We start from the raw sequence: 143210 nt of genomic DNA on the forward strand, positions 1-143210 counted from the left end.
GTTTTCGTGGTCCCAAGTGACATCACGGGAACCGACCGCTCTGCAGCCTAGAGTACCTTCATTTACGCATCCGCCGTACAGGGTAGAGACACGTAACGCTGGCGCCGCCATGTTCGGTTGCTCGCTCGCCGCCGAAGCAAGTCATTGTGTCAAAACCGCGCTAAAATTATCGCCGCAACGCGGTTTACTGAAGAAGTTTGAATCATATTGTCTGTTTCGCGTTGCTAGATCTCGTGGGAAACAAAAAGAATAACGCGTTGAGCCCGTTGGCCCAATTGCGGCAGCATGGGACCGTTCAAAGGTTGTCTCCACCCTGTACAGCGGTGTTGTTGTTCCCGCGTTTCTTTACGTTCCGTAACCTAGATGGCGCCACCATACCGTGGCAAGCGTTTGGTTTGTTTTTGCACGCATTTAAACCTGGCTTGTTTTTGTTCTGGGAGAAAATATTCGTTCCCTGAAACAGTGCTCGCTCGACAAATGGGGTCACGTAAGACACCGTTGCTTGCGTCAATCGGCCAGTGTCGTCTGAGACAACCCCAAGCCCCGTAGTGCTGTGCAGCTAAACCAAAGCATGCTGTGCGCAGTACGAACAGCAGAACGCCTCAGTACTTCTGTTTACATGTGCTTTCGTAACTTCCACTGTTTGTCCCATCATTCTTATTGCTTTGTAAAGAATGTGCCCTAAATTTAAGCGCAAATCGCTCGTTCGTCTAGTTTGTAAGCTCTACCTAATTTGCGTCTGCTTTTGCCAGCCTCCGCCAATCGCAGAGCTTAGCCCATGTGACATCACAGGTTCTGTTGCGGGAAATGAGCTGGTGGGTCGCATGACCATTCCCGTTTTTCCTAATTATGCAGCTTATTTGAGCGAAGTTTACGTTAAAAGTGGTGTCAGTATGATTCTAACGAACGACACAATCTTTTGAATGAACCAAACTTGTGTTTTCTCTTCATGGCTCCTTTAAAGGTGCACTGCTTGGCAGGAAAACCAAGAGAGTTGGTGCACACTAATGCTTTAAATGGGCCCTAAATAGGCTTCCGAAGGTCGCCATTGCAATAATGCAATCGCTAGAGTACCCCTTGACGACAACGTGTACCAAATATTACACCTGTGCATAAAGCAGGGGCTGCACAAACATGCAAAAAAGATCTTCCTCTCTTTTCTTGTTTACCTACCGATCCTCATCGCCATTCTGCCACACACTGATGTAAATTTTTGGCTCTGATGCAGCCTCTATGGCGCACGAAGCACTGAACAGTATACGGCGGCGCTATTGGTGGGCCCCTTTAAATGCATGCTGTAGCCAATCAGCATTTTCGGCTCTGGGGGAAACGCAAGTGCGGTTCTGGCGAGCAGCGCTCTGGCTCTGGTGGCACGGCATGTCGGTGAATGTCGAACGTTGCTATCTGTTACACGAGCTTAGTGGCGTTCGTAGATATAGCAAATTGTTTTCAAGGTATGAATAACGCTGAAAAGCATGGAGCGTCTTAGCAGGTGGAAACGCTGGTACATGCTAGACCGCGGCAAGCATCTGCCTGCATGGTCAACACGGAGCCCACCGTGTGGTTTATGCACGATACGGCATACACCGCAGCAGCTAAAACTTGTTACCGCCCACCGGAGTGGGACTGTTGCTGAAAATCGTTATTCAACTGTGAAAGGAGGCGATAGTGCAGTCAGATTGCACTGGTGATTGTCATTAGCGCGGCTTCATAAAGCGGCGACTGCATAACTGCAGCTATGCTAAGCCTTTTCTGCTAAACCCGGCTTCGAGGGACCTGTTCACCGCTACAGCGTCGCACGCGGAAAAGCTAGTGGGCCACTAGTCGCCGGTGGATATCAGTTACACTCGTGAGCGAGCATGTTGTTTTTGGGACCCCTCAATCAGGCCTTCAAACATTCGTTTCCCCTATTCTAAAACTGATGTGCCCGTTGCGAGCACGGCCCATGCGAGGAGCACGACTACACCGCAGTTTGAGCGGGCTGACCGCCAACCGGCCCTGCTTGGCAGTAGTAGGCAGCGAATAGGTGTTCGCTGCTAAAAAACAAAAACGTCGCGTATTGCCAATTCGAGCCAATGGCTGCACACATCTTGAGCTCGCAAGGGCCTTATCCTCTTTCTCTAGGTCCATGGCCTTGTGCCTGGTCGGTGACAGCTTCCACAGTGCTTTATAGGCGCGATGAGGGTGAATGCTCGTCCTTATTGGCGGCCCTTTTTAATAAACAATAACTTGGCTAATACTCAATGCTTTTAATTCATTTTTGTGGCAGAATGTCCCTTGAATAGTACTTCAGCGATGGGGCACGTAAAATCGCAACCTTTGGAACCCTGTTTAGGGGGTGCTTTGTAGTGCTTTGGCATCAACTCCCCTCCTATTTTCCACAACTTTTATGCCCTGTAGATGTATCTTTGCATGCAGCTCTTGTGCTAATGACAGTAATAGTGGACAATTTTCTTAACGGAAGTGCAATTACAGAGATGCATGAGCATTTGACCCCGAAAGTATTGTATCTTGCTCTTTCATGCCACTGAACTTGCCCAGTTTTTGAATCTCATGTTGGCAATTTCTGTGAAAAGCTTTCACATGAAATCTCAGCTTTTCTGTCCAATCAGAGTACATGCAGTGTTGACATTCTGCTTATATTAGCAAGTACCGTCACAAAAACTGCCACTGGCCGGCAATCTCTATACTGGCATGCACGTCCCCGCTTAGGAGACCACTTGAAATTGCTGTTGTTTTTAGTCATTGCAGTAAACATCAAATACTTCTGATGCACGTTTGCAGTTTTGTTGAACTAGTGGTGTCGCAATGGCTGCTATTTGTTCCTCTTTGAGTGCAGACACACTTTTGCATCACTGTCAGTGTGGCATAAAGATAAAGAGCCTGTGTCGGCAGTAAATGCCCAAAAGCAGTCATCTTGTGACATTTGAATAAATTTGTTTGTTTTCTTTGGCTGAGCCCTTGTTTCTGCACTTCAGTTTAGTGTTTACTGCATTGGTTGAGTTGGTTCAAAGGACATGAGGCAGTTTATTGTGCAAATAAGCAACTTGTTCTGCATGTGCTGGTGCAGCATCTTTCGTTGCATGGCTGCAATTTTATTGATTTAACTAATATCCCTTCTGGTGTGGGGAATATAGACCTGTTAACACCCATTATGCTGTACGCAGCCAATAGTAACAAGATGTACAGCAACATCTGAATACAGCACACCCAATTATCTTTGATGCAACAAATAGACACTCCCCTTCGAAGTTGAAATTTATTATAGCTTTACTACAAACCAGTGTAGTCCTATGCACTGGATGTTCAATAATTACACTAAAGCATGTCCACAAAACTATCACTCACCGGGAAAATACACCAGCAGCCTGCGCATATCAATAGAATGCATTGAGTGTGCCGCAAACAAATAGGCATTATAACGAGAAGGGTAACACCTGGCCTAAATAAAAAGTATGACGTGTGACTGGCACATGCATGCATCCACAAAATAGGTCAGTAAAAAAAGTTATGCAATTACACAAGTGGACTGTTACTTCAAGGTGCACACAAATCCAGCTTCCCAAGTATCATCAGGCCAGTAAAAAGGTTACTTGTTGGTACAAAATTTTCGCTACTAATGAAAAGTGTGAGGTAGTATTGCTTCGTGTCAGTAGTTTCTTTAAAGCCACTTCAGAGCAATTGGCTGTGCATAGAATTATGACAGTACTGTGCCATGGAAGAGAGCACCCTGGCTAGCTGATGACTGCTCTGCCACAAGGTGAGGCTGTGAAGGCAGTATGGGGGTCTGCACGTGCTCATATTACCATATTTTCGCGCGTATAACATCCCCCTGCATATAATCCGCACCCCCACTTTCAGCCCGCTAGAAAAGAAAAATCCTCGAGTATTGCCTGCACAATTGATACAGGAAAGGCTGAACCAAAGCTACTGCTCAAGCAACACATCACATACTATGTAGACAGAAAAAGAGTATATTTAGCGAGTAGAATACACTGACTGGAAGGCAAAAGTCACAATTCACTAATAAAATTCAGTTGTTAGAGTGCGCTCGTCCTTGTTTTTTCTTCCTTGTCCTTGTATGTTTTGCGCAATCGCTGCCATGGAAGGCTTAGTCAGTGTTACTGTGTAGGAGCTTCATGGCCCAACATGCATTGCCGTGAAGCTGCACTACAGGAAAAACCCTGCGTATTATCCGCACCCCTACTTTGCGACTGAAATTTTCGCATTTTTGGTGCGGGTTATATGCACGAAAATGCAGTATGTGCTCTCAACCATCACCACCTTTTCTTAGCACCTTTTTTTCTCAGTATGACTAAGTGCCATGGCCAATCACCCTGTTAAGCATATATTCCTGCTTAACACTTCGCAACTGTATTGTTATGCATAATCACGTGCCAAGCAAGTTAAAACTTATTATCAAGCTGTGATAAACGGTAGACAACCGACCTCAAGCTACAATATTGAACTTATTGTCAAGCCCATAACACTGAGTATCCAGTTGAACGCCCCACTCCTTGTTGCATTCGCAGCCATATGATGCTTCAAAGCGGATAGCAATGTCAGGCCAGCACATACCAACATCAATTGACAGCCACTTGACATATAACATTCAATGGCGTTACTAGGGTAGAACATGCCTGCATTTGCAGCAAAAAAGTGCGCTCCTTTGTTTTTTTCTGACGCATGTGCTACTGAAGACGTAACAATGACAATTTAAAAGCCACTGCAGATGCCAGACAATGCCGATGCCGTCTTATTTGCTCAGTGGGCCATTCAGTGCTTTCTGATTAAAAAGCTGCAAATACTACAGCTAGATATTTTGGTATAGCAACACTGTACTTAGCATCAAAACGAGCAAAGGCCAAGGCTTCTGTTAGTGTCCCTGAATCTGGCCAGCTTGAGAATGAGCACGAGGACGTGGGTTCGATTCCCGGCCGCGGCGGCCACTTTTCTGATGGAGGTGAAAAGCAAAAATGCCAGTGTGCACAAGATTTTGGCACACGTTAAAGATCCCCAAGTGGTCAAAATTAATCTGGAGCTCTCCACTACGGCACGCCTCATCGCCTACATTGCGTCGGCACGTTACACCCCACAATCAATCAAATGAACAGGAGCACTAATACACAATGCTTAGTTGCAAAAGCTTGAAGCACGAGTGCAGCAGCACAGTCACTGCTGCATTCGAAGCTGAAAGATGCTTCCTGCTCTGCATCAAAAATAGTTTGGCAATGAAAATGCTGCAGCACACTTTTCTCCGTGAACAGACTTTAGGCCACTCGTCCAACCGTTCAGAGTGGCAGTGGTGAAGTCACTCTTTCAGCCTTCACCAAACCAGCCATGTAGCCGACAGCCTAACAATGCATGCCTTAACTGAAAAAGGCGGTGTAGAGAATTTGAGAGAGGCCACAAGTGACGTTACATTCCAATTAGTCATGGTTACAGCGAACCATGCTTTACTACCACAAAGTGTTGCACTAGCCGCAATATTCTACGCTGGCTATTTGAAAGTGTTCAGTACTTTGGTAGAGTTTTTCAGTTATTCATACCTGCCAGGTTCGCTGAGATGGCATTTAGGGAGATCAGTTCGGGGGGGGGGGGGATAGAAAAATTAGTAGCAACAGAATGGAATAATTTACATTTCCATGCATTTCTAATTTAGTTACAACAGTGTAGGAGTTGAACTGTTTCGTCCAAACTACTAACAAGCTACACCATTGGTCAGCTGCTAAATCTTCGATCCGTCTTTTTGAAAAAGGCGACGTCAGAAGAAGCCCTGGGAATACTGTCGAGCATAACAATGTTCGTTCCCGCCACACTTTGCCAAAAGAACGTGACTGAGCTCGGATTGTGCCATAACTTGATGCTCGGGACTGGGGGCAATTTTGTTTTACCATGCTGAACTGCCTCTCGCATTCAGCGTTTCTGTGGTACTGACCAGTTCAACTTGCGCGCATGGCCAACTATGCTTTATAAGTTATTACGTTGACCAGTGGTGTAGGATGCGATTGTTTTGTCAGGCAGCTCCAGCGCAATGTGGCTAGACTGGGAGAAAGGTTTAGCCAAAGACGGATGTGCATTCAGGAGATTTTTGTTTCGACCGTACAATCGTACAAAACTATCAAAATCCGGGAATCTCCCGGATAATTCGGGAAACCTGGCAGATATGGTTATTTAAAAGTAAAAGTTTAGCATTAAACTTACTTTATAGGGTACTATAGATAAAGATAGTGTATTGAAAAGAGCAGAGACATTTCCCAAGAACAAACATGCAGCTGCAGCCGATTGTGAATGTCATGCAGCTAGATGCGATTTAACTTGCAACTAAAAGTATTTCTTACCATCTGTTATACCTGCCTAGCACCGGGAGGGAATGTCTGCCCCAGCATGTTGGACAGGGCAGTAAAGGAGCAGCTGTACATTGCACACTCTCCGCAGATTATCAGTGCTGCTTTTCGACATGTTTCTTCAGCTGGTGCTTCCACTGGAAAGAAGTGGGGCACAAATGGCACGCAAACGGTGTCTCCCCAGTGTGTCTCCGCATATGGACTTTCAGGTCGCACTGCTGGACAAACGCGAACTCGCACACACTGCACTTGAAGGGCTTCTCTCCTGTGTGGGTCCTGACGTGTCGAACAAGACGGCTGCGCCGCCACGTTGTGTATGGGCAGTAGGGGCACCGGTGCCCGTTTTTGTCCTCACTCTGCCCAGGGTAGGGCTCCTCATCTCCCACTCTGTGGTACAGCATTGGGTTGTCTCCCTTGTCCGTTTCTATGATGGAAGGAGGCTGATTTGTGCCCTGGACAGGAGTCCACCCGATTGTTGAATCTGCAGATGTCGTCGGAAAATAACACAAAAACTAAAACACAGGCATATCAAATTTGGTTTTGGATAGTAATTGCGAACCTTGAGACCTTAAAGGGACCAAGAAAAGCTTTGTGAAGGTGGCAATCAAATGCATTCAGGTGGTAGAACACATAATGGGGGATTTTTGAGCCAAGTGTGAGCCCCATACGTTGTACGAATATTTTGTAAACAATTTTTGAAGATAGCCTTTCTCAGCCGATGAGCGCAACACCATAGCGAGCCGATCGCTGCTGACGCAACGGCGAGTTACTTTTTAGACTGAACAGTAACTTGCGACTGTAATAATGCAACAGCCATCTGATTATCCTAGTTGCCTCTTTTTTTTAGTGATGATGTGGACAGGTATGTCTTATCTAATACAGGGAAAGTGCTCAGACAAGTTCAGCAAGTCAGACAATATGGTCACAACTCAGACTGCAGCCTATCTGTCAATCCTACTTGTGGCAGCTTGCTCTCAACACTGAAATAATGCTCTTAACCATGAACTAAATAACTGAGCTATATAAAGCTGTCATTGTAAGCCTCTTCTTCCCAGTTGCGAATGCGCATTTAAGAAACTGGGTGCAGAGTATGATAGCCAACTGCTGTCACTCAGAGGATTTGAGTTTATTTCCTGTAAAAAGTGAGAAAAAATTGGTTTGGTTTGTTTACTGTGAGCAATATTTACTGCACTGGGGAGCGTACGAGTTTAGATCGAGAAAAGGCTGCATAACAAGTGGCTGGGTTACGGTTGAGGCACAACTTAGGGAAGCGTAGTGTACAATATTTGCATAGCAAATTAAACTCATAGTCTCTTCAGTGCGAAAGAAGTTCTGTGCAGTTATTGTCAGTGTCTCTGCTGTAGAGTGGCTTTTTACAAATATGTTAGGATGATGTCTCACAGTACTTTTCAAGAAGATATGCAGTGCAAAGAAACGCAATGAACAGAAAGAAGAACAGCAAACAAGACTAGTGCTTAACCTTGTCAAGGATCAACTTGCATGAAGCAGGTTTCATTAACCAACGGAGTGACTAGCACTACACGCTCGTAACAAAAGCTTTGGGCACCGTGGAAGCTTCTGTATTTTAAAACTAGCATATTTTTAGGATGCAAAAAATATATATTTCAAACTAGAACTAGTTATACGAAACCTCAGTTTGGTGTGCATGTGGTGCAATAACAGCCAAAGAGTTGGAGGAAGTGATGAACGCCTGTAACGTGTTTCTCACATTGCGGTTCTCCTTTGCACTGTTATCGTGCTAAAAAAGTAAGATTACTTAAAAGCTTTGCTATCTGCTGTGCCCTGCTTTATTGCTTGATTCAGAAATATTCACATTAATGTACAGTCAGCAGTTTATGAAAAACTGGCATGGGAACAAGGTATAACCCAATGGTTCTACTGTCTAATAAATCAAAGTCTGACGTGTTGTCAAGGCTTTTTAATTAAGGTGAGAAACATAGACACAGGAACTGCACACTGCCCCCAAATGTGTTTGGCATTTTTTTTCAATCTTAGTTTTGCTCACCATTAAAATAGAAACTGAGTAACTCGCCTGTAACACCACATTGTAAATTCATGCACTAAAGCAACACTTGCATTTCAGAGCCCACTGGACTTGAAATCCTACATAACAAATGTCAATAAGCCTTAGGCTGCCAAAGTTCTTTGACGTTCGTTAGGAGACATGTGCAGGAGCATTCCTTGTATAATTAAGCTCAGCCAGAAACTCTAATGATGCTGCCTGGTATTATACTCACTGGAATGCTGCTAGTGGCAGAATAGCTCAATTGCACTAATCAAGATTTAAAACTGGTTGAAGCACCCTGTAAACTTTCATAATGACGTTTCAGTGCCATCTTGGCAAAGCAGTGCTTACTCGAGAAGTACCACTGACGTAAACAATACCTATATAACACCTGGGAAAAGACTGAAGGTGCATTTTGCAACATTGGGGAAGGTAATGAGAATAAAAACATATGCACTCACAATGTAATTTTAAATGCTTGATCAGTGAACAACCCTCAAGAACTGTGACTTACAGTAAAAAAACATTTTTAAGCTTGAAGCTACACAAAATGCAAGCTGAACAGGATGCCACACAGATCAAGGGCACTCCACATCATATAACAATGTTATGCAGAACTATAAGCAAACATGACCGGTACAACAGTTATACAAGTGGTAAGAGACACTGGACATCCAATGACCAACCACTACGGGCACAACAAGAGTGGGTTTGCCCATTAAAGTGGTGTTATTTTTATGGTTTATGATTTAGGAAGCAAGCAGAAGATATGACAAAAAGCGCCCTTTTCCCCTAGTTCAGAAAAAAAATAGATTAAGGATGACAAAACAACCTCTCTATTTTCACAATAATGCTACTCCGATAGTGCCACTGTGCGAACAGACAATGAAAAAAGGATGGGAACTACAAAGGTGCAATCCATTACCAGAATGTTCTCGTGACGTTTGCTAGACAATATTCAGTCAATGTCGAGCAATAGTAAAACTACAGCAAAGACCCCCTTTTGGCCACACAATTGCTAGCATCAAGAGGATTAGCGCCACTTCAGGTATCAGCACCAGGACAGGCGCCAACGCAAAATAAAATGTTGCAATCTAAAGTTTGAACCCAGCTCGCTGCCTGCCTGAGGACGTTGCAATTGGCATAACTCTGTGTGCAACCTGAAAAGAAAGAAACATGACATCTGTACTCAGAGCAATCTGCACTACAGGGCACACCCAACCTCAAGGACGGACACCAGGTGCTACCCTCCCACCATTGAAGACACTCCCTCCCCTCGGTTCCACATTATTTTCCATACTGTCCCACAACAGACACACACAAAAAATATAGCCCCCGCCCCACCCCTCCCTCCCAACAAACCACGCCACCCTGACTGCCGCCTGCAAACTGAAACCTTCTCTAATCACCCCATCCTACACCAGATCTCGCCGTCCCTTTTCCACTACAACTGCCTGCACTGTCACATACCTCTCACCACTCTCCACCTTGTTTTCTCTTGTCCTCACCACCCTAACCCCATCCCATCTCCCCACCCTGGGCAGTGGGAGGCCGAGCTGACCTGCTTAGCACTAGAGTGGCAGCAAGCCCTGGTTCAACGAGCTCTGGACGCAGCTCGGACTCGCGGCCTCCTGGACTTAGGAGGCTGAGCACATCCTGGTGTGCACAATAAAAGTTCTCTTCCTCCTCCTCCCCTGTACTTAGACCATAATGCCATGCATCAAAATTACAAAACAGTAGAAATTGAAAGCTATCAACCAGTTCAATGACAGCTGCCCAGCAATCAAGCCAAAGTGCCTTGTCTCTCAGCTCCACCTAGGCATTGGCTAGATTGGGCTAGGGCTTTTTGGCCAGCACACTCAAATAATCAACAGGGGACTACCTTTGTCAAATTGAAAGTACACAATTGATGTGTGCTGCAATTGACAACTTACGGGTCGCAAACTTGGAGCCTTACTAAGCACCCTGAAGGGAAACATAGGTCACCTCAAAGAGCAGTGAAAAGAAAAGTGATAGCAGTAATGTTTAAAGATAGCAGCGTAGCATCCTGCATCAGAAAACAAGCTCGGGTGGGAGACAGACAGCATAGACAAGCTGCAAAGACTAAGGCTGGGCAACTGACACAGACAACTGACAGTTGGTGGACAACCAGGGTAGCCAAATGGCTACCGAGAGACAGGACTAGAAGTAGGAGACACAATTAACTTGATGGAGGAATGAAAAAAAATTGACTGAAGATTCGTTGGTGGATTTTTACAATGTGCGAGTCCCTCTCCCTCATGAAGCTGAGGCTCGACGTGACATGCCATCTTGCTGCGGCTTCAGAAGATTGCAACGTGGTGTTTCTCACACATCCCTTGTACACTCGGCCAACCATGCTTAGCGCCTTAACCATCTCAAGGGTCACATTTGCTTGCTTTAGCATCAGCATTGGTTGCTTGTTGCTCCTTTTGTTGTGCACTAGTACCGGCATTTCATCACAGCCATTCACATTCCTTCCTCTTGCCACACTTTACTGGATGCAGACTTAGTTCTACAATGTCTGCAAGCAGTCGTGGCAGTCACAGGACCTGTTGAGATGGCACAGAAGCAGGTGACAAACCGCACTTCGACTTGATGTCGCCCTCGTAACGCCGGCAACATTGCGAAAGCAGCTCCCTCCACACAATCTCTGCACTTTCTAGTTTTGTGCTTTTCTGTCACTGACAGATCGACAATGTTTTCGTGGATGTGCCTCATCTAATGTTCACCCAACATAGTCGACTAATAATTTTAAGCCACTTAATTGGAATTTTTGGGCAATTAGAAGGAATGTGCTGGTCCTGTTAATTTTTTATACAATACAACAGGAAAACTGCTCTATAATTGGAAGCTAAAAGTCCAGTGTATCAGGAAATTCGAAATTACTTTTCGATCGAGCACCTGGAGGTGAACGTTGTTTCTCAATAGAATTCCCAATTACGATGCGTGAAAACAGCACCGTTTCCTGTACTGAAGTTCATGTTATAGCAGATGGGTGCAGCACTTCAGTTGATAAAGCGACAGGACTAGTCAGTGGAGGCCTGTTCCAGCTGACGTATCTTTCTCTCCCTGGTGTCACGATCCTTTTTTGTGGCGCTGAGTGCTGTATCACAGTGTGAGCTATATCTAGGTAATAAGCTCTGTAGACGGTAGGACGCTTCAGGCTTTGATAGCAGTGACAAGTCTCAATGATCACGGCAACCCATAGTCCATATGGTACGCCTGAATTCGGAATGAAAGCTAAGGTTCTGAACGAGCCCTGGGCATGAAACAAAGCTCCTGCAGTGGTGAGATCACTTCAGCGAAATCCTTGCAGCATTGATGGGGATCGATGGCAACAGAGTTCTTCAAAACTGCCATAAATTTACTTAAAAAGACAGACAACCGATTTTTTGTCGAGTATATGTTCTCTATCCCAAATGAAAGGGCATCCCTTAAAGGAGCCATGAAGAGAAAATGCAAGTTGGTTTTATTCGAAAGATTTCGTGTTTTATAGTGCCCCCAGCGCTTGTCCGGATACAAACGGTGCTTTATTCACTGAGAAATTAAACAATTTAGGTTAAAATTTTGATTTTCCCGCTCAATCGTGCGTTTTCGTGGTCCCAAGTGACATCACGGGAACCGACCGCTCTGCAGCCTAGAGTACCTTCATTTACGCATCCGCCGTACAGGGTAGAGACACGTAACGCTGGCGCCGCCATGTTCGGTTGCTCGCTCGCCGCCGAAGCAAGTCATTGTGTCAAAACCGCGCTAAAATTATCGCTGCAACGCGGTTTACTGAAGAAGTTTGAATCATATTGTCTGTTTCGCGTTGCTAGATCTCGTGGGAAACGAAAAGAATAACGCGTTGAGCCCGCTGGCCCAATTGCGGCGGCACGGGACCGTTCAAAGGTTGTCTCCACCCTGTACAGCGGTGTTGGCTTGTTCCCGCGTTTCTTTACGTTCCGTAACCTAGATGGCGCCACCATACCGTGGCAAGCGTTTGGTTTGTTTTTGCCCGCATTTAAACCTGGCTTGTTTTTGTTCTGGCAGAAAATATTCGTTCCCTGAAACAGTGCTCGCTCGACAAATGGGGTCACGTAAGACACCGTTGCTTGCGTCAATCGACCAGTGTCGTCTGAGACAACCCCAAGCCCCGTAGTGCTGTGCAGCTAAACAAAGCATGCTGTGCGCAGTACGAACAGCAGAACGCATCAGTACTTCTATGTTTACATGTGCTTTCGTAACTTCCACTGTTTGTCCCATCATTCTTATTGCTTTGTAAAGAATGTGCCCTAAATTTAAGCGCAAATCGCTCGTTCGTCTAGTTTGTAAGCTCTACCTAATTTGCGTCTGCTTCTGCCAGCCTCCGCCAATCGCAGAGCTTAGCCCATGTGACATCACAGGTTCTGTTGCGGGAAATGAGCTGGTGGGTCGCATGACCATTCCCGTTTTTCCTAATTATGCAGCTTATTTGAGCGAAGTTTACGTTAAAAGTGGTGTCAGTATGATTCTAACGACACAATCTTTTGAACGAACCAAACTTGTGTTTTCTCTTCATGGCTCCTTTAAAACACCTTAATGCGACACGGTTTTGCTGATAACGCCCTAGAACTTTTTAAATATAAATTTTTGGACCTACGAGCCATATGTGTCCTCCCAAAAATAATGCTGGCAACCATTACATACAGTAGCGCGGCAACATACTTTTGTTGGTATGAGAGATGAATAGCGGTATTTAAAAACTTGTCCCCAGCTAAAAAAATTGCGAATTGCAGGCTTTCTAATTCCTTTATGTGTTTTTTTAAGTCACTAGTCTATTTTGCACGATGGCACCATCTGCTGAGATGAACAATAGGTAGAAAATGCTGGCCTCATGTTGTGGAGGTTGGCAGTTCGACTCTCCCCAGGTGCGTCCTTTTTTAAGGCTGGCATTTTTTAAAACTGAAAACGAATATTTCGGCAGAAGATACGCCCCTAACGCAGGCAGAACCGTCAAAGCTCCTTCACTGGGTGAGTACTGACCGCTGCCGTTGATTCTGGGCATGGAGGCTGAGTTAGCCACACAGAGAGTAACCCAGCGGTGGCAGGTGGCGTGTCTTAAAAATTCTCAAAAGAAGGTTTAAGGATACACACACAATTCAAACTTATAAAAACACTTATGTTAAAAAGTTTTCAATAAGTGGTTGAACGTTTCAGCAGTTTCAGTAGCTGCAAGGTTCGCAAGTCATGTGACCAAGACACATATTGGGTCAAGTTTCTACATTACGAACCGCCACCCTTGAGAATTCGGAACGTTTAGTGCCAAATTAAAATTATTTCCACCAATTTGTTCACAAATTGCCTGTGGTTACCAGACAATATAGTACCCTGGCTTTCATATGAGCTAGAGAACATGTACGCGGCAAAAATCGGTGGTCCGTCACTTTATCTCGAAGTGTATTGTGGTCCCCGTGGAATTCATACTAATGGGAGTTGACTGCAATAATAAAATTTGGGGGCAAAGAATGGATGACTGCATCCCAAGACAAGGAACGGCTGGAGGAATATACGTGTTCTGCAGTGGACACAAACAAGCTGCCATAGCTGACGATGATGATTAGTTTACACCATTTACAGTTCGTCTCTCGTGAACTTCCCTATGATACTTTCCAAACATATTCTTAATGGTGAAGGAAGGGTCTGTAACATATCGCGGGAAGAACTGCCTCCCTTTTGTACCTTTTGTTATCCTGTTGCTGCAGACAGTACTGTCCTAGCACCTGTTGGTTTTCACTCGTCGACCATGTGCTCTAACATATGATGATTCCATAGGAGGTTGCCCCCAAAAAAACATTTTCTATGCCAGAATGATGGCGCCTTTCAAGGAGAGCAAACATTTCTTTGACACATTTTACGACGTCACATTACAAGACTACATTAGACAGCACAGAAAGCTCCATATTTGACAGCATAGAAAACTTTACAACTCACGGCGCTTTTTTTTAAAGATCTGTGGACAGAAAGATGCAGCAGCTTGTCAGATAAAACAGGAACAGTGAATGGAAACTGTTAAGCACCTCTATTGCATTATGAACTTACCGAGGCAAAATATAAAGCATGTAACCTGTATCCACTGCTTTGAGCAGTTTTGCCGCAAATTTGTGTGCAATCTGTTGCTAGAAAAGCGCATTTAGAAGTATTGCCTCTTTCACAGTCTTTCCTGGAGTCATAAGCCTTGAGACCAGCCATGATAACGAAGTTGGAAGTCCGCACGGTGGCTTTTGACACATTATGACATGTGTGCCTTTATCATAGAAACAACCACGAAAAGATATTAGATGTAGCAACGTTTACGTAGCCCGAAGCTGCATTGAGAATCAAGCAGTGAACTCTGTCAAGTGCGGCGCAGGGATTTGGCAACAGGGCTGTGGCGCCATCTCGTGAATAGTTTCAGTATCAGCCTGGAATTGATACCGAAAGTAGCTAAGAGAAGGTGCCGTAGCCCCTGAAAATGTCTATACAGTCATGTCTCGTTAATATGGACCCCGTTAATGTGAAAACCCCGCAATATGGACGAAATTTTCGGCGACCGGTCTCTCGTCATGCAATTCTGCCCCGTTATATAGAAACCCACAGTCCGGACTATGGGCGGCAATTTTGGGGACGAAACGGATAGAGACCGGCACATTTGTCTCGTTATTATGGACAGTGGTCTGCAAAGCAAAAATAAAAAGAATGACTTGTGACCTCACAGTAGGCAATTCACAGTTCACAGTAGGCAGAAGCATAGCCTAAGCATGCATTTATCTCGGAACGCTCTTGCTGCCAGTACTATCGAATTAGATCGGGAACATTCGTGATCAGCGAGCAACTCTCTAGGGTAGTGACGGCAGGGTGCCCTTTCCTATCAAACAAGATTTCGCGGTGCAGCATACGCCGGAATGAGCAAGTCCTGAGGCTCAGGACAAGATGAGAGGACGATAAAAGTTTGTACCAATATTCAATATGCATAAAAGGCAAGGCTGTACGCTTCTCTGGTCAGTTTGGTGGATGCAATGGCTGGTGTTAAGCTTAAACGGACCGAGCTTTTCGCTCAGCTGAAAAAGGAAGTATGCCAGTGCCACTTCAAAAGTGAGACTCTTTTAGCATGTGTTCCTTAATGATTGTGTTTTTGACATTGATTCGTTATTATGGACAAATCACATTATGGACGATTTTTCTGAGGAACGGAGGCATCCATATTAACGAGACATGACTGTAAAGACACTGGATCGTGAATTGATACCGAAAGTAGTCAAGAGGGTGCCGCAGCCACTGAAAATGTCTATAAAGACACTGGATCGTGTTTTTATTAATATAGTTTTTATTAATATAATATAGTTATTAATTAACTCATGACATTTTTCTTATTTTATGTCACGTACTCATTTACAACATAGCAACGGCAGCTTCTGTGCCAACGGTGCAGGGCAAAGATCATCCCCAAACACTTTGCAGACGAGGAACGTGTGCCTGTGTGGCCCAATGGGATTGACATCGGTGTCGCAATGCGAGGGACTCAGGTTGGATTCTGGCAAGGAGAAGCGGCGATCCTTTCAAAGCCCCTGTTTGGCTGCTTAAAGGGGCCATGAAGGCAAAATGCAATTGTTTTGTTCGAAATATTTCGCGTTTTTTAGTTCCCCCAGTGCTTGTACAGCACCAAAGGATGCCGTATTCACTGAGAAATTAATCAATTGAGGTTAAAATTTTGATTCTCCCGCCAAATCGTGTTTTTGAGACGCCTGCCATGAAGTCATGGGGGCGGGTATTAAAACGAACTTCTAGTGTGTCCTTAGGCTCTGCAGCCTTGCTTACCGTCAGTCCTCCCAGGTGGCACTACCATAGTCAGCGTGGACCGTTGTCCGCCGTTACTTTGTTTTTGACCGTATTTGCACGTGGCTTGCTTTTGTTACAGGACAGAGAAATGCATTTGTGAAACGTGGGGTATGCTACACAAACAGGCCCACGTAAGATGTCGCTTACGCCACTTGGCCAGCGTCGTGCAGGAAAACTTCAAAGCGGCGGACTGCTGTGCAGCTAAAACAAGCGCCCACCATCAACAGCAGTACGCATCGGTACTTCTATGTTTACGTGTATTTTCGTAACTTTCCTTGTTTACCCCACCATTCTTACTGCTGTAAAATGAATATGCATTACATTTAAGTGCAAATAGCTCGTTCGGCAACTTTATAAGCCCTACCTATTTGCATTTGCTGGCCTCAGCCAATCGCACAGCTGGGCACGTATGACATCATAGGTTCTGTTGCGGGAATAGAGCGAGTGGGCTGCATGGCCATTCCCTTTTTCCTAATTATACAGGTTATCTGAGCAAAGTTTGCAGTAAAAGTGGTGTCAGTGTGATTCTAACGATGCAATCTTTCCAATAAACCAAACTTGTGTTTTGTCTGTATGGCCACTTCAACACTGTGTTATGCGTTACACGTCACTATGGTGGCTACATACCATGACCCTGGATGAGCTATGACGACAAGCTGAGCCCCTAAACTGCTCCGCACTTAATATTATACGACTTCTTTCTAGCAGGTCCTGAGGCAGCCACAAGAGGTATCCACTGTTCCCTCTTTCAGACTTACTTTCGCTAAAAACAAAAGCGCTAGACCGGTTGTTCTCAGCTGCGAGTGCACAGGGGATTCCTTTCAAGCTTTTAGAAGTTTGGGGGGGGGGGGGGACTCATGGTAAAATATGTTGACCCATGCCATACGGCTAGACAATTTTTTCTTGCAGGTAAAGTAGTTCATACACCTATCAAAATCCTGCCATTCATGTCTGGCTTTTCCGCACAGCAGGCGTGTTTTGGAAGAAGCCAACTTTAAAAAGTGTGCTACGTAGAAAAGCTACTTCTTTTGTGTGCTGCGGGCAAGCTTTGCCAAAATGGAGAAAAAAAAAATAAGGAAAGCGAGGTCACAGACCCCTGAACTGTGGTCGTAGATTCTTTGAGGTCCTCGGACCCCCATTTTAAGACCACTTCTCCAGACCGTTGGTACAACTAAAACACAGCAGCTGCAAGGCAACATACTGCTAAAAGCACAAACCCTAATCTTGCTACGGCTGAAGCGACTGCCAGAAAGTCGACTGAATTGAAATACTCTTTATCGAACAGCCATTCCTTAACCTGTTATTTTCTTAAATATGAAGTTTAGTTTAAGAAGTTTGAGTTATTATGAAACCATCCAAGCAGTCACCACATTGGGCTTAACTTTAGAGGCTGCACAACAAGAGTTCAAGGCCAATTCGGATTCATCGTTGATAAAGGAAATTGTCTACTGAGAGGTGCCGACCCTCTCATACCATGCTCTTCACTGAATTGATGACAGCTGTGCTGACACCCTGATTTTCAAGTAGGCCTGTATATACAAAGCCTGTATATACAAAGGTTCTGAAGTTCAAAAAGGAATTGCCGATTACGATAGTCCATAATGCGATATTTGGGCGCAGCAGCAGTGCGCTGAGACAGCAATCACTTGTGGGTTCTCTCGACGGCAGCTATGGTGAGCCTCTGCAGTGGCGGCGCAAAGTGCGTCTCAAGAAGGGACCGCGAACTGTGTCTTAAGATAAACGCACATCATAATCACGCGCACGCCCCACTCACGTTTTCACCAAGCGTCGCGCCGTCGAGGCCCTTGTGAGCATACTGCCCCTTCCTCTCCCCCACCACATACTTTCGAAGAGCGCTGGTTCGCGCCACCACGGCGAACAACCCTCCCCTCCCAATTTCGCGACACTCTCCTCCTTTGCTTTCGTTCATCGTTCGCTTTTTCTTTCACTCGTCGGTCTTTCCATCCTTCCCTCAGTTACGCTGACAACCGGCTCAGCCCAGAGACGGCCACCAAAGGGCTGCTGCGCCCTTAAAGTATAAATGCACTCTTGGAGGTCGAACCTAAAAAACTGGTGTTGGCTATTGTATAAACAAAGTATGGCTTTATTTATTCACTACCTAAAAATTCTGCGCTAATACAAGTTACTAAATAACATTTCAGACATTTTGTAAAACCGAATTTTTACATTAAACATTGCAGGGCACCACGAAAAGCACTGTATTCTAATAACTAAAATCCTTATCGTTTCTAGTTTTTTACATGTCAAACAAGCCGCATTGAGGAAAGGAACAGACAAAGCCACTCGCATGCACACTGCAATTGTAGCGCTGCCAGCTGTGGTATGTGAAGAAGACCACCCCTGACATGCAACACGGCACTATTAGGGAGGTTACAGCATAGCCGACAGCTGTCACAAATCCCACAACACTTTCCCGAAGCATGACAGCTGCTTATCCATGCACCAGCTCAAAACAAGCAGGGTACAGAGCCCCATCGAAGAATTCACTTACCTGGCAAGTCTGGATGCCCCTCTTTACCTGTATACGGAGCTCGACCAAGGCGTCTGGATTGGGTGGAACCAGAAGGTTTGCAGTGGTCTTTAGCACTCTTTCAACGGCTTGACGTGTGGCACACTGGAAGGCACCTTCTGCACTGTAATGAGCAACTGAGACAGCCAGGCATTTTTTGTTCTCGGACTACACAATACAAAGCTTTTTCTTCCTTTTCGCAGCTAACAAGTCGGTTCTTTGGAACAGACAACTTGAGTGGAACGGTCGCTTTCATGCAAGGCTTTCTTTTGGGTTCAGTCACATTCTTGCTCTTAAGTCAGTTCTTGTAAGTTTATCTTACGTAGTCACATCTCTTTGTTCTGAAAAAGCTGGCTAAGCAGGTGAGTGCATGTACTGTCTGTACTCGCACGTAGCCAAAGTTTTGGAGCCCTAATAGCAGTTATTTTTATTCTGATTACATTACTGGTGGCATCATAAAATGTGCGTGTTGTCACATCAGTGGAAGGATGTAACTTTTTGCACTGCCAAACATCCTGGCCACGGCGGCCGCTTTTCTGATGGGGGCGAAAAGCGAAAATGGCCGTATGTTAGAGATTTCAGCGCATGTTGAAGATTTCCAGGTAGTCAAAATTAATCCGAAGCCCTCCACTTAGGCAGGCCTCATCGCCTGCGTTGTGTCGGCACATTAAACCGTACAATCAATCAAATTGATTTTGGGGTTTAATGCACCGACACTACCGCAAACTGCGTACAATCAATCAAATTGATTGTGGGGTTTAATGCACTGACACTACGCAGGCGATGAGGCCTGCCTAAGTGGAGGGCTTCGGATTAATTTTGACTACCTGGGAATCTTTAATGTGTGCCAAATCTTGAACATGCAGGCGTTTTCACTTTTTACCCCCATCAGAAAAGCAGCTCCTCAGCTGGGAATCGAACCCACATCCTCGTGCTCAGCAGCACAATGCCTTACCCACTGAAGCACCACGGCCGGAGCCACAATCAATCAATCAACACTGCCAAACATACGGTTGTGTGGAAAACGTGAACACCGCAGCGCAAGCCAACAGCATGCGCTTGCCAAACCAGGCTACTCTAACCTCTTCCCCATGATCTCCAAGGCAGAGCTTCTTCTTTGCTGCTGCGAAATTCATTCGATTCTTTTCCTGACAACACTTTTCTGTTCACTTTGGGGCAGAAGTGGAACACTGCAAATGATAAAAAAACATGACAAATAATAACATTATACACAGTAGTACACCCGGTTGGACGGGAAAATAAGGGAGTTTGCCATACAAATACACACTGGCTAACCGCTATGCAGGCAAGGTGGAATGATGAAAATGAGCCGATAGGGAAGCAGAATCAAGGGAAGAGAGAAGAAGCAGCAGGTGGTTTTTGTAAAAGGCGGTGGTTACAAGCCAGTGACTACATGATCTGGGAAAAGAGGATCATGATGGTGCATCGAGACGTGAATTTGTGCAGTCTTCTACAGACTCCAGAAATTAGCTGAGCAGGAAATGTCGTCACAGGGAAACTGGAAAGGAGCATTGAGTCTGTAACAGAAGCAAAAAGCGGGCACTTACTGCCACAGTCTTACTGCGAGGCAGCCCCAGTTGTCCAGACCCCTTCATGACCTGCACCACAGGGCACAAAAGATTGTCAAACGGTAGAGTAATGTGTGCACAGCAAATACTCAATTTTTTTTTTTCCTTTCTTCCAGAGGTTGCCAACCGGGCGCTGTTAGGCGAGTAAGATATAGCTTGCCAGCCTCACTATAGGAGTACACACACGCGAAAAGTGAGCGACGAGTAGTTTTACCCCTCTAGTCCACCGCGGTTGGTGCTTGTCAGATGGAGGCGAAAACGCCCGTGCCGAGACGTCAGCGCACGTTAAAGAACCTCGGGTGGTCAAAATTAATCCGGAGCCCTGCACTACGGCGCGCTTCATAGCCGGCGCCAGGTGTAGCTACGGCACGTTAAATTCTATAATCTCAATTTCCCCCTCTAGGTCGAGATGGTCATGCATGCCATTACGCGATACAAACGGGGGGATCAGACAGCGCAGCAGTATACCGCAAAAGAAAGCTACAATGCAGTGTCGCGTTTGCAATTAAATAAAGTTTGCCCAAACTCAGTGACGGACCTGTCACCCTGAACTGAGGATCCGGGTAGCTACAAGTGTGCGGTCTGCATACCGGTCCAGTAAGCGCCGATTTTAGCGCGACTTCTTGTCGTAAATGAGGAACAATATCGGACCCAGTGTGCAGCCTTGTGGGACCCCAAGTGCAATAGCAGACGCGCGGAAACGAGCGTCGCGATACAAAACTTGTGTAATCCCTGGAACCCGCACATATCTGGTTGCTCGCAGTTTTACGTACAGGAAGCCCTACACCAATCGCATCAAATGCGTCGCCAAAATCGAGCTGGCTCGCACCCAACAGCGTTGCATTATCAACGCGAATACTTGTGAAACGTATTACGATGGTTGCCCGTGCTGTTTTACAACTTCGACGTAAATCAAAAGTGCGTTGACTGTCACCTATGTAATTTTCCCTCTTTCGAGGAAGTTCGGGAGCTTGCCGCTCACTACACACTCGAATAAACGGCAGGCATTTGCGGCATGAGACACCAGTAGCATGCGGTTATGTGGGTTTAGAAATCAGTGCTGAACGGCTATATTTCTCGAGAAAGTGGCAGTGCGCCCAAACTTTGTACTTACCTTACTGGCGCTAAGCGATCTACGGGGACGACTTGGAGGAAAAACAAAATACGCACAAAAAAGCACACAACTGGAGGCGGCCATGTTGCCAAGAGCCACTGTTTTCGGCACAGATATTCCCGTTTCGCCAAAGAGAAACGTTGACTCTTTTCAACATGTTTGCTTCATGATAGTCAACGCCATATTATATGTAATAAAAACAAGGTGCAAAAAACTGAAACAGTTAGTTTTAATGTAAGCGTTTTTACTGAACTGTTTAATTAAAAACTACGATGTGCAGTTTACACGAAGTCGAAGTCGAAATCTGTACCGTTAATAGCCGCCTTCATTGTTTACTCTTCAAATTTGCCAACCTACAGCTTCTCCGTTTTAAAAAGAGTATTGCTGACTTTCAAATAACTCGGTAAGCCCCAAGTAAGTGCTCAAATTGTTCCTGCGTGGCATTGTTGTATTGCTATCGAACTATGAGCCGAAATTGTACCAGCGCTTCGGTTTCGTATCAAAGTGAAAGTACTTTACTACGCAAGCGATTTGTTTGCGGATGAACGCGCGCATTTGAAGGCGTAATAAAAAGTATAAGAACATAACTAATTGTAACAATAATGTTAATGACACGTAAAGGCGGTGTTTCGAGAACGGGCAAATAGGGAAGCGTCCACTCTACGTATACCGTAGTCACCGGACACCTGCAGTGTAATTCAGTACTATCAGAGCAGTGCGTATTTGATACGCGTTACTGCCTTTTTTAACAGCAGGTGCGGCTTTTGAGCGTGAACGAACTCGCCCGAGTGACGTCTTTATTTAAGCGTCGCATTCTGTCGTCTGCGCACACGTAATTGTAACATTTTCCGGCGATGCTTTTAGCTCTGTGTGTAAATAGCAGCGCCTAAGTGTTTTGTAATCACGCATGCAAGCTCTCGTTGGAGTCAGTTTTGCCTTATTTTTTTTTTTTTTGAACGTAAATAGCTTTCACTCCGTGTCTAGCGCGCGGTACGTCCTACGGAACAGTAAATGGGAATTAAAGTTGCGTCTGCCTTAACATCAAGTAAAAAAAATTACGTTACGTGTGATGGAACCAGAAGTAAAAAATGAAGTACCATCCTCTGTGATCACGCAACTTTATAGTAATGTGCCACTTTACGGCGCATTTACGTGATGTCAATGCAAAAGTAACACGAAAAATCACTTGTGCTGCGTCCGAAGCATCATGGCCGAACTGGTAGAAATCGCGGCGAAGTTCACGCCTCCAATCATATCGAGGGGAATAGAGCGTGTTCCTCGCACATCGAGGCTGCTGAGGATAGGTCTGTTTGATGCCCGTTACGTACCCTTCTTTTAAAGCGAAGCTTTATATGTCTAGGCGAACGGAAAATTCGCCGATCCCGTGCTCGCTGAAAACTAAGGTTTGAACTTGGTCTAGTTGGTCCTGCGCAATGTGACAAAAAACAGCGCTTTAACTAGGACCAAGAAAGTAATGCCAGGAAAGGAAACAGCTCTCGTGTTGGTGTACTCCTTGATTGGTCCTTGTTTAAGCGCTGTTATTAATCAATTACGCAGAAAACTCCCCAGCACAACTCTATGCGCCTGCGTGCAAGAAACCAGGTGGGAGAGCAGTTAGAAGTAAGGGGAAAGTGATTGGCTGGGTTTGTAGATGACGCAGCAACACTCTCGCATCTGATTGATTGATTTTTAGGTTTAATGCGGTGGAGCTACACCGGTACTATGAAGCACGTCGTAGTGGAGGGCTCCGGATTAATTTTGACCACCTTCGGATCTTTGACGTGCGCCAAGATCTCGACATGCAGGCGTTTTGACTTTCCGCGTCCGTCAGAGAAGTAGCCACTGTGGCCAGGATCGGACCCACATACTTGTGCTCAGCAAACTCAGCTCAGCAAAGCCTTAGCCACTACAGCTGGTTACACTGTCGCACCTACCAACACTGGTTAGTGGGAACTGCACACCGAAGAAAGGAGTGAAAAAGACTCTCACAGCTGAGTGCACGCACAGCGAGATACTGCCTGAAGCGACAGTGGTGGGCAGGGGCTGCTGCCGGCACAGATGGAGCAGCGTCAACTTGGGAATAGCTAACACCGGTCACACATTACTTTGAAATGGGGGGGCCATGCACCATACATACTCCCAAGGAGCTGGCAGCTTACAATGGGCGATGCTGCACTCAAGAATGGAAGTGGGTTCGTCTACTCTGTGCGGATGCTGCAGCTCGTTACAGCTTTGCTAGTCAACTACCTGTACGACGTACCTAGGCACATTTTTTTCTTGACCCGCTGCGGCGGCTCAGTGGCGATGGCATTGTGCTGCTGAGTATGCGGGTTCGATTCTTGGCCGCGGCGGACACTTTTCTGGTGGAGGCGAAAAGCAAAAATGCCTGCGTGTTCTACATTTCGGCACACGTTAAAGGTCCCCAGGTGGTCAAAATTCATCTGGAGCCCTCGACTACGGCACACCTCATCGCCTGTGTAGTGTGGCGCGTTAGACCCCAGAATCAATCAAGTTTTTGCTTGTTTTCTTTCTCGCAACTGATTTATTGGGATTTCGCTACACACGATACACAAAAGAAAAGGAAAAGAAAGAATGAACAAGCTATATCATGTGGCCGCATGTGCTATATGCCAGCTTCCCATACAGACCTGTGAAGCTGCTCTCAGTTGAGACCATCGAAGACCGGCTCAGTGTTTCCACCTGGGTTGTCGCCTGGCCCGGGCCAAGAACAAAGTTGAAATGGCTCAGGGTCAAAGGTCTACACAGGGCGCCACCAACTTTATTTCACAGATTTTTGGGCCACTGTGTCCACACGTAAAAGTACGTTACAACCTGTGCCCTACCAACATCAACACTGCACTGTTCGGAACGCCACCTGTTGCCTCAGCACTATACGCACTATAGGACATTCTTGCTTTTCTCATATTACCTGTCCTAATGCTTTTATGTACTTTCTGGATGCCCTGATAGCTTTCCATCGCTAGTTTCTGTGTAAACATCCATGCCTGTATTTTAGAGCGCATCACTTAAGCGCCCGCTGCTGTAGTTTCGTGTCGTTTCTCGCCATTGCCCTCAATTGCAACCGAGACAGTGAAGAAGACACCGAGGATAGAGTGAGCAGGAAGACGAACAAGGAGTATGGCGAAAGTGTGAGGGGAAGTTCGGCATACCGAAGGTGCCTTGCAGTACTTGTCTTCAGAGGCAACGCACTACGACACAACACTAGTGGACGCACGAAGGCGTTTGCGTTCACTAACGACATCGTCACTTCCTGAAACGAAGACAATGCTATCCGAGGAGAGGTGCACGCCGCTGAAGCAGCAGCTATGCATCTTCACCAAAAGGACTGCAGTTTGCGCTGTGATCAAATTTCGCATTAGAGAGTATCGTAATCGTCAGCCAAACTTTTTTTTGTACCTCTTATACACTTGCTTGTGCGTTCGTGAGCCTGAAAGCCTTTCTCTGAGGCTTCGACATTAAACACTTTCTCTGCCCACCCATTTGCAATATCAAGCTTTACCCTGTGTCATAGCATCACTATTATGGAGTCACTTTTCTTTTGAAAATCATCTCTTCTGTGCGTCATATGCCCACATGCTTAGAACCGCTTTTCAGCTGCAGTGCAGCTTAGGATTCTTAGTGATAGAATTTCTTGGTGTAACTGGTGCACAAAGGAAGTATAAGAGAAGAGCAAGCTCTGAGCTGAGCTGCGCTTGGTACTCCTAGAGCACAGGAAATGCTGGGGCTCTCAGATTAAGTCTTGGGCTCACAACGGATAGTCTGCGGGTCGTCCGAAAATTTCCCACACAACAGGAATATGTACAAAAAGAAATACCAGATTGCTTCTTGGAGAGTCTGTTCTTTGTATAATAATCAAAGTGAATTGTCAGAAGGAACTCCTAGGTCATCACAAGCTAAAGAGGCACAGCATTAGAAGCATTCTTAACAATGTCAGGAGGCAGCCAAGCCAATCCGACGTTAGCCCCAACGAGCCTACATGCTGTTGGAAGCAGAGCATTATCTGGCCCTCAAGACACAGCTGCCTAATGGTGTTATAAGCCGACTCAATGTCAGAGCAAATGTCATTAGATTTCTGCGCGCAGCAGTGAATAATGGCATTAAGCACTTGATGTCATTTTCTGTGTACGTGTCACACGGGTATAATACAGGTTACCTTCCCATTCCACAATTCTGAATGGTTTTTTGAATTCTATACATTGGGGTTTGAACAGTGGGTTTACATCTGGATAAGGCTAAAGTTTAAAGTTGGCTGTGGTGTTTCATTTAGTTCATAACAAGTGGAAGCGCTTTTTTTATGGAGGACAGTTTGCGTATAGTTACTGACGTAGTGATTGCTGCCATCTGGAGGAAGTGGACCCTTACCGAAGAAATCCACCTCTGCATGCTGTTGCAGACGTTCACCCCCATTACAAACTTCGCATCTTCAGTGATCTCAAGAAAAGGAATGGTGTGCTGCTCTGCCCATCTGACCATAACTCATAGTGGCAGCTTCAAATGTAAGATTTGGCAGAGTAATTTTACTGCTTTGCCCTGGACATGAAGATGTACAATGCTTGCCAGACATTGAGCAACAGCAGCTCCCTCCATGTTTTGTGTATTACGTAGAGGCATGCTTCAACTGTCTTACTTCCCTGCACACTGATCTAGCGGTGATGAACCTTAGGGACTGACATTTTTCTCACTTTTCATGGCCCTCAGTACCTCAAAAACTTCTCTGCTCCTTGAGCAGTGACAAATGACTTATGTTACTCGTCACGTCAGGCCTGTATTTGCCATTCTGTTAATTTGGTATTCTCTTTGATCGCACTGTTTTCTTTGATTTTTGATAATTTGGTATTCTCATCTCTTCGCACTGTTTTCTTCCGAGTTTTTTGCGCCTTTCCATCTAGTAGTGTTTTTTAAACTTTTTTTTTTCATTTTTTCTAGTAGTTCCTTTCGTTTTATTTTTTAATATTTTTGTTTTGTATTCACTGCTGCCTTCTTCACAATCCCCCGACAATTATCCCAGCTCAATGACTACGGTCATCTCTGTCTGGCTTAGCAAACCTACCACTGACAAAACCGACCTCTCCAGTTTTGAGTAATGAGCTGTCTCTCTGCATAATTTTTTCTCGGCTATTTTCCATTTTCATGCGTTGTTTCCAACGCATTTTTTTTAATTTCTTGCAGGTAATGAAATCGACCGTATGTGTCTTCACTGTGCTGTGGTGGAGGCAAGCCGTCAGCAAGTATGATGCGGGTAGTGTGGTGAAAGACAAAGAAGCCCTTCGTTTTGCTCTCCAGTGGACATCTAGAGCCTTGGTTGTCGCGCTCACAAAATTGAAAACTGAGGAGCCATGCTGCCCAGCAGAAGTGAATAGCCAGTGAAGCTGTAAGGTGCCAAGGTGCCCCTCCCCCGTGAATATGGAAAGAGCATTTCTAACAAGAAATCGTAATTTCCGGCTTCATTTCTGACTAGATTATTAGTATCTAGCTGGAATCGGCAGCTTCTAACTAGAAAAATTCTTAGTCTAGCTAGAGATGATTATTTCCAGCTTGCAGGGTTTTTTTCTTCTAGCTGGACTGACAAATGCTAGCGGGAAGTAAAGCTCAGTCCAGCTAGAAATGATCTAGAAACTGAATTTTTAGCTAGAAATTCTGCTATTTCTAGCTAGATTGTTTCTAGCTAGAAGAAATTTCTGGTTAAATAATCCAGCTAGAAAAACTTTCACTTGGGAAGCTTCTATACACTCCATCCCTTGTTACCTTTCATGTTGCGTCATGGTAGCTGGTGGTGTCCATGTGATTGGCACATGGCAGTGCTAGTATTTTTGGCGTGGCCGTGAAGCGTTTGTCTTCCAAACATTTCAAATGTTTGCATGGTCTTTTCCCGGTAGAACAATGGGGCGGCATCCCTTCAGGTTTTGATCAGCTTTGTGGTCTTCATTTTCGTCTTGACTTGTTTTTTCTTGTTTTGTTTTTGCTCTCAGAGGGCACAATAGCACATGTGTCGCATTCATTCTGTACCTGGTTGGAGTTCATTTGTTTTCTTGCTGTTTGGGCTTGAGCTCATTTCTTACTTTCTGCTTACACAACCTTTCTGTGCATGAAGGCTGTGGAAATTCCCAACGAACCAGACTAACAGCTTTGCTGTAGAAATAAGGCGTTTATAAATTGTCTGAAGAAAACTTGTCATGTGAACTACGGGGTGCTTACTTTAAATACCCTTTGCATGAAAGCATTTAAACACGAGGTGGAGAGCTTTTTAACTTGCTTCCCCTATTACTCAAAAATACTTAGGTAAGGACACCGGGACCCTAAGCTTCCATAGCCAATCTCAGTTCTAATTTGACGATAAGTGTGTATAAGCTGGTCAAAAATTTCCAGTTTTTGATTTTTTTTTCAAACGTACTTCAGAGTGACTGATGTTGCAAGCTTTTTGAACAGGCGCTCTCCGTACAGGGTCGTGTTTGTTTCGCTTACAGTTGCCCCTCTACTTGCCAAGGTTCCAGTGCAATGTGTGTGGACAGTGAAGATTGCTTCAGGGCTGAATGCTGTCGAGAAGCCTTTGCACTCTTTTGTGTTAACATCTGTCCAGGCAGAATGAGTCTGCTTGCTCAGTTTTTAGATAGTGCATCTTTACCTAGCCCACCATATATTTATGTGTAGGTTTGGTGTGTGAAATTGCAGTTTGCTCATTTAGTCTGTCATTTCAACGAAACAGGCTGTGCTTAAATTATGAGGGCTTGTAATTGTGATATAAACATGGGCCTCAAATCCGGCAGCTAAAAACTTCCGTTTAAGATAGTCACTTTCCAGGTATTTTTTTCTGCCTGCTTGAGATGTCTCTTTGGAGTGAAAAAAGTGTCATGAAGATGGATGTCTCCTTTTTTTCTCAGTGTGTAAAGCATTGAAAAGGCAAGTTAGTGCACATTCATGGTCGGAAACAGCACAAGCGGCAACAAGACCAAGGTCCAATACAATGTAGTGTCTGGCTGCCTTTCATGTTACCTCATTATTCCTGTTGTTGCTAAGTATGGTTCTCTGGAGCAAGAGTTATTTCTACAGGGAGTTCTTAGTAGCCAGCAGAAGTTCCAGATCAGATGCCAGCAGTACCAATGTAGCATTTAATAAGCAAGAGTCGCAGTTTTTGTTTTCTGAATGGCAAACTTTCAGAAAAAAAGCCACAGTTCTTAGCCACTTGTTGAAGGACTTTGAGAAGTTTGGGAAGATCACTAGAGGTATTCATACTAGCCGTGCACTCAAGGGTGCGGGGAATTCAAAACTGTGCTAAGTACTGTTGGGTATTGTCGAGTATTTGCCAAACAGAACATTTTCAGCAATTTTTTTCGTTCACGTTATGTATCTGAAAAGTCTTCACAAACAAGCCGGCAAAGTTTGGAGGAGTTTGGTTGGTTGGCCAAAATCTGAACGTGTTTTCTTGGTCAGGTTGCTTTTCTAGTTTTGTAGGATGCTGTACAGTATATGACATGCTGTGTTTTAACTCTTGAGCGACATCCCTTATTTGCAGATTGTTTACCACGGCGGCACTAGTTCCTCTGGCACCAGTACCTCTGCCACTAAAACACACCCCTAATCATGAGTAGTGTTCAATTAACATTTGGAGAGTTGTCAAATTGCCATTTTTGGGAAGAGTCATCTACAACAAACAGCCAACTTTAAAGCACTCTTTTTCGTGATTTCTTCTCTGCTGAAATTGTGATGTTCTCAATTTCACAATCTTTAACTATCGAGTTTTTTCTGCTCTTCTTTGCATGCAGTCTGTTTGAATGAAGTAAAGAAGTGTTGTTGTTTTTACAGGCAAATTTTTTTCTTTCGGATTGCTTTTTATGAACCATCAGTTTTTTAGCATTTTTACGTGCGAACTTATTGTTGTGGTGTGTTCACAGCTGCATCTGTTCACACTGATGTGTTCAGACGAAAGTTCCCACTGACAGCATTTTCGTATACACATGGCTGAGCTATGTGCGGCAATGTATTTCATGCTGTTTCTAAATCTTGCTCCGAGGTGTTTTCCTGATGTTTGGCAGGACATCAGTGATGGTGAAAGCAGCGGTCTTTTATTGTGAATTTGTTAAACTTTTGTGTTGTATTTCAAAGCAAAATTTCTTTAACAGAACAAGCATCTGGAATATACCCTAGGTTCTAAAAGGTTGAAAAAAATGCCAAGTTCAAGTCATGACCTCTATTATGCTTGTATGAATGTGCTTTTACGTAAAAGCTCGCCAACCGATTAAATCTGAACATGTGTTTGTTCTGATTGTTAATTTTCACTTTACTGTACAGTTCATTTCTAAGAGTTTGCATCAATTTTGCGGGCTCATTTATGATTATTTTTGATCTACAAATATTTCATAACTATCCTGATACAACTCTTGTGTTCCTACTCTGCTGTTTTTCTTGTTAAGTTTCAAATATTCCGTTTCCATGAAGGAAACGTCAGTATGCAAACTTAGCAAGTTGAACGGGAAGTCATCAATTAAAACTGGTTCAGTTGGTTTTTATTTGCTAGTAACCATTCTGGTGCTGAGCATATGCAGTGACAGGCTTAGTATCGTCTTTATTTCTAGTAACAGCGAAGGGCTGAAAATGCTTGCATATATGATGTGCTGTGCTCTTGCAGGGTTCCTAATCGTCTGAGCACTTTTTAATCAGTGAGCCACAGCCTGCTGCTGTTTTGGCATGTAGATTGCAAATTATAGTAAAATCTGTTTAAATCAAAGTCTGTGTTTTGCAAACGGTACATTTCCTTACAACATGATGCCTCCTGGGGATGGTTATTGAAAAAAGGCTTTCTGTGGTCAAGTTTCAAACTAAAAGTATTCTAGTGTTACACAACTGTAAAGAAGTGTAACGCGATTTTCTGTACTTTAAAATAATGGGCAAACAACGTAGAAGCAAATGGTTAAAAATAGTTCAAGAAATTTAAGGTAGGTAATGCTTCCTTCAATATATTCGTAAGAAAGTTGAAGAACTTCACTGCCGCTTGTGGGGTCTTAAGTAATACCGAAAGAACACCTACAGAAGTAGAAGCACGTTAATTCGTCATTAATTTTGCTGGCACTGCCGGTTTCACAATTTTAAAAGATAGAAAGGAAGATGACACTGTTGTGCAGACTTGGCTGAAGTCGAAAATGTCTACGTTTTAATATTTCTGTGAAGGTGACTAGGTTGAATGAGCTTGGATTAATCAACTTATAGCACAGCTTGTACTTTACCAGTAAAACAAAGCACCTGGGATCATGCTCCTGAAAATGCACTGAAGAAAAATGGCATCCTTAACAACCCTGGTGTTACACGTTAAACCCCTCAATCAAATTAAAAATTTTGCCCTTGGTGCTCACTGCAGATGCAGAAACCTGGTCGGGCCCTCGCGAGGACACGGGGCATGCTCTTTCTACCTTAAAGACAAGCAGCAGTGGTAGCAGAGCACTCCAGCATCGAGTGGGCGAACACAAGCCACAGTCTTGGCGAAAGAAAAATGCCCACCAGTGCCTCTATTGCCCGTACACGTGCTTCAACCGTTGGAACCTGATCCAGCACATCAGAACTCACACGGGGGAGAAACCGTTCAAGTGCATCATGTGCTCATACGCATCCACCCGGCAGCACCCTCTGAAAGTGCACATGCGGAGACACACTGGAGAAAAGCCGTACGCGTGCAGCATGTGTTCCAGTGCCTTTCAGTGGAAGCATCAGTTGAAGAAGCATGTCGAAGAGCAGCACTAGGAACATTTGAAGGGGCCGTGAAGACAATACGACTTTGTTTATTTTGAAAGAACTGGCCTTTGGTGACTCACTAAGCTCCACTCCAGCCAGGAAAGACTGCTTTTATAATGCAATATTATAAAAGTTTCCAATTTCGCGCTGCAGCGATGCAATATGGGAAGGAGTCAGATATTGTTATGCGGCAGCAGGATGGAAGACACGAACCGTGGCAGTTGAAGCAATGATTGTAATGGGTGGCTCAAGCATGGAGAGTGCGTCTTCTGCCAAGTCGAGTTAACATGGCGCATTTCGCCACTGCCAACTTCTTCCTTCTCGTAGCAGTGTTATGAGTATACTACGAAAGTATTACAAATGTCACAGCAATACTGTGGTATTACTAAGGCATTATGACGTATTACATTAAAGCGTATTTATCAGAGGGTTAACGACACATTAGCAGTGAGGTGATTCATCCAAGAACTGGAGACGCCACTACAATTGCCTAGTCATGCTTTTCAGGCGTGGCTTTCGTTGGAAGCCATTATTCACTCCAACAAGATTGTCACGCTATAGAGAAATCATCAGGAATTGGCTGGGCAGTCACCACTGCTTCATGTGCTTTCCTTAATATCTTGTTAATTTCCTTGAAGTTTGTGATAAAATTTGTCATTGTTATAAGGTAAAGGTAGTGTTTTTAATAAACAATTTTTTTCGTGGCCCCCTTTAGTTGTTCAAATGTGTAATCTCCTTGAGCGTTCGGTAAATATGAGGCCAGCATGCCCTCAATGTTAGTGACCTAAAGAGGCATCGGATGTCTTTGAAGGTTGGCTCCAACGCAACCAAAGTGGTAGCTACATCAGTAAAGCACTCAACTCAGGTACAGCTGAAAAAGAGCAGACCTTACTCGGATTGTCTTGAGAAAGAAAATCTCAAATCCCGAAGGGTTTTCTGATGGGCTAGTTGGTACATTGTCCTTGAAAGAAAACAGCTCTTAAGACAAAGGGAAGGGAATCACAGAGCACATGCACTTTAGTGTGTGATTCCCTTTTCTTTTGTGCTGTCCTTTGGACTGTTTCCCTTCAATTTCAAATCTGTTGCAGTTGTATAACTTAAACATATGTTGCTGGGCTAGTTGGTGCATTGCAGCGTAAAGAAAGCTGAAAACGACTTAAAAATAGAGTGCATCTGTGCCATTGTTTTTTGTACCTGTAGCGCTTGTCTTCAAACATCGTTGCACTTGTACTCGCCATCAAAAATGTCTGCTTGTAAGTAGATGATGTACCTTTATATAAATATTAAAGGAGCATTTTCATCTTTTAGCACTCTTAATGTAGCTGAAATCAATTAGCCATTGTGGGCGAGTGTACATTTATTGCTTACGTAAGTCTTCAGAACAATTTTTCTCGTGTTCTGAAATTTCAGCGAAAACAAGGTGCAGTTGTTCAAGTTAATTGTATAAGTTAATTACAGGAAAGTTAAGGTACCACAAAGAGAGAATCGGTGTCTATGTCATCATTGGCGTCTCTATATCTACGGTACTGGAGGATGAAGGCCTCATTGATTTCTATTCACCAAAAACTGTCAACCAAGTCCGTCCCTTCAATATTGTCTTATAACGGCTTTATCTGCTATTTTATCTTTCTAATGTCTTGTTTCACACATGCTGTGATGTTATCGAAAGATCCTGTTTGTCTGTAGATGCACAGGAATGTTAGGTGCTTATGCACTTTAAGTGAATGTGAATTGATTTAGCATTGATCCTTGTGCAATTAAAAAATGAAGCCCTAAAGTGTATCATTCTTTATATGGTGGAATAAACACCTGTTTAATTAGTATGCATGTGTGAGCCAGCCGCCTCCTGGTGTGAGCCTTTCTTGCCATGTGGTAATACATGCAGTACGCATGAATAAGTGTATTTTCTGTGCCTGAAACGAAAGAAAACTCCTTTTCACTGCCATGCAGGGCAATGAATGTATGTAAAACATTTGGGTAGGTTTGTTAAAACTGACACTTCGGCAATCATGCAATGGTAATTGTTCCTTTGACGTAGCTTTTTTACTGTTAACTTGTGTATACTAGAAACACATCAGAGAGACGTTTATACACGTTTTTAAATCACAAGAGACGTTTATATAGGCAAGGCAAACATTTCTGAGCTATTGAATCTGGTGGCAATGTTAATAGTTGTTAACACTGTTGGGCAAAAAAAAATTTGGCAGATTTAAAGTAACACATCAATGCACAACTGGAACCAAGTGTTCTTTAATTGAGAATAAATGCTTGATATTTGGGATGAAAAATAAAAAATACATTTTGGAAAAAATGGTTCGACCCAGAAATACAAAAGTGCTCGTGCGTGGCACTAGCAATTGTGGTGGCATTCCAGGAAGTCCAACTAATGAAAAGTTCCAGTGGATGGCGCATGAGCAGAGGAACGTGGTAAAATTGATTTCACTTGAGCACCCCTCCACCGTCTTCATTGTGGGAGGGGAGAAGGGAGGGAAAGAGCATGAAAGGGGAGTGGGAAAGAGAAGAAGGCATTTGCATGGCACGGGTGGCAAAAGAGTAATCTTTCGACATTTGCAGAGAAGTGATCAGATATGCTGCCGTTTTTTATCCCGAGCTTAAGCTCACAGGCATGTTTTGATGAGAAAAAAAAGCTCTTCTATGTGAACTATGAAGGCCACTAATAAATGATTTCGAATGGTTTGGACACCATCTTAAACACACATGCAAAAGAATGGAGTGTGTCCCCACTGCTAACTCCATAAATGACTACGGCTTTGTAGCCTGGTTTTAGATATAGGATGATTAGGAACCTCATCAGGCACTATATTCACATTTGACAACTCAACTGCAAACAGCATTCTGTTGACAAAAAAATATGATTACCAGATAAATGTGAACGTTCAGTTTGTGCCGAGAAAAGAAAGTCACAGAATGTGCCTGAACGGCCTCCTGAAGAGGTTCGAGACCGTTGGACAACCGATACTGGGCGGTTTGTTAAACAGCATAAGTATGGTTTCTTCATCTTTCCCATTTTTCTTCTGAACAAACATGCCACTGCTTAAAGTTCTGCCCTTGTTTGTCAAGAACAGTTTGCTCCTGTTCTGTTCAACAAGGAATGCGCTTTAGCCCCACTAACATGCGTGAAAACAATTCAAAACATTAATAAAAAATTAATTTCACCAGTCTGGTCAAGTTTTTTAAAGACAATTGCAAACAAGAAACTCAAATTTGTTTTTGTAAAACCTTTTATTCAGATAACATGACAAGGCTGCCTGGGAAAGCTTTCATAATGACAAATTTAGAGGAAATTTTACATAATCGATTCAAATTTTAGTGTGCTGTTATGTATATTTCACTCATCACACTGAAGTATATTCACTCATCACACTGAAGCATAGAGCCTATTAATACAGCCCGGGAAGACGCGTGCCCAATGAAGTGCAGGGACAGCTGAAATGAATTTTAATTAATGGTGCAGTTAGCACAAATGAAGACAGTTTAGCAAGTTTACATCTCCAATGGGGTAGTTCTGTAATAACACATCAGGATGAATATGTGTAAGCACCCCTAAATGTTCACTGCAAACAAAATAGACGAAAATGACGCAAAACATGTTACTGCATTTTCTCCCCAGTACCTGACATGATGATCGGTGTCTAATACAAAGAAAGTGCACGTTTCCGATGAAGTACAGAGGTCAAACTGCAGAATTTTAGACATTGTTGATGGAAGGAATTATTGATTAGGAAACTTCTGTTCAACCAGCTAAGGTTAAATGCAAACAAGGATCACACACTCAAGACACTACACTCATACAGAATCGCTTTTCTTGCATAGGGAATAATTGGTAACAAACCTTTTCAGAGTGTACTGTCTGAACACTAAAAATTGAATTCACAGAGCACCTAACCTTTGTGTTAAGATTAATTTCAAATTACAAGTTGAAGTCAACCCAAAAATGGCTTTACAGTATGCACAAGTTGCAAGCAAAACTTTTGACCTGCAATGCATTATCAATGCTGCTGCTTCTTGTGCTTTACAAGCTGGTGCTTCCATTTAAAGGCGCTTGCACACAGGCCGCACACGAATGGCTTCTCTCCTGTGTGGCTGCGCATGTGGACTTTCAAATGGGGTCGCTGCGTAAATGCACACGGGCAGCAGCTGCACTTGTACGGTTTTTCGCCTGTGTGGGTCCTAACATGCTTCTCTAGATCTATGCGGCGACAACTGTTGTAAGGGCAGTAGCTGCACTGGTGTGTGTTGCTTTCCACACTCTTCCAGGTGTACAGCTTGGTTCCTGTGGCCCGGTGATAGCGTGTCCTGCTGCCAGACTGTGAGCTTGATTGGAGGAGCCAGGTGTTGTCATGGGAGCAGAGTGCTGTTGTCTGATCTGAATGATAGACAGGGGATAAAGGTTTAGAGCGATGCATTTGCGAAGAATACGATGACATTTTTTAGGAAGCTCTGGCTTGCCTTAAATCCTGAGCTTGGGCATATTGCGAGTGACCTAAGCTCCCGAAAAAAGTTAACATGTTCACCAAAATAGATCTCCGCTTAAAAAAGAGAAGAAACATGGTAAAGCATACATAGCATGGAATAAATGATACATATAAAAAGCTAGCTATAATACAAAAAATGCCAAGAATATCAGAAACAGGCAGCAGGTTGCCAATCCTTGTGCTTGGCATGTCATAACAAGCAAAATTTGTATACTTGTAATTTGGTAGTATGAGTTAGTTACATAGGGCTTCAAAAGAAATAATTTCAATGAAGATAATAGTTTATATATAGGTTCTATTTCCTATGTTTGCTGTTGTAGCAAATCTGATTTATGTTGTCTTTCATGGACTGCAGGAAAGTAAAACTTGCATATTTTCTCTCTTTACTTATAGTTTTTGATGGCCCAAGCTGTAACGACTGTTCACAAGATGTGTCCTCAATTATGTTGCACGAGAGTTTAAATAAAAATTATGCTAAGTTTCTGAATGAACTAAAGTAGCACTCGGTTGAACATTTGACACAAAAGTACTGATTTATTGCTGCTTGCACATGTTATCTCCAGATACATTAGCCATGCAGGAAACCCATACCCAGAAAAGGTATGGGTTTCCCAAACTCATACCCTCACAAACACCAGGAACAGAAAGAACTCAGCCTCTGAAACTGTTATACAAAAAACAAAAGCATGTTCACAAGATGTGTCCTCAATTATGTTGCACGAGAGTTTAAATAAAAATTCTGCCAAGTTTCTGAATGAAATAAAGTAGCACTCGGTTGAACATTTGACACAAAAGTACTGATTTATTGCTGCTTGCACATGTTATTTCCAGATACATTAGCCATGCAGGAAACCCATACCCAGAAAAGGTATGGGTTTCCCAAACTCATACCCTCACAAACACCAGGAACAGAAAGAACTCAGCCTCTGAAACTGTTTTACAAAAAACAAAAGCATACAGCACACAGTACAGCATACTGTCAAGTTAAATTACAGTGCAGTGTTCTGTTCCAGTTGCAGCTGCTTTCTATGGAGTGTAACATGCGTAAATGTGAGCCTCAGTAATACATGCACGCCTTCCAAGCCATGGGTTCCTCTGTGTAGTGTAGGTGAGTCCAGATATAATTGATTGGGCCATCAAGAAGAAAAAACTGCTTGTTGCCTCAGGAAGAGGTAATCTCGACAGTGTTCAATTGTAAGTTGCAGACTGAAATCGAACCTCTTTGCAATTGCAAAAAGTACACTTGCAAGAGTGGTGGTTTCTTTGCATGGGAAATTTTTTTAAACATGCATCAGCATCTGCAAACCAAAGCATGCTTTGATTTCTGCCACAGCTGCACTTAAAATTTAATTATCGACTACCAATGAGGAACATCACACCCTTGTAACATCAGCCGGATACACCATTGCGTGCTGTTATTCTCTGAATACATCACACCTTTTGTGTCCTACGAGCACTAAATTACCTTAAAGCACAGAGAAAAAATAGCACAGGAGGGCGAACAGTGCTTCTTAGTGAGGCAAGGTAACGTCACAAGCACTTGACCTAGGCTAAGCTAGCGGCATATGTCGCGGGAGAAAAAACTGGCCACCGCGATCGGCATTTCACAGAGCAGCCTCAGAATGAAGTGTGGCCACTTTCATTTCGGTCATCAGGTGTCTGTACCCTCTCCTTCACTGTAACAGCTACGAAGCTTTGTAGTCCGCAATCCATTGTGAATTTTCTGGCCGCTGGCCAGCACTAGCCACAATGGCCCGTTTTCCCTTTTCTATATCCACAAATGATGACACATGTTGAGAACCCTGAACAAAAGAGCAATGTTTTAACGAGGTGAACTTGTGCCTACAAAAATGAAGACAAACTGGCGTCAGCTGACCGTGTCGAGAGAACACTGGCAGAACTTCGAGTGCGCTGCCCTTCGAGTCACCTCACGTGCAGTCAGCGCATTTGTGCATGCTCCCTCTGGCACAAGTTTTCTCCCCCTCTGCATTGCCACTTCAGGCGCAGAAGCTTTTCAAAGTCGATCGGATGACTGAGCTGTTCTGGTGGCTGTTGGCACTCCTTGATATTAGCAAAATGGGACACTGTGTCGGAGCACACGTGGCAATGTATTCTTGCGTAGTGCCTTAAAGAAGCCACACCCTAAGGACATCTCAGCACCTATTCACTTTTGAAACTGATAAACACGCAAGTTTTTTTAGTGACAACTACCAGAGTTCGTGAGCAAGGCTTCTGATAATATCAACTCAATGCACACATTTGTGCAGGCTAAGTGTGTGCAGGCTATGTCATCGAGTTCCCTCAGCTGCTGGCCACTTTAGGCTTTCCCTCTGGCCCATGCAATTGGCAAAGGGCCATATTCTGGTGCGTGCTACGCTCCCTTCAAAACAGCAGTTGCAAGTGGCTGTGGCTGCAGCACTATTTTGCTGAGGCCCAATCAGAACCTCGCCTCTTTTTAAACACGGCCATGCTGAAGCACCCTTACTCAGATAAATCACAGGTCACCCTTACACACAAATCACTGCTCAAAAGAACAGAACCAGCAAGGAATGTTGGCTCTGGAGCCATGATCGGGTGTAAAGGGTTCGAGTGTTACCCCAGCCGACAAAGACACTCGTAGCCAAACATGAGCCAGTTTATTCTGGAGCATTAGGAAAAGTTACATTTCGCAGCTCTGACAAAAACGTTGACATAGGAGTTGTAAGGCCGCTTTTGAGACTGACATTCACAGTTCCGTGCAGCAGAACATGCCATTTTGGAGCTGTGCAAGCAAACCAGCCTTAGATGTGCTGCCTTGCTAAGTCTCTTCTCAGATGCTGCTTCCACTTGAAGGCACTTGGGCATGAACTGCACCGAAATGGTTTCTCCCGAGCGTGCCTCAGTATGTCAGTTTTGAGCATGTGTCATTGGGTAACTTGCGTGAGCACGCATTGTACTGAAACGGCCTCTACCCCGTGTGAATCCTCGTGCTTGATCAGATGGGCACGCGAAGTGGCTACGTAAGGGCAGAGGTGACACCGATAACACTTTTTTTCCTTAGTTGAAGAAAACCGCCTTGCATCTCGTGGACAGACTATGTGTCGTCTTGCCTTTTCGGTCTTTCTCTGAAGCCAAATGGTGCCGCATGTCTTCATAGCAGTGCCATCTTTTTTCTGCATTTGTAATAACGAACCACGGTGGCTGCTTTTCAGATGGAGGCAAAAAGCCAACACGCCAGTATCAATATTTCGGCCATTTACTATGGCATGCCTCAGAACCCATGTGTTTACTTGGGTATGTAAAACCGCATAATGCATCAATAAATCAATAAAAAACATCCACCGAACTTTAATATCATTACACAAAAAACTAAACGTTAATTTTAAGGGTTTATTCTATCCGAAAGCTTCATTCAACACCATGAGTAATACGCCTTGATAATTTCAGTAGTGACTACTAACACAGGTGGTTTACAGAAAAAACATACTAAATTTAATGATTAGCGTGAGGAAAAACTGAATTTGGTGATTAATTTGAAGAAAACCTAAAATGTTGTCTTTCTGATGACTTATATTAACAACCGAGCTAAGATGACACGATTCAAAGTTATGAACGGCTTTCAAGTTAATATAAAATTCTCCTTTAGGGGCGGCTGTTGTGTGAACATCAATGATTTGATGCCCTTAAGAACAAGTGAAGCTCAAGAAGATTGTAGCTCACGTAGGTTGTGTAACTCAAACTGGAAATATGTTAACGCTGAAGTTTAACCTATGACTCAGTTACTTTAAACTAAAGCATTTAAAAGCAAACCCACTGTGCTAAATATATTCTTCTGTCAGCAAGCCCAACATTGTGAGCTTCAAACTCTCACCCAGGAGTACTTTTCAGTTCTCAAAGGAATGCAGTCATCTTGGTTTAGCAGCTCTCTGTACTTGTTTTTAAACGTAAGGTTTAAAAAAGTCTGGCTGCCACCTGATTTAGATTTCACTCCTGAATAGGACAAAGATTTGTCAAAATTAGCCTGGCACCTTTTGCTTCTGCATCTCAATGGTCATAAGAATGTCTAAAATGCGATTTGACCATGCCTTAGATGAGGTGCCTTAATTTATGCAGATAATTTTGAATTCCTCGGTTTAAATACACCTTTGTACAAACAAGTACATCAAATAAACAAAAGTTTATAACTTCGTCAAATTCGGCTAAAATGATGGGAAACAATGCACAACCACACACTGGGCTCCAGCATGCCATACACACATAGTTAAATAGATATTTTACCAGATGCACAATATATTAACATGAGTTAAACCACACATGAGGCTTACACTCCGTAACCTGTGGCTGAATGAACAAAACTGCATAGTATAAAAATCTGTCAGCATCGAGCTTCTGAAAGGGAAGTGCAGTTATTAGACATTCGTAATGAAAGTGAAAGCGAAGTCCATTTTTTGATGACAATTTAGGCTGAAAACCCAGCAGTTTACGCTTGATGTTAACTTATGCTTGGTTCTGGGAGTTTCGTTTTTCCGAACAAAGGATGCATCATTGCTACATAGGCAGCAGTTACTGATCAACCAAGTGCATGTCTTTGCGCTACACATGCATCCCCACTCGAAAGACAAGAGCCAGCAAGGAATGCGTTGCTTCAAGAACCATAGGTATATGTCGGTTCAAGAATCGTACCGAGGGAAAAAGGAAGGATTTGAGACTTATCCCCACCTAAGAAAGACACCCATGTGTATCCAAATATGAATCATCCGTTTATTCCTGGACAATTTACGAAGGTTACACTTTGCTGCTGACAAAACTGTGGTTGTAAGAGTCGTAAGGCTGCACTTCGGAACAACATTCGCAGTTCCGTGCCGTTTTTAAGCTGTGACAGCAAACCAGCCTCAGATGTGCTTCTCTTGTAAGTGTCTTTTCCGCTGCTGTTTCCATTTGAAGACACTTGGGCAGAAACTGCGCGCAAACGGCTTCTCCCCCGTGTGCCTCAGCATGTGCATACTGAGCACATGTCATTGGGTGAACTTGCGAGACCACATGCTGCACTGGAATGTCCTCTCCCCTGTGTGTATCCTCATGTGCTCGATTAAACGGGCACTCGAAGCCACGTAAGGGCAGAAGTGACACTGGTGGCCGTAGCTCCTTTTCCCTGGGTTGAAGAGGGTAGCGTGCACCTTGTAAACAGACTAGGCATTGTGTCGCCTTTGTTGTCTTTCTTCGGAGCCACACGGTGCCCCATGTCCTGGCAGCATTACCATCTTTTGTCTGCATTGGTAATAAAGAACAACCACCGAACTTCATTCTCAGAAATCTTTACAGAAAACAATAAAGAGGTATTAAGGTTTTTTTTTCAAATTCAAAGCTCCAACCCCATGAGTACCTAACATTTTAGGAATGACTAAAGCGACTACTAACACAGGTAGTTTACAGTAAGGAAAAACTGCTAAATGTAATTATTAGAGCAAAACCTAGAGTTTCATCGTTTTGAAGACTGATATTAAAAGGTCAAGGTGACATAGTTCAAACTTAAGAACAGCTTTCAAGTTAATATAAAATTTCTGGCTCGGGGTGATTGCTGTGTGAACGCCAAGGATTTCAGGTGCATTACGGGTCAAGTGAAGCTCATGTAAGTTGTTTAACGCAAGTAGGAAATGCTTGCGATGTGTACAACTCAGTTTACAGGCAGATTTTAACATAACTACACAACAGTTAAACCTAGCAGCAATTGTTTTTGAAAAATCATGCCGCGTTTGAACTTGTGGCTTAAGCTTACTTTAAAATGTAAGCATTTAAAATTGAATGCAATGTGCTAAATACACTCAAAGCAAACCTCCATATCAGCAGGTGCAACATTATGACCTTCAAACAATCACGTTTGGTGCTTTTAGGTTCTCAGAGGAGTGCAGTCATTCTTGTATAGCAAATCTTTGTACTTATTTTATATTTAGTGCATAAAACAAGAGTCTGGCTGCCAAGCATTTAAATTCCCCCTCTAAATATGGCATAAATTTGTTAACAGTAGTCTGGAACCCTTTGTTTTTATATCTTAACAGCTATAACATCTGGATTACATTTTAAAAGAGGTGCCCTGATTATTGCAGATCATTTGGGTTTCTCTGCTTAAATAAGCCCTTGTGCAAGATCAAAAGTTCATGAAAATTTGGCTGACTCGAAGGGGAACAATCAAGACTGCGCTGGATTCCAGCATACTGCTCACACTGAGCCAGCGTGGTAGATATTTGACCAAATGAACGATACGTTAAGATGAAATAAATTGGAACATGAATCTTACACTCCATACAATTTGCCTTTTCGTGGTATGAAAATCTGCTAGCATTGAGCTTTCAGAAGAGATGAGTTCTTAGAAAATTAGAATGCAGGTGAAGTAACTTTTGTGATGCCGATTTAGTCTTACAACCGAGCTGTCTACATTTTATGTTAGAGCATGAATGAGTAATGATCTTGCTGTGATTATTTAGGGATTTTGAGTTTTTCATTGCAAAGTGGGCATTGCTACAGTGGCAGCAGTTACTCGACAGAGTGCATGTCTTTGCACTAGACCTGCAGTGCTCTACTTGACGATGTCGAGTTTCTCCAGGCTGTAAGGCCAAAAGCAGTTCAATATTAATTGCCAAATCTGCCCATTCACCGTGGTAAAGCTACAGCCAACATTTTTTGCAGTGATTACATGTGCACGCACTGTCGTGAAGTTTTCCGAGTGACGTTTTCCCAGTTGTAAAGTTTTCCTGCTTTTTTTCCAAGTGCTGTTCATTCCAGCCCCTTCACATGATGTGTAAACATGTAGTTTGTGTGGACATGCGTGAATGAAAAACCAGCTTAATAATTAGTTACTAAGACAATTTCAAAGTGCTAATATTCTAACTCTGCTCCCCTAAGTTTAGATTGTGGAGTGCTTTGTCTTACTTGTATTTCAGAGTAAACTTTCTCGGATTACTTTTTTATCAAATCTACGATGGGTCTGCACAAAAAACAATTGGTAGAATACTGGGCGTAAGGCATTAAACTGAAGTTAATTGATACACAATGAAAATTAATCAGGCCAACTGTAATATGGAGCCTCAAATATTTAAAACAAGAGGACCTTGTAAATCCACAGGCACCTGTGCTTTTCCAGTTGTTTTTTATATTGCTGCTGGAAACCAGCAAATGCTACAACTCCGTTTAAGGTCTTTAAACTAAAAAGACTGTGGGCAAAGAATCTCAAACTCGCAACATATCAGAAGAATCATAGATAAAACAAAACTGAGCTCCAGAACATGAACTAAAAGAAGCCCACACACACGTTTGATCAGTGCTGGGAGTGATTTGACACAATTTAATGGGGAGCAGGCACAGAACACAGAAGCATGCTAACTAGACATCTGCAAATAGTGAGCATATTCATTGCACACTGAAAGACAATAGAAACCGCACAAGCAACACTCATAGCTGGATATGAGCTGGATATATGCAACATGGGCAATTATGCTAGGCACAAACCATCAATAGCACAATCCACCAGCTAGGCATCAAGTGTTCTAAAAAAATTGGCAGGCACGGTACAACTGAAAGGGTTATGGTACTGCCACCCATAAATTACAATGCCAGAACTGGAACCTAGGTTACTAGGTCGCTGAAAAAAAGAATAGCTAATGCTTCAACTAACTTTTTTCTTTGAAAGGACAGACAACCAATTTTTGTGGTGCATATGCTCTCCATCCCGAATGAAGGGCACCACACGAAATACCTTGTACTAAAAATGTTTTGCTTACCTATGTGGTCCGTGACATTTAAAGCAGAATTTCTAGATCAAGTCTTACGGATACTTCTAAAATGAATCTGGCAACCGCAGCAGTGAGGCGCATAGCAACGTACATTTAACTGTACGTGAGATAAAAAGAGACATTTAAAAAATGGCTGCAATCCTGCCCTGCAAATATCCACGAAGCTTTTGTAAACCACTGATGTGGGAGGGTATGAAATGTTCCTCGTCGTCTCAGCGGGTTTGTCACTTGCGCTCAGCTTCCTGGCGGCAGAGACTGACACATGCGCTCACCCGCAAATTACGTCAAGCCCCCGTTTCGCAAGCAGCTGCAAACCTAGTCTTTACCAGGAACAGATAGAGGTGCCCCACTGTTCACAGGCATCTTATTATCTGCGTGCGATTTCGATGCTTGTTTTTTTACGAATACTGAAATCTATGCTGTATGCCTGATTGCAAAGAAAGTTTGCACTGGGCTTTTCTGGCAGGAAATTGTGGGTCCTCCCTAGCCTGACGCATGCGCTTGGAGTCTTGGGCGAGAACTGCTCGAACCTGCCCGGGATTCTTGTTTATGACATGAAATTTTCCGACCGACGAGAAGACAACAGCTTCACTGTAAAACTTGTCTCAAGATAAATCAATAACAAAATGTAGCCTGTCTCGTTTCTTTGTGCACATGGAAACCGACGAAGCTGTTTGTATATGTACAGTAACAACATACATAGGCACTACATGCGTCCCCTTTCAGACTTCAGAAATTTTAGTTCCAAATTGTACTAATTTCAACCAATTTATCTGAAACTGCCTTCTTGTTTTTCCCTATATAAAACGCAGGCTTTTGTATGAGCTAGAGGTCATGCAATCCACAAAAATCGGTTCTGTCCTTTTAAGAAGAGTTGAATTTTGCAGCTCCGACAAAGATCTGCTTGTAAGAGTTGTGCGAACCAGCCTTAGACGTGCTCCGTTTGTAAGTGTCTTTTCAGTTGCTTTTTCCACTTGAAGGCACTCAGGCACAAACGGCACAGAAACGGTTTCTCCCCTGTGTGCGTGAGCATGTGAGTTTTGAGCACGTGTCGTTGGGTGAACTTGCGTGAGCACACGTCGCACTGAAATGGCCTCTCCCCCGTGTGAATCCTCACGTGCTTGATCAGACCATGACGGGAAGGGGCCACGTAAGGGCAGAAGTGACACTGATGGCAGTAGTTCTTTTTCCTCTGGGTTGAAGAAAGCGGTTTGTTTCCCATGGACGGACAATGCATCGTATCGCCTTCGCCATCTTTCCCTGATGCCAAATGTTGCCCCACATCCTGGCAGCTTTCCCATCTTTGTACAGCACCTGTAATAAGAAACAATCACGAAAATTCACTATTGGTAATCTGCACAGAAGGAATTAAACGTTGCTTTAAAGGGGTCGTGAAGAGATTTAAAAAAACTGTGCTGTGTGTGCACTTATAACCGTGGAACCTTAATAAAAAACAATGCATACACGTTTCGTTTGCCCGATATCAGCAAATAGGAAAACAAATGCAGTTACGGTTTCACCGAAGCTTTCCTCCTCAACTCGTGAAGTGACGTTTCAGTAAGTCAGTAAGAAGCCAATCACAGTTCTCCCTCGTCTGCACAATATGTCGACATAGAGCGGGCTTGCAAAGGGATCAGATAAAGCTACAACATCGGCTCCATGATGAAACTTGCCCTGTAACTGAACGGGAGATGTCTGATCTCTGATACGACTGATCAACATTATCAAACTTTCAGTCAACAACGCGGGTCAGTGGCGCCGGGAGAAGCAACCATGTTTAATCTAAACTGGGCATTTGTAAACTGTTTACGCTGTTTCGCACGAGTCTAAACTGTCTTTTTGCTAGCCGATATGCTTGCACAAGTTTGCCGACGTCTGTCTCATGTAGCCTGTAATGTGAGTTGCGCGAACGTGAAACTTCTGACCTGGCAAGATAAATGACTGAACGCTTAAAATGAAAATTTATTACATAAACACGTTTATCGAAGGAACTTCGAGTAGTCGGGACTTGAAACCCATCCATCATTTACTTATCAAGCGCAAAAATAACTAGTGAGAAGCAGCACCCCAGCGCCGAGCGCCGAGTCCCACCATCACGTAGTTCGATTGCTTTCCTGTTTCCTCCAATAAATAATGCTGTTTTGTTGATTGTATACGCTCCCCTTTGGCTTACTGCAGAAGTGTTCAACAGTAGGTTGGCAGTTAAAGCTCTGGGTTGATTAGAATTTGTGAAAACACGACAGGGTGGTGGGTTACAAACACAAAGCGGCTTTTATGCAGCAGTTTTTTGCCGCGTGCACTTCTCACGTCAATAATGTAGTGGACAAAGTGTCCGACTAGGCTGGCCGTAACGTTCGGCTGGCCCGGAGGCCGCAAGTTCGAATCGCACATGGGGCCCTTTTTTTTGCGTGAGCGGTTTTGTGCCATTTCATACAAAAAAGGTAAGATTCCGAAGGGAACTCGGTAAAACAACATGAAATTCTATAAACTGTACAAACAGCCAGTAGGTCTGAGTTTTGCTACAATGTTTGCCAGACAACTGAAGCGGTCACGACACTGCCACGTGGATAGAAAACTGTTTTTGGCAACGAATAAAGGATGCATTATTTTTAAAATAATGGGTTTGCAACTTTGCAGAACAATGTACGCAAATAACATTGGACGTGTTGAACTCTCAAATGTACTTGACATGACGTCACTGCTAGTTGCACGTCAGACCGACAACACGCGCATGGTCGCTTGTGATATGCCTCAAAATGAGAATTTCAGAGGTGCCTCCTAAATTCCACAAGCAATGAGTTGTGAAAATATTTGGGATTTATGTTCTTAAAAGGTCGCTTAAGCAGACAAAATTAAGCAAAGGCAAATGCATTTTCTCTTCACGACCCCTTTAAGAATGTCCGCGTCTTCTTCATACACAGACACTTGCGCCCTTCTTTTTTTGGGGTTTCGGATCTTTGTAATCAACAGGCACCTGTGCCCTTAGCCCGTTGTTATACAATGCTGCTGATGGAAGCGAGCAATTGTCACAAATTTGTTGTTTTTAAATTAAAAAGACATGGCAATATATGGCAAATTTGCAAATGTTGCAAGAATCGTAGGAAAAACAAAACTGCAAAACACAAAATAAAAGCACACACGTTTGTATCAGTACTGGGAGTGAATTGGCACAATGTAAATGGATACGAGGCACAAAATTCAGATGTAAACTAACTAGACACCTACAAATAGTGAGCAAATTTATTGCACACTGAAATAAAGAAAAAAACAACACAGGCAACACTCACAGTCAGGGTTGTTTGCTACACCAGCAATTACACAGGGCACAAACATCACTAGTGCGACGAACCTGCCACGTATCATAAGTGTGCTAAAGACACTGGGAAAACGTGGCACAACTAGCAGAAAGAGTTATGGTGCTTCCAGTCACTATTACTGCCAGAAATGGAATTCAGATTACCAAGATGCCACATAAAAGGAATTGCTAAAGCTTTCATTTGTGGTTAAACATTATTTATACAAAGTGCAGTTAATCTGTATACGGAGCTGAAAAGGTAATAAAAGAACCTGACTTTGCATGGCTTAATCCCAAAACAATAAGAGTGTTGCTAACAAGCGATAAAAAAACCAATGAAGTTGGTCTTTGAACAGTAAGCAGGAATAAATCCGCAGATATGCATGCTTCTGGTTAATTATTTCCACTTACTTTCTCACGCTCTGGTGAGAGTCAGTCCAAGTCAGTGCAATAGAATCATACAAAAATAACACTTGCATGCGCCTCCACATCACCAATAAAATATGCTGCCACCAAAAAAGCTGCTACCACTATAATACAATTCACGAAAAAGAAAAAAAGATGGAATCTGGCCGCACACTGCTTGAATCTTGAAGGCCGAAAAGCATCGTTGTAAGCAGGCAGCACTGAAAAAAAGGCAATAAGAAACCAATATGAAATCAGGAAAGCTTGCTTTAATAAACCTGCAAAGGCAAAAAACACACTCCTCATATTCAGTTCCCAAATATTTTTCAGAAAAAAAGACAGCTTAATAAGTATACTACATAATAAAAAGTACAAAAAACTTTGTAAAACGTGGAATGCACAAAATAAACTTAAATTCTGTGCCGTTTACCCTTCACAAGGTGCACTTGGTCCTGAAGGGACCGCTAAATTTGGCTGATTTAGGCAGGGAATGAATAAAGGCACTTAAATACAGTTTTAAATCTTTTCAAGACACCCAGATTTAGTGAAATTGTGTCATAAAATACAATTACCTGAAGTTTAATGTGTGAAAGTTGACTACAGTTGAATGGCAGCAAACGAAACCTACAATCAGGTGTTTACCACTTGTTTTTACCTTCATAGTGCACAGCATTATCGGGGGCTTGAGCTATTGGAAGAAGACCCGATCAACTGCACATGATAAGAAAATGTAACGAGGTATTGTACGCATAAAAACAACCTAAAAGCTCATCAAGAACCATGACATTTAACCCAATTATTAGAGGCTGAAACAGTTTATCAAACCGTCGTGAGGGACAAAGTTAAAAAAGCAGCAAAAATACATGGGAATGAAAGAATGTAAGCACAGAAACAGAAGTTGAAACTTGGAGGCAATGTCTTCAATATACCAAACATGCAAAACTTCACTGATCGGCCTGAAAGTGAAAGTTTTGCAAATACTTCCAGGAAGTGCCGTAGGCTAATGCCAGTACCTTGAAGCCAAAATGAGGCTTTAAGGTACTTTGTAAGGCAGAGTTGGCACTTCCAGTGGCTCCTGAAAGTTTGGAATAGACAAGGCAATTTTTGTTTATGAAATTCCTCAGAGGAAATATGTACAAAAATGCAGGAGTGTTTTTTTTTTGCTAGCAGCTAGATGGGTTATATGCCCAAGCGCACATTACAGCAAGAAAAGTGGCTTTATTAGCGAAAAAGCACAGGAAGAAACGAAGGACACACAGGAAACTTGGCAAGGCACAAGTAATAACTCATTTACTCTTTGTCGACACATGCCCAATTTATGCAAGAAAGTCCCACAAAAAAAGGCAAAAAGCTAAGCAAAGATCAAAAGCAGGCAAAATGACGAAAACTGCGGTTCCTTCTCACCGAAGCAGCAGTATCGCATCTGATATTCAAACACACTGTCTCGTGGTCCTTGACAATCTCTGGTAAGCTGAAGCCTTGTGCTAGGCTAGTGATGGTCCTGTCAAACTGTCACTTACAGGCACACCTCTTATGATGGATGAAGAGTCCGTCAATATCAATAGACGCTTTCTACACTGACCCCCCATTCTTTTATCGTCACCAATGCATCAGTCCTATTCTCTGATATGCGCCTTCCACACAGTATTGGAATGCTGACAGTATTACATAGCATGTGCAGTGCCACTTTTTATAATTGCTGTCCTGGCATTCATCTCTGTTAAGACAGTTCACAAGCTACAAGAGTGCGAAGCTGGGAGTAGGTAGGAATCCATTAATAAAAACAGCGCAAAGGACGGGACATGAGTGAAAACAGACAGGGACGGGCGCTGACTGATGACTGAAGTTTAATGAAAGAAACAGAAATGCATGTGGAAAACATGAATGGCAACATTATGAAAAACTAAGATTTCTGTTCCGTGGTATCACTCACGACAGTCACACCACCTAAATAGTTAATCTCTTTAGCATGCAGAGCGATTGATGGCATGCTGATGCAACAGTCCCCCATTTTGTATATAGTAAACGCCTCCGAAATTTCACGTGAGCACTCGTCCGGGTATCTGCTCACTATCGAGGTGTGGTCGAGCTTCGGTGAGCATTTATGCTTCCCGCAATGGACTGCGATATTGCTCCCCTGAAACTTCTTGAGTGAGTTTGCATGCTCGCGTAGGCGGTCATTAATACAACGCCCCGTCTGCCCTACGTACGACTTGTCGCAGGACAGAGGGACGTTGTACACAACACCTTTCCTGCATCCCGTGTAGGCATTAGTATGCTTAACCACACAGCGACCAAAACATTGGTCATTGCTATTCACCTTTCTCTGCAGAGCCTGGAAAGCTTGTTGGGAGCCAAGAACACCACTCTTGCGCCACACTTTCTTCCCGTTTTCATCAGCTTGTGGAAAACACCATACAGGTATGGAATGATGGCCGTTCCTTCCTTTTCTCTTTTCGGGTTCTTCTTCGGCCTACCCTCGCGGTTTTCCTTTATAAAAATTCCGGGAAGGCTTTTGATTAGACAGTCTGGGAAGCCCACCGTCTTCAGTCACGATTCTTGCTCTTTGAAGCTCTCTGGGAGAAGGTGGTGGCAATTTCTCTGGAGAGCATTCCGCAAGGCACCTTGAGCAATTCCGCGCTTGACCACCTTTAAATGAGCCGATGAGAACGGCAGTAGGCTTTTCTGCGAACGGGGGAGTACTGCCAACAGACGTGTTGTGCGTGAAGGCAGAGCTTTAAGTCCAAAAAACGAAGCTCTGAGTTGAACGGAAGTTTTCTCGTTAATACCAGCCCGCTCAAGGCCAACTCGAAGATGCCACAAATATGGTCAACTTTTGGCTCAGACGTCACACCTTCCGTACACTCGTACATGACCAAGAAATCGTCGACGTACCTAAAAACCTTGGTGACTGGGGTGGCACGCAACTCGTCATTTAGCTTCCTGTCAAAATGGGCCAGGAGAAGGTCACTCAGCAATGGAGCCAGGCAGAATCCAATGCAAACGCCAGACTTCTGCACATACAGATTCCCTTGAAATTCCACAAGTGAGGAGTCAAGGTAGACGGCAAGTACAACGAAGCCAGATCATGTGCTTGCTATTCACCGGGCCTGGGGTGGAATAACGTGTTTGCATCCATTTAAAGTGATTCCGATCAGATACTACACTAGTGCAATGAAATGGACACTGGAAGTATTAGCCTTGTCATGCGACCTCCACTGCAGCTGCTGCACACATCCCATGGCATTGCTCAAAATAAACTTCTGAAAGGACTGTAAACACAACGCTCTACCCCAGATGTCCGAACTTCACTTCGATATGTCATGGATGCCCATGGGGTTGGCAGACCACCTGTTAGCAGCATGTTCATTCAGCCTGGCCACAGCAGTGCCCACCCTGAAGTGTGCAAACCTCCTCCCTCTTGCGAGTCTGGGAAACTGTTCACAAAAGAAAGAGGGTGTATGTCAAACTTTGGCAACTGAATTTGTGCTCAGACGTGTCCTCACCTTCAAGTCGTGTACTTCTCTGTGCAGCCCTGTAAGACCAACTATGTGGTATTTGGCACTGCATTGCTCGTGAATGCCATACCTTTTTTTCAGCCAGTGAGCACAGCTTATGAGTGTCACGAAGGTGCGTGTAGTCTTGTTGTAACAAAGCTCGTGCAGTGCGGGGAGTGGTACTGGAAATAGTTACGAATCTGAAATTGCCACAAAAATACCATTCCTAGCTTGCAAAAGCCACTTAGATGAATGAAAAAAGGCAGAATTGATACGGGTTATAGTTGCTGCATGGTCAGAAGACAGGACACTGCTATCGTGAGAAGCATGACCATGAACAGCTTGAATACGTACTCGCACACAAATGTGCACTTTAATGTGAACACAATGAAAACAAGCAGGGGCCTTAATGTGAACAGCAAAGCACGGGTTTGAGGCGGAGCATCTTAAGCTGAAAGTAAAACATGTCTGACGTCAGATTAGTGGCTGTGCAGCAAAGTGGATGACTGTTACTCAAATGTGCCAGATTGGAGCATTGCTTTAAGGAGTAACCCTACGCGACAAGCCAATTACTCAAAAGTTCACAGTGGACTAGCGGTGCGGGCGACAGCTGGTTGTACACCCGCCCAATTTTTTTATCAATATCACGGGAGCGTCGCCAGTACTGTTGATCCATGCCATATTACGGAGCGACATGGCAAACTTGGCGAATTGTCGCACAAGCACCAAGGCCGTGCCGGTTATAGTCTGCTAGGCCGTTCAAAGAGCAGAACGCTGCCCCCGATTTTTTCTTTGCTTATCACACTGCCTGCTAACGATGCAAAGAGGCAAGTGAAAGTGCCTGGTAGCAGCAGCCTAAGTTTTCAACGAGCGAATCTCGAAATGTGCGTTTTTTAGCGATTTACGAAGTATTGGCGCAACGGGCCTTCTCATGAACAAAGGCGGCAAGTATACGAAGAAGGGTGATATGCGAAGGAAACGATTTGGGGGTGTGCTCAGCTCCTGGAAGAGCCTAGCAGACGACGGCCATGGCAGCCAGTGCTTAGTGCGCATGCGGCAACTCTCGTCGTGTTTGCCGTGTCACTCCGTCATATGGCACTGATCAACCTCCCGGTCGATGCTCCCATGATATTGACAAAAAATTGGCGGGTGTACATAATAGAGTGCCACCAGGCCCCTTCGTCGCTTTCGCTCACTTGTAGACTGCTTCTGGCCGGGCAGACAGAAGTGACAGCAACAGAAACGCCAAGTGGAAGTGTAATACGTACAACCGGCTGTCACCAGCACCACTAGTCCACTGTAAACCACGGTTAAAGTTACACTAGCAGTGTCGCTTTACGCGTAGTAATCTGCCCAACCAAAAAAAAAGAAGATGCCGATAGAAGCATCACTGAAATCTGAAGAAGTGCGCATAGAAATGTCTAGGGAAAAAAAGAACACCGTGAGGAGGCAAGAAAGAAGTCGTAAGTTTGCCTAGCATATGACGTGCTCACAAAACAAGGCTTTCAATCGGATGTATTTATGCTTTGAGCTGCTTTTGCCATCGGTTACCTGCAAATGTACGACACTGGGTGGGGAGGATAACTCGGTGCCATTGTCATGTAGCTCGGTTCCTAGCCAGCCCAAAATGTGCTTCTCGCTCAGCTCACGGCATCCACTCATGGATCGACTGCAATTCTCAATTCGCTGCTACCCGCACAGCTGTCATTTCGTTTCATCTGTTTTATTGCATCCTTAAAGGCCCGAGGGCATTACATAAGGGGTGCAACAAATACTCTGTGAGGGTGCATAATTCAATGTGAACAAATTATAGGCATTACAGTTCTAAATACACATATGGTAGTTTGGTCAAGAATGACAACAAAAACAAAGAAAAAAAATGCTGGACTGCGAATTAAAGTTTGAAGAGCACAAACAACTTGGCAAAACGAAAATATATACATACAGTATGCTGGTAAAATATATCTACAGCCACGGGTTAGTGGGTGGAATCAAAGTTGGATTTCAGTTTTACGCGGAATGATGTGTGGTTAGGTGTGGCAACATCGGTGTCGGGGAGGTGATTCCAAAGTGTAATTGCATGGGGGAAAAAAGTAGTCGTTCACTGCGGATGAACGGCCGTTGATTCGTGCAATGGGGTTAGAACGGTTAATTTGGGAAGGAGTTCTGTTTGGGGCTTAAAAATTTCGTGTCTCGATTGTGGGCTGAAAAAGAAACTGTGCAGGAGGCATAGGCGTGAGATGAGGCGGCGTGACGCGAGAGATGGCCGCTGGATTGAGTGTTTTAGGGCAGTGACGCTGATTTCTCTGGTGAACAGTGAGGTTATAAAGCGAGCCGCACGGTTTCGGGCTGATTCTAGCACGTTAGCGAGATATGCTTGGGATGGAATCCAAATGGACGATGCATATTCGAGCTTTGGGCGTACATATTTTAAGTATGCAGATTTTAGATTACGGCGCAGGAAACCAAGTGTGAGCAGTCTGAGTAGATGGACTGAAAGATGGATGCAGATGGACGGAGCAGATGGCAAATGAAAGAAATGGGTACATGTGCACTCCGAGATACTTGTACAACGTAGCCGAATCGAGAGGAAGCGAATTTATAATGTGTGTATGATGAACAGTGGCGCGCTTACGGGAAAATGACATCGACTTGCATTTCGTTAAGTTTGATTTGGTTGGAACGGCATTGACGAGTTTTGGTACCATAGCGCAACTGTGTTGAGGTCTTGCTGTAGTTTACTACTGTTTTCAATGTTTTGAATGGCGGAGTATATGACACAGTCGTGTGCAAGTATTTGAAGTTTTGTATGTTTGTGGGCAGGTCATTTATGATTATTAAATAGAAGAGGTGATAAGCCGGCGCCCTGAGGGACGCCTGATGATACGTTAAAGAAGAGTTCTTATTATTAGTAGAGGTGAATTGCTTACGGTTACTGAGGAAGTGTTCAACCCAGGAGAGTGTTCGGTGCCATACCAAGCGAATGAAGTTTATGGTACGCGATCAAAAGCTTTGGCAAAATATAGGAATAAGGCATAAATCTGAAGGTTCTCATACATGCTTTATAGTATTTGGGTCTAATTGGTTCTCGCATGAGAAGTGCTCAGGAAACCGCGTGCTGGTGATTATAGAAGAAATTTATTGGTTCAAGATGAGTCGCGATGCGCGGATATAATGTGTTCGCTTCGCACGCTTACCGCTTCAAATCCGCGGGGTTCAGTACCAACAGGTGACGATCGCGAACTTTGTAAAGTACTACAGCTAAATTCTCCCCAGTTGCGCTGTTAAAACTTATAATAAAACGCGGCCGTGTACGAACGGGCGCGGCACTTGCCTGCGGCGGGGTGGTTCAGGGGGACGCCAACTTTGCCAACAAAACGCTGCTGCCAACATTCACAACCACACTACCGCGCACATAACCGAAATCACTCATATCACACTTCACAATAACCACTGCCTCGTTTATTCCACGGAATTCGCGCTGTCAACGCAACTCATTCCAGAATTCAAATGCACTCAACGTAGGCAGCCATGTTGGCCGTGTTGTGGGTACAAATTGTGGCTTTTGTCCTTTTGTTTTGTGGCCAGCCAAGCGTAGCCGCTCAAAAACAATCTTGGACAAATTTTTAAAAGCGAGAGAACTCTGTTTAAAAGCCACACTAGTTAAACTAATAACTCAATAAGTATTTTAAGTGTGGTGTGAGATGAATTGATCTTAGTATGAACCCAGTTCACATCAAGTGCCGCCAGTTTTGGCAGAGAAAAAAGGATATAGTGGTAACCATGAGTTTTTTTATTTTATTTTTTTAGTTTTTTTGGATTATTGGCATTACCGGCGCGCGCAGTTTGTTCGGCTAGAGTTCGTTTTAGTACACTTTAGTTCGGCTGTCGCAAAAAATGAGCACGTGAGAGTCTCATTCCTTGGAATGTTGATGTTAGCGCCGCGTGGGCCATTCCTTGCCCCCAGACGAAATGTTCGCCTCGGCGGCTGAGGATGTGCGGGCGTGGAGTTCGACGTCGTTAGACCTGTGTTGGCAGTTCGACGTCGGTAGCTCGTCGAAGCTGTCGAGCGTCTCTTGGTCAACGGATGGTGAGCGCGGCAAAGCTTTTCGTGAATAACGCGGAGCCGTTCGTGCGGTAGTCTTGTTTGCTTCTCTTACATAGCTCCTTGCGGTAACACTTGGCCCTACGAATGAAATGTGTTTTCCCCGTTTCTGGCCTCAGATTTGCAGCGCGACGTGGGCTTGTCGTCGAACGTTAAGTGCGACGTGAATGGTACTTGAAGCGAGGCAGCAGTCGTTATTGTCCACCGCATGTTTTTGCGTCATTTGCAGTGTGTGTAAGCAGTTGAAAATGCTGGGCCTGATGGGACAGTGGTCGATCATTAGACGGGAACGCCCCCCAAAGCATAGAGCTGGGGCCTAGGAATAGCCAACATTGAAGACAATAGAGTAGACGCCGACCACAAGAGAAAATGGAACAGTGATGTTTCGGCCCCTGAACGGAGCCTTGTTCACACTAAAAGCTAAGAAAGAAATCGAAGTGTTTTGATAGTCAGACTAATGTAACCTAAATACCTTTCGTAGGCAGGGGGAAGATTGCCGTTGACGCAGTTCAGAGTGTTTTTTGTCGTCTGTATCATTAAGGATTGCAGATAAAGCCTGGAGGTGAAGTCCTTGGTCTATCTCATGGTTCGCGAGGGCATTAGCGGACACTTTCCCATTCTTAACGTCATTACAATGCTCTTGTAGCCGTGCTCTTTCGAAATTCCTAGATTCCCCTATGTATACACTATCGCATTTCGCTCACGGCACACCATACACAACTCCGGAAAATCGTTCTTTTGGCAATCTGTCTTTCACCGTCACAAGAGCGTTTTTTAGCTTCTGGGTAGAAACATGGGCCAAAATCTCACTCACTACAGGCGAGTACGGCATGCCGTTTCTTTTTGAACATCTTTGTGGAGCTGCAGAAGCGCGATCCAACTTGTGTTCCATCGAAGTCGCAAAGAAATCCGGGTAATCGCTTGCAGACTAGTTGCGACGTACATTTAGATTCCTTTCTTAGCGTTTAGGGCAAACAAGGCTACTGTGATGCAGATTGTTCAGTAATGAAGGAGGGTAGGGTAGAACTGGCGGCGAATGAGGCAGGATGGCATAGGAGACTAACCCAATATATTCACAGGACCAAATTAGGAAAATACACTAATGAACATTAAAGTAATCGAATCGAAAGAGGAAATGTCTTAAAAATTGTCCTTCCCTCAAGGTGAGCTGCCTCGGTGCGCTGCTATGGTGTTCTTGTCGAGTCCGGTGCTGTGGCCAATAGACGACACGTCTGATTCGGCCCGGGTGCTTTGTGGCCGGTCTCCGCTGAAAGTTGCCTGGACGTCAACGGGGAAGGTGCGGCTTGGAGCGGAGGTCCGCCGAACGTTTGTGTCCGACAGGTCGCTCCCCAAACCGCGTTCCTCCTGCTCTCCATGCCAACGCCGTCTTATTCCTCTTCACTTCTGTTCACCATGCGATCTCCTTCCTTGGCACTGCCCGTGCACTTATTCATCGTGGCTTCTATGTGCTGACTGCCGTCACCGTGCCAAGCGCCTCCTCGCAGCTTCCGTTCGGGAGGCCAAAACATCATTCTTTCATTTTTTCTTAGGGTCGGCGTCTTCATTATTACGTCGTAAATGATAATTTCCAACGAGATAGGTGTCCGTTGAAGCCTCGATTTCAATAGCCAACATTAACAACGGTCAGCTTACAAGTGCGTTATTTAAGAGTGCGACTATAATGAGGACCAAAGTTAACCTGATTTGGTCTGAGTATACCAGAGGCTGTGTTCAGTCAAGAGGCTATGTTTGGGCCAGTAGACTCCATGGAAGCGTCGGTGCTGTTCTCTGCACTTGTCGGGGTAGCAGCATGCATGTGGTGGTGTGCAGGAACATTGTTTTTTACTTTTTCTTTGTGGCATTTCAGAGACAGTGAAAAACTGTAGCTGCTCCCTCATCTATACTGTTTAGGTTTCTTTTGCTTTTTTTTAGCGCCAGACGTGCCACTTTTGTAAAACCTGCCTAATGGTTGAAGCCCAGCTCAGTGAAACCATGCTGAGATGGCAGGACAGGGGAGGGCATGTCTTTCTTGCTGGCAGAAATGTTCCGTTTTTGATCAAACCAGTTTGATCCGGTTAAGGTGGCTTCGGAGATGGGAGGGACTTCAGCGTGGGAACGCTAGATTGGCCACTTGCGAAGCACTTGTGCGGAAACACTGGGAATACCTGCGACACCATAGTCGCAGCCCTGGGCCCGTTTGCCCATAAGATCCCGCTTAAGTTCCCGCTTACGAATAAAACGCCAGTAAGTCGAAGTCGGCCACGCCAAATTAGCTGGTTGCCTGAAACCTGGCAAAAACGCCATTTTACCCGAGCGCTTGTATCAGTTTCGCACAACCGACTTATTACCTAGACAGTGCTAAAGTCGTAGTTGAGAACTTATTCCCACACTTATCGTGTTCGGGCAAATGGGCCCTGCATAGCTCCCTTAGCAGCCGTTGGAGCGGCGCTTAACCAACAGCCAAGTGGCTTTGTCCCTGCTAGAGTGCTACAACTAGTATTCACAGCATTAAAAGATGATAAATTTCTTTTTTGTGTTCTGCCGCAGAAAAGCAGCTGCTGTCAGTTGTACGTGGTTGTGACACAGTCCAGGTGACGGAATTCACCGGAGGCCAGCCTCGTCACACTCAGTCACATGTTGGGGTGAGGCCTTCTGTTCTTTGTTTTGTATGCGTATTTCTGGTACTCACCTATGGGGCAGAAACCTGGAAGCTTATTAGAAGGGTTCAACGTAAATTGAGGACACCTCAGAGAGCAGTGGAGCGGAAGATGATAGGTGTAAAATTAAAGGACAAGAAGAGACCGGAATGAGGCAGAGAAAAAACGCGTGTTAAGGGCATATTAGTAAAAATTAAGGAGAAGAAATGGTTGTGGGAAGGGCATGCAATGTGAAGACAAGATAACCGCTGGTCATTAAGGGTAACCGAGTCAATCCCTGCAGAAGGCAAGCGTGGCAGGGGGCGGCAGAAAGTTAGATGGGCAGATGAGATCAAGAAGTTCGCAGGGATGAATTGGTCAGAGTTAGCGCAGGACCAGGATAATTGGAGATCTTTGGGAGAGGCCTTTGCCCTGTAGTGGGCGTAGATAGGTTTGAGCAGTGGATAGGGACATAGCAGAATTTTTTTTTCTTTTGCAATTCCCAACCTGCGAAATTGTTTGCGAGCACTGCGAGGGTGTGAAATTTCGTAGAATATTTCAGTGGGCTTAAAGTGGCTGCTGCTCTACTTTATGGATGGTTGGTTGGTATGGATGGGTGGTAGCAGTGAGCGTATAACGGCCCATTACGGTGAATCACTGCTCTGCACTTCCGAGGGCTTTCACATTGAGTGGGACGGCTTTAATTTTTGTTCTAAACAGGTGGTGTGCAGCTGTGGCCAGCTGAGCCCATGCGACGAGTGTGCCTGCTTAGGCGCCTGTGACGGCACGGTTCTCCTCTGGGACACCCAGAATTCGACAGCCATCCAGTCTTACAAGGTTGGTCAGCGCCACTCATGTTCTGGGTAGCAGGGGATAATGTCAACACAAAATCCTGTTAATTAAGCGATAGCTTGTTGGCTTCACTTAGTGGCATTTTTGTGCAGTCGTTCCACAACAAATCAACCCTTGCAGCTTTTCTCACAGTAGCAGAATGGGCTGACTCCCATATGTGAGGAAAGCATTACGCATGTAGAATGCTAGCCAAGTGCATATTGGCTGACATGCACTTGTGGGGTAGACAAGTGAAACTGTTTAAAGGAGCCATGAAGAGAAAACAAAAGTTTGTTTTATTCCAAAGATTAGGTGTTTCATAGTACCCTAAGCGCTTTCCCGGAAGCAAATGATGCTTTATTCACTGAGAAATAAGCAGGGGTGAGACAGCTGCGCATATTGCGCCTTTTTGATACAATTCCATTTTCCTGCGCCAAGCTGCTCCAAAAGCATGAAAATTGCGAAAATTGCGCCAAACTGCTCCAAAAGAGCCTGAAAGGCACGGATTTTGATGCTCATGTCAGTTCCGGCGGGGACGAAAGCCTCCCGCATCCCAGTGACCACTTTTATTGGCGGTCAATTGCAAACACAGAAACGACAAAAATAGAAAGACTGAAGAAATGAAGCAAACGATAGCTTCTAAAACACGATTGGCTTTCTGTCCGGGTTCGCTGAAACGGCCTTCCCGATTAGGCATCGCTGTGGCTACAAACATGGCCGCCGCCTGATCTGCCTGCTACTGCCTACTTCACGCGCTCACTGCGCATCGCCGATATTTTCCCTGGTTTATTTTACACTATCAGCTGGGTTCCAGTCTATTCATTCTATCAATTGTGGCTCTGAACAGTGACGTTAACGCGGGGACATGGTTTGAGATTGGTGCGAGATTACGAGAACTTGCGCGGCTCGTAAAAAAAGTTTTGAAATGTGGGGCCTACGACTTCGGCGTGGTTTGTCCTTGAGTGCGAAACGCGGTGCGTGCGTCTATAATCGGGTTCGTGAATTGAACTTTTTGGCTCGTTGTGGTGTTATAAAATGCTGAGGTGTTGCTATGCTTCAAAGCGCGATCGCGAGCCTCGGCCCGGGAGGAAACGGTCGGCACGAAAGTTGCGGGCGGCGCTGCGGCGCCGCGACCTGTCCAGGCAGCGCCCAATAGCTGCAGGACTGCATGGTTGCCATAGCACGCGACTAATAACACTTGATGTATGCGAAGTGAAATTTAATGCCCAAAACTAGGTGGCTAAACAGTAACGCTACTCAAATGATCACCGGGTGGACGTGCGCCCCACGGACTGCAACGGGTAGGCATGCGACCGTTAGCTCGAAGTTGCTCAACTGTTGCCGTGACTACACTCGTTCGTACAACGCAGCCTGGGATTACAAAAATAATAATTTTAGCATTGAAACAGTAAAAAAACACGCCACAATTGCAGAGCCCTTAAATTTGATAATGTTAACGGCAGTTTTGTTGTCAGTGTTACGTACAGCCACAACACAATCTCACCAGTTAGGAAAAAGGTAGTGCAGTTAGAACTTTGTGATACTCTTTAAAAATTCTTTCACGTAAGGCTGTTTCAGTGTACGTGTGTTCAAAACTGATTGGAATGTGTACTTGACCCTTCAAATTGCTGAAATTGATTTTTTAAGCTCACAAGACGATGTATTAAATGTCCCTACCTGCTCCAAATCAAGCTTCTTCTGCTCCAAAATCGAAATTTTGCTGCTCCGAAAACTGCTCCCAAATCTCTTTGGGCTGTCTCACTCCTGAATAAGGCAATTTAAGCCAAAATTTTAAATCTCCCGCTAAATTGCACATTTCGTGACGTGAACAATGGCGTCATACGAGCCGGTTCATGAAACAGATACTTAGTAGTATGTCGACTCCATATAGCACCCACACGCGGGAGTCAGACAGGAACCGGAAAGTGTGCCGAAACCGAGACGGCGGCCATTTTAAAAATACTAGTAAAACCTAGTGCACCTGCAGCCCTAGTCATGGAATCGCCTGATCCGGAGAACAAAACTCTCGCCGTGAAGCTCAGGCTTTTAACAACCTCACACCACTTGAACGCTCAATGCTTCTAAGTGCACGAGTGGCAGGAGTTGTGGGATACGCGGATGGACTGAAAAGCGACCATTCCGCGATAGCCACAACAGACGAATGCCCAGCCGTTGGCACCGCTGTCTTGTCAGCCCCGTCGCGACGGACGAATACAGACTGGTACGTAAGTGCCGTATTTTCATTACGGTTAATAATAGTTCAATTTCAGTAGCAGTATCGCTTATGCCAGTTGGCCGGTGTCGTGTATGGAAAGCCGTTCGCGCGAGCTCTCTGCTTCAACCAGAAAGATACGAGCGTCAATGCGCGGTGTGTACGGCATTTTTTTCCCCCCACGGTCAGAGCGCTTTGACGGCGATTTGACGAAGTCGGTGACGAGCGCCAGCATGTCCCAGGAGTGAGCTAACGTAAGGGTCCCTGCCGTAATCACTTCCTCGGAAATGAAGCGAGCACACTCGTACTTCCTTTAGCTCTCTTTCTCCTCCGTTTGCAAAGTTCACAAAACGTAGCCACTTGCTTCGCCGAGGTTCGTCGTTGGGCAGCACATGAAAGGAGATCTCCTCACCGGCGGGTATGTCGCACTCCCTCGACGATTTGCCCGTACTGCATGGGCATTTCAAAACGTAGCAACGAAATTTCATTGTAAAGTACTCGAACAAACTGAAGTTTTCAGTGGTTGTAAACTGGAAACGAGCTCCTAACAATAGCAGCAAGCCACACCATTCCGAAACTGCGACGACTGTCACTATCTCGTCGCTGCTTGCTGTTCCTTACTCCCCTCGTTTCTATTTTTACCTTTGCTGGTTGGCGATATGACGGCCAACCTCCTGAGAAGGGATTACGATACCAAGCAAGGTCGCGGCTGTGCGTGCTGGAACGGTTCGTTGGCCCCGAAGAGCCTCGAACCCGAAAATTCGTCTGCGCGACGGCGGCGACGGCGGGATGTCGAGTTTGGCTGGCGGTAGTTTCGTACGCATTGGCGTACACGCTTGCGTGTTTATTCGGAACTTCAGCCGTTTACTCCACCGTTTTTAGTGTCATAAAAGGAATGTGCAGTTTGTTTAACGGCCATATAGCTCACTATGCAAACTGGTAAGCCCTGCCTATTGCGTTTGCTTTTGCGGCCTCCGCCAATCGCAGAGCATTCTCGTGTGACATCATAGGTTCTGTTGCGGGAAATGAGCTGGTGGGTCGCATGGTCATTCCCTTTTTTCCTAATTATGTAGCTTATTTGAGCGAAATTTGTGTTAAAAGTGGTGTGAGTATGGTTCTAACGAGGCAATCTTTCGAATGAACCAAACTTGTGTTTTCTCTTCATGGCTCTTTTAAAGATTTTCCTGTGGAAGGAATACCTGTTGCATGTGGAGGTTAGCAGGGCCATGCAGACAAAGTACAAGTTTGTTTTATTCGAAAGATTCGTGTTTTATAGGGCCCCCAGCGCTTTTTCTGGTAGCAAACGATGCCATATTCACTGAGAAACTAATCAATTTAAGTAAAAATTTTGATTCTTCCGCCAAATCGTGTGTTTCCGTGACGCCTGCCATGAAGTCATGAGGGCAGGTATTTAAAAAAACTTTCAGTGCGTCATTAGGCTCTGCAGCCTTGCTTGCCGTCAGTCCTCCGAGATGGTGCTACCACAGGTAGCCGGGGACCGTTGTCCACCGCTGCTTTGTTTTTGACTGTATCTGCTCCTGACTTGTTTTTGCTACTGTAGGAGGTAATCGTTTCATGAAACGGGGGGTATGCTCAACAAACAGGGTCACGTAAGACGTCACTTATGCCAGTCAGCCAGTGTCATGTAAGACAGCTCCAGAGCAGCGGGCTGCTGTGCAGCTAAAACAAGCTTAGTGTGCCCAGTACCAACAGCAGTGTGCATCGGTACTTTTATGTGTATGTGTACTTTCTCAACTTCCACTGTTTACTTCATCATTCTTACTGCTGTAAAGTTAATATGCATTACGTAAGCGCAAATAGCTCATTCGGCAGGCTTATAAGCCGTTCCTAATTTGCGCTTGCCTTTGCCGGCCTCAGCCAATCGCACAGCTGGGCATATGACAGCATAGTTTCTCTTGCGGGAAATGAGCTACTTGGTCACATGGCCGTTCCCTTTTTTTTCCTAATTGTGTAGCTTATTTGAGCGAAGTGAGAGTTAAAAGTAATGTAAGTATGATTCTAACGAGGCAATCTTTTGAATGAACCAAAGTTGTGTTTTGTCTGCATGGCCCCTTTAAGCTAATGCAATATTTCAGTTGGGGAAAGGAATCTGGTAGTCTTGCATGTGCGTCCCGAAGGTTAGCTGCATCTTTTCCTTGCTGATAGTCGTTTGAAACAAAAGGGGCATCTTCAGCAACAAGACCGTTTAGTGTACGACAGGCTAGATTGTGAAACAGAAAGCTGGTAAAGGCACAAACACAGAAGCGGGTGCATAATAGTGTGCTCGAGTATCGGCGTGTGAGCGCGTAAATGGACGTACTCCGGTGCACAGCAAATGCATTGGTATGCACCTGTTTTGCCTACGTCTGTGCAAACCTTATAGGGAGTGTGCGACACCTAAAGAGGGCACACTGCTTCGCCTTGACAGCACCACTATTGGCCGCACCGGCGTCCTGCAGTGGGAGAGCTGCCGGTCAAGCCGGGAGAAGCCGGTCAAGCTGCAGCTGTCTGCTTGACCGGCTTTGGGCATGGTGAACAGCGTAATCTAACCGGCTTGATTTCGCCGCATCGACTGTTCCGGATTTTTTGTTGGCTCCAATTAAGAAAGGGGCATCAAACTTTACAGCAGCAAGCACGTTTTCCACGTGTCGGAGTCCCTTTTTTTTTTCAATACTACTTGCGTTTTTTCGGTTAAGAAACATCTTTCACGGCTGGAATGGAGGCGAGTGAGGTACTGAAGCCTTTTTTTTTTTTTTTTTCTAATTAACCAAAAATGTATTTTGTCTTCTTGGCCCCGTTAAAACAAGCACACTTTGACTTAGCTCGTTTTCCTGCAATATATTCTCTCATCTTTCGACCTCGCAGCCCCACAACAAGACAGTAACATGCGTCGCTTTCGCCAACGATGGCAGCCTCGCCGTGAGTGCGTCGTGCGATGGCAGCGTTGCTGTTCGTGGCCTGGACAGCAACGGAACCCAGAGCATCTGTGAGCCCACAGGAAAGGTTGGTGGAGGCCAGAAACTCAATGATGCGGGTGCGACCCCAGCCGCAGTGGCCGCTTTTCATATGTAGGTAACAAGCAAAAACACCTTTGTATCAAGATTTCTGCCTGCAAGTGAGATCCCCAGGGGGGCCAAAATTAATCCGGAGCCCTCCACTACTGCATGCCTCGTAGCCCAATGTAGCCTTGGTGCGTTGGACCCCATATTCTTTCTAAGACTGGGATAGCGTACCTGTGCTAAAGGAGACTCAGAATAGTGCCTGTGGCATTTGCAGTTGATACAGTGGGAGGTGGTTCGAGTAGCACACGTGCCCACTAGGTTCAAATGGCTGAGGTGTAGTGGTTTTGTAATGAAATGTGGTGTGTGTTTGGCTTCGACGGAAAATTTACTTGCATTTATGTGTGTCACGAAACTTCTGCCCGATAGTATACCACTTCTTGTGGATACACGGTTACAGCCAAGCATGGCTTGGTATTCACAGCGGAGCTGTTCTAGTGTGGCCCTTGGCAATCCCTTCTGGTATCGTGTGACGCTCTATCGCTTACGATTATTGTACTCCCTAATGTGAAATTTGTGCGCAGCGCGAACTCTGGTCTTCTCGGTCATGGCACATAACTGCTGCGTCTCAGAAAGTGATCTAGTGATTAGTGAACGTAACCCGCCACGGTGGCTCAGTGGCTAAGGCTTTGCGCTGCTGAGCACGAGGTCACGGGTTCGATTCCCGGCCGCGGCGGCCGCTTTTCTGATGGAGGCGAAAAGCAAAAACGCCTGTGTGTACGAGATTTCGGCGCACGGTAAAGATCCCCAGGTGGTCAAAATTAATCCGGAGCCCTCCACTACGGCGCGCCTCATCGCCTGCGTTGCGTCGGTGCGTTAAACCCTACAATCAATCAGTTAGTGAACGTACGGCGGCGTGCACTACTGTGCTGTTATCTCTTAATGTGTCGCTGCAGCTGAGCATGTTCTTGTAAATTGTTGTTGAACCTCCTGCGCAAATATTACGTGGTTCGCATGAGCCACGCAGCAAGGAGGACGCCTTAGGACCACGTGCAGCATGCAGGCGTGCTGCTGGGCTTCTTATCTGCCACGCCGCACTCCCTCTCACACTTTTGCCGCACTTTCCTCTGTCGTTTTCTTTCTGCCTTCTCTCACTTGGTTGTGACGCCGTTGCCACTTCCAAACCACTGTAGCCCCACAGTGCGCCAAGTGGTGCGCACTAAAATAAAAAAATAGTCCTAGGGCTTTCACGTTTCGATACAAGATGGCTTGCACTGCCCCTGGAAGAATGTTTTTCCAGCAATGCGTTTCTGTTAACGGTGAAGCCGAATTTTAGGGCTCTTAAAACAATTTTTCTTTATTTTAAATAAACGCCGTGAAACTTGTCAGTCTTGCTGCTTTTACCCCACTGATTTCAAATACAGAATTATTTTTTTAGTTGGTAATTAGTTCCTGAGACAATTAGAGGTAATTAACCATTTTCGGAGGAACAATCGAGAAAACAGTGTTGGTCATAAAACTGTAATCTTTACATTTTCCAACACTATGAACCCTGGTGAGTGCAATAAGACAATCAGTTTTTTGAGGCATCGCTTGGAACTAATTTTACAGCTCATTAAACTTCAGTGTTTGAAAAACTAATTTTACAGCTCATTAAACTTCAGTGTTTGAAATGGGCACTCAACATGGTTCCTTGCCACTGGTGCCACCAAGGTTTAATGAGTTGTAAAATCAGTTCCAAGGGATGCATCAAAAAGCTGATTGCCTTATTGCACTCACCAGGGTTCATAGTGTTGGAAAATGTAAAGCTTACAGTTTTCTGACCAACACACTTTTGTCTATTCCTCCAAAAATGGTTAATTACCTCTAAATATCTCAGGAACTAATTGACCAACTGAAAACATGATGCCGTATTTGAAATCAGTGGGGGAAAAGCAGCAAGGCTGAGAAGTTGTGACATTTTTTCTCGATATCGACTCGTCCGAAGAATTGATAACAGCAATGGAAAATATCGACCCTGGGGGTCGCATTTGGCAAAAAAATCTGACCCTCAAAGGGATAAAGAGTGGCATCCTTGCTTTTTAAAACGGTAGATCGAGCTGCAAGCAGTTCCAAACTTGCCGGCGCTATCCTCCCTTCTTCCACTTGGGCCACTGACTTGGGCAATGATGGTTGCCTCATCTTGTAGCTATAAAGACTTCTGCTTTTGATTGAGAGCATGAGAGCAAATGTGCTGGTTGCCACACACAACGAACGCACGCATGCTGCTCAGCAGTAGTGGGCTATAATAGCCGTAGGCCAAGACAAAGTAAAGACGTGGCGCGAGTCACCTAGTGTCGCCCCCTGGTGGTGTTGCTGCGAGGCTGCCTCCACGGATGGCCGTGTGTTGCACGGTCTTTTATGCAAACAAATATGGTGGCGGCCATGCAAGCGTGCAGTGGCAGAAGTTTACGCACTTCGAGTGTGAAAAAAAAAATGCATTTGAGCACTTATTGGACATCGTTAGCCTCAAACGGGTAGATGAAATGCCAACCGGACTGGGAGCGAATTTCGTTAATGCGGGATCACTTTTGAAGAACATTTAGTTGCCGCAAGATATGAAATACATGGGCTTCTATGGATGTTCCCTGGGGATCTGAAAATATTTTGTTGCCACAGGAAAATCGTATTCGTGGGATTTCATTGTCGCGGGGTTTGACTGTAGTGCAATTTTTTTCTATGCGAGTCGAATTGTCACGTAGCTCTATACCTAACTGTAACAATGTTTGGCAGTGTGGCTTTCCAAATATTGCTGAGCCCAAGAATGCGGGTTCGATACCCGGCGGCGGCGGCTGCCACTTTTTGGTGGAGGCGAAAAGCCAAGACGCCCGTGTGTTCGAAATTTTGGCGCACATTAAAAATCCCCAGCTGGTCAAAATTAACCCGGAGGCCTCCACGACGGCATGCCTTATTGCCTGCGTAGCATCGGTGCGTTAAACCCCCACAATCGATTAATCAATCGAATGGCTTCTTACTAACCACAACCGCGTCATTATGTGGGCTTCACGAGCCGTATTCTTCAATTTTGCCTATTCTGGTTCATATTTCCGTGTTCACATTTTATTTGTCCATGACTATACATCGCATGGATGTTTTTGGAGCTACTGATTACTGGCATTGGCCCTCTTGCAGGCAGTCACGGCACTGGAGAGCTCGCCGCACAACGCCTTTCGCTTTGTCTTTGCGACCGTGGAAGGTTGCATCTTTGTGTGGGACGGCAGTGCGTCACACCCACTGCAGAAGCATCAGCTACGCTCTCGGCAGGGGATCAGTGACCTGTCAGTGTCGCCTGTGCACGAGGCACTGGTCGCCAGCGTTGGCCTGGACGGCAGGCTTGTCCTCTTCGACACGGCTACACCCAGGTAGGCAGTTGAAAACGGCTGTGTTGGGATTTTGGGGCACGTTTGAAGGTTTCACAAAGACAAAATACAACTTTGTTTAATTTGAAGGAACTAGGCTTCAGACCCTCGCTCAGGTCTATTCCAGCCGCGAAAGATGTTTCTGACCGAAAAAAGAAAAAAAAATGGTAGCATCATCTCCACTCCGCGGATGATTGCGAGGGTGCGGAGTACGGGGACTCGAAATGACATCCAAGTTGTGCCCCGAGTGGCATCCGATTCGCGCCCCGACCGTCATTCGATTTGAGCCGTGAGTTTCGCCTTGATTATTCCCTAAATGAAGCTGCAACTCACGGCTCAAATCGAACTTCGCTCGATTTTCGCTCGATGGTGGTGTGTGCACGGATGGATGCGAACGGACCTTGGGAGGTCCTGAGGTACTCCGCACCATTACAGGCGAGGGACTAAGCCGTTTCACTCTCGGGTACTGACTCACGGTCGTAGCCGAGTGGGTAAGACGACTGACTCTGTCAGGTTTACCAGACACAGGCTCGAATCCTGCCGGTGCCTGTGTGATTTTTTGCGATTGTAAATGCTATGTACACGTATGCGGATGGACAATGTGCGGTCCTAAGGTACTTCGCACCTAAAATTAAAGCAGTTCCACTTAACGTGAAAGCTGTGGGAAGTGCAGAGCAGTGATTCGCCAGAGGGGCTGTGGCGCCATTATCCACCCCTCGCGGTCTTCCCCTCCTTGTCTCACTCCTCTCGATGAATTTGACAGAAATCAGTCCAAGGCAATTTAAATTTCCCACCTTAGCAGTGCTGGAACAGCACAAGCTGGAGTTCTGTTCCATTTGTGCTTACTTTCATCTTGCATGTGCTAGCACATTACATTACTGCGCAGTTTTGAATGCATCATTTTTTGTCTTCCGCGGCCACCTTTTTCACTTACGAACCCAACGAGTGTTCCTAACTACCTGAGTGCAGGGGCTGCCAATTAATTACATGTATTTGGCCACAAATGTTCCTGCAGTCTTTTTTTTTGCGCTAAGTGATGGGGACATGTATGACAAGTGCCAGCAGTTCAGGAGTTTCGAATGGTTTTGAATATATAAACCGATTGTTCAAGTATGATGTTAACCCTTGGCCGTTAGGCTCAAAAGAGGGACAAGCAGGTATCGTTTCGAAGCCTCTGTTTTGGTCCGCGACGCTGCGTGACTGCGGTGGCTAGATAGCATGACAGCAAACGAGCATTGGTGACAAGTCGGGCCCCTAAAGTGCTGTGCACTTAAAACACAAGAAGTATTGAAAAAAAAAAAAAAAATTGGCGCAGCTTGCACTAGTGGTACAAGGCTGGAGAAACAGCAGAGCTGGCGGCCCCTCTCTCTTCGTTGGAGACTCGGCTGTTGCACCTCGCGTGCATTTTCGAAATTGCCGCTAAAAGTTCTTCATGACTGGCAGGCCCGGATCACTCTGTCCGCAGCCGCCGTTCACGTCTCCCTCAAAGTGGATCGCGTTCGCACGCGCTAGAACCCGTGGCAACCGGCCTCGCAAACTCGCCGTCTGTGCTCCCCACTTCAGGTGCAAACGCGCTTTTACTGGCGTGGAGAACAGCACGCGTGAGATCACACCACGAATGCTGGGAAGAGTGTTCTCGGAAGTCGAGCTGGCCGACGCCAGGCGCTCCTCACGTGGCACACGCTCACGTGCGCTCCGCCTTTTTTTTTTAGTATTATGTTCCGGCAGCTCTGTACGGTGGAACTAAAATCTTAAAGGGCCCCGCAGGGGGCACCTTGTGTACTCAAGGTGTTTTGGTGAGTAGCGCCACCACGGTCCCGAGCTCCGCAGGGGTGCCTACTGCCATAGGCACTTGGTGACTTGCAACACCACGGACCCGAGCACATGTGGGTTGGACCCACCCACGCCCCGGCTGTGCGTGGCTGAGCCGTGTCCGGGGAAAAGGGAATCCTGGTGGCTGAGCCAAAGCCGGGGTTGTTTTGGACCTTCATGGCCCCCCGGTAGAGGCAACACACCACTTTGGCCCCTGCTTCTCGCAGACGGTGCCCCCGGTCTGACCCGCCCGGGGGGAACCAGCCAGTCGCCTTTTCCTGCCTCCCTCTCAGCTCTTTCACCTTCCTGTCTTCTTTTCTACCCCTATCCTGTCATCTCTTCTTTTCCTCATTTCCACACATTTCCAGGCGGCGAGGGTTAACCCTGGGTAAGGAATCAACCTTGAGGACTTAAACAGGGTTATAGCAGCTATGTATGGCTAACGCGCATCTAGTGCGTTCCCAGGTTGGGCTCGGTGGTGGGCGGCCAGCATAGCTGCTGAATTGATTTCACTTGTTATGGCAACAAGATTTTCTGCATCCCATGATCGTCCTCCAAAACGGGGACACAACGAAGCAGTCCAGCAGTTTTTCACTCCTAAAAAGTCAGAAAATTTCCTAAAGTTTCACGTCATGCACTGTGAAAAAGAAGGCTTGTCAATGAGACGTCTGTCACCATTCTTGGTAGCCAAAGTTCTAACGAATGAGCTAGGCGGCGGTTATAAAGTAAGCAAGCTGGGAAGCGGTGACCTTCTCCTAGAAGTACAAGATGCAGCTCAGTGTGCCAAGTTGACGAAAATAACCACTGTTGGCGACAATCCTGTGAGCATCAGTCCCCACCGATCCATGAACACTACCAGAGGTGTTATCTCTGATGAAGACTTTCTGAACTTGTCTGAGCAAGAACTCCTGGAAGGGTTCGAGGGCCAGAATGTTGTGAATGTTCAACGAATCAAGATACGTAGAGATGGGAAGGAAATTCCGACCAAGCATGTAATCCTCACATTCTTGACCAGTGTACTGCCGGAGTCTGTCGAGGCAGGCTACGTTAAAATCCCTGTGCGTTTGTATATTCCAAACCCCCGTCGCTGCTATAAATGCCAAAGATTTGGCCATGGTTCACTGAGCTGCCGAGGCAAGGCAGCATGTCCAAAGTGTAGCCTCCCCGACCACTCGTCTGACACCTGTGAAGCTCCACTCCACTGTGTAAACTGCATGGGAGAGCACGCCGCGTACTCGCGCTTGTGCCCGCAATGGAAGAAAGAAAAAGAAATAATTGCTCTGAAGTATAAGGAAAACATTACCTTTAGGGAAGCACGACAGAGACTGTTCCTGACACACACTAGCTTTGCCGATGTAGCGCGACGGGGGGCGGCGCTACACTCGGTTCGAGTTCCCCTTGGAACCCTCCCAGTGAGGCCCCAAGGGACACCCCAAGCCCCCTCAGTGCCGGTGGCTAAGGCCACTGCACATGCCACAAACGAAGCGTCAAGGGCTGCCCCAGCACCCCTTGATGCCAACGCTAGGCCCCTTGCTGGCACTGCACTGCCGGTCCCTGCTGAGAGGCAGGCTGCCGCAACCAGCCAGCCTAGCCCTGCTGACGAGGCTTCGCAAGAAGCCATGGACACAACGCCAAGCCCTCCGTTGCGTGGTACGCCGATAGGGCGCGGCACGTCACTCGACCGTTCAAAGCAAAAGACACCTAGGGTCACGGCTCCTGGGAAGGTGTCTTGAGCCTGAGAGGGTGACAGCATGGCACTTCCTTAATCCTTGTTCAGCATAAGCTGATGGTAACTGATAATGTAGTCCAATGGAACTGCAGAGGCCTCCTGAAAAACTTGGACGATATCTATGAATTGCTGTCACAACACCAAATAAGTATTATGTGTCTCCAGGAGACACACTTGAGGACGAACCAAACTAACTTCTTAAAGAACTACTCTGTATTTAGGAAGGACAGGGATGGCTGCATGCATCCCTCTGGAGGAGTTGCGATTATCGTGCAAAAATCAGTGGCATGCCAGTTCTTACCGCTACAGACCAGTTTAGAGGCTGTAGCCATACGAGCCATTATCTTTAATAGACTGGTAACAGTATGCTCACTGTACATACCTCCAGACCACGGGCTCTCCAGTATGGAGTTTGAAACATTAGTTGATCAGCTGCCAGAGCCGTATCTGCTAGTTGGGGATTGTAATGCTCACCACCCACTCTGGGGTTCTGCACGCACGGATGCTAGAGGACGCCTCGTTGAAAAGTTTCTGCTATCATCTGGAGCATGCATACTTAACAAGAAAGACCCAACATATTATAACACAACACATGCCACGTACTCCTGCATAGATCTCGCCATAGCCTCTCCAGTTCTGTTTCCAGCACTCCAGTGGAAGGTCATTAATAACCTGTACGGAAGTGACCACTTTCCAGTGAGCCTCAAGCTTGTAGACAACAAACAAGACAACACTCCATGCCCACAAAAGTTCAAGGAGGAGGCCGCAGACTGGAAAAAATTCAAAGAGCTCTCTGAGTGTCACTATACACTTATAGACAACCTTGGTATTGATGAAGCTGCTGAGACTCTGACCACCCATATAATTGAAGCTGCGCTGAGGTCCATCCCCCAGACTTCTTCTAGTAGGGTTGCTAAGCCGAAACCTTGGTGGAATGATGATTGTTGGCAGGCCCGTAAGGAACAGAATAAGGCATGGGGTGTCTTGCGTAGGTGCCCAACGACTGAAAATTTGGTACTTTTCAAGCGGGCAAAGGCCAATGGCAGACGGATTCGGCGTATTGCGAAAAAAGAAAGCTGGAATCGTTTTGTGTCATCAATCACATCATATACTGACACGCGGAAAGTATGGAGGAGAATTAAAGCACTCCGAGGAAGTAACACTCTTACGTACCCTTTGGTCAGCACAAGTGGAGACACTTTACAAGACCAAGCGAATGCTCTAGGCAAGCATTTTGAGTATGTATCAAGCTCAGCTCACTATTCAAATAACTTCCTGAGACACAAGAATGCAGAGGAACGGAAGATTGTACGTGACAAACGGCAGTCTGAGGTAGGGTATAATTGCCCCTTCACTATGCAGGAGCTTAAAGTGGCGCTCACTACTTGTGGTAAATCATCACCAGGACGACACGCTAGAAGCGCTCTTACTGTTGTTTAACAAGATCTGGCGTGCAGGGCAATTTCCAAAAGTGTGGAAAGAAGCTATTGTGGTGCCGATTCTAAAGGAGGGGAAAGATCCATCACTTGCAACTAGTTTCAGACCGGTCGCTTTAACCAGTTGCTTATGCAAGGTCTTCGAAAAAATGATTAACCGTCGCCTTATCTATTTTCTTGAGTACCATGGTATTATAGACAATCGCCAGGCGGGATTTCGCTCTGGTAGATCGACAGCAGACCACCTAGTGGCTATTGAATCCTACATCAGGGATGCATTTGTTCATAAGCAGCATTGTTTATCAGTTTTCTTTGACCTCCAGAAAGCTTACGACACAGCCTGGCGTTACGGTATTCTTTGCGATCTTCGCCGCCTTGGAGTTTGTGGAAACATGCTGAACAGTTTGAAAGATTACCTTTCGGAGCGCACCTTTCAGGTTAGGGTTGGAAATGTCCTCTCGAGGATGTTCGTCCAAGAAAATGGAGTGCCGCAGGGTGGTGTGCTCAGCTGCACCCTTTTTATTGTTAAAATGAATTCCTTAGGAACTGCACTGCCTCGCTCCATATCCTACTCGCTATATGTTGATGATGTGCACATTGCGTTTAAATCATGTAATATGTCCATTTGTGAGAGGCAAATCCAACTAGCTGCAAACAAACTTACAAAATGGGCAGATGAGAATGGCTTCTGTTTTAACCCAGAAAAAAGCACGTGTGTGGTCTTCTCTAGGCAGCGTGGTATCCGCCCAGATCCTGTTATTAAACTCAATGAAACACCCATAGCAGTAAAAAAGGAGCACAAGTTCCTTGGGGTTGTGCTTGATGACAAACTTTCATTCATTGCACACCTCAAACGCCTTAAAGTTAAATGTTTGGATACAGTCAGGATCCTGAAAGTCCTCTCACACCAGTCTTGGGGTACTGACACAAAGTGCCTATTGGCCTTATTCAATAGCCTTGTGAGGTCCCGCATCGACTACGGGTGTCTTGTTTATCAATCTGCCGCGAGAACAGCACTAAAGATGTTAGACCCTGTCTACCATCTTGGCCTTCGTCTGGCTACAGGCGCTTTCCGAACAAGCCCTGTGTTAAGCCTGTATGTGGAAGCCAATCAGTGGTCTCTTGAAACACAGCGGAAGTACACTGGGTTGAATTATGCTCTAAAAGTGACATCCTTGACCGGACACCCGAACAGCACTCTAGGTAACCAGGCAATCAAGCTTTTTGAAAAGCGACCTGCCATGGCTGAGCCATTCCTTCTGTCGGTGAGGGCACTGGCCGCAGGCCTGGGAATATCCTTCACTGACGCTCAGAAAACCAGCTTTGCTGACTTTGTCCCTCCATGGGATCTCTGCCCTATCTCTTATGATCTCTCTTTTATGAAGATTGACAAAAGAACCGCTCCAAAGGAATTAATTATGCAGCATTTTTTGTTTTTGCAGAACAAGTACAGAGCATCTGAGTTCTACACAGATGCATCCAAGTCAGCTGGTGCAGTATCATGTGCTGCACATGGTCCCAACTTTTCCACGTCAAAGACTATGCCTGAAGCCACATCTATATTCACTGCTGAAACACGCGGCCTTGTATTGGCTGTAGAATATATTATTGAGAGCAATGTCCCAAAGTCAGTGATATTCACGGATTCTCAAAGTGCTGTGCAGGCTTTAGCGTCAGGAAAGTTACAAAAAAATCCAGTCTTTAATCAATTGCTAAAACTACTGTGCTCAGCCCACAAACAAAAACTTGAAATCACTGTCTGTTGGGTCCCAGGTCACTGCGGCATAGCCGGAAATGAGCAAGCAGACAGGAATGCTGTAACTGCAGCTCTTCGGAGTGATCTAGATATTCAAAGCGTCCCGTACGAGGATCTTAAAGCGTACGTACGTAAGAGGCTGCGAGACCAATGGCAGGAAGATTGGAATGGGGAAACAGCAAACAAATTGCACATGGTAAAACCCAAGTTAGGTAGATCGATCTGTGAGAAACGAGACAGGATCACAGAGGTTACTCTCTGTAGACTGCGCATAGGCCATACCCATGCTACACATGCGTACCTATTGAAAGGAACAGAACAGCCACGCTGCTTGAGGTGTGGAGGGTCGCTATCAGTCATTCACGTACTGGTAGAATGCAAACTACTTGAACCGCAAAGAAAGCTTCATTTTCCAGAATTGTACACACGCATGATCCCTCAACACCCATTGCTGTTTTTATCAGACGAGCCACTTTTCTCTACTAACCGTGTTTTTAAGTACCTCTCAGACGTAGATTTTTTAAGGTATGTGTCGTATCACCCGTGAGCCGAGCCACCATCGCACGCTAGGACCCGGTAGGGCCACTCATTGCTACCGCAAAGACGGGGGCAAGGGGTGCACGTAGAAAATGCCTGTCATAGTGTCAAATGTTTTTACTTGGCCCTCTACACCAATTCTTGGCCCTCTACACCAACAGAAATCTGAGATACCTTTTATTATATATTCTGTACTTTATATTCTCACTTGAATAATCCTCACCATAGTACTGGCGCTCTTTGGCCTTGATGCCCTTGCGCCAAGAAAACCTAACATCATCATCAAAATCTTAAAGGGGCACGTGGCTCTTAAAACTGTTTCTTTTAATTTTTAACTAAATTCTGTGAAACTTGTCAGTCTTGCTGCTTTTTCCCAACTGATTTCAAATATGGCATTATTTTTCGAGTAAGTCAATTAGTTCCCAAGATAATGAAAGATAATTAACCATTTTGGGAGGAACAGTAGACAAAACATTGTTGGTCATAAAGCCGTGACCTTTACATTTTCCAACACTGTGAACACTGGTGAATGCAATCAGAGAATCGGTTTCTTGATGCACCGCTTGGAACTAATTTTACAGCTCATTAAACCTTGGTGTTTGAAAATGGGCATTCAAAATGGTTCCTTGCTACTGGTGCCACCAAAGTTTAATGAGCTGTAAAATTAGTTCGAAGCAGTAGTGCATCGAAAAATCGATTCTCTTATTGCACTCACCAGTGTTAATAGTGTTGGAAAATGTAAAGATTACGGTTTTATGACCAACACAGTTTTGTCTATTGTTCCTCCAAAAATGGTTAATTATCTCTAATTATTTCAGTAACTAAATGACCAACTGAAGAAATAATGGCATAGTTGAAATCAGTGGGGAAAAAAGCCGCAAGACTGACAAGTTTTACAGAGTTTGCTTAAAAATTAAAGAAACTTTTTTAAGAGCAGTGCCCCCCCTTAAACAGCTCCGCTGTCAAAACTTTCAAATTTCCCGCTACAGTGACATGTTTAGGGGAAGGAGGGATGTATTACGGACTAGCTCTCCTTTTTATGTCCTGTGTCCTTTGCACTTTTTCTTTTTTTCTTTCAATATTATCAGCACTACAAACGTAATTTTCAGTGTGTTAACTGCTAATTAGCCTTCAAGTGATGCGATCAAATGGAACTATACTCGGGAACAAATTAAGGACGGCAATAGCTCATGTACGGTATCACTCCCTCTAAGCGACGGACCGGGATGTCAATGGGCACGCGCGTGTTGAAAGGAGACTGCTATGAATGCGTGATATCGTCTGCCTTTTCTCACGTAGTTTGCTTATCACCGCTGCAGTAGTTTATAAGCATATTAAGTTAAAAAAGTTACGAAAACGGCTTGTGCCATGTTCAAAATATTTCCAGTAGCGCACTACTTGGGCCGCACGGAGTAACATCCGACTGCGGTGATGAGGCACAGCGGCAACTTCTGTTACCGTTCTTAAGTTGTAACCGAGTATATAGACACCCCACTACAGTAACTTAGTGCTGTTCCTTGGCAGTGGCTTAGGTTGATGGCCGCCAACCACACAAACAAGATTCTGTGGCGTCATAGATCGCCTGAAAGTGGCCGGGCACTCGCCACACCATCACGTGTGTCTTAATATCTCCATTGTTTTGTTTTGAAGCTTGTGATGAAAATTAGTATCATTATTATTGGGGAAAAGCAGAATTTCTAATGAACCAAACTTGTATTTATTTTGTTTTTACGGCCCCCTTAAGGTGCCCAGGAGACGAAAAAGCATCTTTGGCATGCTTTTCTTGTTTTAGGGATTGGGTGCTTTTTTTTTCTAAAATTAGTTTTGCTTAAACAGCATAAGGGACAGCACCAAATTGATTATACAGCTTGCCGGCAGGACAGAAAGAGTGAGGCCTTCGAGGGCAGATAAAAGATAAATTTGTTGAGTGCTCTACAGTAGCTTAGATTTGTTTGCGTCTGTAAGCACTTGTGCACTTTTCAGATCTTTGAGTGTTTGAAGTGCGGTGAGGGGGCTGTAACCACAGATTAGAGATGGGAAGTGCAGAGCCTTAACACTGTCAGTATGTAGCTCGCTTTGTTTGAAGATGGTAGTCTTTCTTGGCCTACTTAAAGGGTCCATGAAAAGAAAATACAACTTTGTTTTACTTCAAAGAGTTAGGCTTCAGTACATGACTCAGCTACATTCCGGCCACGAAAGACGTTTTTTTTAACCGATAAAAATGCAAGAAATACTTAAGAACTTTCAAATTTCGCGCCACAGTGACGTGCTATTGGCGCGAGTGACGTCATAGGGGCCAGCACTAAAAACACAATTTTCAGTGGGTTAGGTGCACGTTACCATTCGAGTGATTCGATCAAGTGGAACTAGCGGCCCCACTACAATCGTCCAGTCATGTGTCCTGGCGATTGATTAGTTCGGCCGCCGTCAATCGCCCAAATAAGATTCTTTCACGTCATAGAAAAGTTGCTGGAAACTGGCTAGTGAGTCGCCACAGCTCCACATGTTTTCTTTAATATCTGTTATTTTTTGGAAGTTTGCGATGAAATCAGTATCATTTTTATCAGGACAAAGCAGCCTTTCTAATAAACCAAACGTGTATTTTGTCTTCATGGCTCCTTTAAATGCAAATATTTTAGTCTGGCTCTATCTGTCTTTGACTCAGTTCAGCCACCCGGCCAAAGTGAAACAGAAGCTGCACAAGTCTTATATACCCACAGCCAAATCTAGACGTCTAAGGGCGGCAGCAATTTTCATGCTTGTCAACATGTTGAACAAAAAGAAAACATTACGCAAATATGAGGCAGAAAAGCAATACATACGTAAGTGATATTTGCAGTGTTCCTTTATTAAAAAAATTATGGATGCTTAATTTTTTATGATAGCAAATGAAGTACTGCATTAACTGCAGAAAACCGACGCCTATACTGCCTGGCAGCGTAACTATAGCATCTTGCGACATTTAAGAAATCAAACGGCAAGAGCAACGTAAGGTTCTACTAGATAGGTTCCACGTTCCGCTTGAAATGCTCGTGGAGTAGGGCAACGTGGTTCTATTGATTGATTGATTGTAGGGTTTAACGCGCCGGCGCAACGCAGGCGATGAGGCGCGCCGTAGTGGAAGGCTCCGAATTAATTTTGACCACCTGGATCTTTAACGTGTGCCGAAATCTCGTACACACAGGCGTTTTTGCTTTTCGCCTCCATCAGAAAAGCGGCTGCCGTGGCCGAGAATCCGAACCCGCAACCTCGTGCTCAGCAGCGCAACGCCTTAGCCACTGAGCCACCGCGGCGGGTCAATGTGGTTCTATAAACGTAGTAGGGTGCCTCGATTCACGCGCGTCTTTGCCGTACGGCAGTGCTGGCATCGAGGCACCCGACTTGGAGCAGTGGAACGCGGTAAATTTAAGTTCACTTGAGCAAACCTCTAGCGTGTTGTCTTGGCAGGAACAAGACGGGAGAGGAACAGCATGAGAGGTGAGCGGGAAAGAGAAGGTAGGCCTTTACTTGCCAGGGGCGCCAGTTGACCATCATCTTTCGTCGACATTTGCAACGAAAGGAGCAGATACGTGGCCGTATTTTTAAGATATTATTTGTAACGCTGCTCAAATGTGAGAATTTTGGTCTGCCTGTTTTTTCTATCTCTCAATTCAGCTACCCACCCTAACGATAAAAATTCTGTAACAAGACATTTATATGGGCAAAGCATTCACAAAGTACTAAATCTGGTACCATACTTTTCACTTGTCAACATTGTCCAGCAAAAATGTGCCTGCGGTTTAGTTTAGCTAACCGTGGATATGGAAGTTAAAGCTCGGTTTAGCCTGGTCAAGTCGATTTTGCGACAGTAAGGTAAGGTTGCAGCCTAGTTTTATAAGCAAGGATAAAGAGCCATTGAACAGAGTACGACGTTTAGCGCCTGTTTTTATCAAAAAATGTGCTTTTTCCCTTTTTCCACCTTTCCAGTTCTACTTAGGGACCTTTTCTAAATGTTTTGGTGCTCAAGAAAAAACTTCTTCACTTCTAATAAATCAGTTGTTAGTTTGTGCTTGTGCTGTCCACGTTTGTTTGTATTCAGCGTGTCCTTAGTAACCTCAGGCGCCGTCTACTAACATCGATTTTGCGAGCTGAACGTCTAGTCTCAGGCGCTATCTTCTTGTGCTTGGCATTCCACACAGTCTTAGTGAAGCAGCTCGTCGGGCGATATCCGCGGGGTGGTCAGATGCTGCTTGCTCATGATAGCTCAAAGCCTCCAGCTTCTGCGTAACGCGCAGAGATGATGACTCGGTCTTGCTCTCATCCATGGCCAAGCTCAGGCGGTGACCCAGCTGTGCGGAGCGTATTCGCCAAGCCAGCAGCGGTGGTGACTAGTCAACACTGCTGTCAACGGAGCTATATCCTTGGCAACACATGTGTTGCCAAGGGTACGGCTGTGGTCAAATGAAGGTCAAATTCTCTTAGGGTTGCCACCTTTCCCCCAAAAGAAAACCGTCCCTCCTGAAGGAGGGGGGGGGGAGAAGGGGGAGGGGGTATATAGAAGGTTGTATTTGTGTTATTAAACAGATGCCACGGGTTTTTTTTTTTTTTTTTTTTGCCATGCAATGCCGGTTATTGTAGGGTTTTCCTAGTGAGAAATCAGCATAAAATTTGTGCAGAAAGTGACTTGGGAGTGTCCAGAAAGGAAATGTGAACGTGATTTTCTGGAAACGCGTGACGTATTTTCTGTGCTCACGTGTCCTTGTGCAGCTTGTCGGCACATATTTATCGTCGTAGTTGCTGAATTGAAGCTTATGAAACGCCAAAACGATCTTAATCGTGGCCTGATGGCCAAAAAACCGGCAAATGACGGCCGGTTTGGGGTATGGACCGGCAGGCAACTGGCCCGCTATCTAAAGAACCGGTTGGGGCCGGTCAAAAACTGGCCAGGTGGCAACTCTAAATTCCCTGTAACAGGAAAATCGCTTAACGAAATTAGTACTGCTTCACTTTAAAAAGAAACGTTGGGTGTATTTGAGGAAAAACATCAATACATAAATGGAACTGGCAGTGTTCTTTTAATCGAAAATGGACACGGACATAATTTTTGTCAAAGCAAACAAAATAAACAACCTGTTAAAAACAATATTTTTGCCACAAAATGCAAAAAAGGGCTCGTGGCTCGCAACAGTAATGAAAGGTCCTAACACATGGTGTGCCAGCAGTGTGAATGTGAGTAAATTGGATTGATTTGAGTGAATCTCCACTGTGTTTATCATGGGAATAGCGTTGCAGGTGGGCAGATAAGACAGGAGAGGCGGTTAGGTTGTATGGGTGACAGCAGACTGCCGTCTTTCGATGCCATTTGCAGCGAAGTGCGGCCATTTTTTTTGGCAGTGAGCAGGCAAGCGTGCGGGCACCGGAGGGCCTGGAGTCGGTGTCGTTTCTCACGGATGGCCAACGCCTGGTGGTAGGAGGCACGTCAGGACAGCTGTACCTGTACGACCTGCGGTGCGCACGCCGGCAACTACCCGTCACCCTGGAGCACCCACACGCCACCCCTGTCACGGCCATTTCCACTGCTCATCTCGTGCCAGCAGAGGCCCAGGTGGGGGAGCACGCTTTTTGCTCATGAGTGTGTTGGGCGTTGCTTTAACCCTTTCAGAGTCACGGACGTACATACTGTATTTACTCGCACAATGAGCCCACTCGCATAATGAACCCTCCCCCCACTTTTCTTCTTGAGAATTTACTTTTTTGTCACTTTGAATAGAAAGTGCAGTGGGGATATGTTTTTACCTCAGCATGGTTGCTGATGCTGTGACGATCACAGTAACTTGATATCACGCCACAGTACGCGCAGAAATGCTAAAAGCGCATTCCAACAAAAAGACATCGCAGCAGTAGCCAGAGACGTGAGCGGCAATGCTGTGGCTCACAATTTAAAAACTGCGTGCTTGCGGTGCCCCACCTGCTGAACGCAAAACGAACCTTGCGCCATAAAAACGTTGCGGCGTGCGAACAAAGCGGAAAACGCACTTCGCACTCCTTCCCTGCTCTTTGCCGTTCTGGCTGGTTTTGGCGTCGTGCGAGTGAAGCACTAAATGTACTCCGCACTCCTCTACTCTAGCTGTTACGCTCCGTGGTTTTGTTTCTCAGCCGTGTTGCGACCTTTTTTTGAGCTCCTGGTGCGCTCCGTACGATGGGCTAGTACATCAGGTACACAGCCGGTTTTAAACTGACGATGGTGCAGCATGCCTTGATGCACATGGAAACCGCGCGGCTGGGCGGCACTCCAGTGTTGACCCAGCGCGTGTACGCTATGGGCGAAAACAAAAGGGGTTTGGGCGGTAAACAGGAATCGCCGTGTGTTTCGTGGGCCCAAAAAAGGGAAGTTTCCGGGTGTGAGAAAAGAAGTTTTGGAGTGCCTTGACGGCGCGGGAGATGGTGCGCTGTGGGCCGACTATGAATGTGGAGCCGCTAGCGATTTCAGTGAGGAGGACAGCTCCATGGCGAGTAGGGGGCCACTGGCATGTTCATAATAAAAAAGAAAATCTATTACATAATCACCCAGGTGTTTTTACGAAAATGGTAAGGCTCTGACGCGCTTCTCTTAGCAACTTTATTGTGTGGAATTTCAACTTTAAAGAAAGCTGTGGCAATTTTTTTCCGCATAATGAAGCCTCCCCCCAAATTCATGCCGAATTTTCTGGAAAAAAGTGGGTTCATTACGTGAGTAAACGCGGTATACGTCTCGAGCGCGGCCTGTAGGGGCGCCACTGAAATCCCCCTACCGGCCCGTTTCGAAAGCAGCCGCGGGAGTCTCCGGCCCGCTCCCCCCTGTCGCCCTTGCTTTTGCGGCTCGTTAAAGACTGCGATTTACCGTTTTTACGCGTTCGAAATACGGAATAATGTGGAGCAGGCACTCTGTTTGCAAGCGTGGTGTGTTTACGAGAGTAAAAACGTTTATGATGCGATCTTAGTGTGGTAAATTCGATCGGTATGAGCGCCAGTTGTGTGTCACAGGCTGGCGTCCCGAAGCCGGCATATGCATGCAGCTGATTGCGATTCTGCTGCCCTGAAATTTAGTGGCAGTGTCTCCGTAAGCCGTGTTTCCGCCGATGGCCATGTTGCGGCCATACAGACTGTGATGTAAATCGACTTTGTGCGCTTGTATAATCTAGCGGAGCACTTATACCTGACAGCACGCAAGTTGCGCTTATATTGATCACTACTCTGAACAAGCCAATGCGGCATAAATTTCACAAACATTTTACAAAAGAAGTACGATGGATAATGCAAAATTATATTCGGGAGTCAGCACACGACGACAAATTTTAATGCTGGGTCCTCTTGTCCCGAGGTGAGCGCTCGCAAAGATAACACTTATCCTCCACGAGAAGCGCGGAGACGGGCTTATAGAGTAATCCGCTTCCACGACTAAACTCTTCTTCGAAACATCGTTATATGACACGGGGAGACTGCAGAATCTAGCATAAACCGAAATCAGAGATCCTTATCAGATACCACGCTCTTGAACGAGCCCGTGTGTACAAGATTTCAGCGCACGTTAAGGATCTCCAGGTGGTCAAAATTAATCCGGAGCCCTGCACTACGGCGCGCCTCATCGCCTCCATTGCGTCGGCGCGTTAAAACCTACAATCAATCAATCAACTCTTCCAACGACACCTCGTATAGCTTGTGAACTGCCTACCCTGTATTCAAAAAATGCGTCCGCAGAGTCATCAGCCGTTCGTTGAAGGCGAAAAACAAACAAAAAGTGAACACGCAGCTTGTGTGTGTGTGAGATTACTAAAACGTTTGTTCCTTGATTTCGCTCCGCATTTGTACAATAGTTGAGCGGCCCCCTCCTCCCTATGCCCCCTCTGCCCCCCCCCAATGTCCTGCGAAATATCAGTACATTTCGCATCTTGTTGGTCTGAATAGTATACCTTCCTTAAACGAACGTCTTTAGCATTTCAGAAGCTGCACTTTGTTTTTTTTTTTTTCATTCCCGTACGACTATTCTATTTATTCCTGACTTGCAGACGATTCATTTTCCCGTGGTTTCATTAACTTATACCTTGGTGCTTGCTATAAAGCTTGATTGGGCACATATTTGACAACGCACACCTTTGAGTGTACTTAACATTTTCGCGTGGCTTATATTCCCATAAAAGGCACAAGTTATTGTCAGCTATTGGGTTATCACATCCCCGAAACATATTTTTCTACAACGTACATATTCGAAGCAAAGCCGCATTTGTTGTCTGCTCTGCGAAACGCACCAACCTCTTACAGTGCCAATATCAGGTCTAAACAAGGCGACAATGAATAGAATTCGCTTGTGCTGATGTGTTCGAAGGTGACAGTGGTGATATGCTGCCGTCGCTGATGCCCGCAAGAGCGGCCAAGAAGCGCGCAGAACCGCCTCCCCGGGTAGCTCTCGTTGGCGTTCGAGCGCTCTACCAAGACGCAGCTGTTTTTTTTTAAGTGCCCTAAACGTGCAGTTTGCTTACAGAAGTCACCATAACAAGTTGTTTAGTGCGCGGAAAGGCAAAGAGAAGCGAAAGAGAACCGAAACACTGCATGACCACCTAGCAGTTACGCAGCTCTAATCCCGCAAACGCCGCGGATAAGCGGCGTCAGGCGGCGCAGCGATCGCGAATCTTGAGGCGTATATGTCCTCTGCAAACACCTTCAAAATGGTCAATAACGTACATGTATGTCATCACTTGTATGTTTAGAAAGCGCGCCTTTTTTGCCAACTTCTCTTGCTTGGCATGTGCTGCCACACTGTGGAAATGCATCAAATTATTTTTTTGCACCGGTGGCTCTTCTTTTTATTTTTTTATGATTTACTTCAGCGCTGCGCCGGCTATCGCTTGCGCATCCGGTAACGAGGGGGCACGCTGGGTATCATCCACCGGGCGCCCGGGCGCTTTTCGCTTCTTCTGCCTCCCAGAGACCAAGGTCACCTGCGAAACTGAAGAGGCTCTTTTCTCCTTTCTTTTGCACTTTACAGGAGCGGTGTGCCGTCTATCGCTCGCGCATCCGGCCGCGCGCTCGCGCGCAGCGGCTGGTTTCGGTATCGTCTTCCAGGTGCTTCCTGCTTTTTGCGCCCGCGAAACTGATGTCTATCTAATTTCGATTCACTCAAAAGGTGCCGGCTTGTTACGCTCTCGTTTTTATTTAGAATTTTTCTTGTGTTGCTCATGAATAAACCGCATGTATGTAACAACACAAACCATTTTTTTTTCAATTCATGGGTACCCTAAGAAATACGATAATTTTTTCTTGAAATAGATTAATTCGAAGAATTTAAATTAGCAATAACAAAAATCGACCCTGGGGGGTCACATTTGGCGAAAAAATTCGACCCTCAAAGGGTTAAGGGGGCACATGGGTCTTTGATCAAAAACTTTATTTTCACATTCTGGTTGTAGATATAAAACTTGTTTTTGTGTAAAACGACTATATTCGAATTTATTTGTATTTCTATATATTTAATTTTTGACAGCCTTTTAAAAAAAATGCTGGAGGGATGCAGCTGAACAAGGTGCCAGTGGACTCTGCACAAATCAAGGAGTGCAATAAGGCTAACATTATCGTTCTATCTGGTCTGTGGCAGAAGTTGCACCCATTTGAAGTTTGGGCCTGGCAAAACCGGTTTATTTAATTCCCACTTTCCAGGCCCTAAGTCGTGCCCATGTTATGTCACGAAAGGGCCATATGTGAAAGTCGTCCAATATTTCTCGCATTGTCTTGGTTAAAAAGAAACGTCTTTTGCAGTTGGAATTGAGCTGAGTGAGTTTCCAAAGGCTAGTTTTTTTTTTTTTTTTTCAGATTGAGCAAAGTTGTAGTTTGTTTACATGGCCCCTTTGAGGCAAAACCGGTTTTTCTGGTTCCCACCTTCCAAGCCCAAACTTCATACGGTCGTAAGTTCTGCTAGAGACCAGGTAGAGTGATACTGTTAGTCTCAATGCACTCCTTGATTCGTGCACAGATCACTGGCACCTTGTTCAGCTCCATCACTCCAGCAGTTTTTTTTACAAACGCTGTCAGAAAATCACATGAAAATTCTGAATAAATTTGAATGTACCGTATTTTCCGGTCTATAAGTCACCCCCCCCCCCCCCCCCCCAAAAAAAAAAAAAAACGAGTTTTCCGAAAAAAAAAAACGTATACAAGTCGCTCCGGTGTATAAGACGCACCAGTGTACAAAACACACTTGTTAATCAGGAAAACTCATAGGGGATCAGTTCGTTAGGAAGTGTGGCGAAAGTACATGGTTGCGGCGGCCGCCGCCTCTGAACGCATCCACCGGCAAGCAGTGCTAGACAGGGGCATCTACCGTCCAAAGTCTAGACAGCACTAACTACTCAAAAATGGTTTATTGATACACACAGATGGCATGTACTTGCAGACAGCGTTTATGCAAAATTATCGAAGCCTTCTTCCTCCGACTCGCTAAATAATTCATTCATTTAGACAATAGAGCTGTGTCTCTTAATGAGCACTGACATCACGCAGCACACAGGCACCTTTTCGAGCACAGACCACATGCGGCCGCCACGTACCGGATTTATTCCATACATAAGTTGCACCTTTCAGAAAGAAACCGCGACTTATACACCGGAAAATACGGTAGTCGTTTTACACCTAAACGAATTTTGTATTACAATCAGAATGAAAAGCTAGATAAACATTTTTGGTTTAAGACCAGTGTGCCCCCCAAACTCGGCACTGCCAAGAGGTGGCTATTACTGCCAGCATACGCAGATAAAACGACGGGAAGAACAGGCAGTGAAACTCACCATCACATCGTCAAATACCCCATCAGTAGCACAACATGCAGGAGACAGATGAAAGTTATTAGAAAACGTCAAGGCGGCTTGCAGAGCATCTCCAGAGGCACGATTGCCGAGCCCTGCGACATAGCGAAGTGGAGCAGGGGTTCAGCCGGACATCCACGCTTTCGCATTCACAACCCATAACAAGTGCGTAAGGTGTCCTCGGATTTTTTTTTGTCGTTGTTTACGTGAGCTTTTGCTCCAATATTTTTTGGGCTCAATTGTAGCAATGATGCTGCACTTTGATCATGCAGATGGCTGCGTTCTTCCACTCTCAAAATCTCGAATATTTGCTCCATTTTGAATTAGTGTGCTTGCCATTTTATGGCGAAGCAGTGTACCTCTAACTAGCCAAGGAAATTTTCGTGTCCGCGTCCGCAGAAAACTCCCAGGCTACTACTGGCTACACCCAGGCTACACAAACTACTGGCACCGTTAGGTATCGAACCTGGGCCCAAAGACAAGCAGAGCGAGAGCCCGTCGTCTTGCCGACTATGCTATGCCCACACAAGGAGACGGGGGAGACAGACAGTGGTTTGGATCCAGCGTCTGGGGAGGGTGCTTTTTGGAGGCAATTTGTAAAACGAGAGTGAAGGGGAGGCAGTGAGAGAGATGTCACCATAGTCGTGCGTCGCACCCTCCTCGTCACCCTTCGAAAGACGCTCCTCTCCATTTTTTTTCTGCTGACGCACGGCTGGGCTAGAGCGGCGGACGCCGCCGCTCTAGCCCGGCCATGGCTGATGCTGATGCGTTCGGGATGCTGCCCGCATGAATCCCAGGTAACGGCTGACAAAGTCAAGGCTGGGAAAATGTCACAGGGCAGAAGTTTCCCACTCAGTGCACTTGGGTTCACTCACATGGCTCTTTGTAGAGCCACGTGTGTGAATTCAAGTGACGCCACATGGGTAATCGTTGTGTGTGCCGTTTGCAGCTTCACAGTCCAACCATCTTCACAGCATGGATTGGAGCCAATTTTTTTTGCTGTTTCACGGAATGAATTGCTGTAGCAGCTAACCAATGGCCACTTGCACACTGGCAGAACGTGGTCAGAACGCAAGCCTTTCTTTGTTGCAGGCTACCTTGTTTTCTGGCGATGTTAGAGAGGGTTGCTCATTGGCACATTGCTTTGGGAGATGAGGCAGTTCGCAGTGGCTCGCTTGCTCACTATCCTTTCGAATGGGTTGAAGGAAAGGGCAGCAATGGAAACATTATCATGCGGCTTGAAACATCCGACACGCGAACGCGAAAGAGAGGAAGTTGTCGTTTTTTTTCTTGGCCTTGTTGAGTTGGTACAGCCTTCGTTCTTGTTGTTTATGACCCCCAACAGGCTACTGAAACGTGAGTCACGCTGTTCAAGATTCACCTTTCAAAAAGAGATCTGTGTTGAGTATTGATTCTGCCAGAGCACGAGGTCGCGGGTTCGATTCCTGGCCGCGGCGGTCGCTTTTCTGATGGAGGCGAAAAGCAAAAATGCCCGTGTGTACGAGATTTCGGCGCACGTTAAAGATCCCCAGGTGGTCAAAATTAATCCGGAGCCCTCCACTACGGCACACCTCATTGCCTGTGTTGCGTCGGCGCGTTAAACCCTACAATCAATCAATCAATCAATATTGATTGTGGCATTCAAGGCGCCAAAGCTACACTTGGGCTGTGAGCCATGCCATAGTGGAAACCTCCAGACTTATTTTTTGACCATCTGAGGATCTTTAGCGTTCGCCACAATCTCGACACACAAGCATTTTCACTTTTTGCCTCCATCAGAAAACTAGCCTCGGTGGGCGGAATTGAATTGGCGTCCTTGGAGTCCTGATGATTACGGCCCTAGGATTTGGTACATCAGAGTAGCCTTATGGGCAGAAAGGAAATGTATAGGCGTCGGATCGTTGAGGCAGGGAAAGCAAAGCGGGGCGGTGTTTTATGCTGCTCCAAAACATAAAAATGGATGTCTGTAACTTGCACGCAGATGGCGATGTCGGCGAGCGCGGTCTCCGCAAATTGTGCATCTTGGGCCATGCCGCCACCCTTGGATCTGCCAGTCCGGTTTTCCCTCAATTCTGGTAAGTGGCACAGGTGGACTACTTCTTTATTAAACGGGCCCATGAACTGAAACCCTTCCCGTTCCACTGAGGTATAACGGGTAAAGTAAATAATTTGAAAATGGACGTCTGGATTTAAAATTAAAAAAAATGTAAAAGCACGAGGTAGTTACGCGATAGTTACGCGGAAAATGACTCATTACAGAGCACAGATAAATACAAAAGGTCTAAAAGTTATTATCTCGTTATTTGCCGCTGACTTTGTTTCTACATGTGTGTGTGAAATCGTGACAAAATATTTGAGGGGTTAGTATTCCGGAATATTAGCGTTCATTAGTGTTGTCATTTCTTCTAAAATTTTTAATGTTTCTGTATGTTTTATTAGCTCTGGTTTCCTTCTTTCGAGATAATTTCTATGGACATTAAGAAGTGGTTCTCGGTGTTTGTTATTGGGCAGTCCTGTAAATAGTGGTCAAAGCTGTCTTCTGGTAGGTTACATTTACATACGTTATTATTTCTAATGGAAAAGCTATGAAAATAAAACAGAAATTTACCATGTCCAGTGATAAACAGGCGGACTACTGTCTAACACTGCAGGCCAGAAAAAGGCCTTGTGCGGTTTATACAGTAGTAAAGTGGTGGTTCTCAAATGGGGCTCCTAGATTCCGCAAGTGCATTTCAGGGGTCCATGAAGCTTTCCCCGAAACTCTTTCCCCCCTATTCTTTTTTCTCCTTTTTGCCAGACCTTGCTGCTGATGCAAATAGGTGGCTTCGCTGCGCGACTTTTGCATCTAATTTCTTCAATTTTCCTGCGTAATACATGTATTGAGGTTGGCTTTTTGCACAACACGCCAGCTATGTGAGAAAGCCAGACACACAAAAGGGAGCACATGGGTGCTTGCATTGCTTTAGCCCTTTCCATTCTGCAAAAAAAAAGAAAGACGTACCAAATTTACTGAAAAACGTTTTTAGCTCAATTTGTAGAGCTTGTTTTCCGAGTAAAACGGCACCATTATTTAAGTGAAATAATTTTCTTTTATTTCTCTAATTGTGTCTAAAAAATTGCTCTAAGATGGCTTCACATGGCACCATAATTTCGATGAAATAACGTTTTTCCTTTATTTTTAAATTTTCTAAAAAGATTGCTCGAAGATGGCTTCACCGCATGGCTGCAGGTATGCAAAGAAGTGCTATTAGGGCTCCAAAATTACTGGTAAGGAGTATAGTCGCCATCGGTCATGTTGGTACACAATCTCATGACGGCTATATTCGTCAATGGAAGCGAGAGGGTTAAACGGCGTTTTTTTGGGGGTGAACCACCTTAAGGGCTCAGGCTGTTGGTCTCCTGTCGTCAAGCGATAGGAGACGCCAACATCTCCTGTCATCAAGCTGCCAAACGATAGTCTGAAAACAAGTGTATAGGAGTTAAAACTGGTTAAAAATAAACTAGCATGATAAAAAAACATGGTAAACATGACTAACATGATTAAGAAACTAACATATTTCAGGGTAGCTTGAGAGCGGTAGTGCCCAAGCGCTTGTTTTAGCATGGACGACTGTAGCTTGTCTTCGGGGGGGGAGCGGTACAACCCATGTGGACCAGCTCAGCTAGTCTAGATGGGCAAAGGGTTTAAGCTGTAAGAGCAAATTGTGTGACAAGAGGAAACACATCAGGATAAAAGTCAGGCACAAAGGTCACACATTGAATAAGTGGGCCATGTTAGCTGCAACCACAAATTTTTTAAAGTTATGACACTGATCAACATAGTTTGTTGTGGGGTCCCTCGTTGCTTTTTTTGCAAGCCCAAAAGGGGTCCCTAGTACACTCACGGTTGGGAACCACTGGTATAAAGGGTAGTGTCGCTGCAAAAGGCCACTGGTCCCTGCCCTTGCTATTTGGCAATGACACAGTTGTCATTTTCACTGTTTTGTACGGATGAAAAGCGAGAGCCAAAAAAGGGCAGTTTCACTGAGCAGTGGTAACTATACAGGGAATATAAAAAAGTCGTTCCAACAAATTGGTTTGGAGGAGTATGAAAAGAAAATAGCCCTTGCAATGTACAGCTTAACAATCTGTGAGCTGTGGGTCAAATGCTTCGGGCTGCAAGTTCTCTGCACGTCAATTTAGTGACGGCTACTTCGCCACTCGTATATTCAAGTTCTTAGTGTAGCACAATATGCTCCAGGCAACTTTTGTTCCTCGAAGAAACCTGCGTTGTCCTTGGCTACTTTACAGTATTAATTGGTTTCACAATGCTGCACTTGGAATGCACTTAAGTACCAGGTGACGATGACGTAAGCAACATCATGATCACGTTTGTCCTGAACCATTCGCGCCTTCTTCAGCGCTATTTAAATAAAATAAATTTCGTTTTTTTTGACTCTCGGATTTTTTGGATTGCTCTTTTATACGGACTACTTTTCGTTCCCCTCCAAGTCCGAAAAATCGGTCTGCTTCTGCATAAGTATAGAGCAGCGTTAGGAGCATTTGTGTTTTTAAAATCAAGTATGCCTTGTAGTTTTAATTTTTTAATTATGGGAGTCTAATGTGCTGAAGCTTAACCGGGGCGATGAGACGGACTGTAGTGTAGGGCTCCGGATAAATTTGGACCACCTCGGGTGTTAGGGGTGTAGGAGTACGGATGGCCGGGTGGTAGGCGGTGACTACCGCGAACAAAAGTAGGCCATCAGGCCGACAAAAGACATGAGAACGTGCCGAGCCGTTTGCCCAGAACAAACTGTCTTTATTTTGCCAAACCGGCCACTCGCCGCTGTGCCAGGCATGTTGCACGGCCGAACACAAAACTATCAGCGCCGCGTGGGGGCGCTGCACATGAGCTAATCATTGTAACATCGGGATCTTTAACGTGCGCTAAAATCTCGAAACACGGGGGTGAAACACAAAAACCGACTACCAAGAATGCTCAACACATTTCTTTCCAGAAACACAGCATTAGAAGGTATCACCTTCAGGAATCTGCGCAATTTCTTCATCTCCTCCTGCGAATGTTGTTTGGTGGTGTATTTTAATGTGTGCTTGATTGTTTTTTTTTTCTTGGTTGTTTTTTTTACTCCTCCTTGTAGAGGTTCCTTGTATTTTATGTTCTTAGGTTGCCACTGACGAAAGCGGCAAATACATGTCTTTCTGTTGTGTTTAATGCTCTTTTTATTGCAATCGTCGGGCCCACACTTTCTGTGGTTGTTTTCCCCGTGTCACTGTACGATTTTCTACTGTATTTTAATGACATTTATGCTGTATTTTAATGATTTCCTACAAACCCGATTGCTGTAACGAACAGTATTGTTTGATTTTCGGACGTTATCCAAATGCTGTTCAAGCGGCCAGTGGGGGAAAGGGGGGGAGGTCTGCGGCTCCGTCAAGCCGACATCTAGTCGGCTTTTTCTGCGGACCTCCAGCATCATGTATTTACTTGATGCGAATAAAGAATAAAGATAAAGATAATAACAGTATCCTTCGGAGGTGTTGAGGTTTTCCGAACAAGCGCCCTTTTTTTTTTTTTTCGTTGCAGAGTGTGACAGCCCTGACTGCCTGATTAAGATGTCTACTCCGGACTGTAAGTCTACACTGCTGTGGCTTGTGTGTCGAGTTCGTTTTGTTCTCTGCCCAGCTTCTTGCACAAAATGAAGCGATGAAAAAGTGAAAAAAAAAAAGAATAAAAAGCTGTTTGGCAAGCGATTCTTCCTGCTACATACCATATTTATTCGAATACAAGGTGAGGTTTGTTTCCATTATCTGTAGTCTGTCATTCCTCACCTTATGTTCGAACCTCAGTATGCATATGTATATATATGTATATATATATGTGTACATATATATATGGTAATTTTTTTTACTCTCCAAACTGCACCACCGCCTTATAATCGTGACCCCCTTATAATCGAATAAATACGGTAGTTGCATCAGCTAGCAGTGAGCAAAATGTGATGAAAGTGGGAAAATTTCGAGCCGACTCATTCTGGATGCATTGCTGACTGCCAAGCTTAGGTGGTTGCGTAAAGTTCGAAATATTTTTTCTCTCGTGTAATATTAGCCTCATTTTTATAGCGAGTGGTTTAGAGTGTAAGACTTGTAACTGAAGCCAGCCCAAGGTGCTTACTGTTAAGGAAGTACTGACACGAAATTTCATAGTTGAGATAACCATGTGAAAAGCTTCCTTTGCATATATCCCAGGCAGTTTAAGCAGCAACCGTTAAACGCCAACTGCACTCAAATTTCACCTTGGCCAACTCTGAACGTACAGTATGTACCACCAAACCAACTGTGACATAACTAGCAGCCCCGTGAAATGCATTGTTATTAAGTTATAAACGTTCAAAATAGCTTCATCCCAGGCGACGCTGCACCTGCCGGCGAAACGTGCGAACAGCTATAAAGGGGAAGTGACAATGTGGCTGGCCGGGCGCGTTTTCCTTCGGCCAGCCACGAGAACCGGTCGAGCTCCGATACGCGCTTTTCTCCTAGGGCTGCTGCGAGGGGGAAACGTTGCGCACAGCTACCCTCCGGCAGGCCGGTCACTTGTGGCCGCTCGGTCGCCAGCTAATGGCCGTGCTCTTCTAAGTTTCTGTTTTCAAAATCGCCGATTTTCGACGGCCGTTTGCACCGTGAATACACGGTATTTGAGCTGTCATATTTTGTATCCTGGGGTATTTTTAGGCAGACTATACAAAAATAATGTTTTCAAAAGGTCGAAAATTTCAGCGCAGTTGGCCTTGAAGTGTAACATATTTTAAATCAATTTTATTCTTTGCACACACGGGAAAGCTCACAGAGGATGCCCTTTGGACATCAGCGTCACACATTGAGTGCCTCACCCCAAATAGCCAATGCCAGGGCTCTCGTGACATAGTTGAGCTGCTGGCTGCTGTTGGCGCGGGCTGCTAACCTTGTGTATTATGTCGCAGTTTGAGCACTGACGTCGTGCTGCCCGGGTGCATGTGACTACGGCCGTTTCGGCCGCGTTCTCTCTCTAGCACGTGTCCAGACTGGCCGCGGTGCGAGGAAACAGGAATGTCAAGGGCGCTGTCCTGTCATGGCGGCTGTCTCGATGTTCATTATGTCAAAACTGGAACTGACACGAAGAAATGAGGCTGTACATAATTTCCGCTTCGGTCGACCATTTAACGATTACTGGGGCTGGTAGGCACCATAGCAGTGAAAAAAAATGTAACACGAAAATTTCATGGCAGTATTCCTTTAGGAAGTGCACTACAATGGGTACTTTCTTGGCTGGTTTTATTGCTTGTGTGTGATGCGAAAGAGTTATTATCTTTGCTTCGTTAACACTGGCCTGATTACAATATTGTTTCCCACGTCCGTTTTTTTTTTTTTTTTTTTTTTGCACGTGTGAAAGAGAGGAGAAATTTACACCTGCATACGACACCCGCAGTGGTGTTTGAAAACAAGGGCTGCTTGGTTTTGGATGTGGTTCTTATTAGTGTTGCTGTTGTAGTACGTTTCATGGGCTAGAAAAGAGTGGGAAACGTAGCACTCTTCAAAAGGGGCATTGGTTTGTAGCGTGAGCTACACTAGCGTCACTAAATAAGCTACGCTTAAGAGTACCGCCACTTTGTGCACCCGGCAGCGTATGGGGGCCATTTTGTTTCTGGCTTGCAGTGTTGCCATCTCTCCCAACGAAACCACCGCCGGTTGTGACGGGCAGAGTGCGACCGGCCGCTCTAGCGTCCACGCAGCAGGGGGAGGGAGGGAGGGAGGTAGGGAGGGAGAGAGAGAGAGAGAGAGAGAGAGAGAGAGAGAGAGAGAGAGAGAGAGAGAGAGAGAGAGAGAGAGAGAGAGACGCCCAGAAACAAAACAGCTGCGCCCATATGTAAACAAATATCACGTGGTGCCGACCGACCAATGAAAATCCTGGCGGCACATAACAATGAGAAAAAAGAGTGCCGATACTCTAAAAGCCTTTATTTAGTGACGCTAGCTACACTGGCCGAGGTTGAGCAGTTTCGCATGGCTCCTGGAGAGCCATGCTGCGCATGCGTGAAGAGCAGTGACGTCACACGCCGCACAGAACGTTGCTCGCTCCCCGGCGTCTCTCACACACCCCACGCCCAGCGTCTTCACCGGCCTCCATTCCGCACGTGGCAGCCTGGTCCACTTGATGATCATGCGAGGGGTGGCCGGGTGTGGAACCGATGGCTCGTGCATTGCAGCAACGCCAGCGTGCGCCTGTAGAAACAGCTTAGCTCTGGGCGATTGGTGACGCTGCGCCGGAGCCGCTTGATAAATTACATGTGTCGAATAATGCGTATACCTTGTGCGTGTCAATGAAGCAGCAGTAAGCATGATAATCAAGCTAATCTTAGACAACCAGGAAAGCTAAGAATAACCAGCTGAACCTTAGCTCACACTACGTATATCCGGACATAGCCGAGCTAAGCCACTGCAAACTTTTTTTGCTAATTTCCTACCCGTTGCGGTGGCTCAGTGGCAAAGGCGTTGCGCTGCTGAGCACTAGGTCGCGGGTTCGATTCCCGCTTTTCTGATGGAGGCGAAAATCAAACTCCTGTGTGTTTGAGATTTCGGCACACATTAAAGACCCCTAGGGGGTCAAAATTAATCCGGAGGCCTCCACTACGGCGCGCCTCATTGCCTGCGTTGCGTCAGCGCGTTGAACCCTACGATCAATCAATCAATCAATCAAATTTTGCTAATTTTCTTCCTTTCTTTTTTTTTTTTTTTTTTCAGGCCTACCTGGTCCTGTGCATGGAGAGGGGGACTCGGGGTCCCCAGGTTTGTACTTCAGCTTCACCAAAGGTGAGTTTTGTAGTTGACTGAAATGTATTTGGGGGTGGAATCTCCTCTTTGAAACTGCACCACAGTCTGTCAGTTGCTGTCATTTGCTCCGTTGGATTTACCATCACAATTTTAGCTTTCACGTTGGTTAATGCAATGGAAGTTAGTATTCATTGCCTGAGGGGGGACACTGCTCTTACAACAGCTTCCTTTAGTTGTTAAGTTAACTCTGTGAAACTTGTTGGTCTTGCTACTTTTTCTTCCGCTGATTTCAAATATGCCATTATTTTTTGCCCAAGATAATTAGAGATAATTAGTAATTTTTGGAGGAACAATAGACAAAACAGTGTTAGCCATGAAAGTGTAATCTTTGTATTTCCCAATACGAGAAACCCAGGTGAGTGCAATCCGTTCACTATCACCGAAACTATGCGCGATGAAAAATGGCGCATAATTGTTTCCTCTCAACTTGACCGCGGACAACGCGACAAAAGCTGCGCACTCTCTCCCGGAGAGGGGTGCGGCTCGCGGCGTCTTTTCCGGCGGCCTTCGATATATGACAGGCCGGGGAGTTTTCCCCTTTTCTCCAAAACGTGGAGGTGTCTATTTCCAGTTAGGTGCCACAAAAAAGCAGGCATGGCTGCCTGCTCGCAAGCATGCGCTCGGGCTGGTAGGGCGTCTTTGAAGCAATAAACGTTTGTTGTCGAGTGGTCTGGTTAGTATTGAGCTCATCACTCAAACTCCGCACGCACTCAAAACACAAAAGAAATGGCAAAACTATGCGTACAGGTTCAGGCAGAGAAGAGGTTCGCACACAGTGCCGACGGCAGCGGATCGTCAGAGGAAATGCGAGAAATTAGCCGCGAAGTTGACCAGTGGCAGCCGATCGGATAGCCATGGCCCAAATGACGTCGTATAGGCCATGCCAGGGGTGCATAATTAGGAGAAGTGAAAAGAGTGCGGTCGGTTTTTCTGCGTTTTTCACATCGATTTGCGCGCTCACCGCTTCACGTGCACGTGTAATATTTGGCTCGGGTATTCCTGGCAGTGTAATGTAAACGTCGCGCAGGTTTACTTGCTCTGCTCAAAGAGTGTTGCAGTGTCCCTTTAATTTTTTATTCTTCAGAATATTCGTTACCCATGCTGGGAGACGTGGTTGCCTGTGCAAATAGTGCGTACAACGTGCCGTGATTAGAAGGTGCTGAACAACTTTCTTAATGCAGTAATAAAGTTGGGTAAATCTTAAGTAGCTTGTACTGCAGGGAAAATTTTTTGCGCGTTTTTTTGTTGCGAAAATTAGGTGCATGTTGGAACGGGGCGTGCACTAGGGGGAAGTAAATACGGGGATTGTTGGATGCTCATGTGTGTCCTAAACTACTTCATTGATATGGAGAACGGAAGATATATGTGTGGTTGGGAGGAGGGGGCAAGTAACTGAAAATGAGAATTTGGTAGTTTGGTATTTGCTTTCTCTGAGCTTTTATTTGCCTTTGCAGAAACGCCGAGAAATGATAGCACCCACTCAGCGTTCAGTCCTGGGGATTTCAACGTCTCGACAGCGTCGCAGGACAGCGTGTTTGCAAAGGTGGGTTTGGTTCAGTCATATGGAGAAGAGTTAACTCACAGCTGGCTTGGCATTGAGAGGGAAATGCGCAAAATGTTCCGTTGTACGCAAGCGCTTGTTTTGTATGATGTCCTTAAAGGTGATCCAAAGTACAGATTTGTGGGATTGTAGACACACATAAGGGGGGGGGGGGGGTGAAACAAGAATCAGTGGAGCTGTATTTTTTAGAACTGAAAGAAAAGAAACATGAACATTAAAGGTGGCCCGAATTCGTGGAGGCTCCGGCTGTGTAAAGGGTGACTTCATCTTTACATTTCCTTCCGCAAATTACAGCATAATTCAGGCCAAGGGAGTTGACCACTTTACAACAAGACAAAGGCTGTTGGAGCATCCTTTAATAGCAAAGCTGTATATGGCCAATCCCCCCAGTTCTTATTCTAGTAAATTCGCTTCACTCCGGCACTGATTCTCTGCTTCTCCCTTACACCCTCTTTAATGAGTTCTGTACCACTCTCCACCTCCAATGGCTCTTTCACTAGCTGTGCAATCGACTGATAACGGTGCTAGCACTGTTATCAGCTGTTGTACTTTTAACTTGCTCTAGGAGAGACCTGTGTTGTTAGCTCCGAGGAATAGGAGCAGGAATTACAGTAGACTTGTGATCTGAAGAGCAACTTGCCCACTTCGAATGCTGACGTGAGCCAATAATACTTGTTGGTTTATGCCGGCAGGGGGTTTATGCGGCAGGGGGGGGGTCATGCTGCCGCAGCTAGGTTTCATGCCTGAACTGATGACATGCCTGTTGTTCTGGTGGGAGACTTTAACATGGACGTCTCACAGTCCAGTCTGCCCCATCTCTAACCCCCATAGTTGAGCGCTTTGAGTTAGCGGGTACACAGACAGTAAGCTGCCTACAACGCAAAAGGGAAACCATAGCTCCACGTTTGTCTGCGAGAATAAAGCGCGTGTCCTTCCAAGTTTTATTCAGCTAATTGGCTAGGAAGTACGCTCAATCATAAACCACAAATAAAACTTTTGTTTTGTGCACTCCTTAGGCTATGCCAAGCTTTGCTGGTTATTCTTTTTCCCAGAGTGGGAAGGCACTACGGGTTTTTTAGATTGTATTGTACGTGTGGTAAGCTGCGCATTTCATGCTTGTCTTGCACTGAGTTGGTTCGAACTAGAAAACATATGACATTGGAGACAGAGAGAGAAAAATGATGCTCACACTGATGCGTATGACTTTAAAGTAGTGAAGCTGTACGTAACCTTAACGACCATCACGGTGGTTTAAGTTCACGATTGCAGCCAATTCGCTTCTTCTTCACTGCCGCAACAACATTTACTCCATCTTTGTTGCTATATAGGCGAAGAAGAGAATGAACGAACGGAATGCGCACACTTAATTAAACTAGGTGCCCGCCGGTGCAACGTGTACCCTGTCACGTGTTCTCTGTCGAGCAGGTGGCGTGATTCCTTTCCCCACAGCAGTCACAGCTGAGTGAGTAAGCCTTTTGACTCTCAGGTACTTATTCATGGTCGTAGCCAAGCGGGTGAGATAACTGACTCTAACTCCTTTGATACACCGACACAGGTTCGAATCCTGCCAGTTCCACTGATTTTCTTTATTTATACTGTTATTTTGAGTTATGTTAAACGCCGGAATGAACGAATTGCTTCGCTGTTAAAAAGCTGCATTCATAGAGGGCCCTACTAGGCGGGACGTGTGGCCAGCAGCCACAAGTGCCCAGCGACCTTGACTGCTCTGTCTGTGAAATATTTTGCGTTGTCAACTCAGAGCAGCCCAGTGTTGCCTGCCATAATAGGGAGTCGTCAGGGCAGGCCTACATACGGTGTTGTACTGTGGCTCTGGTGTCGCGTGATGGGAAATTGGGCAGGGAGCATAGAGAAGGGGAAGGTGGTGAAGGAGAGCTCTGACAGGTAGGGATTCAGTTTGAAGGAGTCTCCAGAGCCGTACTTTTGTGAAAAAAAACCAACGCCCCTTTCTTAAGAGAAAGATTGTTAAAACACGAAGCCATCTCCCAGCAACCTGTGCGAAAGTCATTCTAAAATCCAAACTGCTTTGGCTATGTTGAAATGGCTTAATCAGATGTCTTCATAACGTGAGGAACCCAGGTTCGATTTCGGCTATGGGAAGTTTTTTTTTTTTTTTTTTTTTCTTGAGGTGTTCATCGTGTAAGTTGGCTATTGTTTAGTAAAATTTGATATAACGATGGGCAGCACCATTGAGGCATAGAAAACTTTGCTTTAAAAAGTGTGGGTAGGGAGTATCGGAGTCAAGAAAAGGTGGTGATACGTTGCGATCTTGTGGTATCCCAAGAGACTGTCGCGAGCTGACTTGGCTTTTTGGGAAGCAGTCGGGCTGGGTGTGTGTGTGTGAGAGAGGAGTGGTTGGGATGCTGCATGAGCCTCCTCATTGCCCCCGAACCCACTGTTGGTGGACATTGGTTCCGCTTGTGTGGTGGGTGGATTTCGCATACGGAGTTTCAGGGCCTCGAGTGAGATAGCACTTGCAGCAAAATTTTGAATGACTTTTCAAATCAGGTACAGTGGAACCCTGAAGATACGTCTTGCGGTCTTACGACGACCAGCTTCTTACGACAGATCACCGCGGTCGCGGCAAACTCCCCATAGAAACAGTGCATTAGAAAACTTAATAATATGACGGTCAGGTGCACGCGGTCCGCTTCATACAACGGACGCTGGCGCAGATTAACCGGTGTTTTTTCCAACTTCTACGCTGCTTTGCCCCTACCTTTATTTCCTGCCTTTATTTCCTACCCCCCATTTGACGCTGCTTGGTGTACAAAGGAAAACTGTCTGCGGCGGGCCCGACCACTTGCTTCCGTTTGCTTAACAGACTCAAGACGGCAGGTACCGGCAGGCGGGAGCAGGCTACTAAGCCTTCCATGGCCCCAACGGACAGCAGAGCACCAACGCGCACACCGCGAGGAGTTAAAAACCAGGTAGCTGGCGGACCGTGATGTGATGCTCCCATCGAGCCAGTGAACGGGAAAACAACATTGCCCGATACCTCACGGCGATTACCAAACTCCAACTTTCCTAACCTACTTCCCCTCCTCTGTATCATTCGACCACAGCCTTGGTGCACTGGCCTTTTCCGCTCTTATATATTGCTCAGCCGCGTTGGCCTTCCCAGCTTATCCTGTGCGTGCCAGGTGGGGGGTTGGCGGACCATCGCAGACACTGGGGGGGAAGGGCACGAAATAAATGTTTTTTTTTACTTGGGATTTTGGTTAGGGGTTCACAAATTACACGAGAATGCACCAAATATAGCAATTTAATTAGGTTCTCAGCCCACTTGTAGCGTGACACTGTTTATTAGCGCGGCATTTACCCGTTCCGCCATTCATATGACACCATTCATACCCGGTCATACGACGCCTTCGCGCAGTCCCTTGAAATTCGTATTATCGGGGCTGCTGGGACAGGGCCAGTGCAATCACCTTTGCAGGTTTCGAGGTATGCAGTGTGAAGGAGAGGTGATTGGGGACGTTTTGCGGGCATAAATGATTATGGCACTATGCTTATGGAAATCAGTGGCATCTACGTATACTGTGTAGGGAGGCTGCATGCAGGAGCTTTCTGCTAGAGCTTTGGTACACTGCTGTCTGGGGCCCCGGTGAATATGTGGGTGCGCATGCCCCTTTTATATTGCCTTTTCTTCTGGGGTACTTCGCACTCTTCTTTTTAGGGGTTATTGTGCTTGTACATTCTTTGTATGTCTACCAAGGGCACTATGCTTCTATCAGTGGGTCCGTATGTGCACAATATATATTTTTGTGGTGGGGTTGTCTCCACGTGCATGCGTGTCATACTACAGTTGAACCCCTTTATAAGAGACACATACCGGGGAGCAGTTTCTGTCTCTTATATGAGATGTCTCTTATAAGCAGGGTACCATGTTTTCAGAGTAATCAGACCCTGGTTCAATGTGGGCACCGTATGACTAAAATGAGCTCAAAAGAACACTACAGCATGTTGCAAAAGATTCATTTAAATTTATGTTTTGCCCCCAGAATTTATGAAACTTTGTTTGCTTCATGACTGTATTTACACTATTTTTTACAACCAATTCTACAAGCTTTTTTTCCTTTCCTTGTTTGTGGAAGATGAATCGTAGATGTTGAGTTCACAAGCCTGATGAATAGCCAGAGCGCACAGCTTCTTCCACTGTGTGCTCAGGCTATTCATTACGCTTGCAGGACTCAACATCTGCAGTGCTTCTTGATTGGGAGCTACGCGAGTGGGAGAGCCTGCATGTGCGATCGCGCTCCATCCAATGGATTGCAGTAAGCTTCAACCACTTCTGTCAGTTGCATTTCCATTGGCAGGGCTTCTCATTGTCATTTCATAGCTGACTGAACCACTTTGTGTTTGCTGAAGTTATAATAAATAGCGACTGCACCTGTCTGTCATCTACCTGTGTTTCCACAATGGAAGCAACTGCAATTAGTGACTGGTGGCAGTGCGTCTGAAGTTAAAATGTCTGTTACAAGCGAGTTTATTGATTAAACTTCAAGGACGACTTGTCCCTTATAACCAATCTTCTACATCCAATGTCTGTTATAAAAGAGGTCGATTTAATGGGAAAGATAGGGCAGCCAACCATGTGGGTGAATAGTGTCTCTTATAACCATTTGTCTCTTACATCAGTGTCTCTTATAACGAGGTTCAACTGTACTCTCTTTACACATAGTAAACAAGCGCGGTAAAAAACAACAAACATGGGACGAGGCGTAGACAGGACAAGCGCCTTGTCCTATGTTTGTTGTTTTTTAATGCACTTGTTTTCTGTGTGACTATGAACCAACACACCCAAACGTTTTCCCTACTCTCTTTACAACCTAAACCCCTAATAATTTCTTTGAGAAATGCAATAGTGACCCGCCGCGGTGGCTCAGTTGCTAAGGCGTTGTGCTGCTGAGCACGAAGTCGCGGGTTCGATTCCCGGCCGCGGCGGCCGCTTTTCTGATGGAGGCGAAAAGCAAAAACGGCCGTGTGTACGAGATTTCGGCGCACGTTAAAGATCCCCAGGTGGTCAAAATTAATCCGGAGCCCTCCACTCCGGTGCGCCTCATCGCCTGCGTTGCGTCGGCGCGTTAAAATCTACACTCAAGAAATGCAATAGTAACTCTGTGGATTTCCATATTCGTGCAGTCGGAGCAGCCCACAGAGTCCTCCTGTCTTCTGGACGCATCTTGGAGGTCTTCGTACTCGACTTGCAGGCAGCCCTTCCGTAAGTGCATCCCACAGTTCATTGCATTGCAGGTGGATGCACTGTAAATGCAGCTAAAAGCCCACATTCCTGTACTCGTGAGATTCCTACTTTGAAACACTGAGCAAGCACCGTCCCCTCGACATGGGGATAATTCAAGGAATTCGGGGGAGGGGGTCCTTGTTCGGAACTTAGCCGAAATTCAAAATGTTCAAAAGTAAAAAACAAATGCAGTGCATTATAGATAAACACAATTTTATAAAGATGAGGCAGCCAAAAAAGCTTTACGAGAGGTCTAATCACTCTCATAGCTGTCAGAAGAGTCTTCCATGTCAAATCCGAAGACTAGGCCATAGCACTCTCTCTGCAAGCTCTTGCATTGTCCTGGTGCCATGGCAGTTATGTCAGAGAGGCAGTCATGCAGCTCGCAGTCCTCTGAACTGTCCACTGCATTGGCAATTCCGCACTCTCTGAACGAGCCTGCGAGTGTATCCTCCATGACAGCAGCCCACGCCTCAGACACAAAGTCGATTGCATCCTGTCGCAGTGGCTTCTCTTGGTTGCGTTCCGGCGTTCTTTCCTCTTTCCACATAAATTCTTCCCAGGAACGGCAAAAGTTGGCCTTAAAGGGGCCCTAAATAGGCTGCCAAATGTTACGATTTTGCGTGCGCAGTCACTGGAGTACTATCCAAGGAACGTCATCCCGCAAAAATTGTTTAAATTCGTTAAGTATTAGCCGAGTTATCGCTCATTAAAAGGGGCCGCCCCTAAGGCCTGGGGCTCTCCTCCTCTAGTAGCTCCTACGAAGCACTGTGGAAGCCGCGACGTCATCGACCCGGCGCAAGACCACCGAGAGAAACAGGGCAATCCATCACCCTCCTTGATGTACGTGCAGTCATTGGCTGCGCCAAGCCCTGCGCGCGCTTTTTTTTTTTTTAGCACTCGACGCGCATGCTCCGCCCACCAGATTCCGGTAGCACGGTGAGCGCTGTCGCTGTGGTTCGCGTTCGTGGCGCCGCACTGGGCAGTGTCTCGTGCGTCATAGAGGCGCGTCAGAGCCGGAAAGAACTGCGTCAGAGCGCGCAAGTGTGGCGGCAAGGTATGGTTGGTGAGCCAGGAGAGAAAGTGAAATCTTTTTTTCGTGTTTGTGCGGCCCCTGCTTTACGCAGAGGTGTAATATTTGGTACACGTTGTCGTGAAGGGGTACTCTAGCGATTACGCGATTGAAATGGCGACCTTCGGAAGCCTATTTAGGGCCCCTTTAAATGGCCTGTTCAAAAGTGCATTGGGTGGCTCCAACAGGCTTCTGCAGCCAGCATTGGACGAAAGTGGGGATACTCTCGTCCCCTCTGAGTAATGGCACAGAAGGTGACAACTTCAACTAATGCCACATATCGTATCAAATAACTTTAGCCAATATATAGCGTGCAGTAACATGTATACAGTTCTATATAACTATGAGTGCGCAAAGTACCAGAAGCCGGCCGTGAAGCGTACGTGAGTGCATCCGGTGTGACTTCTCAATCAGGATCGAAACGTGCTGCGTAGCGGTGACGGTGCTTCGAGCGCGCTCGAAAAGTCGATCGCGCTTCGCTTGAATCCGGATTGAAAAAGCCCATGTGGCAGTGGTATTAGGGGCCTCTGAACTTTCTTTAAATTTCGTGCTGCGATGCTTAATTTTTCAACAGCCCACTTCTTCCCCCCCTCCCTTGAATTAAAGCCTGAAGTTCTTATTTTCATATTGGATAGTGTTGAACTTTGGTTGAAACAAAACTTGCGCTGGAAGCTGAGTTTGGCCAAGTTAATTTTTGTTTTCTTGAGGACAATCGCTTTTCTCCCGGAGAAGTTTTGGGAAGTTGATTTCTTGCTTTACAACTTCAAAGCCCAACCGCACTTTAGTCTAACAGTTAGGAAGAATAATAAGATGAATGCCTGCAAAGAAGGAATCGGAACACAAGGTTGTAGGAGCCCTCCGCTACAGTGTGCCTCATAGCCCTATGGTGTAGCTTTGGCGAGTTAAGTCTGAAATTTTCTCTTGTTTTGTTTCCTTGCATGTTTGAAGGACTGAGTGACATCATGCCCATCCTGCCCGGCACACCCATCTCCCGCCCTGACTCCCGGACCACCCTGCTGAGGCCACCCACAGCACCTTCACATGAGGAGAGTGCCAAGGCTGAGGGTGTGTACAAGTGTCTGTCAGCAAGCGTGAAACTACATCTTTATTTACTGGGAGTAGGGATGTGCGAATACTCAAATATTCGAATACGAATCGAATAGTACCTCCACAAATAATTCGATTCGCGAATCGAATATCTACTGTTCGATTTTCCGAATAGTCGAGTGGATTTTCCTGTGTCGGCTTCTGCGAAAGTGAGAGATATCAGCCCCGGCAAATGCACGGCTGGTGCAACGTCTGCTTGGCAAGTTTTATCCACATAGTGCTTTTGACGAGTGCATTTTGTAGGGGCCGTAAGTTTTATAGTAATTTGCGATTGCGGCGATAAAATTTTTTCTTCGTGCTGTCGCCGTCGACTTTGGCCGCCGTTTTGAATATTGCAACCAGATGCTTACATGGGGGGTAGCTTCCGGTAAAGCAATCGCCTCCGCTTTTGTTGTTTTTGTCAGCGCCTCTCTTTTTCTGGCTTTTTTAAAGGAGTTGGTGTATGTCTGTTGCATTTTTTTTTGCTTTTAGACCACAGGGGATAGCGCAGGCTCGTGCACGGCGACTGTAGTGCGGGATTTCCTTTCGTGATGTATCGTTCATGCTTCAAGCTCCCAATGTGCTAGCTCCGAAGTACAGTCGATCCCGGATATATCAAACTCTAAGGGGATCACAAAATAGTTCGATAAATCGATAATTTGATATATAAAATATTTTCTTTGCATAGGATTTCCACGGGGATGTTTGGAGTGTTCGATAAATGCAATAATTCGATATATCTGGGTTTGATATATGCGGGATCGACTGTAGTGCTTTATTGTGGTCTGGGATTTGGTTGTGCCGTATTTCATATCACATTTCTCCTGCCTGCAAAATGCTGATACAGAGTTAGAGACACTGTCTAGTCGTTGCCTATGATTACAGTGCAGCATATCTGGAGCAAGCCGTTCTTCAAATGCGTATCATGTCCGCTCCGGATTCCTGAAGTACCGCCTCATAGTGGTTCGGCAACTGGACTGGTGCTAATGAAAGTTGAAAAGTGTGTTCTTTGGGTTGAAAAAAAAAAAAAAGAACGTCATGGGTCTTGCACATGCGAAGTAGCTTTCCTTTTTTGTACAAAAGCCTACGAAAAATCGAGGCCTCTAAAAAAATTGCTATTCAATATTCAATCCAATATTCGGCTTTTTTTCCAAATTCATTTCAATATTCGATTACAAAGTTACTATTTGGTATTCGCACACCCCTAACTGTTGGAACAATGTTGTAGGAGGCTTCGGTGCAAAAATTGGCTTTGACCAGAGTGTGTTTGTGTATGCTGGGATAGGCTTTCCCCGTCTTGGAATTCCTTGTTTCAGGATTTGGAGAAAAGGGGGGTGGGGTAGTTCTGACTGTGCCTTCGAAAGGGTACAGCAACAAGGGCTACTGGTAATTATTTTTTTGTTGACATTAGTATGGGCATCCGACGCCTGCTCCCACTGCATTTGATCTGCCATATTAGTAGTCTAGAAAAAAATCAAAATTGACAAAAACCGGAAGATTTAAAAAGGCACCCTTGCACCTTGCAATGTGAAAACATTGGATTTTTAACTTCTCCATTTTTTTTTGCGCGTTGGAAAAGCATTGCTAAGTGCAAAAATCCCTATACCAGTGCCAGTGTTATTTCGAAAAATTTGCAATTTGCATGTTAAGTTGCTTATCCCTAACAATCGCCCCACTGCACACATTGGGTAGCTGACAGCCATGATAATTCAGTGCCTTTGTGCTTTCACATTCCTACGCATCCACTTAGCTGAACAATTTGTTTGTCAGCTCTTCATGTAGACTCTAGTAGCACGGACAGAATATTGTAATGAAAGGGTACAACTCAGGTTGCATGAAGACCCAGGAGATTAGTATCATTGGTGCCTTTTTGCTTTTGGTTGTCATGCATATTGGCAGCTTGCGCATTTGCTTTTGCAGTTTCTGGGGAACATTGAAGTGGCCATGCAGACAAAATGCAAGTTTGTTTTATTCGAAAGATTTCGTTTTATAGTGCCTCAGCGCTTGTCCGGAAGCAAACGATGCTTTATTCACTGAAAAATTAGTCAATTTAGGTTAAAATTTTGATTCTCTTGCCAAATCAAATGTTTTCTCGCAACATCTGCAATTACAACACAGAAAATAGTGTGCAGCTGGTTTCAAAGCCTTGTTTACTGTTAGTCAACCTAGATGGCGCTACCATACCGCAGCAGGCTGTTTTCTGCCTTTGCTTTTTTGACTACCTTGTTTGAACTAGCTTGTTTTTGTTCAGGTAGAAAATTGTTTCGTGAAACATGACGTTCACTCAACAAATATGGTCACGTAGGACACCATCGCCTACACCAGTCGGCCACTGTCGTTTGTGATGAACACAAAGTGCCACAGTGCTTCTATGTTTACATGTACTTTTGTAACTCCTACTGTTTACCTCACCTTTGTTGCTGCTAAAAAAAGAATGTGCCCTACATTTAGGCGTAAATAGCTTGTTGGGCAAGCTTATAAGCCCTGCCTAATTTGCGTCTGGTTTTGCCGGCCTCAGCAAATTGCACAGCAGTGCTTATGACATCATAGGTTCTGTTGCGGGAAATGAGCTAGTGAGTTGCATGGCCATTCCTTTTTTCCTAATCATGTAGCTTATTTGGGCGAAGTGCACATTAAAAGTGGTGTCAGCATGATTCTAATAAGGCCATCTTTCGAATGAACTTAAATACTGTTTTGTCTGCATGGCTGCTTTAAATGCTTGTCCACAGCATTTTTAAAATACCTGTGTATTTCAGCGCCGTGGTATTAGTGTGCATTCTCAGATTGGCCCATTTCTTATTATGTTAGTTTCCATCCATGGAACAGCGATTAAAGACAGCTTGGTGGAGAGCCCTGCGGCAGGCTCCGGAGGGAATGTGTCTGAGACTGCGTCCCCATCCAGCCACGAGTGCAGTAAAGGCCCGAAGCAAGATTCCGTTTGTGGCATGGTTGTAAGTAGTCCCGAATTTCTGCTCACTTGTGACTTAGTGTTTTTGAGGGAGGCTTCTGGGTGCCATTTCTGAGAAAAAGAAGAGCAGTTTTTGACAAGCGCATACTTGTTTGGCCGTCAGACCCAGTAGGAAGATTGTCTTTGAGACATGTCTAGTAGGCAGCAGAAGTGAACTCTTCCATATGTTGTGCCCACGACGTGTGCAGTTAGTGCAGTTTTGAAACGAAATTATAATTCACCAGCCTGACTTAAGCTTTATTCAAGAAATCGTCTCTTTTTTTTCTTCATACATGTACCTCTGTGCTTACATTAATTCCAAAACAAAGCTCAAACTTTTCCTGAATATCAGGTTTGTGTCTAAAGGCCCCACTCCCACCTGGATTTCTAGCAACGTTTTACGTAATACGTAGATATGTTGAGGAGGTGTAGCCTTTCCTTATTCATCTTTGTATCACCCTTTTGCGATGCTCTGTAGTCGCTGCTTTTTACAGCCGAATATAATGTTTGTGCCCATTTTCAGTTTGTGTGAACTATGGTCAGCACTTTATTTCCTACACTAAAAAAAAGTTCCTCCATTTTTTTAAGCGAAGCTCTCTATGCCTCGCTGATGGCGTTGACATGTGAGTAAAACACTGCAGGAAAGTAAACTATGCAGTGGGTTTCACAAAGGGTACAGCAATCATACACCACATGCAATAACAATGGGATGTCTTTGCGCACCTAACGGACCTCTCATGATACGCAAAATATAATTTGGCAGTACACACGGTTAGTGTTGTTAGGAGGGTTGCCACTCTGACTTTGGACTTTGGTGGTGTGAGGTTGGACGTTGGCTTTGGACTTTGACTATGTTGAAGTGGACTTTGACTTTGAACTCTGGCAGTTTAGTTTTCGGGCTTTGGGAGTTTAGATTTTGTACTTTGGCTTTGACCCAGGTTGCATGGGAGGAAGCTTCATGCTTTAACCATCTAAAGGATGGAAACGAGTTGGCCTGCATCGATGGATTACGGTGGCGAGAATCTAAATGCACCATTCTCGCAGCTAGCAGTTGTTTGATAAGAAAGAAAATGCCAGAATTGTGGAAACAGTGGACGATGCCCCTTGTGCATTTGGGTACTACGGTTTGTGACGTCACAAAAGTGAACAGCGAGAGCTCATTGGAGAAGCATCTATAGATGTTTTCCTGAAAAAATAAAATAAAAAAAGGTTCGAAAGTGGTTGAGCACGTGAAATAAGCATAAATCAAAGCTTTCCATGATGTCATCGTATCTAAAAAAACACAGACTGCAGCTTTTATACACTGCGAGTCAGGCTGCCTTCTTCACTGTTCCGTCAGCCATCATGCTTTCATTTTCATTTTCGAAAGGCATTGGTGCGCAAGTGGCGAAGTCACTAACCTAAGACGATGAGCGCCCGAACTTCAGCAAGCGCTGTACCCGTCAGGAAGCAGCTAAAGTGCCTTCATTAGAATAGGCAAAAGAAACAAGATGCACTGCAGGTGGTTAAGCGAGCCGCCCGAGCTTCCAATATCCCGTTCTCCGCAAGCGGAGGAGGAGTAACACTTTATTAAAAATGTTGCTATCCATAAAGCGCGCCTGGTTCATACATAATCGCCCATGAAAGGAACTTTCTGCAAATGGTTAGCTGACCGAGCCAATGTTGAGAATCTGTAAACCGCGTGTCACTCTGCCCTCGTTATGTTTGAGCCAGAGGGACTGCAGGCTACAACGACTGCCGACACGGATACCGGGAAGAGTGTTTATTTCATGCTGCGTTCGCATTGCGCGCGAGAAGATAATATGAGACGGCTGTGATCTCCAGATGAGGCGAAATGAAGGCTCCTTCCTGATGGTGCCAACCGGTAGCCCGGGACGCTGCACTTGATATTCGAAACGGCACTTGCTACTTCAAAAGAGGCTTTGCTGTCAGCTGGCTAGATGAGGTCGCGGAATCTAGAGGAGGCAGGCACACTGGCCGCTCGAGCATCTAAAAGCATTTCTCATTCTGTCTGCGAAAAATCTTAAACGTCCAAACCAGCCTCCTCGGCCAGAGAAATGTGCCGTAGTCGCCCATGGCTCGGAAATGTAAAAGCTACCATTGCCAGCGTTTATGCTCTACACCGCACCGGCGTTGCCGGTGCTTCACTCCTAGTTTGTGACGCAAAGGCTACGTTACGAAAAAACGAAAGGAGAGCAGGGGGAGAAATGTCGACTTTGTTTAGTTATTTATCGGCAAATAACGCATCACTGCTCGTCAAGCAAAAGCCGAGAGAGCTTAGAAACAATTGATCTTTCAGTAAAAACATTTTTATTAAGCCTTTAGCATCCCTTTAAGGAAGGGGCTTTAATGTTTTTATTCTGATGCACAAAGCTGACAACACGTAAGCAACCATTGGATGTAATCATTGAGTCAGTGCAGCAGCATGCTGGCTTTCATTCCAGCCTCTTTGCTTGTCCGGGTGACAGGAGACAGCACTTCATTCCTGCTACAGTGCACCAGTACATCCATCTAGATCTCGCAACAGAGCAGAAACGCAGTAGAACCTTCTTGGAGCCGTGTTTTTGTCAAGATGCAATGGGGAGCTGCCAGCGTAGCATCACAGGAACAATTCGAGGAACATCAAAAACGCTTGCAACATAAAGTAGCATATCAGCACTCCCGCAAATATCAGCAGAGTTCTTGTGTGGAGCGATCCTGGCCAGGCAACTTCTCCCAATCTACCTCTGAAATATACTCTTACTAAACAGAAGATAAATATTTATTCCCTAAGTTTTCTATATCTGCCATTCAAATTTAACATCAGTCTTGTCGGTGCCAGTGGCCCAGCTTCTTTTCCTCATGTTGTTATGTTACAGCGCTGCCAGGCTAGAACAACTTCTCATAAATGCGTGAAATAAAATTCCTTCTTCCTGATATGTAGCAATCCCCATTCACATGTCGTAGATTTAAACATTAGGAATGCTGACGCAAGGATTATTTGGACCCGCCGCGGTGGCTCAGTGGCTAAGGCATTGTGCTGCTGAGCCCAAGGACGCAGGTTTGATCTCAGCCGTGCCTGCCGCTTTTCTGCTGGAGGCGAAAAGCGACGGCACCCGTGTCTGAAAATTTAGGAACGCGTTAGAGATTCCCAGGTGGTCAAAATTGATCCGCAGCCCTCCACTAGAGCATGCCTCATAGCCCAGGTATAGCTTCAGCGTATAAAACAACCCAAATCAACGATTATTCGGAAGTGCCGCTCAATGCTCCGTGTAACAGTGGCTGTCTTCTCTTTTGCTGCATGCCAGTCGTCAGCAGACTACTCCTCGCTGCAGAGACTGGTCGAGGGCCTTGTGGACGAGTGGGGGCATCGACTGGACGCACACATACGTCACGTCCACATGCAGCTCACCATGATGCAGCACTCCTACATGGTCTGTACCCTTGTACCGTTAGCACTGGGCATGTGCTTTTTTATATTGATAACAATGCTTGTTTGCAATAAAAATTACATGTATTAGATATGAAAGAAATATAAAGTGTAATATAAACATACATATATATATGTACATGTACATATGTGTGTGTGTGTGTGCACATCTGTTTGCAATACACATGAAAGAAAAAGTACAATAAATTGCATATACAAACTTGCATTTGATATGCGGTGTTTAGGAAAATCACTGGGGCTCATCTAACCACCTATCCAAGTCAGTGCGTGGATAATCCTTTGCTGCTGCACGATAAATGCTGAATGGTGCCGCGGGGAGACTGCAGTGAGTGTGGGACTGACTATTGAAGGGGCCAACCAAACACCGAGACTTCAACGAACTGTTAAAGGTGTCCTCAGTTGCGATAGGATAGTAGGATAGCCCGGCCCTTCCAAACTAATTGAATGACCTTTTTAAGGGTGTTGTTCAGTTGTAAATAAGAGAAATTATTTTGCATAAATGATGCAACTTTGTAGCAACTGAGATTTACAAAGTTCTTGGGGCAGTTTGGGTGAGGTCAATAGGCCGCTGCTTTGAGCATAAGGAAACTATCTTCTCCCGGCGTACGTCACACGGCGGCCGTAACGTCACGGCCAGCGCATGTGCTCGCTGCGACAGGGCAGGTGGTTGGCAAAACATTCGGACTGGTGCGCGGCGTGTATGCAGGGAGGCTACTTTGGACGCGCACAGGAGTAGAGTTCTTCGTGTGCTGGCTTTCCGATGCCAGTGGGCTGTTGTGCCCTCGGCTAAGCCAGTCGTGCATAAAAATGCAGTGGCCTCAGACTCATTTGCGTCCCCCAAAAGTGAAATTCAGGGGGTATTGTGGACACGCACAATACGCCGAAAAGGCTGGCAGCCAACTGAAAGCCGGCGTAAGCGGACCTTGAAAACACAAATAAATGAGCTTCCCTTGGTATATGTAGCTGCTGTCACCTAACACCTCAAAACATTTTTGAAAGTCATTGCAAGAATCCAACTTTCAGAATGACCCCTTTTAGGCTGCTCTACTCATGTACTGATCATCCGATAACATGTATTTACGCAATTGTAAGTTGACTCGAATGTAGGTCGACCACCCTTCCCAAAATTGCATCTCTAAAAAAAAATGGAAGTGTCGCCGAGAAAATCGTATCACAAGGAGAAACTCTTCCGTCGACTACCAATAGCACCAATACAGCAGCTCTTCCATCAATGATCGCTGCTCCCACAAGTGTCGTGCGCTCGTGGTGCGCGCAGTAGATGTTTAAAAAAAGCTTTTGTATAAGCACGCGGAATGATTATACGAATTCGCTGTGAGATAACAACCATCGAAGCAACCAGCAGCTGCCTTTGCCGCACTATACCAAAACAAACATGGCAGCTGACGGAAGTGGCTTCGCGCTATTTCCTTTTATTAGTGAGTACGTTACTCACATTCGAAAAGCATTTTGTTCATCTCTAATAAACAAGATGAGTATTAGGGAATCCATTGATTCAATGCACGGTGCTGACATAGCCACAATCGTATCACATTGTTCAGTACACTTCCCAGCACAGTGGTGGGAAGTTAGTTGCTTTAAGTACGGTGGACAAAGGGCCCAGATCGGAAGTGCCAACTTTCAAAGTTGGCATCACTGTTATTGATGCCAGAGTGAATGCAGTGGTAAATAATATGTTACGCTTAGACCATGACCATAGAAACGAGGGTTCAAAACTGTCCCCACCACTTAGCTTCCCTGATTTCTCTTTTCTCTTGCCGTTACTGCCGGTACACGGTTTGGTTACGCTCTAAGTCAACCCCCCAATATTGGATTGTCAAATTTAACAAAAAGGGTCAACCTGCAATCATGTAAATACTGTGTATGCCCCAGCCGCCATTTGACCGCATGGTACACAGTTGTGTTGCGGCGATTGTGGGTGCAGAAAGCCGCTTGGAGTTGAGACGGCCAAAGCTAGGCTAGCTACACCCCAACCTTTAATGTAGGTTGGCAGCAACAGTTTGAACCAATGGCACATCATTCCATGCGGCCACTGCACGGCCAGGTCGGGCCATCGGCGCAAGGGCGTTTTGCTAACCATTGATGCATTTCGCGGCCGCCAGTAGGCGTTACTTGGACACGCGCGTTTCGTCACATCACGGTGTTTACTGTAGGGAGAGGTTCATTGCATAGTACGGTTCAAGAAAACATAAGGGCACAGCAATGATGTGATACAAGAAACTGCCGAAGTGTCATAGGCATGTTCCAAATCTGATGTTGGCTTGCAGCGGAATTTTTTTTTAGTGTTTAAAAGCTGAATCACAAACCTTTTTTGGGGGTTGGGAAGTGTGTAACAACAAAAATAAAGAGAAGACAGTAATGGGATTCAGTATATGTACATATATTTTTATGCAAATCAATTCAACCTGTTACTTGACACATTATTTTTCCTTCCATAGGCACACTTATTCATTAGGACGAACACCATTAATTGTGCAGGTTGTCTCTATATACTACAGTTTTAATCTTGCCCAAGGTACACAAGTTATCATGGTTGTGGTTTTGCCTTTTGCAGATGGAAGTGCAGGCAATGAATCAGCAGCTGTTTGACGAAGTCTTGGCCCTGAGGACTGACATCGAACAGCTGCGTTCTGACGGTTAATAATTTTCGTTTCAACCAGAAAAAAAAATTCCTGATAATACTCGGTTTAACTCTTTCAGTTCCTCTTGTACATTAATGCTTTCAGGGTGTGTATGCTGTAATGCATTTTGTTAACGAAGCTATTGTTATTGTACAGAGATCCCGTTATAGCTCGATTTGTCTAGTCTGCTGCTAGGTCTTTCATAATGTATATTTCTGGGGATATTTGACACTGTTTGAATAAAGTCAAAGGTGCAATTCAGAGTTTTGTTTTTAAATGTGTTGATTGTTTTTATTTCAAGACAGTTGTGAGGTTTTGTTTTTAAATGTGTTAATTGTTTTTATTTTAAGACAAATGTGTAGTTTGGTCTATTTTAATAAAACATATTTATGCACAAAACAATGATTGCTTCATTCTGATAAATTTTTGCATTTATGTGTATTGTTTGTTGTAGCATCAGTATTGGCCTCGAGGAAATACCGTGGCGCCACCTACGAGTGACGTCACTTATAGGACGCCAGATTATGTTGTTGTCTTCTAGAACATTTCCTATGCTTATGCGACCGTGTTTTTTTGTTGTTGTTGTGGCTACCGTCTGCCACCTCCTCGTGGTTTTGATGCAAATGATACAGCAAAGTGGTCTACTGACCAAATAATCCGGGCAGGCAATCAGCGACTCTCCGTTTCCGCGAGTCGCGACACCGCCGTGTCCAGGTAGTTGCTACCACCGCGACCCACATCTCGTACTCGCCCAGCTAACGCGAAGAGATATGTAACTGATACCAAGAAAAGTGTGCTGTTAATTCTTTATGAAATACTTGCGACGGGACATGTACGATACTGTGTGTGCAAGGAAACGCCTCGTAACAGCGACGGAAACTTGCTGCTGCTCAGTTGTGATATCACCACATATACTGCGCGCATTGCCTGGTAAATGAATGACTAGGTGAGACTGTGAGTGGATGGCTTTGCCACGCATGCTTAAAAGAGCTCGTACTATCTACAGTTCGGCTTAGGCAGGGCCTGTTTCGCCTCCAAGAATTTTTTTATAGTTATGTTTTGATTTGATTAATAGTCACTGCCGTACTATGTATGGCTGATAAGTTTACTTTTTGCTACAACTTGTCCTCATCCGCAGTGTATGCATGGTATGAATGCAAGCTTTCAATGCCTTCAAGCAGGTTTAGACATGGCTATGTTTACTTTTCATTTGGACGTCGTGGTGGGAATTTATAATTGCAACGTGGGCTTTTGCCTGTTTAGAGTGAGCGTGCCTTTCTCTTGCATCAAGTTCAAAAACTCGCGACTGCTCACAATGGCAAGGCTGTGTACAAGGCAAAACACGTCGTGGTGTAGTTATTTGGGGTAATGTGGAGATAATAATAGGGAAACCAATCATTAGGGGCCCCAAGAAGTTAGGAGAACCCAAACACAAGCTCGTGCGCATCTTTAGAAGAGGGTCTTCTCCAACAGCTCGCAGCCGGCTTCGGATGCTTGGAGTCATATGTTGGGAACTTTAGGCTTAGTGTCGCAGCAGATATTTCATCGCCATTATTGTTACAGTTGCAAATGACAGTCCCTAACACAACTTTTCACCACACTGTAACCCCCTTGTATGTGGAACTTTGTATCTGCGGTGATTTCTATTTAAGCGATCGATGATGAAGATACCTGCCACGGCCTCTGCCAATTATCGCACTGCGAGAATTGGACACACTGCAAATGAACGGGCCAACGGTGCCAGGACCGACCTCTGCATCAAGTCAGTGTAGATCGTGGCAGATATTTGAGCATCGCTTCGAAAATCATAGCTGATGGCACTACCTAGCACAATTTTTCACCGCACTAACGTCCACTTTTGCAAATATGCTACTTGTTTTCCACGTTCAGTGTGATTTTAAAAAGCGACGGTAAGGTGCTGCTACCACAACCTGTGTCGGTTTGAGCCGCTTCGTGGGCTGTGCGAGCAGGCACGGTGGGCGTGTGTGCGGAGTGTTTCTGCGAGCAGTAAACGCTTCATGATTTCCTGCTTCTTCAAAGACATTTCTTGAGACAAGTGAAATCTATAAATTTAGCTCGGTAATCGTCGTAGCCTACAATGTTGATCGGGGAAACGAGCCGCAGCTTTCGCTTACACCAGGTTCAGTCGCATACGTACGCATACACCACCATGCTCAAATTGTTTGCGGGCAGCCTACCATAGTTGATACGGCTATGAAGTCCCCAGGAGGTCAAACTACGCTTCAAGCACTGAGAAATAACTTCAAACGCCAAAAATTAACGTGAACATACACTTACAAAGCACATACTAAACGAATTGTCCCGTGCTGCAAGCCAACTTTGCCGCAAGATAGGAACGGGGATCCTACAAGTTACGTCAGAACAACCGCAGCGCCGGCGCCTCCAGTAGTGGCCCTCGCGGCTAATGGAGCTACTGATACAGGTGCACACTGATGCAATCAAAGGTGAGTGGGCATTAAGTCTTGTGGGAGCACTCAACTCAGCTGTTCCAATGCATAGACAACAGTTCCAGGTAGTGGGAGAGTAATATTTGACGAGGGATAGGTTAATTCATAGAGTATTCGTTGCCCTATAATTTACAATGCACCTCACCTGTGGCGACCAATTTTATGGGGTGCACCACATTAGTATTATGTTCTTGGCACCCCCTTCTCTGCCACTTTCTGCCACCTTAGATTTCAGTCAACCTAAAGAGTAAGCAGGGTTTCGTAAAGGCTATTCAACAATGGACCATATTCACGCGATCAATCAGGTGAAAGGGAAGTACGCGGAGTATACTGAACCCATATATATGGCCTTCATAGACTATGAGAAAGCATTCGACTCGGTCGAAACCTCGGCAGTCAGTCAGGCAATGCGGAACCAAGGTGTAGACGAGCATTATGTAAGAATACTAGAGATATTTAAAGTGGGTCCACAGCTGCCATCATCCTCCATAAGGAGAGAAGTAAAGTACCTATAAGGAGGGGCGTCAGGCCAGGAGACACGATCTCCCCGATGTTATTCACAGCATGTTTACAAGAAGTATTAAGAACATTGGACTGGGAACAGGTGCACCGTGGGAGCAAAGGTTAATGGAGAATACCTCAGTAACCTCAGATTTGCTTATGACGTTGCCTTGTTAAGTAACTCGGGGGAGAAATTGCAAAGCATGCTTACCGCACTGGACAGAGTAGAACCGTAGGCCTGAAAACTAATATGCAGAAAACTGAAGTGATGATCAATAACCTCGGGACAGCACAGCAGTTTGGGATAGGGGGCGATCGAGGTAGTGGAAGTGGTAAAAGAATATATCTACTTAGACCAAGTTGTGACCCCCCATCCCAACCATGAGGCAGATATAATTAGAAGCATCAGAACAGGGTGGAGTGCATACGCCAGACATTCTTAGATAATGAATAGCAGCCTACCATTGTCGCTGAAGAAGAAAGTGTTTGACAGCTGCATCTTAGCGGTACTCACCTACGGGACAGAAACTTGGAGGCTCACTACGAGGGTTCGACTTAAATTGAGAACGACTCAACGGGCAATGGAGCGGAAAATGATAGGTATAACATTAAGGGACAAGAAGAGAGCGGAGTGGGTCAGGGAACAAACGCGTGTTATGGACATTTTAGTAGGGGTTAAGAAGAAGAAATGGACGTGGGCAGGACATGTAATGCCAAGGCACGATAACCATTGGTCATTAAGCGTAACAGAGTGGATTCCTAAAGAAAGCAAGCGGGGCAGAGGGCGGCAGAAAGTTAGATTGGCAGATGAGATCAAGAAGTTTGCGGGGATAAATTGGTCACAGTTGGCACAGGACTGGGGTAGTTGGAGCATAATGGGAGAGGCCTTTGCCCAGCAGTGGGCGTAGATAGGCTGGTGATGATGATGATGAATTGAGTCGAATTTTGTCCCATTGTTCTGGCTGCACTCTCTCCACTATTGCTCCTCCTCCAGTTGCGCTAGGGTGCCCCGTAGTGGGCATTTACGAAGACAGTCGCATTGCGTACTGCTTTTTGATTGATCGAGCCGGCAACGATAGACGAAACAATGCATACACTGTTGTTCGACTGCGCTTTAGGTTACATAGTACACTAGGTTTTAATTATGGAGGGCAGACGGACCATATTCTCTACTCCATTCATGCGTCCTCTCTAACATTGTTTTCCCTGTAACGTAAAACGTACCTAGTTGAACAATAATGCAAAACCAACTAGCCCAATTATTTGCCTTACTGAATATATACATCTCTCTGCTGTTTAGAGGCATGTGGCTATGCGGCCCTTACTGATTTGCTGTCTATGATCAACAGCTGTGGTACTTGCATAAATATGACCCTGATGCTGTGTGAAAATTTAAGATTACCATTCTGGTGGACGACAGACGCATGAGAAACATCACTGCCCACGCATTTCTTCTTTAAGGTGCCAGTATTCGTGAATGCGGTGCATGCCATTCGTAGTCCATGCAGCAGGTTTTTCCATCTGAGTGCTTTATATATTGAAGGAGACATATGATTGGCTGCTTGGCTTGGGTGTCAGAACCAAAATGCCTTTCTTATGCTAAGTCGCCCAACTTTAGTCTTACCCATTTTACCATGCACGAAGGAGCAATAAGGGAGTAAAACACCAAAGTGGCAAAGCAAGAAATTAGGTTCAAGTAAAGGAGCATAAAAAAAGAGTGACTGGCCACGTATGCCTAGTATTTGCAAATGACCTCGTAAGATTCCTGGAACGGTTTTCCCGTCCACTGGTCCCTTACCCCCCTTTCATTTTTTTCCTACGACCACGGCTGAAGAAGCAGCCGCTGCTCTAGCTGTGGCCCAAGCCACAAAGCCCAACATAGCAATTCTGACTGAGTTCCAAGCTGCTGCCGCCATTTTGCACTCGGGCGAGTCTCGAATCTTACGTTTGCCATCCTCTCTCGATGCGCCATCCTCCCTCACGCCTGCATCGTGTGGACACCCAGCCACACTTCTCTTCCTGGGAACGAGGTGGCACACGCCACCGCCCAAGCTCTCCTTCACCGTGCATTCCCAGATGAGGCCGACAACGGAACGTTTAAAAACTCCGCAACGCCTCTCCCCCAAAATTACACTGACATCCCCCCCCTCCCCCCCTTCAGAGCAGCCCGATACACCTCTCCCCCTCCCGACCCTCCCCTAGCAACCGCGGACGACCGCATTTGGCGTCGACTTCATCCTAACATTACTATCACCTTTATTTGCACCACATTTCTGCTATCTGCCCACCCAAGTGCCCTCACTGCGGTAAGCCTAACACTGCCCCTCATCACGTCATGACGTGCCGCACTAACCCAACGCCGCCGAGCTCCCCTACCCTTGAGCAGTGAAAGTGCGCTTGGCAGAGCTGGCAGTTGGAAGACCAGGAAGCCCTGATCTGCCGGGTGAAGAAGGCTGTCGCAGCACGCGGCCTATCGGAGCAGCTAGATGGCCACCCGCTGCCCAAAGCTCTCTCTCTCTCTCTCTCTCTCTCTCTCTCTCTCTCTCTCTCTCTCTCTCTCTCTCTCTCTCTCTCTCTCTCTCTCTCTCTCTCTCTCTATCTCTCTCTCTCTTTCATTCTTCCTCCTACTGGCTCAAAAAACATTCCTCTCTTTGTCCAGTAAATCCCGTATGGGCAAACGATTGGCAATAGTTTTTGTGTCACCGATGGGTGGCCGACATGTCATGCGCGGTGGGATCATAGGAATGTGCAACTCGTTAGTGTGGGTGTGACTAGGAAGCCTAGTAACAGTATGATCCTCCAGCAATCACTTTTCTGCTTTATTCAAGTGACCGAGAGGCCAAAGCTTCAGCGTTTACAGCAAGCAGTTGGGCTGACCTCAACAGGTGGCACAAGTGTCGCCTTCGCCATCACTGGCACGGGGTCCGGGGCGGTTTCGACATGACGTCTTTTAAAACGACCACATTTCCCGATCCCGCTAAATTACACCTAATTCATCCAGCCGTATACCCTTCACCTACTGCCTGCCAGTCCCTCGGCACCCTCTTCAGTACCTCATCTGGGGATGCCCGAGAGATCCCTATCCAAAAATAACCACGTGTGAGGAGGCATTGCGCTGCCCAGACAAGGAGGCTCAAGCTCCACTGGTCGCCGTCAAAACGGCGGCCACCATCGGAAACTGACTGTGCTCTCAAATAAATGCGTTTCTTCTTCGGTTTCCGTCATAGGCTTCTATGGTGTGAAGAGCGCAGTTAGAAAATGTGGAAGTTATGGGAGAAAACTTCCGCCGTAGTCGGATGTAGCAGGAATCGCCACGCGAGCGTCAATGCACCACTTTCAGCGCGGTGAGCGCTGGATTGCCAATCTCCAACGGCAGAATTTTGTTCCAGGAACATCGTTGAGGGTCAGACCACTACAAAAGGCTGTCGGCGAGTGTAGTGTAGTGCACGTGGGCCCCGGCAGTCTTGTTCTTCTAAAGCATATCTTGTGTGTTTGTGCGCACCCGTTGCTTGCGTGGCGTCGCGAAACGAGTTTGCATGGCTATTTAGGCCGATCGGAGCGGCGGCCTTCCCATCCTTTTCTAATTTTCGCTAGCGCATATCAGCTTTGCAAAGGAGGAGAGTATCTAAATTCGCGTTGACGTACCGCCGGCGTCCCCGGCGTCGATCTGTACGGCGCTGCCGCTCGCCTGTCCTCTCTACTCGTGACGAGTGCAGAAATACCGCCTGCTTATACCCGTTGCGCAACAAGCCGTGGCGGCGCAGTTTCCTTGCGCCGTAGGTTCAGCTTCGACGTCATTCCGCACTCCGTTATGTTGGCTGTGGCAAGGAATAATTCGTGAACGGTGGTGAGATAAAAGTGGACCAGCCAGCTCGAAGCCATTTCATGCACATGGGTTCGTCCACTGCATGTCTCATATTGTAGTTTCAACATTTGTGCCCGCAGAGAAGCAGCAGCTGAAAACGCCGAACAGACATTAGAAGAAGCAGCTGGCAGCTGACTGTTAGAGCTAATCGTTTCAGACTTTTTCCCACACGTCGAAACCCAGCTGAGAAAGCCGTCAAAGAAAAAAAAAAACTTGCCCAAATATGCAGGGCCATTATATTCGTCAAATTTTGCGACCATAGCCAAAAATTTCAGCGTGCACCGGAAAGGAAAGTTCTCAGCCCCTCAGTAAGGGGAGGGGGGTGCCACTTGTGCTCCTCCAATGTGTAATGTGGACGTCGAAAACTGGAAGGCGACGTAGGAGTTTAAAAAGCGAGGAGAATTCTGGCATCCAAGAGTATCGCGGGAGTCGAGGATAAACGCCGTCAGTAGCAGCCCGACGTCGTTCCATAATTTTACCGTCAACCACGAGGCAGAGAGAGAGAGAGAGAAACAACTTTCGCTGAGCCCATTTCAGGTGACGCTCGCAGGCGTCAGACGGGGTGGAACCCTAGTCACGAGTCCCATATGAGTCCAATAGCTCCTGGCCCCTGGACGCGAGCTCTTGCTGCGTCGACAGGTCGGGGCTGGACATCAAGATCTCCCATCGCTCGGGTAGGGGGGGAAGGGGAAGGGGGAGGGAAGGTAGAGGATTCTTGAGCTCAGTCCACTCCGCCAGTATGTGCGGCAGGGTGCCTTCCGTCTTTTTGCAGAACGGGCAGATGGGGTCGTGTTCTGCCGGGAACATCTTGTTCAATAAAGCTGGGTGCGCCAGTGACCCCGCTTGTGCGCGGCGCACTATTGTTTGTTGCTTGCGGTCGAGTTGCTGGTGCGGCACGGGAAGCCTGCACCTGGCGCTCCTGTACAGCGTGGTAATCTCGCGGTAGCTCGTGACTGGGTGCTGTAGCTCCGACTCGTCCTCGGCCCGGTCTGCTAGTTCGCGGGCGTAGTGGTCGGCGAGGGCGTTGCCTTCCACTGTCGAGCGTGCCGGAACCCACACGAGCTCTACGTCTCGTCCCGGTGGGCTGCGCTTTGCGAGAATTGCTATGGCCGCGTGGGAGACGATTCCCTTGCGGTAGTTGCCGTAAGCCGTCTTGGAATCTGTGACGATCGTGTGCACGTCTCCGTGCGTGAGGGCGAGAGCGATGGCCATCTCTTCTGCTTGGCTGGCATCTGTCGTCTGTAGCGACGCGCTGGTCACCAGCTTGTCGATGGTCGTGACGGCGGCCACTGCTTTGCTGCTGCGCTGGGGAAGTGAGGCGTCCACGTAGAGGACCCGGGGGTCTGCTTCCAGCTGTCGGGCGAGTGCCTGTGCCCGCGCGGCACGCCTCTCGTCGTTCCTGCCGGCCTGCATATTGCGCGGCAGGGGCTTGGTCTTGAGCGTTTCCCTCCACGGCGGAGGTAGAGGGTGCTTGGGTATCTGTGGTTCGATGGGCCAACCAATCTTCCGAAGGACTGCTCGGCCGTGCTCAGTATGGCTCAGTCGCACTCTCTGGTTGGAACGATGAGCCTCTATGAGCTCGTCTACCGTATTATGTGCCCCCATGTCCAGCAGCTTCTGCGTAGACGAGTACTGGGGCAGGCCCATAGCCGTCTTGGTGGCTTTCCTTATGATCGTGTCTAGCGTGTTTCTGTTCGCCTTCGTTAGCTGGAGGTACGGGGCCGAGTAGGTGATGCGAGACACGATGAACGCTCTGACCAGGCGGAAGGCGTCGTCTTCTTTAAGTCCTCTGTTCCGGTTCGCAACGCGTCGGATCATTCCGGTGACCTGTTCGGAGGCCATCTTGATCTTAGCAATGGCCGCTGTCGCCTTGCCGTCTCGTTGTAGCAAGAGACCGAGGATGCGCAGCTGCTGCGTGGGCTTGACGTCTACGCCGTCGATGGTAACGACCACATTCGGCTCGGCATCGTTCTTGCGTCTTCTGGGCTGCACGATGAGGAGCTCCGACTTCTGGGGTGCGCAGCACAACCCGCAGGTCTTGGCGTATTCGTGGACCGTCGTTGCCGCCCTCTGCAGGACCTCCTCCGTCCAGGCTTCGGATCCCGCGCGACTCGTCCACACCGTAATGTCGTCGGCGTAGAACGCGTGGTCTACGCCGTCGATCTGTTTGAGTAGACTTGGCAGCGGGAGGAGGGCCAGGTTGAATAGCAGGGGCGACAGGACGGAACCCTGTGGGGTGCCGCAGTCTCCCAGTTCTATCGGGTCCGACTTCTCTCCTGCAATCTGTATGACCGCCATGCGCTTGCTCAGGAAATCCTTAACGTAGCCGAACGTGCGTTGGCCACATCCCGTCTTCTTGAGGTTACCGAGAACGCTCGCGTGGGACACGTTGTCAAATGCCCCCTTTAAGTCGAGGGCCAGTATCCCGCGCGGCGAGCTCCGAGTGGCTTTCTTCATCACGAGCTCCTGCAGTTGCACCAGGATGTCATGCGTGCCGAGGCGAGGCAGTGTGTGCCATCGAACATTTCCTCGTGGCAGTGGCGTAACTAGACAGGACGGCGCGCATGGCAAATATATTTTCGCGCCCCTCATGATAATAATAGTAGTGATTATTATTATTATTATTATTATTATTATTATTATTATTATTATTATTATTATTATTATTATTATGTTAAAAGAAGGCCATCTGGCTGTTTTGGGAAAGCGAATGAGTGATTTTTTGATTGATTGATAGCTACAGTGGACTATAGCCGTCTTAGCATATGTATTCGTCGTACCACACTTCAGAAGTCCACAAGGTTCGAAAGAAAAGTGAAAGAAGAAATGGACCTTGTCGGTCACCGGTTCCCGTCTCGCTTTACATAAAGTAGGACCATGAAATGTATTGCTCAAATGATTTATTGCAAAATTTATACCTACATACAATGCCCACATTTTTTATTAATGGTGATGGTGCGTTAAAAAACTCATCCCGGCAATCTGTGTTGTCTCCTCGTCGCATATCACTGTCGTTTGTGACACTGGTCATCGTCAGAAAGTTGCCAAGAAAAAAAAATTGCTCCAATCTACGCTGTGAAAGTGGTTAGAAAGCAAAGCTTTAAACCACACCCGCAACAATTGCCCATGCGACGTCACTTGGATTCACACACGCGGCTCTAGAAAGAGTGAAACAAGAGATTCTGCCAGCCGTTACCTAAAATTCCCGGGGCGGCGTCACGAACGCATCAGCGTCAGCCACGGCCAGGGCTAGAGCGGCGGATCCAGCCGTTGTAACCCGGCCGTGAGTCGGCGGAAAGAAAACGGCGAGGAGCGTCTTTCGAAGGGTGAGACAGCGGAACCTAGCCATCCTGATGTGCTAGCTCGGGGCAGCGGCAGGAAATAGAACGCAACCGCGCAAGCTCAGGAGCGCAACGCCTTCCACTGAGCATTCGAGGCGGGCATAGTTTTTGATGGAACACGACCATACTGCTTTGGAGTGAATATAAAAGAGGATCCCTAAGATCTACTGCACGTGGTTCCCCTCGCCAGGCTCGCCTTGTAAAAATACCTGCAAAGGAATAATCTAATTGTAAGGGTGCCAATTTTAAGAGAGTCACCCACCCCACCGCCCGCTGCTGAATACAAACGAAAACAGAAAGCACATGCATACATGCAGCACCTACACACACCCGATATCATCTGGGGTTGCCTCCGGGACTCCGCACCTGAGTATTCATACATAGGTGGCGCCGCTTTGTGACAAGGAAAGCAGAAAGGAACTCAGAAAGGAAGGAAACTGCTTGAACAGCCACATTGCAGCAAAAGAATAGTGCTGAGGAAGACAAGGACGGCCAGAGGGGGACATGTACGGGGCCCTATGCCGGGAGGTGCGCGGGGCGCTAGCGCCCCATGTGTGTCCCCCAACATTGCGCCACATGTGTGACCCCTCTTGTCATCCTTATCTTCCTCAGCGCTGTCCTTTTGCTGCAATGTCGTGCCAGCAAGCCCATAGTGGTGCTCTCTTCAACTGCGACTTTTGCGGCAGTGCCGCCCCGCTGCGGTGACATACCGTACGGTAACCCGCTGCCGCTTTTTTCCCTCGGGCACATGTTGAGAGGACTCGGATCGGCGCCCCCTCCCAAGTGGCGCCCAGGGCACTTGTACCCCCTTTCCCCCCCTTAGTTACGCCACTGCCTCGTGGGGAACTCCACCGTTCAATAATTCCACTTAGTTGAGTGCACATGGAGGGTATTCGGCCAGGCAAACTGTTTGGGATTAGACCTTACGGAAGATTTCGGCGCCGTATCCGACCGCAATGCTCCGTGGCTTTCAATCATCAAACGGAACCGGTCGTTATAAAGGAACTGCACCTTCGTCTGGGGAACTACACCCAGGCACAGTTTGAAGCTTCCCTCAAAGAGTAGAAAAACAATGGACATTTAGAGCGGCTTTTGATTGAGGATTTCCGGTATTGCGGTTGCAAGAGGATCAGTCACGTGTGCAACGCTTCCTGTGGGCGCCGAATAAATACTTCCGAGCATCAGGAGCACGAAAAGATATTTATCGATTGCGAACCGCTGCGTGAGATTTACCTCGACTGCCTTCGCGGGCACCGCCTATTAAATGTCATCGAGAACGTAGTGCTCTGCAGGCCTATTTCAGTGATGAAACTGGTCCTGAATGCTGCGCACGTACAAGAAGCAATGGAGCCCGCCCTGAGCGATTACTTGGAACACACCACTACGCTCAGAAAACTCACTGTTACAGTAACTCACTGGTACTGTAGTCGTCAAACAGACTCACTCCCCGGAACGCGTAGCGATTGTTCAAAGGGAGCTCCTCAATTCCCTGCGCCTCAACGATAGCCTGAAGAAGCTACGCTTTGACGACTGATGGGCTTTCAAGGCAGGCGAAGGGGCCCTCTTGGCAGCGGTACTGAATAAGAGCCAAAGAATCCGCGAGTTCGTAATCACCGCGCCGGAAGCTTGCACCGACGTTGTTGCAGACACTTTACTGTGCTGCTAACAAGATAACGGCGGGCCTCAGCAAGCTAGAAGGCATGGATACTTTTATGAGGATGGCCGGAGTCGTCAAGGAAACCATCGCTTGCCATCCACGTCGGATCGGCCAGCTGCAGCTTGACGACATGGACGAGTACTCCTGGCGTGCCGTGCGTAAGTACTTGTCATTCACAGACGTCGGCGAGCAGGCTTCCTTCTACACGAACGTCGGACGCCAGCCGGGCCGAGAGTATATCGAATCATCGCGCATGCGCAGTCGGCTTAGGAAATAAAGGGTGACTTTGGCTCGCCAACTTCATGTGCGCTCAACTCTTCAGATTTTGAGATGTGCCTGTTAATGATTTTAAATGCACTTACATGTTTTGAACATTTGCTCATGCGAATTCTGCAATGTTTGTATGTTGTATTAGCTAACCCGATTCGTTTTGTCTAGTGCGGTCGTCAATTGTATTGGCATTTGTTACTCCTCGTCAAGTATCCGCCTTTTGTCGGAATATTGTTGCACACACTATGCATATGAAGACAATACAAGTTGGCCTTCTAAGAGTTGGTGGTCGTTGTATGCACGCAGTTTTAGAGCGTGCTTATTGAATATTAGGGCGAGATTTGTAGGCTTTTATTGATGCATGACACCCCTCAACGCAATCTGGAATCCACTAGATGATCCGTAGAAAATTTGTAATTCTGACTCCGGGACGCGTTAAAAATTCGTTCGTGGAAGTTTTCCACTTGTTGAGTGACAATTTCGACATGTGAGAAATGTTTCATCGAAACAGGCGATCTACCATAAATGTCATCGTTACCGCCACAAAAATAAACGGCAAAGACATACAAAACAAAGGTCGCTCTGGGCGACAAACATCTTGATTGGAAAACGGTGGTCGAGCCGAGCTGCGGTCACTGAACGAGCACACCAGACGCCGGCATCGTCAAGCCGACACGCCGACTACGTGGACGCGGCAGCGCCTAAGTCACTGAGCCACCGCGGCGGGTCACCTTCAAGTTCCTCATTGTGCGATCTTTCTTAGAGTTGATTTATTTACTCTCAAGGACCTGCATGGACCTTCCAAAATGTACTTGACGCGTGATAGAGAAATGCGCGGAGTATACTGAGCCCCTATATATAGCCTTTATTATGAGAAAGCATTTGATTCGGTCGAAACTTTAGCAGTCATCCAGGCATTGCGGAGTAAGGGTGTAGACGAGCATTACATGAGAATACTAGAGGATATCTACAATGAGTCCACAGCTACCATATTCCTCCATAAGGAGAGCAGTAAAATACCTATAAGGAAGGGTGTCAGACAAGGAAACACAATCTCTTCAATGGTATTTAGAACATATTTACAAAAGGGATTCAGAACATTGGATCGTGAACAGGTGGGCGTAACGGTTAATGGAGAATACCTCAGTAACCTCAGATTTGCTGATGACGTTGCTTTGATAAGTACTCGGGGGACGAATCGCAAAGTATGATTATCGCACTGGACAAGCAGAGTAGAATCGTGGGCTCGAAAATGAATACGCAGAAAATCAAAGTAATGCATGACAACCTCGGAAGAGCCCAGCAGTTTGAGATAGGTGGCGAGACAGGGGAAGTGGTAAGGGAATTTATCTACTTAGGCAAAGTACTGACCACGGATCCCAACCATGAGGCAGAGATAATTAGAAGGATAATAATGGGGTGGAGTGCATTAGGTAGGCACTCACAGATAATGAATGGCAGCCCACCATTGTCCCTGAAGAAGAAAATGTATGACAGCTGCATTACCGGTACTCACCTACGGGGCAGAGGCTCACCAAAAGGGTTCAACTTAAATTGAGGACGACTCAGCGAGCAATGTAACAGAAAATGGTAGGTGTAACATTAGGGACAAGAAGAGAGCGGGGTGGGTCAGAGAACAAACGCGTGTTAAGGACGTATTAGTAGAAATTAAGAAGAAATGGGCGTGGGCAGGGCATGTAATGCGAAGGCAAGATAACCGTTGGTCATTAAGTGTAGCAGAGTGGATCCCTAGAGAAGGCAAGCGTGGCAGGGGGCGGCAGAAAGTTAGATGGGCAGATGAGATCAAGAAGTTTGCGGAGATAAATTGGTCACAGTTGGCACAGGACCGGGATAATTGGAGATCCATGGGAGACGCCTTGGCCCTGCAGTGGGCGTAGATAGGCTGATGATGATAATGAAATCAAAAGTTGCCTTGCCGATTTGCTTTCCAACATAAAATGATACCGTTCCCATCACGAATAACGGTTTTGCTGTATCTAGGAGGCAATTCTGTTCATTTAACTTATTCTTAAGAGTGCGTAAATTGAGAATAAAAAGTATATCACTAGTTTTAAGTGCGAAGCACCTTAGAGACGTAAGCTGTCGGCGTCTCATGTCGCCGTTCGTCGTCATATTCTCATGTGGTCACGGTACTGAAAAACCGGGACACTCGTTTTCCAACGCCTCGCGCAAGAACGTTTCATCTCGATGGGCAAAATGCGTACCAAAAGAACTCACAGGGACACTCGTTTTTCGTTCGCGATTGCTTGCTTGCTTCTATTTTGCTCCTTACTCGCTTTAACTTTAAAATTTGCAGTTCACCGTTTCGAATTTCACTTCTCCTCCGTCTTCGTAGTTGGGATGCCACGTATGTCAGCGCACGCCGTGTGGCAAAAGAGAGATTTGCAACCTTTGAATACCCGTATACGCTGCATGCTTCGATCCTGCCCAGGTTTCAGGTTAGTGGAGATGGCCCGTTTTTTTTATCCCCCTTAAAGGGGCACTGACACAAAAATTTTGCATCTTGTTTTTTTTTGTTGCGATAAGTAGCTAGTGGCCTACTTATAACCTGTAGAAACCTCATTTGCTTCAGCGTGCGACGGTTGTTTAATTAGAGGCATTTTCAATGCGGCCAGTCGCAGTTTCGGTTTCAGCGAGTGCCGCGAAACGATGGATTTTGTGTGAACAAAGCTGACCACGTGACCGTAGGAGGGATATCACAGAGCAGAGCCGCCGTAGCACTGTCGAATCCGCATCGACGGCAGTTTCTGCGAATGCCCCCACGTACTGATCTCGTGCGGCGCTTAATTAAAAAGCGACCGTGGATGTGACGCAGGCGCTGCGAGTGCAAATGCTACCGCGGCTAAAGAACGACGTGCGACGCTCGAGACGGTGGGTGGCAAGACGCGCGCTGGGAGCAGCCGGCCGGTCTGCCTACAGGTCCGCCTGCAGATGTGTTCGGCTTAGCACTGCGGCGGATATTCGAGTGCCGCTCTCGTAAGCGGTGCAGACGACAATTTTTAATGCAACCCGCCATCGAATCATTAACTCCTTTCTCATGTAAGCCACCATGGGGACTTGGGGACAATTTCGTGCAGCGGTAACAAGCTATCACTCGAGCTACCTGCGCCGGCCTGGGCCACTTCGCGGCCGTGGCCGCCGCCTGCACAGCGACCGTGCGGCTACCTCAGTGGGCTTTTCGTGCCTCCGGCGCGTTTTCGCATCCAGTGGTAATAAACAGTAATAGAAACAGAGTGCCTGGAATCGCTGTAGAACTCTGGTCGCGGCCAGCTGCCCGATGAGCTGACGAAATCACGACGCCTCCGCCACCGCCGCCAACGATCGGGTCGTTCGTTCTCGAGAGCAGAAGCTCCGCCCTCCGGCCCTCCGATTGGAGCGGCGAGCCGGCGAAAAGCGCCGGCAGTGCGGAAGCGGCAAACACAAACTCGTGACGTGTTTGGACGTTGTTTATTTACACAATATCCTCGGGATGTCGATTGCGCGTGGTCCTCTGCTGTCTGCTCGGTTGTGTTTCGCACACTTTAAAATTGATTTTAAATATGCTCTAGGCTGTATTCGCCGCTGATATTTTGCAGATGATGTATATGTGTTCCCAACAATCTATCTCCGAAGTTATCTCGCCTTCAAAATTTTGTGTCAGTGCCCCTTTAAAGGTAATTTTCGAAAATTGTGGTGCAGGTTCTAGATGCGTTGGAGCCGCTCATTGAGACACTCCAGTGATTTATTATGACGCAACAAACCAGCACTACTTTACTGGAAGAGAGGCTTCACAATTTTTTCGTGATGCAATGGAACGCAAGAGGACCACGAGTGGCGGATGCCAGTTTTTCGGCAGCGCACGTTTAAGTACAAGTTCCCAGTTGCGGTTATATGTGAGCCAAACATATCTGCCCCGTTTCGTCTCTCCGGTTACGTTCTCCTGTTGTCACAGAAGGAAGGAATACCCAGCAAGGTATTATTATGCGTACGACAGGACATACCTTACGTCAGACATGCGCTTTCTGCTCATGCTTCTAATGAATGTATTTGTGTGACACCCCCCCCCCCCACACACACACACGCACACGCACACACACAAAATAAACGAACAAGGGAAAGCACAGCATAATTGAAATGGCGAATTTACGGGAAATGGTTACAAGAGGGCGTTTTGTCATTCATTATCTGTGCCGAGTTTCTTTTCGCTTGGGGTGTCCGAGACACGGTTCTGCCGCCGGGACGTGTGCTCAGCCCTTCTGAGGTACACAGAAAACTCCGATCGATTCCCGCTCTGATTGGATTTCTTCACGCTGGCAGCTTACGTAAACGGTTTGAGGTCTTCCCAATTCTTTATTTTTTAAATCTTGGATTTTATGTTCAAAAAGTGTCGTCACCCTCTCTAAATTTCCTATTTGCAGCAGCGTGTAAATAAATAAGATATTTTTCATACCCCTGATGTTTGGCCGATCCCCTGTTTGGGTCTGTGTCATTCACCAAGGAGCGTCGTCGTCGTCGTCATAATCGTCCTCACCACCACCACCACCACCACCACCATCACTACCACCACCACCATCATCATAATCATCATCATCACCACTCGGGAACGGCGGCTCTTGTCTGCATCTCTTCACCCGATTGGGTTTAACAACGTACACACGCCGCTGATTGCTTACGCTTCGCCTACGCAAAAACATGGCGAATTTACGGAACGTCCACGAAGTAGTGAATAAGACCCCAGGAGTCGGACAAGCAGATGATGGTGATAGTGACAGGCGGGAAAACTGTCTTCACCCGTTGGGGCACAGGGGAAGAAGAAGGCGTTGTGTGGCTACCGCTGGGCCCGGGGTCTCGGCGCAGCACCACCTCGTCATGTCAGGTGAGGCCCGGTACACCTAGCGTTCGGAGCCATTGCACTGCTTCGCACAATTTCGATTACCGGCGCGCGTTGTTCAAACCGAAGCAAAACCCGAAATCCCAGCTCCGTATGTTCTCACCTCACAAATATGTAATTGAAAAAGTCTATTGTTCGCGCTAAAATAGCAAACTACTGCGGGACATTGCAATAGCAGTAAGCTAAAATGTCATTAAAGAAGCCTGGAGTTGTTTTGCTTGAACGCCGTGGAGGCATTGCTTCGAGAAACCGTTTGTAGTAATGCTAATGTAAATGAAGAGAGAAATTGCAACGTAGAACCACGTTCATAAGCAATGGTACGCAGAGCCTCCGATTCTACTTATGCGCTGCTTTAGAAGCGACAGTGCTTCGCCACTGGAACCCTTTACCAGCTAACGGGTGCGTGAACACCACGACATGAACAGGTTGGGCGGGTGCGTGAACAGCACGACGCCTCCGAGTTTTTCGTGCTCGGCGGTGTCGTGTGTCCACTGGTGTATTTCAGTTTATTACCGCATTTCTCATTTCGTGATTACTTATTTCCGATTATGGGGCTGTACGCGCGCGCAAAGAACTACTTGGCTGTCATAGTCAAGGGTATTTGGAAAACGTAGATTATCTTGAGCGCTTAAATATTTGGAAGTTGCATATACTGCTGGCAGCCGACACTTTAGCTGATAGAGATATTTTGTCTGCACTGTCTCGTGGTTGGTTGAACAGGTGGTCTTAACTGTGACTGGTATTTCTTCCTATTTTAGATGCGACGCATCTCTTGCTCTGAGGCATGTCCCTCCTGCGTAGTCGTTGTCGCGCCGTCCGTCCGCATCCCTCCTCCGTTCTTCTCTCCGACAGTTGTGCGCAACAGCTGTGCGCAGCACTCTCACTCCGTCTCATTATCATAAACAACAGCTGCGTGTGCGTGCTTCGCTCGCTTCGCTCCGCTCCCGTCGCGCGGCGACGCGCGGTGTGCGCAAGTGCGCGCATGCGCGACTCTCCTCTGTTGTCTCCTCTCCTTCAAGCGCTGTGAATATAAAGCGGATATCGCGCTGCGGCGGTTCGCCCATCTTCCCGCGTATGAGAACACTGGCATGTGATGGAAATGCATCATACGCGTTCACAACACGTTTCACCCGATTTAGAGAATCAACCCAACGGAAACACGAATTGAACCCCCCGATGCGTCGCATCACACCAGGGTTCCCTCGCGGGAAGATGGGCGTAATTTTATTTTAGATCTTCCATTTTATTTTATGTTGTATTTAAAACTACAAACTTTGTTCTTGGAGCTTTTCTTCAACTTATTCATGCTGTTTTTTATTCATAGATTTGGTACAAAGTAGTGCAGATCTGCTCGGTCCTGTAAAGGCACTGAGTTCCTATTTTTCATTCGTGACCTGCCTCTATGGGTCAGGTTGGGTTATGTTGGTTAGGTTAGGACTACGACAAACATTGTTCTTTAAGCATTCTTTCAACTTATTCATGGCATTTTTTTATAAACTCGGTACTGAGTAATGCAGTTCCGCTCGGTCCTGTTAAGGCCTTGTATCTTTATCATTCATTCGCGACCTGCCTCTATAGATCAGATTGAATTATGTTGGTTAGGTTAGGACTACGACAAACATTGTTCTTGAAGCGTTTCTTCAACTTATTCATGGTGTATTTTATTCATAAACTCGGTACTGAGTAATATAGATCCGCACGGTCCTCTTAAAGGGGCCCTAAATAGGCTGCCAAATGTTACGATTTTGCGTGCGCAGTAACTGGAGTACTATCCAAGGAACGTCATCCCGCAAAAATTGTTTAAATGCGTTAAGTATTAGCCGAGTTATCGCTCATTAAAAGGGGCCACCCATAAGGCCTGGGGCTCTCCTCCTCTAGTAGCTCCTCCGAAGCACTGTGGAAGCCGCGACGTCATCGACCCGGCGCAAGACCACCGAGAGAAACAGGGCAATCCATCACCCTCCTTGATGTACGTGCAGTCATTGGCTGCGCCAAGCCCTGCGCGCGCTTTTTTTTTTAGCACTCGACGCGCATGCTCCGCCCACCAGATTCCGGTTGCACGGTGAGCGCTGTCGCTGTGGTTCGCGTTCGCGGCGCCGCACTGGGCAGTGTCTCGTGCGTCATAGAGGCGCGTCAGAGCCGGAAAGAACTGCGTCAGAGCGCGTAAGTGTGGCGGCAAGGTATGGTTGGTGAGCCAGGGGAGGAAGTGAAATCTTTTTTTCGTGTTTGTGCTGCCCCTGCTTTACGCAGAGGTGTAATATTTGGTACACGTTGTCGTGAACGGGTACTCTAGCGATTGCGCGATTGAAATGGCGACATTCGGAAGCCTATTTAGGGCCCCTTTAAGTCATGACAGCTCTATTATTGATTCGCGACTAGCCTCTATGGATCAGGTTGGGTTATGTTGGTTAGGTTAGTGTGGAGTATGTATTTCACAGAGTGTGCGAACTTCTTTTGCACGGGGAGAGGATGTGGTGTAGTGGCGCCATCTAGTGGAGCACCCGCACACTGTGTGTGCTTGTGTTGGATTAGGTTGTTACTAGATGTCGTTGTGGTGGGACGCACGTGATGCTAATGTTCCAATTACGTGCATATGCGTGTGCGGTTGTGCCGTCGTGATGTGGAATAAATCATTCTTTGTCTGGGGTTGTAACAGCGAGGTCGGACTCCTTCTTGCGGGCTGGTGCGTGGGCCGGCGCCGTGCGCCTTCGCTCCCGTCGCTGCCGAGGCCGCTCGCCGTCGCCCACGGCACAACAGTTAGGACTACGACAAGCTTAGTACTTTGGGCTTTTCTTCAACTTATTCATGGCGTTTTTTATTCATAAACTCAGTACTAAGTAATACAGATCTGCTCGGTCCTGCTAAGGCATTGAGCCTCTATTATTCACTCGCCACAGGCCTTTATGTTTCAGGTTGGGTTATGTTGGTTAAGTTAGGACTACGTTTATTCGTGGCTTAGGTGAGGATTGGCTACGTCAGGTGCTGACTTAAAGTACGTCAAAATCGAGCATGCACGGAAATAATGAAATACCGGTGCCGAAAAAACTGCTGGCAGGATGGTCACGTGGTCGCGACCAGCCAATGGTAGTTCAGTGGCGGAAGCAATTCACGCAGCCTTGGCTGGCCAAGCCTTGGCCTTTATTACGCCGTAACTGACGGTACAATAAACACTTTCTAAACACTTTGATTCAGAGATAAAGCTCCCCTCTTAAAGGGACCCCGAAAAGCTTTGTGAAGGTGGCAATCAAATGCATTCAGGTGGTAGAACACATAACGGGGGATTTTTGAGCCAAGTGTGAGCCCCATACGTTGTACAGATAATTTGTAAACAATTTTTGAAGATCGCCTTTCTCAGCCGATGAGCGCGACGCCGCAGCGAGCCGACCGCGGCTGACGCAACGGCGACCGCGGGTGACGCAACGGTGAAGGCGCCCCCTGATTCGCCCAATCGCCGGCAAGGTCGGCCGCCGGCGGCGTCACTGCCATTGGCTTCCGGCTGCTCTTCCTCCTTCCTGCGCGATCCCAAGGCAAAGGCGGCAAAGGCGGGTCCGCAGTGATTGACGCGAGCCTAGGCGCAGGAATGTAGCTAGCTGCTTTGAAGGAGGCAGAGAGGGAGGAGGAGTCGATCGGCAAGTGGGGAGAGGTGCATTTAATTGCTTCTGGCGCAGCTAATACTGAATGTAGATCAATAATTCCAACGGCATTGCATCGCTATATTGGTGCTACGTGACAATACAGGCCTTTTGTAACTTTTACAGAAGGCTTTTCTGGGTCCCTTTAAGTTAGTTCAAGTTTATTCAAGTCAATATTACAAAACATTGCATTGGGGGGCATGGCTAGAGGCAAACCAGTTGCCTGACGAAGGCCACGCCACCCTCAGCCGCAAGCGGTATGACAAGGCAAATAAAAAGCACAAGAAAGAAATAAAAAGTACAAGAAAAAAATTTACAAGCAAAATTTGCAAGGAAAAGAAGACACTAGCACACACTGATATAACTGGATACAACTGGATGGGGTTTCAATTTTTGTACCAAGCTGTTTATAATTTGGGGTACAGAAAAAACAAAGTAAAATGCAAAATGCAACAACAGAAACAAATTCAAAACATTGTGGGCAGCGCGTGGTGTTACAAAACAGTTTCGCTTATAGTTACAATGATACCTTCATACCTATGCAATAGAAAAGAGTAGCTGTTTAATGAATTTCTTGTATTGTGACGGCGTTCCTGAAATTAAGACTTCCAATATCACCGGATGTTCGTTCAACACATGGGGTATTTTGTGAGACAGTTTTTGGTCACCATAGTTTGTTCTGCATCTTGGCTTCGTTAATAAAATTTTTCGCAACTCATATGGGCATTCTTTTATTTGGTATTTGAGTAGAAACCGGCTGTCCGAGCTGTATTGTTGCAATATTTCAATGAACAATTTATACGTCAGTGTTTTGCGGACGTCAAGAATTTTATATTCGGTGTAGTACGGAGTAATGTCTTCATTGAGTTGAATATTTCCTATTGCACGCAAAGCTCGATTTTGAAGTGCCTGTAGGAGATCCAAACTTGTTTTGTTTGCGGTTGACAACACTAATGAACAGTAATTCAGTCGGGAGTGTATAAGAGCATGATATATAGCGCGTTTTAAACTTGGCGGGAAATAATACCTCAGCTTATTTAATATTCCTACGGCTCGGGAAATATCTACTCTAAGTGCATCAATATGTGGTGACCATGATAGATTTTCGTGAAATACAACCCCCAGAAATCTAATTGTTGATGTGTGTTGTATTTAGGCACCCTGAAATTGCAGATGTAATCCGATCGGTGTTTGTGTTCCTTTTGATTTGAAAAGCATGTATTTTGTTTTACTTACGTTCAGTTGTAGTTTATTTGCAGTTAGTCATGAGCATAAACGGTCTAAGCAGGTGTTGGCCTGCCCAAACAAATCGTGCACATTTACGCCTGAAAAAAACACGTTGGTGTCGTCTGCATATAATACCATATTTGTATAACCTTTGATGTGTACAATGTCATTTATAAGTTATAAGACCTAAGTTATAAGACCTAAGTTATAAGACCTAAAACCGGCGTCCCCGTAGTCAGCAGGGTTGAATATTTGGTTGATTGGTTATTTCAACCCTGTTTCAGAAGCGTCCTCGACGTTGGCGGATACACAGGAGCACACCACATCTTCAATCCAAGAAGATGTGCCATGTAAGTATACACGCTTTCACTGAGGAGTGCAGGAATGGGATCCCAGCTTGCTGCACGTCCTGCAAAGACTACAGATGCTATAGGCTTTCATGCAATGGGTTTTGTCGCATCCAGCTGAAATGGTGTCCCCGGGTGGTTATTGCCACGCATATTATGCAATGCTGCAGTAGCATGGGGACCGAACGAGCTTCGATTTTCATTAAAATTTACCCGATGTTTGAATGTTTTTCTAAAGATACAACGATCTTTAAATCTTTCAGTACCAGTGAACGGATTACTGAATATTGAATGTATATACACTTTATTCATGGCCTGGTTACCACAAATGTAATTAGACCTTGCTTAGAAAAATTTGGGTGTTGCTTTTACTACAAGATGTTTGAGATTGTCAGTGCGATGATCATTTCTGCGTTGAGCGGTTCATATGACAGGCAGCAGTGTGTAGTTGTTCACGGAGTTTTAAAGTGTAAATTTGTGCTCTGAAAGTGTTCTGCCCAGGCAACATTTAAAGATGTCATTATGTCGCTCACCTAATCTCTTATCTGCACGAGAAAACTTATTTCATCCTCAGAAGGACGCGGGCAAGGGCTAATAATTTGTTCTTACCGCACTCGGATGCAGTACGAGAGGTAGCGGCAAGGATAGATTTGAAATCTTGCGTTATACTTATATTTATTCTGCATTATATCACCCAGTAATTAGTCGCTCTTGAGATATTGCATCGGGACCTAACTCTATCCCATCATCCACCACAACAGCGCTTGACGACACATACCAGCTCAAGGAGATTTACCCGTGACGATCACAACTGCAGTCAGGTGTTGACAAAAGTAGTCAAAGGCTGAGTCGTTAGGAGGGCTATATTTTGTGGATACGGCTGTTAGCGCACATATCCACTCAGGGCGAAGGGCCATTTATTGAGAAGAGCACTTAAAGACAGGGGTTAGGCGGGTGATGTCCTGAGGAAAATGTTGTGAGCGCACATATCGACTCAGGGGGAATGGTCAATGCCAACTTCTACTGTCATCAGCAGTTGGAAAAGATAAGGCTCGTAGGAAGCAGCTCATGGTTTAAAATTTGCAAAAGCTACATCATAAAGGTCTGGCTATGGTCGAACATACCACTCAGGGTGATTGGCCAATTGCAATGAGACGTATACTACCAGAAGCTGAAGTGCATGCATGTTTAGAGGTAGTATTTCTTTTTATTACGCAAGTACGCCCTTTTGCATAAACTAGATGTAGTCAAGCAGTCCCGTCTCCACAATGAAGTCGAGGAGGGGCCGGTATTCGGGACCGTGCGTCCAGCGGCGAAGGTCAGGTGGTCATCCTGGGTGGTACCCAAGGGCCCTCATGTGACGAACTCGTGCTGCCTGGAGGCCCGAACATGAACCCAGGATGTGGTCCAGGGTCGCTTCAGTGGCAGGGGTTTTACAGAAGGGGCAGGTTTCTTGGGAAACTTGCGTCCTCCATGAGGCCTTTATCGCCGGGGTCAAAGCTGCGCCCACGCGGATTCTCCGAAGCGCCACCTCCTCGCGGCGGGTTAAACCGCCAGGAAGGTCCGACCCACGCGGGGGAAGAAGGGCACGCGTGGAGCGCCGGAGAGACTCCTTGTGAATAATGAGAGTGTCACTCTGCGACAACTGGAGCAGGGGTAGCGGCCCAGTTACCCTCTTGGGATGGCAGGCCGCGTCAGCGTCAGTGTGGGCAGGTGTCGAACGTCTATTCCACAGAAGTCGCACGGGACACGGAAATGAGTTCACAATGCGATGCACCTCGCAGGTCAAGACGAGCGACTTGACGACGCGTTGGAGTTCCCGGACTGCCTGTGTGGAGTCTGCGGGTTTATGCGTAATCGAGCCTCATTAGAGCCTCGATTACGCATAAATCCGCCGTCGTTTAGGGGTAGTCCATGGCCAGGGAATTGCGTGGGAGCCATCATGAGGATGGGCTTGTAATCGCACGTACCTACGCAGGGGGATTGGCCAATGATAACGACAGCTGCCATCAGCAGTTGAAGTTAATGGCTCCTCGGAAGCAGCTCACGGCCGTGAAGTTGTGGGAGCCGGCGTCATAATAACCAGTTGTGGTCGCAAATAACCACTTGGGGGCTTGGCTGATTACTTTGAGAGCTACAACTAGCCGTAGAAGAAGTGAATGGGTCTTCGGAAGCAGTTTATGGCCGAGGAATCGCTTGAGACGTAATAATCAATTTGGTATAGCACATATCCTGTCAGAGAGATATTGGCCAATTGCAATGCGAGCTACCATCGGAAGCTGAATAAGCGAATGTATGTTTAGGGACAGTCCGTGGCCGGGGAATTGCGTGGGAGACATGATAAGGATGAGCTCGTAATCACACATATAACCCAGGGAGGCTGGACAATGATAATGACAGCTGCTATCAGCAGTTAAAAATGTTTACTCGGATGAAGTTGATGGCCGTGAAGTTTTTGGAGCCGACGTCATAACGACCTGTTGGTGTCGCAAATATCCACTCGGGGTTGGGACGATTGCTATTAGAGCTACGGCCAGCCATTGAAGAAGTTAATGGGTCTTCGGACTGCTTTATTTCATTTAGTTTATGCTGAAGGGCATACATCCTCTATGACAACACTTTAATGCCGAGAAGCTGCATGAGAGACGCTTTGATGATGAATTTGTGATCGCACATACCCACTAAGGGGGATTGGCCAATTATTGTGGGAACTACCAGGAGGAGTTGCACAAGTTAATGGCTCATCGGAAGTTGCGAGAGTGCTCGTTACGCTATCCATCTGTGCCAGCACATTCCCATTCTGGGGGATTGGCAAATTACCGTAAGAGCTACCAAAAGCAATTGAAGTAGTTGATGGCTCCTTGGAAGCACTTCATGGCCGAGTAGTTGCCGCTATTGAATGTTCTAATCTCAATGCCGGCGAACCTTTTTTTTTCTAGAGCATTGTCTTGGGTGCGAAAGTGCAACGTATGCAGCGTTACAAATGGACAGACAGGCTTGACATTTCTGGCATTTGGGTCTCTCGGGTTTGGATGCTGACATTTAATATTCTTTGTCAGACAAGGAAATACAATCTCTGCAATGTTAGTCCCGGCATGTTTACAAGAGGTATTCAGGACATTTGTGAGCAGGTGGGCGTAAGGGTTAAGGGAGAATACCTCAGTAACCTCAGATTTGTTGATCACGTTGGCTTGCTCTGTTATTCGAGGGACGAATTGCAATGCATGCTTACTGCACTGCACAAGCAGAGTAGAACCGTGGGCCTGAAAATTAATACGCAGAAAACTAAAGTAATGCTCAATCACCTCGGGAGAGCACAGCGGTTTGAGATAGGTGGCGAGGCAGTGGAAGTAACTAGTGAATATATCTACTTAGGCTAAGTAGTGACCCCGGATCCCAACCATGAGGCAGAGATAATTAGACGGATGAGAGTGAGGTGGAGAACATTCAGCAGGTATTCTAAGATAATGAATGACAGCCTACCAGTGTCCCTGAAGAAGAAAATGTATGACAGTTGCATCTTACCGGTACTCACCTACGGGACAGAAACTTGGGGGCTCACTAAGAGGGTTCAACTTAAATTGAGGACGACTCAGCGAGCAATGAAACGGGATATGATAGGTGCAACATTAAGGAACAAGAAAAGAGCGGAGTGGGTCATGGAACAAACGCGTGTTGAGGACATATTAGTAGAAATTAAGAAGAAGAAATGGGCGTGGGCAGGGCATGTAATACGAAGGCAAGGCAACCGTTGGTCATTAAAGGTAACAGAATAGATTCCTGGAGAAGGCAAGCGTGGCAGGGGGCGGCAAAAAGTTAGATGGGCAGATGAGATCAAGAAATTTGCGAGGATAAATCGGTCGCAGTTAGCACAGGGCCGGGATAATTGGAGATCTATGGGAGAGGCATCTGCCCTGCAGTTGGCGTAGATACGATGATGATGCTCCTTCTGCTGCTGATGATGATGATTTAATATTCTACATGACAATACTCATCAAAACTCATCAGCGTGTTTCAGAATTGTAACAATGCTGGATCCAGGGCAGCCATGTCTAACAACGCTGCACACATAGGAATCATGAATTGCGAGCGCTCCTGTCAGTTGAGCTGTTGGTCAAGTGACAGCAGTGCGTGAAGTAACGGTATCAGTACAGGTTGCGGCACTGATCGAGTCAGTCCACGCAACTGGGAGTGAGTAGGTGGCGCAGAGGTGCACAGTCGCTCTATACCCCCTAATCTAAGTACTGGGGGTGTTGAGTGACTACATTCTGCAAGCATTTAGTATTAAAAAAAAAGTTAAGCGTCTCAGGTTAAGCGTTGCAAAAGTGTTGCAGGGCCCTTTATTGTATGCGGCGCTTCCTTCCGATATGGCAGATGGATTCTACAGCAGTAAATTTTACAAACAGATGGATTCTACAGATGGATTCTGCATCCAGATAGCAATAGCGCTACTAAAAAAGCTTTTAGGGGCACTACTGCCCGAGCGAGAGATAAATATTAATTGAGCAAAAACAGAGTAAAACATTTGGGGTGGGGGGATTTCTGGTTCCCAGGCAGACGCAACGAAGCAAATGACACCGTCGACTTTCGTGGTGCCAACATAGACGTCAGAACATCCGCTTGACAGACTTTTTGTTAAGGTGGCAAATATAGCGTAGAAAAGAAAACAGCAGGAGAAAACATCATCATTATTAATGATAATGACACCAGAAGTGTGGGAAAGCCACGCCGCAGCGTCTAGTGCAGGGCGGCCGAGAAAGGAGGCGCAAAATCAGCCATGTATGAAAGCGAACGTCTTGTTCTCACAAGTTCACAAAGCAAAAGCCCAGCTCGCGCTGTCTGCTGAACGTACAGATCTCCTTCATCGCCCTACTCGTTGCGTGGCTCACTCTAACCACGTGACAGTTCCGCGGGAGGTTCAAACGTGATTTACAACAAGAAGCACGGGCGTGCGCGAAATGAAGCCCCAACGCCGTTTACGCTGTCCAGCTTGCTCAAAACTAGGTTGCGAGGAAACAAATACAAAAAAGACAGTGTAGGCGACTCTGGATGGGGAGGGGTTATCAAAACGAGTCAACTAAGAAAGAAAATGTAAGGAGGGCAGTACACGTTATATGGCTTGCCCACAGGTTTTGGCTAAGCGGGCTACCTTGCCCGCTAGCGAGTCAGGATTATTGGGTGGGTGAGTAGTAGTGGACTGGTGGCAACAAACTACATGTTCGCTGCTCTTTTCTTTTTTTCACAGCTAAATCGACCTCCTGTAAGTAGACTTCAGCCATGCACTGGTTGCTATTTTTGAAGACTTTCTTGTTCTGCTTCCAAGAGCACCGGAAAGCTTAATGCTATGTCCATGAACCATACGTTGTGCGTTAGTCATCACGTTTTGTCAATTTTTACAAAGTAAAAGTTAAATTGAGGGTTATCCAATAGCGGCACCTATCGGTAGACAAATTAAAATTACTTAGAGGAGCCATGAAGGCAAAAAAAAGTTTGTGTTATTCGAAAGATTTCGTCTTTTATAGTGCCCTCAGCGCTTTTCCGAATGCAAACGAAGCTTTATTCACTGAGAAATTATATATTGAAGTTAAAATTTAGATTTTCCCGCTAAATCGTGCGTTTTCGTGGTCTGCAATGACATCACAGGAACCGACCGCTCTGCAGCCGATTGGGAAGCCTGGTTTACCTTTGGTGAACCTAGATGGCGCCACCCTACCGTGGCAAGCCGTTTTCTGCTTTGGTCTGTTCTTGACCGTATTTGAACCTGACTTGTTTTTGTTCATGGAGAAAATAATCGTTTCGTGAAACATAGTGCTCGCTCGACAAATATGATCACGTAAGACATCGTCGCTTGCGTCAATCGGCCAATGTCGTCTGAGACAACCCCACAGCCCCGCAGTCCTGTGCAGCTAAACCAAGCACGGTGCGCGCACTACCAACAGCAGTAAGCATCGGTACTTCCATGTTTACGTGTGCGTTCGTAACTTCCACTCTTTGGCCCACCATTCTTACGGCTTTAAAAAGAATGTGCCCTAAATTTAAGCGCAAATAGTTCGTTCGGCAAGCTTATAGGGTCTGCCTAATTTGTGTTTGCTTTTGCTGCCCTCCGCCAATCGGAGAGCTGGCTGGTATGGCATCATAGGTTCTGTTGCGGGAAATGATCGAGTGGGTCGCATGACCATTCTCTTTTTTCCTAATTATACAGCTTATTTGAGCGAAGTTTACGTGAAGAGTGGTGCCAGTATAATTCTAACGAGGTAATCTTTTGAATGAACCAAACTTGTGTTTTCTCTTCATGGCTCCTTTAATGATAAAAAATCTAACATAAATTCTCCGAGGGAACAACATTTGGCGCGCAGAAGAGGTTACAATGCTTATGGCGCATTTATCTACATCATGAACTTTGAAAACTAAGGTAGCTTTTTGAGGAGTCAATCCTTCAATGCAATGCCCGAATTCACGTCCGTGGATGCTTTCATGATTATGCCTAAGGTTCCACGCGACAGCAAGACGATATTCTAGACCGCCTTTCTCCCAGACAAATTAGAAGCCTGGTTGTATGATTGCTATTTTAAGCTAACGAATCTCTGCCGACTATGAGTTTGCGTGAGTTTCTATCGTTATTCTTTTGATTTATTCAATCTCTGCAGCTACAATCACTCAGAGCGAGATGCACAGCTCCATCTAATTTTTTTTAGTTTGCACGGCTATTCGTTCGAATATAACCAGAGAAGTAGTTTTGCGGTCAGTGTAAGGTTTATTACTCTAGAATTCTGCAATGTGGATGTCAATGTAGATATCAAAGCCCCTTTAAATTGGGGCTTAACGTTTCAAAGGTGCGCCTGACTATGACACCCACCTCAAGTAGTTCTGAGTATTATTTTGGCTACCTGTGGTTCCCTAATTCCCCCGCACATGTTTGAGAGCGTGAGCTTTCAAACGGTTGCGATGCTGTCATGGGTATTCGAAAACTCTTTACGAACGATTCTTCTTTGCTGCCATCTGAACAATGAAAGGAAAGGCAGCTTCATAAATTAGGCTACCGAGTACATTAGAATTCGACACATGTCTGAGTGGTTGCTGCAATGACTGGTGACATTTTGCTGCAAAAAATGATAATTACAAAGAAAACAAATTGATTTTGATTCCTGCTTGATGCAAAAGATAAAACAGAGCTCATTGACCAAGTCCAAAAGTAAAAAATGACGTCGGGTCAGGTAGCAAAAACCAAGGATAAAACACAGGTCACTGACCAATCGACCAGATTTAGGCGAAATCCCCAAGGTGGAGTAAGATTCTGCGTAGGGAACTTGGACATCCACATAAATGCAGCCATACGGCTACAAAGAAAAGCTATACAGCTTTCTCAGAAATTTCGCAGTTGCAGAAAAATTTGTCCTTGTCCAGGATTCCAACCCGGGACCACCGCTTAACCGGAGCAGTCGCTCTACCAACTGAGCTAAGCAGGAGGCTAGTCGTTTGTAGCGCGAGAGCAAATTGATCAACAACTCATTCAGGTGGATGTCAAACTTTCCTTCTCAGAATCTTACTCCACCTTGGGGATTGCCCCTAAATCTGGCCGATTACACCTGCCCTTGACTTTGAGTTGTTGATCAATTCGCTCTCGCGCTACAAACGACTAGCCTCCTGTTTAGCTGAATTGGTAGAGCGACTGCTCCGGTTAAGCGGTAGTCCGGGTTCGAATCCTGGACCAGGTCGAATTTTTCTTCAACTGCGAAGTTTCTGTGAAAGCTGTATAGCTTTGCTTTGTAGCCGTACGGCTGCATTCAGGTGGATGTCAAACTTTCCTTCGCAGGTCACTGAACAAGTCGGAAAATAAAAAAAAATGATGTTTCGGGAGCGCTACGGCTCCCTTGTTCACAATGAAAGCAGTCATAGCAAGTGGGCTTCTACGCTGCGTAAATCGGCGCCTTGCAGTGAATGCTTTTTTTTGTGAAAAGGAGAGACGTGGCGGTCCCTAAACGCCATTCTTATTAAGAGCAATGTTGTTGAGCAAATCGTTTGTGCATGGTGTCCGCAGTTTTAACCGATCGCTCGTGCACGCGTGCCTCGAGCGTACGTTTGTCAAGCTACGCATACCCACTTAGGGATTGGCCAATATTTGCAAAAAAAAAAGAACTTCAGCTTTCGACGCGTGCCTCGAGCGCATGTTCGTCAAGCCAAGCATACCCACCTAGGGAGGTTGGCCAACATTGGCAACAGCATTCGCCATATCGGGGCAACACTTGCTCGGAACGAGAAAGTCACGTCATAGCGTACGCCCCTCGTTCGTTCGTCCTCGTGTCGTCGTGCGCATGTGCTCTCTACCGTAAAAGAGCGGCGACTTGGATGTCGGAGCTGCTGTAGGTGGTCACTGACTCCACATGGCGCGGCTGCGGATAGTTCGCACGGCCGAGGAGAAGCCGCGCTTCTAGAGGCTCGGTGTGCAAAGCATCCGCTAGAGACGAGAAGTCACGCTTGCAGAGTGGTCTACGAGAACGTCGATCAAAACGACGAGCTCACTCTGGCCTTGCTCAACCGAAGTTCTTTGAAATTCCATTCCGCCGACGTCAACCACGACCCCACGACGACACTGAAACTCAACTTTTTGTCCATCAATGATCACCTACTACAGCTTTTTCCATTGAAGTCTTGCGGGTGACTGCAAGCTTCCCTGAATTTTTTCTTCGACTTTGTTAGTGACCTCTGTTTCATCTTTCGTATTTGCTACCTGACCCAACGGTATGCCGCTCAACCATCGGCATAATCCTTGAGTGCTATTCTCGACACATTTGAATAAAGGTGCACTGCATGTAGTTGGTGATCTTATACCTGCATTTCTAGCAGATGCGTAACGTTCGGACTGAAGTTCGTAGTTGACCATTGAGTCTTTTGTTTTGCCAGGAGCGCTATCCCGTCCAAATATCACTGACGCTAAACGCTGACGTGCTTTTCTCGTGACGTCTCTTTCCCTGCAGCAAGCCAGCGTACGTACAGCTCTGACAGTGAGTATGCACGTGCTTTCATCGCTTTTGCACTCGCTGGCACTTAACTGACCGCTCACATACGTTTTCTTGTCGTTAACATTTAGACAGGGTGGATGAGTAAGTACGAAGCGCACTTTTTCATTCTTTGCATAGGTGCTCCGGTGAATGCGGATCAAAAGGCTCTCCGTGCACGCAGGTAGCGCCGCTACATCTCATCTCTAAGCTGTAACCACATGGGC

General features: G+C 46.0%; 4 protein-coding genes and 1 long non-coding RNA gene across 12 annotated transcripts; 3 read left to right on the forward strand and 2 right to left on the reverse strand.

Moving 5' to 3' along the window:
- Positions 1–6748: 6748 nt before the first annotated feature.
- On the reverse strand, positions 6749–21569 carry LOC144158971 (uncharacterized). The gene is made up of 5 exons (XM_077690190.1): positions 21464–21569; positions 20329–20379; positions 19843–19950; positions 18743–18795; positions 6749–9533 (listed from the first exon to the last, which is right to left on the reverse strand). Coding segments are annotated over exons 2-5 (228 nt in total). The 5' UTR covers positions 20330–20379; positions 21464–21569; the 3' UTR covers positions 6749–9467.
- Positions 21570–21767: 198 nt separating this feature from the next.
- Positions 21768–31163, forward strand: LOC144158972 (uncharacterized). 2 transcript variants are annotated; one of them, XR_013320218.1, is made up of 3 exons: positions 21768–21877; positions 26654–26855; positions 27949–30908. It is a non-coding gene; the product is annotated as an uncharacterized LOC144158972 (long non-coding RNA). The 2 variants fall into 2 exon arrangements; XR_013320217.1 differs by having other exon boundaries at positions 21770–21877; positions 30834–31163.
- Positions 31164–34399: 3236 nt separating this feature from the next.
- On the reverse strand, positions 34400–54196 carry LOC144158970 (uncharacterized). 6 transcript variants are annotated; one of them, XM_077690185.1, is made up of 8 exons: positions 53998–54196; positions 50755–50863; positions 50673–50701; positions 50459–50603; positions 50062–50180; positions 47340–47387; positions 44584–44780; positions 34407–35591 (listed from the first exon to the last, which is right to left on the reverse strand). In XM_077690185.1, exons 4-8 carry the CDS (start codon positions 50534–50536, stop codon positions 35215–35217), a joined length of 819 nt encoding a protein of 272 aa, XP_077546311.1. In that variant the 5' UTR covers positions 50537–50603; positions 50673–50701; positions 50755–50863; positions 53998–54196; the 3' UTR covers positions 34407–35214. The 6 variants fall into 6 exon arrangements, 5 of the variants coding, with proteins under 5 accessions (XP_077546311.1, XP_077546312.1, XP_077546313.1 ...); XM_077690189.1 differs by lacking the exon at positions 34407–35591 and adding an exon at positions 35602–40947 and having other exon boundaries at positions 50673–50863; XM_077690186.1 differs by lacking the exons at positions 50673–50701; positions 50755–50863.
- Positions 54197–54469: 273 nt separating this feature from the next.
- LOC144159985 (protein NEDD1-like) lies at positions 54470–90100 on the forward strand. Its single transcript, XM_077691612.1, has 8 exons — positions 54470–54753; positions 57316–57410; positions 58125–58241; positions 63313–63450; positions 66618–66847; positions 79488–79698; positions 86907–87000; positions 90090–90100. The coding sequence occupies exons 1-8, from the start codon at positions 54636–54638 to the stop codon at positions 90098–90100; spliced, it is 1014 nt and encodes a 337-aa protein (XP_077547738.1). The 5' UTR covers positions 54470–54635.
- A 406-nt stretch (positions 90101–90506) lies between these two features.
- On the forward strand, positions 90507–112190 carry LOC144158973 (uncharacterized). Of its 2 annotated transcripts, none has more exons than XM_077690191.1 (8): positions 90507–90554; positions 93701–93769; positions 95245–95333; positions 100515–100593; positions 102635–102751; positions 105581–105723; positions 109007–109132; positions 111722–112190. In XM_077690191.1, exons 1-8 carry the CDS (start codon positions 90539–90541, stop codon positions 111806–111808), a joined length of 726 nt encoding a protein of 241 aa, XP_077546317.1. In that variant the 5' UTR covers positions 90507–90538; the 3' UTR covers positions 111809–112190. The 2 variants fall into 2 exon arrangements, with proteins under 2 accessions (XP_077546317.1, XP_077546318.1); XM_077690192.1 differs by having other exon boundaries at positions 105599–105723.
- Positions 112191–143210: the final 31020 nt, after the last annotated feature.

This window comes from Haemaphysalis longicornis, unplaced genomic scaffold (genome assembly GCF_048455015.1).
Source record: "Haemaphysalis longicornis isolate Haplotype H1 unplaced genomic scaffold, Haemaphysalis longicornis Haplotype H1 scaffold_10, whole genome shotgun sequence".
Classification (NCBI taxonomy): Eukaryota; Metazoa; Arthropoda; class Arachnida; order Ixodida; family Ixodidae; genus Haemaphysalis; species Haemaphysalis longicornis.

Bases quoted from the DNA above. Each gene is read 5' to 3' on its own strand.
- LOC144158973 (XM_077690191.1), top strand. The intron at 93,770-95,244 runs GTGAGTTTTGTA...TTGCCTTTGCAG, and splicing joins GTACTTCAGCTTCACCAAAG to AAACGCCGAGAAATGATAGC. The intron at 100,594-102,634 runs GTAAGTGCATCC...GCATGTTTGAAG, and splicing joins GACTTGCAGGCAGCCCTTCC to GACTGAGTGACATCATGCCC.
- LOC144158970 (XM_077690186.1), bottom strand. From the start codon at position 50,536: ATGAACATGCTGCTAACAGGTGGTCTGCCAACCCCATGGGCATCCATG. The intron at 50,181-50,458 runs GTAGAGCGTTGT...CTGTATGTGCAG, and splicing joins GTGAAGTTCGGACATCTGGG to AAGTCTGGCGTTTGCATTGG. The intron at 35,592-44,583 runs GTGAGGATTCAC...TCTATCATTCAG, and splicing joins GTCATGGTCTGATCAAGCAC to ATCAGACAACAGCACTCTGC.
- LOC144159985 (XM_077691612.1), top strand. From the start codon at position 54,636: ATGTTCGCCTCGGCGGCTGAGGATGTGCGGGCGTGGAGTTCGACGTCG. The intron at 57,411-58,124 runs GTGAGGCCTTCT...TGTTCTAAACAG, and splicing joins ACACTCAGTCACATGTTGGG to GTGGTGTGCAGCTGTGGCCA. The intron at 58,242-63,312 runs GTTGGTCAGCGC...TCGACCTCGCAG, and splicing joins CAGCCATCCAGTCTTACAAG to CCCCACAACAAGACAGTAAC.
- LOC144158971 (XM_077690190.1), bottom strand. The intron at 18,796-19,842 runs GTTAGAGTAGCC...CACCCAATCCAG, and splicing joins TTGGAGATCATGGGGAAGAG to ACGCCTTGGTCGAGCTCCGT. The intron at 9,534-18,742 runs GTAAGTGAATTC...CTTTCTTTTCAG, and splicing joins GGGGCATCCAGACTTGCCAG to GTTGCACACAGAGTTATGCC.